The sequence below is a fragment of the Triticum aestivum genome, chromosome 2B, assembly GCF_018294505.1.
Source record: "Triticum aestivum cultivar Chinese Spring chromosome 2B, IWGSC CS RefSeq v2.1, whole genome shotgun sequence".
Taxonomy (NCBI): domain Eukaryota; kingdom Viridiplantae; phylum Streptophyta; class Magnoliopsida; order Poales; family Poaceae; genus Triticum; species Triticum aestivum.
Genome location: NC_057798.1, coordinates 585,102,773 through 585,246,951, shown reverse-complemented (window position 1 = coordinate 585,246,951; position 144,179 = coordinate 585,102,773). Strand labels below are relative to the sequence as shown.

At 45.1% G+C, this 144,179-nt stretch overlaps 1 protein-coding gene and 1 pseudogene across 1 annotated transcript; both read left to right on the top strand.

Moving 5' to 3' along the window:
- The first annotated feature begins 85,358 nt into the window (after positions 1 to 85,358).
- LOC123046173 (uncharacterized) lies at positions 85,359 to 89,393 on the top strand. Its single transcript, XM_044469472.1, has 6 exons — positions 85,359 to 85,561; positions 85,665 to 87,355; positions 87,459 to 87,760; positions 87,849 to 88,647; positions 88,732 to 88,836; positions 88,937 to 89,393. Exons 1-6 carry the CDS (start codon positions 85,516 to 85,518, stop codon positions 89,117 to 89,119), a joined length of 3,126 nt encoding a protein of 1,041 aa, XP_044325407.1. The 5' UTR covers positions 85,359 to 85,515; the 3' UTR covers positions 89,120 to 89,393.
- A 1,251-nt stretch (positions 89,394 to 90,644) lies between these two features.
- LOC123041723 (cycloartenol synthase-like) lies at positions 90,645 to 126,857 on the top strand (annotated as a pseudogene).
- The last annotated feature ends 17,322 nt before the right edge of the window (positions 126,858 to 144,179 follow it).

Genomic DNA, 144,179 nt, shown 5'->3' with positions numbered 1-144,179 from the left:
ATTTGATAATGGAACCGGGGAGGAGCCTCCCTGTTCTTCTAAAAAAATACGCATTATCAAGTTAAATGTTGATCATTAGTCTTCGCTCAATGTAATCCGCTGTCTAAGCATGTGGAGACTTCCATGCAGGATCTTGCTCTATTGGAGTATCGCGCATGAATAAAAGTGTATCCGTTTATGGTTTAGTCTAGAATCTTCCATGTATGAATTTTTACTACAGTACTGGTGAAAGACTTACGATGAACCATTTCTTACATCTCCTCTGCCCCCTTGCAAGTCATCCTGATTTAATCCCTCCGTCTAGGTGTATAAGGGCATGGTTAATATTACTTAATAGTATAGCCAACTGTTGACTATAAGAAAGTGCCATGTCATCTGTAGCCAACATGTATAACAATCGATACTCAAAAACTAATTCTTAAAGATCATTTCTTGCAAAGCACAATAAGTGTTATTTCTTCACAAGTTTTGGATGCAGGTTGAACAGTTGAACGCTTTTGTTTGCAAAAGATACCTTTTTATCTATTTCACCCGGATGTTTGTGAGCTCTAGAGATGAGATAATATCCGAAGAAACCTATCGATACCCGTTACACATGAGATGACCCCCACATCCTTTGTCAAAATAAACAACTCCCCGATCAATGCATTTCACTCTTCGGTGCAACGCACGGGCACCTTACTACTATAGATTAGTACGACCAAAAATTGAACTAACATTATATATAGTACGATAAATACTGATGCATGTCACCTAAAATTATATCATTCAAAACTATGTTCAAATACGAATCCAACGATATAGTTTTTGTTGACATGCACTAACATTTTGTCAGTTAAATCTTCAGTCAAATTCAATGGGGGACTAATAAACCACGACCGATGTAGTACAAGTGTAGAGGGCGGCGCTGCACGGGAGTCTCACCTCTCACCCCGCTCGTGGCGCGGCAGTAAAGCCGTCATATCACAAAACCCAACCACTCCCAGTAATAAATGGCCTGGTAAAATAAACGGACAAGCAACCATCACATCCCTCCGTCTTTTTTGCATTTCATCTCTCTGCATTTACTTTCTCCGGTTCATCTCCCACGCTCGATCCCTAGCTACTACTCCTAGGGCCAGTTCTTTTGGCGGCTTCCCCAGCTTTTCCCACAAGACTAGTCACAGTGGAGAGTAACAATAAGGCGCCTCACTCATTTATTTGGGCTTCTAAACTACTACTCCGTCCTGGTTTATTCCTCACCATTGTAATTTGTGCTAAATTTTGACCAAAGATTTAACTGATAAAATGTTACTCAAAACACTTAGGCGCGGTGCATCTAGGTGTGTAAGTCATCTTACGAAAACCAAATAATCCGAAAACACTTAGGCGCGGTGCATTAACTTCTACCTCGTTTCTTGTTTCTTGACATATCAACCAATAAGAGATAAAGAGTGTGCATGCTTTTAATGACTTGAGATATCAAACACGACATGCAGTGGTTAGTTCATTGCATGCAATACTATTAATTAGCAAATAAACATTAACGTTTCTCGTTTTCTCCTCCTCCTTGGTCACGGTGCACAGAGAAATAACCACAGAGAAGGAAGCTAAAAGTAAACAATCAAACGAGCATTTTTGCATTTGTTTTGCATTGAATCGTTTCACAAGCTTGACTAGTGTTGTTTTTCCACTTTTACAAAAACCGCATCGTAATGTTCAAACGTGCATTTGCACGTACATAAGTAATAGTAGTACTCCCTCCGTCTAGGTGTACAAGTCTTCCCTCCTTCTTGGTCACCGTGCACAACCAAAGATGACTTATTGACCTGGACGGAGGGAGTAGCACAGTCTGCAAGCATATATCGAGAGAGACGTGTAGTCCGATAGTATATAGTAAAGTTTGTGCTATATGCACGTACTTGCAAAATGCGTAATAATACACAACGTTTCCAAACTTTCCCTTTTACATACTTAATTAAGGACGCTAAAAATTCCTGAACGTTCGGGATTTATCATTTGCGTCCCAAAACTAATGAGATTGCCTTACGAAACAAAAATTATACTCCTCCTAAAAGCCACGGCGCTCGCAGGAGCGCTTGCGGCGCGCCACGAGTGCCCTGGTGCGCGGCCGTTTCCCAGCGCGCCGACACAACGCCTCTTCCTCAGCCTCGCAACTCGCGAGGTGATGATTGGCGGCTTGCCGGCGGGCGAGCGCGATCTCACCGGTGTGGTGATCCGGCGCCAACAGGTACTCCTCCTGGCTGGAAGCGTGCACCCGGTCCATGTACCGCCAAGCGTAGATGAGGCGCTTGGGCCCGACTGCACTCAGGGCGTCGGCACGGGCGTCCTCCACCACCCTCACGGCCCTCGCACGAGCCTTCTGCCAAAGAACCAATTGCTTGACTCTCTCGGACGCGACATAGATCTCCCAGAAAGCTTGTTGCGCGGTGCGCTTCTCTTCCTCGGCCTTCTTCTCCGCCTCTATTTTGGCGCGCTCTGCTGGAGGCAAAGCCTCCCACAAGGCGACATCCATTTCTTTCCAAAGCTCCTCAAGGCTGGGGGGCTCGGCGGGCGGCGCGGCGTTCTCCTCGTAGCGGGGAGCCGACGCGTCCTCCGACGCACGTGCCGGCGAGATTGAGAATGCCGACGCCATCCACCTCGACGCGTCGTGGCGAGGAGCGGAAACACCGACGCGTCCTCCTTCGACAGTGGCGGCGAGGAACGGACGGCGATGCAGTCGCGTCGCGAGCGAGGAGCGGAATGCCGACGCGTCCTCCTCGACTAGTGGTGGCGAGGAACGGAAAACAACGATGCGTCGCGTAGCGGTGAGGAGCGACAAACACCGACGCGTCCTCCTCGACTAGTGGCGGCGAGGAACGGAAAGGCGACGCGATGACCATCCGCGCGGGTGCAGTGAGGGCTCCTAGGCTTGGGAGGGGAGATGCCATGGTGGTCGACGTGAGAGGGAGGGGGAGGAGATAGCGATGTCGTGGGAGGCGCAGTATTTATAAGCGAGCAATGGGCACACCTACATAAAATATGGACTGAGCTTGCACTGATTTAACTGCAGGTCCAGTTGCGTCAGTGACATGTGGGCCAGTACACTGCTAGGCCCGTATGTCAGTGACCCAATGCACCTGAAATTCAATAAAAGCTACGTGGGCATATTTGTTGGAGTAAATTACGGGGGAGCGAAGGGGTGGAAATATTGCTGGTCACAACGGATTGGACGAGCGTGGGGGGAGGAGAGTCATGCATGCAGATTTTTTCACACGGGGTGGAGTGGTGGGACCGCCGGAGGGAGAAGGAGAGTTTGGCAGGCATATTGTTTCCACACATGGAGAGGAAAAGATTTGGAGACGAATGGGCTTCCTGGAGGTATGGGGAACGGTGCATAATAAGTCATCTTGCATGCCGGGCTAGGTATAGTCTCAAGTCATTAAAAACATACACGCCCCACACATGTTCATATTTCAAGGTGCACTAAATTATTGCATGCGATGATTAAGGCTGGCCATCATGGTGGTATCTTAGCTGGTACACGGGAATAGCAAACATGCTGATGTGGCAAAGAATTAAAGAAGAGAGGGGGGTTAGACTAACTAGTGTTCATGCATGCATTGGTAAACACATTTTTTTGTGAAGAACGACAGCATTAGTTGAGTACTTTTGCAGACTTCAAAAACTATTCCACCGCCTCTACTATCTTGCTAAGAGTAGGTGAAATTTTTGAGTCGAGCCCTTTAAACTAGAAGGGAGGTAGTGGTACTCTAATAGCTAGGTGTGTAAGTCATCTTACGAAAACCAAATAATCCCAAAACACGTAGGCGCGGTGCATTAACTTCTACCTCGTTTCTTGTTTCTTGACATATCAACCAATAAGAGATGAGGGTGTGCATGCTTTTAATGACCTGAGACTATCAAACATGACATGCAGTGGTTAGTTCATTGCATGCAATACTATTTAATTAGCAAATAAACATTAATGTCTCTCGTTTTCCCCTCCTCCTTGGTCACGGTGCACAGCCTAAGATGACTTACTCACCTAGACGGAGGGAGTATCAACATTCACAATGTCAAATCAATATTTTTACACTCATTATAAAACGTAGTTCTTATACTCATTATAATCAGTATTGTAGATATTGATATTTTTAGTATAAATTTGGTCGTGGGATTTCATTGATGCCTGTCAAAGCGTGGAGGAAGCGGAGCTTAGGGCTTGCATTGCCGGTCTCTACATAGGTATTTCTCTTCATAATCCTGTAATTTTAGAGACTGATTGCGCTTTTGTGGTAGCGTCTCTTGCATCGGGGGACTATGACAGGTCTGCTATGCGTGACCTGAAGATGAAAGCGTTGAGCATCTCGAAGTTGATCAACAATCTTCAATTGTCAAAGATTAGCCGTTCGGCCAATAAGGTGGCACACTTAATCGCTAAGTATAGCTTTGACAATAGATTAGATGGTATTCTTGTAAATAACGTACCGCCCTGTGTGGTGAATATTGTATCGAATGAGTGTACTGGTGTGGCTGGTTAATTAATATAAGGTGGTGTTTAAAAAAAGTATATATTTGGTCAAACACTTTGCAAACGGTTGACGGGAGTAAAAAGGACCAGAGGGAGTATCATGCATGCGGAGTAGGCAAAAAAATTGCTCATTTTTAGCCGGTCGAAGTCTCAAAGGGCGCGACCGCGCGAGGGAGGCGAAGGTCGTGGGAGGCGCGACGGTTGACGGAATTAAGTGAAGTTACATCCACGCGCCGGCATGGCGTGCGAACAGGCAGAAGCTATACCGTCAGGCCTACGATATGGGTCTAGTAGACATGACATCTAGTGGGTCCCGCATAGTTCTCGAGAACTCTTTGGGGGCTTGCAGCCGTTTATCCACCGGGCAAGCCAGCAACCCCACGCCGTTCGCACACCCTACTCGTCCCCGTCTTCTACCTCACAACAGTTCGCTCCCAGTCGTCCCGTCCTTTCACATTAGTTCGCTCCCAGTTTTTGCGGGGTACAACAGTTCAACTTCTCCTAACCCTCCTCCAAAATCCATGGCCTCCCAAATCTCCATGGTCGCCGCTGAGTACCAGGTTAGAGCCATCACCGGCGATCAGTTCATCGTCATCTACACACGTGGATCCGCGACGGTGAAAGCATGGCTTGCTCGCTTCCTACGCATGTTCAACAGTTCAACGGATGAGTGGGTCGCTGGGCTAGATGTTGAGTACACCACAGTCCTGGGACGAGAGAAGGATCTAAAGGACGAAGAGAGGAAGAAGCCCGCCGTGATCCAGGTTTGCGTACATAACGTTTGCTTGGTCTACCACATATGCCATGCCGACGTTGAGTGCCAGGATTTTAAGAACTTCCTCAAGGACAAAAGAGTGAAATTCGTTACTGTAGGCTTTAAGAACGACAAAGAAGTCCTGCGTCGGATAGGTCTCGTTGTAGGCCAGCCCTTCGATCTCCAGAAGGCAAGCCTGGTGTCCTCCTCTCAACCTTCAATGCTGACCCTGGCAGCAGCCATGATTGATCCTTCGTACGCTAAACTGAAGAAACCTCATCACGAGTTTCATCATGCATGGGAGTCGAAGACATTAGATGAACATCACATCCTGTACGCAGCAATGGATGCCTACCTTTGTTTAAATATCTACATGGGTTGGATGAAGAAGCAGAGCCCAGTGTCCGGTTCAAGCAAAGAAGCGTCGGCGAAGAGGAAGAGGAAGAGGGACGAGGACGAAGTCGAGGACGTGGACTCGGACTCCGAGTAGGTGGCAGTGCCGTCGCTCATGCTGGTTCTACTGCAGTGTCAAGCTGACTAGTTGCTTAGTTTATTTTCAAGGGTGTGTTGTGCTGAGGCCCCAGCAGAACTATGTTTATGTTCGTTCTCGTTATTTGAACTGTTTAGTACATAGAGTAGTACTAGTACTATGTCTTACTACTGTTCTTCTTGCAGTTGGTACTACTGCTCGTACCTTCGTGTTCCCACTGTACTTAATACGTTCGTACTAGTAGTATAATTTGGGTCAGTCGATTTGTGAAACAAGTTCGACGAAGCGAAGGAAGAAGACGGCAGAAGAGGTGGAAGAAGCCCTTCTAGCCATCCATGTTGCATCAAACGGCTCACATGAGTTGACTGACCCAAATTGCTCCTTCAGATTGCAGGATACATGTGGCATTCAAGGTCTCGAAGGTAGATTCCGTCACCCGGTATGCGGGATCGACGCGCGCGCGACCGGCTTCCGTCGCGACAGCCACCATGCGCGCCTCCTCCGCGTGGGCGGAGATGACAATGACACGCTAGTTCCTCCTCGCCGGCGTGCTGGAGCACGCGCTCGTCCTCCTCTTCGTACACTACGTGCATAGACACAGCTCCACCAGCTGCTCGCGTGCTTGGCAGTGTGGCGGCATGGCAAGGAGGGACTGCAGACGGCGTGAGCGGGCGAGCCTTCGGCATCATGGCACAGGGATGGCGGCGACACGGTGGTGATGGGCAAGAAATTGTTGGCCGGAGCAAGTGGGCGCCGGCATGCCGCAACGGCGGCGGCGGCATATAGATGAGTGCGCGCTATGGGAGCTTACTTAGTTTTATATGAGGTTCGTCAAACTAAAAGAAAACCGTACTAGTACACGTAAACATTAGACTTAGGCAGCGCTTTTTTTTAAGTTAATACCACAGCCACGATACGGAATCCTATGCAAGCGCGTGAACCGCGGCCACGCGGTCGATCGAACAGTGCGTCACCGTGTCGCGCTCGAAGGACATCCACCGAACCTTTTTGTGTGTGTGAAAACAATCCTCGAATATTACTCAACTTTTTTTCCTGGGAAAGTTCTTGACGCTGCAATATTTCCATATATTTGAATTTAGCTCCAGTTTGTGTTTATTTGGATTTGGACGTTTTAGGTGCGGCCTAGTTTTTTTAATACTTATTTTGTGTGTGTGACTGAGAGAGAACGTGTGTATGTGTCCATATGTGTGTTGTGGCGGAAGGGCAATGTGGAGACGGTGTGTGTGTGACACAGACATAGAGAGGTGTGAATGTGCAAACGATCATGCATGAGTGAGACATAGACAGATGCCGATACGTTGTGTATACATGAGAGAACGGTCTTCTAGTTTACTTGTGTGTGTGTGTGTGAGAGAGAGAGAGAGAGGGAGAGAGAGAGAGGAGCATCCGTAACACAACAACCATCTCTCTCGATTCGTCCGTCCCTCACACGATCGCATGCAACATATGCATCAACGCGCACATTTTGACACCCTCACTCGGCCCCTGCCCACCTCAAGGCCCGCGCAATCTCTTCGTGAATACCCATTTCTCTCCTTAGGTTTGTTTTCGCTCAATATCTGACACACACACACACACATGCCACACACACACACAGCACACACACACACACACACACACTCCCCCGAGCACACAATTCATCCCCATCCAAGGTTATACGGCGACCACTCTCGCTTGTGCTTCTTTGCACCCCAACATGCACAACACCTCAGCAGATCGAAGACGGCGACCACACCGCGCTAGAGAATGCGGGGTCATTTGGAAGCAGGGTGATGTGACGACGGCTGACTGACTCCTCCCCCATACCCTCTATCTCTCTCTTGCACAAAATTACCAATCCCTCTCTCCCCCGCACAAAATTGTCAATCCCTCAACCCATGAGATCCTTCCCCTCTCGTCCATGTTTTTCCAGCTCTCTCATCAAACATGTTGTCTCTTCTCCTTCCACGTATACAGAATCACGTATATTACATGTCTCCATCTTTCTCACAGACCTAACTTCTTCCTCTCTCTCTCTCTCTCTCTCTCTCTCTCTGTGTGTGTGTGTGTGTGTGTGTCTCGTTAGGTTTGTCTCCTACTCTCTCGTCCACATACATACAATCTTTCCCGCCCTATCTGCTCCATCTTCAAAAGCTCTCTCTGCACGTTTCATCCACACAATGGGATATGTCAAAATGTTGCTTCTATAATGGTTGATGTAGAGTTTTGGTTGTTTTTGTTGCATCCTACAAAGTAATAACTATGAAATGCATTTAGATTCTCATTGACTAGGATTATGTGAGTTTGAGCATGTTGTGAAGTACTATAGACCTTGTATACATCTTGGGATTCGACAATGATTGTAACTATTGAATTGTATAGACCATTACATTCGAAGTCAATAGCCTAATATATTTATTTCACAATTTCAACAAATGATTAGTTCACTACAAACTAAGAAAACAAATGTGTACTCCCTCCGTTTTTATTTAAGTCCGCGTATTAGCATTGGTCAAAGTCAAGTTTTGTAAACTCTCAAAAAGCATATAACAAAAAATATTAACATATACAATAACAAATAAATACCATTAGATACATTATTGAATGTACTTCCACATCATACATACTACTTCCGTCCTGGTTTATGGGTCCCCTTTGTAAGTTGTGCCAAATTTTGACTAAAGATTTAACTAACAAAATGTTAATGCATGTCAAGAAAAACTATCTCATTGAATTCGTATTTGAACATAGTTTAAAAAAAATATAATGTTTGGTGACATGCGTGAACGTTTTCTTAGTTTAATCTATGGTCAAAATTTGGCACGAAATACAATGGGGACCAATAAACCTGGACGGAGGTAGTATTTGTTATGGTAAATGTTTATATTTTTATATAAACTTGGTCAAACTTTAGGAAGTTTGACTTCGGTCAACCCTAATATGCAGAGTTTACTACTACTACTCGCTAGTTGCTTAGCCGACTCACTCAACACGCCACACGGGGAGTCCAGTGTCACAAAATTTTGAGGTCGGCGGGAAAATCTCCTACGACCCTGATTCGAGCAGTGGGAAGTTACCATCATAGCCTTCGGAACAGGCCTACGTACAACACTTTGTAGGGGCTGTTTTCATAACTTCAGGTTCACCCTACCCAGCCAGCCCCACCCCGGCACCCAGAGTAGTACACCTGAATACTCCACATTTTCTATCCCCACCACAAACTAGACTTCTCCACGGCACCGCAGCCTTCATGCTCCTCCCCTTTACATCGGCGCACTCGTCCACCGCACTGCATCTGCCTCATCGACGACCTCGTACGCTGCACTGGAGCCGGTCCACCGTCGTCATCGTAGACGGAGCCTCTTCCCCGGCATCGTCTTCCACGGTCTCGGATCTGCTTCCCGGAAGCCGACGCCAAGCACAGAAGTACCACCGTCGTGGACAATGAACTGACTCCCGTTGCCGACCATGACTCACAGAGGCCGCCGCGACCATCGTTCTCCTCCTCGATTGGTAATGTGTGTATTGAATCACTTAGCAGTACATGTGCAGTTCCAATTTTGTTCATACCTACCCTTCAATTTTCCTGGGTGCTATTGTTCCCGTAAAAGTAATTGGTTATAGCATCCATTGTCCAACAGAATATCAGCTTGTAATTGTGCATCGCTCTTGTATCACGTTGTGCTTGGGTAGGTTTTTCATCTGCAACTAGCAGTGTGGCAAATGATGGAAATGTTTTTAGAACTAGCAAGATACCCATGCGTTGCACGCATCAATATGCATTTGTATGAGTAGTTTATCTTGTGGGAGAAAAGGATGAACGAGGGAAGGCCTTATTTGCAAATCTGGAGAGGGGTATGGGTATATTTTTGCAAAATTCTCATTTGTTTCCTTCCTATCTGTCAGATATAAATCGGACGACCTATATTGCAAGAAAAAAGTATAGAGAAAAAAAGTAGACAATAAAGGAAGTAGAGATAAATATTAAATATTAAATATAAAATAAATATCACCGTAGAGAAGAGAGTAGAGATAGCAGAGACGTCGGGAAAGGATCGAGCGCGCGCGGGAAAAAGCGGCCGGGCGTGCGTTAGTTTTGGTGAGCGGCGTCCGGCGCGCTTTATAAAATCCAACGCCCACCCACCGCTCTGTGCCTTGCCACCGCTCTGTGCCTCGCCACCACTCTCTCCCTGCACTTTTTCGCATCGCTGCCGCCGTGCCACCATGCCGCCGCGTCGCTGGGAAACTTGGGGATACCGCGGCGTCCGCGCGTGCCCCTCCGGCGGCTTCTCCGCCGAGATCCGGTTCCACAGGATGCGCCTCGGCCTCGGCCATTTCGACACCGCCACCGAGGCCGCCCGCGCATACGACGCGGCGGCGTGGCGCCTCCGGTGGCCTCATAGAACATTGAACTTCCCCAACATGCCGACGCGGGAGCGGGCGCAGGAGCTCGCGCCTCTGCCGCGGCTTAGCACCAACGAGGATCGTCGCGACAACCGGAGGCGGGAGCACCGTCTCGGCATCGCCGAGATGGACGAGGAAGCCATTGCGCTGTGGCGCCAACACTTCCCGCAGGACATCATCAACGAGCGCGAGTTCTACGTGCAAAGGAGGGCGGAGAGGGATAAGAGGAGGGCGGAGCGAGCCGCCTATCGCGAGGACAAGCGTAGGCGAAAAGCGGACGCTCAATTCAACATGAGGCTAGGAGCAGCGTCGCCCTGGGAATCCGACGACGATCGGTATCTTCACGCCTACAGTCAGACGTCGGAGGAGGACATCACCGAGGAGCAGTCGGACGACGAGGAGTAGTTGAATTATCTTTTTTGTATCTATCTATGCTGAGAACTATCCTCTACTCTCTAGTATCTACTTCTCGATCTCAGCACTGTAAACGCTTTTTTTAAAGCGCCGCGCGTTGCGATTCTGTTGGAGATGCTCTAACATGGCAGACGAGTGCTTTAATGTTGCCCACAAGATGCGCGAGTATTACTAGTAGTATTTTTCTTGCCATGTTGAGATTTTGAAACCACGAGTGTGAACATGCAGAGGAGCAATGAAGACCAAACACGGGATATTCGGGACATCTTCAAGGAGCGTGGCAAGTTAAAGAGGAGCTGCACCGAACCTGTAAAACGAGCTTTGGTAAGTAACACCCTTTCAATTACTTTCGTGTAGCCTCGTGTTCTTCGATGTGTATATGTTGTAGTTTCTGTTTCTCTTAAGCGTGGTGTTCTTCGATGTGTAATAAGAAGAGTCTTAATCGTCCTAATGCTTTCGTTTTTAACTTGATGTAGGAAGTGGGTGTTCTCACCGTGTAGTCTGTTTTTATATTTCTTTTCCTTTTGAATTCACTTCTCCGAGTTCTGTTTATCTGGCTTCTACTAAATGGATCTAGGTTTCTCTGAGTATTGATCTAAAAAAGAAGTAACTTCATGTCAGGATGCAGTTCCTGCGAGGAGGGAAGTATGGTCAACCTCGAGATCATGTTTCCAAAATGAGGCTGGATTACACACAAGGTGCCAGTTCCCTAATGATGCTGGATTAGACACAAGGTGCAAATTCCCAGATGATGCTGGATTACACACAAGCCAGGTGGAGTCGTCAGCTGTTCGTGTCCTCGTGGCATTAGTAAAGGCTGAAAGAAAGCGTGCAGCAGCCCTTGAGAATGTAGCTGAGTTCCTGAAGAAGCGAAAAGAGCAATCAGATGCTCTCTTCACCCAAGCCAAAGAAGAGATGGAAGAAGCCAGAAATAAGCTAGCAGAGGCAGAGCAGGCTAGGCGTCTCCTGCTATCTAAAACTGTTGTCAATACAAAATTTCCTTCATAATAGCTAGGTTCAAATGTTTATCCAGTCAGCATGCCTGTTGTGATGTCTGTGCATCTACTGATGTGGCACAAAATGTTTTTTTCGGGTCATGTAATAACAGCAATTACTTTCCAAACAATAACAGACGAAGCATTGGACATGGTATAGTTCACGCGCAAGCCCGACATTCCAAGTCCAACTTCCACATCAAACTCATGTTCACAGATATCTGCACATTCATACATAATGTCCACAACCATGATTCACTTCAAAGCCAAAAAAATGTGAGGAGAGTTATAAATAAAGAAAAACCTCTACTAGTTCCTGCTACCAGTGCGAGCACAACAAGTCAAGACCATGCGTAAATTAATTATATTTTAGTCATTTTTTGTGTTCTAAAATGCCTGCCGGCTCGCGGAAGGACGTGTTGCCGGCACACGCGCGGATTCAATGAAGGCAGGCGGGGCAGTCTTAAGCTGGTTGCACGCGGCGAGGAGGCGTGCTCAGCCGGGCCTGCAGCGAGTGCGGCCCTCTTGGCCGGCGCGCCGGTTCAATGCCTGCGCTATGAGAGGTCGCGTCCGTGTCAGAGCAATCACTCCCTCCAGTCCTTTTTTGTTTGGGTATAACAAAATCTCGTTTTCCATTCACATTTTACAAGTAAAATTCGTGGACAAACTTTGACCCAAAGTACGATGGGGACTAGTAAACCAGAATGGAGGTAGTAGTTTTTTTAATCAAAGAAGGGTTTCCCCTTCCGATTACTGAAAACCAGCATCTAAATCTAAACCATAGTATTTGCCCTAGAACTACCAGGTTCAACATCTCGTAACATAAACCCATACAACCATACGCCAAGGAGGTACGTAGTACTATGAATTCCATTTTCGCTCCATACCAATCGTTCTAAAAACTACTTACTACTTATAACGTGCCATTTAAAATCGGAACTCTTAACCCCGCTAAAAAACGATATTTTAAACGTGGCTACTCGGTCTGTGGCAACTGGCGAGCCACCGCGCTCCAAGTCGTTCACCTGTGGTCCCGACCATCAACTCCTACAAAGGTGCTCCACCACGTACCCGGTACCCGCGAATGCAGCAATCATGCACCTAGGGTTTTAGGGTTTATTTGTTAACGTCGCCTTTACGTAACACTCATGTGTGCGAGACAGCGAGAGGCCGACTGCGTGCGTGCGCCTCTTCTCTTCGTATATGTACTCCACCGTTTGTCTGGTGTCCAAAAAATTATAATAACTACTAGCAATGTGCCAATGCGTTGCCACACGATCAAAGTAGATTAATACATATTCACCGATTTGATAGAAAAAAAGTCTAGTTTTGAAATACGTATATCACTAAAAATATGTTATGTTTCACTCAAAATATATTCCTTTGGCGGTTTTGATGAGATAAGGGAGGCATGTTGTTGGTTTCAAGATTCGAGAAGTGGTATATGTCTAATTTCTACTCTTACTAGCAAGATGCCCGTGCGTTGCACGGAACATCAAAATCTCGTGGGAGAAAAGGATGAACGAGGGAAGGCCTTATCTGCAAATGTGGTGAAGAGTGTGGGTAAATTGCCATATTTTCCTTCCTATCCGTCAGATATAAATCGGACGACCTACATTGCAGGATGGCAGGCCCACCATCATCACCAACTCTATTTTTTATCCCTACTCTTATAAAAAGCATTGTCGGTGATGATCGTGTGCCTGCCATCCTGCAATATAGGCCGTCCGATCTATATCTGACGGATAGGAAGGAAACTATGGCAATTTTGCAAAAAGATACCCACACCCCTCTCCATATTTGCAAATAAGGTCTTCCCTCGTTCATCCTTTTCCCCCACAAGATAAACTACTCATACAAATGCATCTTGATGTTCCGTGCAACGCATGGCATCTTGCTAGTTGTTGCAAAAAGCCCATGTGTGTGTGAGAGAGAGGGAGAGTGGAGGAGGACGGAGTGCATGTGTGACAAAGACACAAGTAGTGTGTGTGCGATAGGTATCAGCTTAAAATGAGGCGATAGTGTGTGTGTGCACGATCGAGAGGGCGTGTCTCAAGAAGGGAAGAAAAAGCTACATAGATACAAGGAGCGAGAGAGAGACATGTATGCGATGGTGGAAGCATGAGTGTGCGGGTGTATAAACCTATCTAGAGGCTAGCTAGTCGATAAATGCTTGTGAGAGAAATACGAGTCGGGGTGCGAAAGCGAGAGTTTTGTGTGTGTGAGAGAGAGACGGTAGTCGGGAAGGGGGGTGGAAGCAGGAGTTGTGTGTGTGTGTCTGTGAGAGAGAGAGAGAGAGGAGACGGTAGTCGGGGTTGTCTGATCGGTGTCAGTCTGGGATGGAGACGAAAAGGAGACCGCAACAAATGTTGTGTCTACAGGAGAGAGAGAGAGAGTAATTTTAATGGTATGAGTCATATGTAGAGACATATAGGGTGTGTGAGAGAATCCCATAGAGAGAAAGACAAAGTGAAAGACGAGTGGAGACTGTGTGTGTGGCGGTGAAAAAGAAAGCTTAGGTACCGAGTGATACCAGAGAACAGTAGAGACGTGAGAGATAATGAAAACCGTGTAATGTATAATGATAGGGAGAGTGTGACACTTCTCAAGGGAGACGTCGAGAGACCATGTTTGCGAGGATAGGAGAAACATGAAGTGAGCGTGCGGGTGAGCTGGAGAAAAGAGAGTGATGGCTACCTGAAGGAGCATGCATGCGAGAGAGATGGGCGTGAAAGGAGTGAACAAAAAAGGGATTCAAATATTTGAATTCGAGATGATGATACATGTAATCCATACTCGAACCAAAATTGATCTATCAAACATGCATACTCATATGAATTCACGCACATCTATGTTATTTAATATGTAGATATTACTGATCCATACATTTTAGTAGAACATAATTTGGTTAAATTTTTTCGAATTCAACCTTAAGATTTCGAGATCGTTGTATTTGTAAATCATATTATACATATAAAGGAGCAGAATTCTTTGTTGTGCTTTTGAAAGTATATATGTAAAAAAATGATGTATATAGAATGTAATTCCAATTGAAAATGGATCCCGCCCGAAAAAAATAGTAGAATACAAACGGGATTCGAATTGAGTTGGCACGGTAAACGTGCACTGTGCAAAATTTGAACGAAGCGGGGAAAGTCGCAGTAACCGCCCGAAACCAAAATCTGCGAGATGGAAATCACTACTGCCTATCCTTGCCGCGCAAAGCCTATCTGCTGGATTTCTATAGGTTTCGATAGGGGTAGGTTTGTAATTTCACCCAAACGTGACGTAACCACCTCTCACCCGGATTCATACACGGTGGGCGCCAAAACACAGTGTGCCCTCGGCCGAAATCGACTCCCTCCCCGATTCATATTCATACATGGTGGGCGCCAAAAACAAACTCTCGTCGGCAAATATTCGGTGTATGCGAGATTACCGTCCTATCCCCAACCGACTAATGTTGCTGTGATGTAGTAGAAATTTGAAACGGGGGCTAAGTTTGTAATTTTCGTCGCATTTGAGACAAGCGTGCCCTGACTACATAGTTCCCCCTTCCTCTCTACCTCCCTTTTCCCCATTCGTACTCCGTGGGCGCCAAAACACCCTCTCCACCCCACCCTCCTCCGTCCGCCGCCGTCTGCCACCCCATCCACCGCCGTCCTCCTCCACCATGCCGGAGCTGATACCCCGATGCTGTCGTCCATTACAAGAGATCGATCTCTCTCATCCACGCCTTCGGACCGAGAACCTTGCATCCCGTCCTCTCGCTTCATCCCCACCGTTGTCCACCTTGCCAGCGCCGCTCCTACGACTGTCTCGTCCACCGCGCCCCGCCGCCACCGTCTACCCTCATAGATCTGCTTCCATGCTGTCGACAGCCATCGCTACCACAACACCGTCAAACTCTCACCAGATGCGTACACGGCACCGCACCAGAGGCGGTACTCTTTCGTATCTGCTCAACTTATTTATCATAGCAAGAAAATAGATCGCCACTGCTTTACTCTAATTTCTTGTCTTGGTTGCGAAGTTGCCTTTGTCCCGTTTGCACCTTCAGATCCGCCATGGCACGCTCAACACTATACTCCCAATGCTTATGGTTTTCCCCTTTTATATTCCACACTAGTTAAATCATAGTAGACTAAATTTCAAAATTGGGTCAGTCGATTTTTCAGAGCTCGCCGGAGTTCGCCGGTGCGATCCAAGGGGCTCGGGTGGTTGTGGGGCCTCGCCGAACAAAGAAAACTCGACGCGGGTGGGGGTGGGGGTGGTGGAGGAACACAGGCGATGGGGGCCGGTGGTCCGGCCGGCGGCCCGTGCGGTGTTTTGTATGGGAAGAATCACAGACGAGGAAGAAGAAGGGTTAGGAGACGTAGGATCTTCATCCAACCGCCTGAAATGGTCGAGAGACAGCTGGGAGTTGCATTCTTAATGCGCTCTGGTTCATCATGTGTGGGCACTGTGCAACCAACATTTTATTATCCAAAATCTGCTTGCTCTTCTTTACCATGTTCGATAGAGCTGTGACACAAAACGTAGGACCGACTCCAGCAGACTGTACCCATACTTCACTGGCCACACCACTAGCCCCACCACACAGGACCTGCACTCCAGCAAAAGGTATACCGATTTCATTTGCCATAGCACCAGCTGTACCACAGAAAAATCCCACTCCAGCAAAAAGTACAGCAAGTCCACCGGCCGAAGACCTATCCCAACTGCAGAGACGGCCAATTCCTGCAGATTGGAACCCCATTCCATTTATTCCCAGTTTAAAAGACAATGCTTTCAATGTTGTTAGGGACTACGTGCATATATTCCCATCATGGGAAGATTATTGTGAAGACAAACACCATTTTCACATCTTCCTGTCCAACTTACGTGTAAGTGCTATTATTCATGGTTATTATTTTCCTGTTTTCTGCTGATTGAACACATCAATGATTTACATTACATTTTTGTAACTAGGCGAGGGTCAATCTGGATAGACATGACGAGGAAAGCTTGCTTGTGCTTTTCAAGGAAGCATTGCAGCAGTATCGGTGTTACCTGAGGAAATCACACTTTGGTGGCAAATCTATAAACGAATTTCTGGTGAAGTCTCCTGTGCTAAATTTAGAAGACATTGAATGGAAAAACATTGTTATGCACTGGTCTCGTTCCCAGGATGAGGTACTGTCTATGAAATCACATGACAATTTGAACTTCTACTTTTTCGCATGTGCCTTACGGATCTTGTTTGCAGGAAATCTGCTCGAAGAAGAATTCCGGTTTGAAAAGAACGACAGGATATCGCAAATATGTTGCCCGCTGCTTTGCTCTTGTTAGTACCTGTTGTCCTGTATCACTGTACTTGCATACATACCTGGTTCATTATGTGACAACAGTATGCATGATAGCTTGCTTATCAATTGTTCGCTCCAAATTCTTTAGTATCCAATGCCAATGTTTTTTAGCTCTGCATTGTTCTTGTAAGTACATGTTGTCCTTTATCAGTGTACTTATAATGACAGGTAGTTGTTCATGTACCATCACTCTGCAACTTATTTTCCTTTGCCCTCCATTTTTCTACACATCAGATCTATATTTACTCTTACCATAAGGTTGGTACTGAAGAAGTTTAGCTGTGCATTGCTCTTGGCTGTACCTTTTGCCTGTATCGCTGCACTTACATTTATAGCTACTTGGTTATGTAGCATCACTCTTCATCTTATCTTAAATATTCTCCATTTTTTCTATATTATCACATCTATATTTACTCTTAACAAAATATAGAATAAAGGCAATGCTTATGAAGAAGATTCTGTGGTAAACTTCTTGAATTGCCCCCCCCATCAGCATGGACAAGGCCTTTATAGAGCCTGTCTTCACCAATAATGTAAGTTTGTCCATCTCAAGCCTTCAAACTTTGTTGTATATATTTGGTTAGGCATGACTGCAACAGCTGTTTATTTTTGGTGTTTGCATCAAATTGCATGTTTAAAGTTTATTATGTACTCCCTCCGTTCCAAAATAGATGACCCAATTTTGTACTGAAGTTAGTATAAAGTTGGGTCATCTATTTTAGAACGGAGGGAGTAGTTCATAAACAAAAGTTTGTCCTTTCTCAATTTAAGTTTTCAGTTGTACAACCAAGTTCCTTATTCATACCATGTAAATTAAAGTATACAGAGCAAGTGATCTTCTTTTGCACTGCATGTATGCTTCTGTTCTTCATCCGTAATCCAGTGGTGTGGTGAACCTACCCACTACAGCACAATGTCATATTCTGCAATGTCTTAACTATGAACAATGTCATATCATTCTACTACTCCCTCCGTCCGAAAATACTTGTCATTGAAATGGATGTATCTAGATGTATTTTAGTTCTAGACACATCCATTTTGATGACAAGTAATTCCGGACGGAGGGAGTATTATTTAAACCGTCTCTTTATTTGCCAATCTGAAATGGGATAAATTGACAGCACACTAACCATTGATACTTATGAGTTCTTGATCTGTAATCCAGTGGTGTCGTGAAGCTGCCAACTCCTTCACAATGTCATTTCTTGCCATGTCTTGACCTGAACAATACCATATTGTGTTAATGCAATTTTAAACTGTGTCACTTTATTCGTCAGTAAGAAATGTGATGAATTGTGAGCACTGATACTTTTATGTGCAAAACCTGTCATCTGTCTGCTTATTTATCTTTCAGAGTGAGGAAGATTTAAGTGTTGAACAAGCATAGTCTCATCATCTTGCTCAGCTGCTTGCGCTGCAGCTCCCCAGCAGGGCTAACCTTTCTTGAACTCTATTGAAGTGATGTCGGTTTTGTATATTATTTTGTCGGCGTGTTTATTTGCACTGGTGGCAATCTTTGATGCCCAGTGTATGTAATTTGTTGTCTGCTTGTGCTTTATTATCATAGTGGCGAACTTTGATGCCCAGTGGATGTAATATGTTGTAATTTATTTATTGTATAGTCTAGGTTTTTTCTTATTCACGATGCTGCAGTTATTTTACTGTCTTCGCAGTAAACTGGCCAAACCATAAAATTACGGTACATAATCGGGCCGTCATGCAATCACGATGTAGGTTGGGCCTGAAACGTGCCGAACAGCTAACGGGCCGGCAGCAGCCTGAAATGAACCCCGACCCATGATTGTGCGAATCAAATCACGGGCTTTTAACAGGCCAAAATTGTCTCGGTCCTTGTTTGGCCAGATCAGATATCGGCTGCGAGCAGGCCGGATGCAAACCGGGTCGTAGTTAGGCCCAACTATATGACGGGCATTTAACAGGCCGAAATGTTAAACGGGTCCTTAAGAGGCCAAAACAAATGTCAGGCCGAATTACTAAGTGGGCCTCTAGCAAGTGGGCCCAAAAGCATAGTGTCCAATTGACGGGCCGAATTTGATATGGGCCATAATTGAGCCCATAGCCTCTTAAAGGGTCGTACCTGATCTGGGCCGTAATTTGGCCCAGAACGTGGTAGGCTTTTAACGGGCCGGATCTCATATGGGCCACTATTAGGCCCGGAACGTGGCAGACCATTAATGGACTGGATCAAATATGGGCCGACATTTGGCCCAAAACATGGCAGCCAGTTAATGGGTCAGCCTACTAGGGCCCTCAAATTCTTGTGAGCCTACAGCTGGGTCGGCCTGTTAATGTCAGTGAAATCTCGTGGGCCTTTAGCCGGGCCGGCCCATTATGATCCGCAAGAATCTTGTGGGCCTTTACCTGGGCCGGCCCATTATGGCAAACAAAAATCTTGTGGGCCTTTACCTGGGCGGGCCCATTATGGCCCGTGAAATCTTGTGGGCCGTTAGCTGGGCCAGCCCATTATGGCCCGCAAAATCTCGTGGGCCCTTAGCTGGGCCGGCCCATTATGGTCCGCAAAATCTTGTGGGCCTTTAGTTGGGCCGGCCCATTTAAACTTGATGGGCCGGTCCACGTGTCAACATATCATAGGCGCGTCTCGCTCATTCGATGAGTGACACCCGTGCCAGCGCGGACCTGACACGTGTCTCCTCCAGCCAATGATGATTTTACACGTGGAAAATCCCCATTGGTCGGGGCTGTTAACGGGTTATCGGATCCAAAACCCGACCCAATAGCTTAACGACGTTCCGTTACGGTGGATGCCACGTGTCGGTCACCCTTGACGAAAGCACTTCTGTGACGCACAATTTATCATCATGGAAGTGGAAACTTCCCTGATGATAATTTTGGTAATGTCATGGAACACTTCTATGACAGCACAGGTATGACTATCTTGATTCTGTCATAAATTTGTCATGGATGTACATGCATGACAAAAAACGTGACCTACTGTGACAAACACGTATCATCACGGAAGTGTATTTTTTTGTAGTGATAGCAGCATGATCAATGTGAATAGTAACTTTGGAATCAACAATATAAGGTCTAAACTTATCACATGCAAATACAACTGCTAAGAACTCTTTTTCAGTAGTAGCATAATTTCTCTAGGCAGAATCAAGAGTCTTACTAGCATACTGGATAACATTTAATTTCTTATCGACTCTTTGCCCTAAAGCAGCACCTACAGCATAATCACTAGCTTCACACATAATTTCCAAAGGTAAATTCCAATCAGGTGGCTTAACAATAGGTGTTGTGATCAAAGCTTTCTTAAGTGTTTCAAATGCTTCCACACAATCATCATCAAAGACAAAAGGAATATCTTTTTGCAATAAATTAGTCAGAGGCCTAGAGATTTTAGAAAATTCCTTAATGAACCTCCTATAAAAACCGCCATGACCAAGGAAACTTCTTATACCTTTTATGTCCTTGGGACATGGAATCTTTTCAATAGCATCAACTTTAGCTTTATCAACTTCAATACCTCTCTCGGAGATCTTGTGACCCAAGACAATGCCTTCATTAACCATAAAGTGACACTTTTCCCAATTCAGGACGAGACTAGTGTGTTCGCATCTCTGCAAAACTCGATCAAGGTTTCTCAAACAATCATCAAAAGAGGACCCATAGACGGAGAAGTCATCCATGAATACCTCACAAATCTTTTCACAAAAATCAGAGAATATAGCCATCATGCATCTTTGAAAGGTAGCAGGTGCATTACATAAACCAAAAGGCATACGTCTATAAGCAAAAGTACCAAAAGGGCAAGTAAAAGTAGTTTTAGATTGATCCTTCATGGACACAGGTATTTGAGAGAAGCCAGAATAACCATCTAGAAAGCAAAAATGTGTGTGTTCGGATAGCCTTTCTAGCATTTGATCAATAAAAGGTAAAGGGTAATGATCTTTCTTAGTAGCTTTATTTAACTTACGGAAATCATTTACCATCCTATAGCCTATAATAATTCTTTGCGGGATCAATTCATCTTTATCATTAGGAACAACGGTAATACCTCCCTTTTTAGGGACACAATGGATAGGGCTTACCCATTCACTATTAGCAACGGTATAAATAATACCTGCCTCAAGGAGTTTTAGAATCTCCTTTCTTACCACTTCCTTCATTTTAGGATTTAATCGTCTTTGAGGATCTCTAACTGGTTTAGCATCTTTCTCCACTGAAATTTTGTGTTGACATAATGTGGGACTAATGCCCTTAAGATCGTCCAGAGTATATCCAATAGCAGCTCGGTGCTTCTTCAGAGTTTTCAATAATCTTTCTTCTTCTTTCTCTGAAAGGTTAGCACTAATAATAATAGGATATATTTCTTTTTCATCAAGATAAGCATACTTGAGATTATCAGGTAAGGGTTTGAGTTCAAACACGGGATCACCCTTGGGTGGAGGGGGATCCCCAAGAATTTCAATGGGAAGGTTATGTTTTAGCATAGGTTCTTGTTTAAGGAACACTTCATCTATTTCTTCCCTTTCCTTCATAAACATATGTTTTCATGGTCTAACAAATATTGTTCTAACGGATCAGTTGGAGGAACAACAATGGAAGCAAGACCAATAATTTCATCCTTACTAGGTGGTTCCCTTTCACGAGGTTGTCTACTAAACTTAGCGAAATTAAACTCATGAGACATACCATCTATGCCAACAGTGACAATATTCTTTTCACAATTAATCTTAGCACTAGCAGTATTCAAGAAGGGTCTACCAAAAATAATGGGACAAAAATCATCTTGTGGGGAACCAAGAACAAGAAAATCAGCAGGGTATTTAATCTTCCCACACAAGACTTCAACATCTCTAACAATCCCAATAGGTTTAATGGTGTCCCTATTAGCAAGCTTAATAGTAACATCAATGTCTTCTAATTCAACAGGTGCAATATCGTGCATAATTTCTTTATAAAGATCATAAGGTATCGCATTAGCACTAGCACCCATATCACATAAGCCATGATAACAATGATCTCCTATTTTAACAGAAATAACAGGCGTGCCTACAACAGGTCTACGTGTCTTAGTATCGGGTCTAGCAATATTAGCAGTTTCACCAAAGAAAGAGATAACATGCCCATCTAAGTCCTCATCCAAGAGATCTTTAATCATAGCAATACCAGGTTCAACGTTAATTTGCTCAGGAGGTGCATAGGTCCTAGTATTACTCTGATGAACAACAGTCGAAGCTTTAACATGATCTTTTATACTAACAGGAAAAGGAGGTTTTTCAACATAAGCAGTAGGAATAATAGGATCACTATATGTAATAGTCTTTTCTTCGACTGCAATAGGTGCAACTACTTTCACTTCAATAGGAGGATTATATTTAAACCACTTCTCCTTAGGGAGATCAACGTGAGTAGAAAAAGTTTCACAAAAGGTAGCTACTATCTCAGAGTCAAGTCCATACTTAGAGCTAAATCCACGGAAAGCATCGGTATCCATAAAAGATTTAACACAATCGAACTTAGGTGTCATACCTGACTCCTTACCATCGTCGGAACCCCAATCTTCAGAGTTGTGTTTAATTCTTTCCAATAAGTCCCATTTGAAATCAATAGTCTTCAGCATATAGGAACCAGCAGAGGAAGTATCGAGCAGGTTGCGATTATCAAGAGAAAGCCAAGCATAAAAATTCTGAATAATCATTTCCCGAGAGAGCTCATGATTGGGGCATGAATATAACATTGACTTAAGCCTCCCCCAAGCTTGAGCAATGCTTTCTCCTTCGCGAGGCTAGAAATTATATATGTAATTACGATCATGATGAACAAGATGCATAGGATAGAACTTCTGGTGAAATTCCAACTTCAGCCGCTTATAATTCCAAAATCTCGTATCATCACATAGCCTATACCATGTCATTGCATCTCCCTTCAAAGATAAAGGGAAGACCTTCCTTTTGACAACATCATCGGGGATACCTGCAAGCTTAAATAATCCACAAACTTCATCCACAGATATAAGGTGTATGTCAGGATGCAATGTTCCGTCTCCTGCAAAAGGATTAGCTAGCAGTTTTTCTATCATACCCGAAGGAATCTCAAAGTGAATATTTTCATAAGGTTCAGTAGGTTGAGGAGCATATCTTTGCTCTTCTGGTTGGGGTGAAGATACCCCAAACAAGCCCCTCAAAGTATTAGTTTCCATAGTCACAAGTAACAGAAAATTTCAGCACACTATATAAATGTTTCCTTACCAAGTTCCACTCACCAAAAGCGCTACACTCCCCGGCAACGGCGCCAGAAATGAGTCTTGATGACCCACAAGTGTAGGGGATCTATCGTAGTACTTTCGATAAGTAAGAGTGTCGAACCCAACGAGGAGCAGAAGGAAATGATAAGCGGTTTCCAGTAAGGTTTTCTCTGCAAGCACTGAAATAGTAGGTGATAGATAGTTTTGTGATAAGATAAATAGTAATGAGCAAAAAGTAAATAAAGTAAATAAACTGCAGCAAGGTGGCCCAATCCTTTATGTAGAAAAGGATAAGCCTGGACAAATCTAATAATGAGAAAGGAGCTCCCGAGGACACATTGGGAATTATCGTCAAGCTAGTTTTCATCATGTTCATAAGATTCGCGTTCGGTACTTTGATAATTTGATATGTGGGTGGACCTGCACTTGGGTACTGCCCTAACTTGGACAAGCATCCCACTTATGATTAACCCCTATTGCAAGCATCCGCAACTACAAAAAGGAGTATTAAGGTAAACCTAACCACAACATTAAACATATGGGTCCATATCAACCCCTAACGAAGCAACGCATAAACTAGGGTTTAAGCTTCTGTCACTCTAGCAACCCATCATCTACTTATTACTTCCCTATGCCTTCCTCTAGGCCCAAATAATGGTGAAGTGTCATGTAGTCGACGTTCACATAACACCACTAGAGGAAAGACAACATACATCTCATCAAAATATCAAACGAATACCAAATTCACATGACTACTAAATACTAATAGCAAGACTTCACCCATGTCCTCAGGAACAAACGTAACTACTCACAAAGCATATTCATGTTCATAATCAGAGGAGTAATAATATGCATAAAGGATCTGAACATATGATCTTCCACCAAGTAAACCAATTAGCATCAACTACAAGGAGTAATCAACACTACTAGCAACCCACAGGTACCAATTTGTGGTTTTGATACAAGATTGGATACAAGAGATGAAGTAGGGTTTTGAGAGGAGATGGTGCTGGTGAAGATATTGATGGAGATTGACCCCCTCCTGATGAGAGGATCATTGGTAATGACGTTGGTGATGACGTAGGTGATGATTTCCCCCTCCCGGAGGGAAGTGTCCCCGGGAGAACAGCTTCGCCAGAGCCCTAGATTGATTCCGCCAAGGGAAGATGGACGCCGGAGCCCCACCAGGGGGCCCAGGAGATAGGGGGTCGCGCCCTATAGGGGGGGCGCCCCCTGTCTCCTGGATAGGGTGTGGGCCCCCTGGCCTATTTCTTTCGCTCATAAATTCTTAATAAATCCAAAAAGTTGTTTCATGGAGTTTCAAGACTTTTGGAGTTGTGCAGAATAGGTTTCCAACGTTTGCTCGTTTTCCAGCCAGAATTCCAACTGCCGGCATTCCCCATCTTCATGGTAAACCTTGTAAAATAAGAGAGAATAGCCATAAGTATTGAGATATAATGTGTAATAACAGCCCATAATGCAATAAACATTGATATAAAAGCATGATGCAAAATGGACGTATCACCTACTTTCCTGAAGATATTCTAAATATTACTAGATTTGGATAAAAGGTGCCACATGCACCATATACGTCAAAGGGGATTCCCCCCCCCTCTTCTTTCTATATTAGGCAAATTAATGATGTATTGTTCTTTCGGTTACTCTCATCACTACAAAAAAAGACACATCCATGACATTTTGGGCCGAACGAATTTTTTTTCTGTCGTACATATGACACTTCTATGACGATAATTGTGACAAAACACGGTATCATCATAGATGTGGTGGGCTCCTACTTCTGTGACAAAAAATCATGACAGAAAATGGGATTTTCGTCCTAGGCGGGCCGGAGACGCAGCTGCATGACATTCTTTGGGCCGTCCATGACGAAAAAAACCATGGTAGAAGCGAGGGCGAGGAAAATTTTAGGGAGTTCCCGGTTACGGTGGGCGGTCGGGGGTCGAGCGATGCGTGTTTATCTCATACACGTACGCGCGTGTGTGCGAGGCATTGGCTCTAACTGAACCCGAGCGAGGCGTTGGGCTCTAACTGAACCCGAGCAATTGCACTGCAGGCTACGTGTTACTGAACCCGGGCGATCGATCAATGGCTGTTAACTGAACCCGATCGAGCGATTCCTTAGCTACTGCTGCTAACAGAAGCTGATCAATGCTGCCTCTGGGATGAACAGTGAGCGTTGCGGGGGGGGGGGGGGGGGTGGATGAACAATGAGCGGTGGCGTTGCCTCGGGATGAACAGGACCCCGATCGATCGAGCCGGTTGGGGCTGGATGAACAGGACCCCGTGGAGGACCGGATGAATAGTACGACCCCGTGGAGGGCTGCATGAATAGTGGAGGGTGGAGGGGTGCCCGTGGAGGGGTGGTTGAACAGTAGCCGGTGGAGTAGCGCGCAGTGGAGGCTGGATGAACAGGAGCCCGTGGAGGCTAGAGGAAGTCGACGGTAGCCCGTGGAGGCTGGAGGAGGTCGACGATGGAGATGAACAGTATCCCGTGGAGTCCCATTTTGCGGTACGCCACACCCCTCCCGATGAACATGACCCCTGTTTCGACCATAGCGCTCCAACACAAGTCCGTTTCGTCCGTTTTGCGGTACGCCACACCCCTCTCGATCAACAGGATCCCCGTTTCGACAGTAGGAGGTCTGTTTCCTCCGTTTTGCGGTACGCCAGACCCCTCCCTATGAACAGGATCCCGTTTTGAACGTGGCCAGTCGAACACAAGGCCGTTTCCTCCGTTCTGCGGTACGCCAGGCCTCGTTTCCATCGCCTGTTCCGTCCAAGCCGGTTGGCTCCCACTCGTTCCGTTGCCTCCTGATGAACACGGCGCATTCCGTTGCCTCCCGATGAACACGACGCATTCCGTTGCCTCCCATGAACAGGGTGACGACGCGGTTTCTCCATTCTAACCCAGCCATGTACACGAGCCCTGGCCGTACGTATGTGTGAGTAGGCGTTCGAGACCCCGCCCGTATGTATGTACGTGGCCGTATTTTCTTTCTTGCACCCTGGCCGTTGTACGTACGTGTGCATGCGACGTGCGCGCCTCTACTAAGACACGTGCATGCCTCTACTATGACATGTGCGCGCCTCTACATCGACCAGTATGTACGTACACGTTCGCGACCAGAATAACAACGATACGTACACTTGCATAGCGAAGCGTGCTAAGCAGAGCTGCTAGCAGCAGGAGGTGGGAGGTGGTCCCGGCGGCGCTGGAGGAAGAAGACGAGAAATTGAAGATGGATGCCGGTCATTGGATGTAAATCCAACGTCTAACATGTTAGAATCATTTGTTGACTAAATTGACAACGACTTGCGTTGGCTTCGACCTATTGGCCCACATTTCAGCCTCCAAAAATGTGGCACGTATTCAACCCATTTTTTCAGAATTTACAGTCTTTTTTTTGCGCAGTAGAATCTACTGTCAATTTGATCTTTCTTTTTTTGAATTACAGCCATTAGCTGGGCTGGGTGAACAAATAATGTAGCGTCCATGCGGCCCATTTATTTTATTTCCTAAAAAATTAGAGGCCATTTGCACTTTCTCGAAATACACAATTTTGCTGGGTTGACTCTAATTATAATGTTGGGTTGGGCCAGCAATGTTATCAAAAAATAAAAAGGGGATCAACATTTTGTTATAAATATATTTAAATAATAAGTGATATTATTACATTCGCCCTTAAATCTTACCAAGCTTTTGTACACAATCACTAGGATTTTCGTGCCAAAACAATCCAGGATTTTATTGTTAAGAAATTATTTTTATAAGTTAATAAGATGTGGGATATTGTTTTCTTACATATGTTAGTATCTGTTAAATATATGATGACAATAAAAATAATATATATTAACATATAAAATAATTTAAATATATATAATATAGTTAGAAGGGAAACATAATTTGGACCTGGCGTTCCTATTCTTATATAGAAAAGTAGAACAGACCTCTGCGTTTTCTTCAAAAAAATACATAAATTGGGCTGCCGATATTCAGGAAAAATAAAAGCTCGGACGGGAGGTCCATAGGCTGGTCGATACATGACAACCCTTAAGAAAATACAAACAGGCCTATGGACCTCCCATCCGAGGTCGTGGTCTGCGCATGTTAAAAATGAAAGCCTAGACGGGGCAGCCCAAAACCCAACTGATACTTGCTGCCCCAGTGATAATAAATGATACCTGCCAGCTCCCCAGCTTCGTTGTGAATTTATCTCCTATAGTAACTATGTTGAAGCACCTAAAAAATGTAACTATGTTGACAAACCCGTGGGCCCCAATGTCAGTATAGCATTAGGAGGAAGTATTTTTTCGATGAGGCACTTGCTTGCGTACGGCCATAGACCTGGTGGGTCCCGACTGTCCACCTCTCCACGTACAGTCCTCTCCAAATTCCTCTCGTTTGTTCAGCATGTTCACAACGGCAGACAGCGGCGTCGCGGCGAGCGCACAAAGGCGCAGGAGGGGATCTGACCACCTAAGGAAGTGCCTTATTATTAACAAAAGTACTGAACTAGCCTAGTGGCCAAGTGACACTACTCGACAGTTGTTCCGCCCGGGTTCGATTCCACCTGTGCAGGGAAAATATCTCCATTTTTTTGCCTCTGCCTTTATTGACATGTGGGTCCCCATTGTCATCTACGCACACCACGTCCAACACTTGCCAAAACTTCGTCCCTCGGTTTCTCTGTGTTTCGCACACTTGACATTGTGTGGGAATTTTGACTGTGCATCATATGAAGATGTGCTATGCATGAATGTTGATCAGCATGATGTTAACTAGCTGGTAGTTCCATTTTCGACCATGAATAAAACTTCGAACATGATGTTAACCCTGTTTGAAAAGGCGGTGTTAATATAAATGCTCTGCCTCTGAAATTTGCAGTTTCTTATCTGAAACTGAACTTGCAGTTTCTTATCTGAAACTAAAACTTGCAGTTTCTTCTTTGAGAATCACATTGTCTGCACTTTTATACTCCTATGAAACTACCTTTTTTTAAGTGCTAAAAATAGATCTCTCGAATTCATAAAATACCTCATATGCTCAATACTGCAAATCTGAAATTCAAAGGACATTCATATCTGAAAGTACTCTCAAAATGCACAACACAAAACACAATTCACAACCTGCAAATACTGACAACCCTAAGCTCCTCCTGACAATTCACAACCTGCCCGACTATTGGGCTGGGGGGCAGTCCCCTCCTATTGCTCGGCGGCAGAAAGCCGCCCCGTGAGATGATGTGAACGGCGAGGGAGAGGATGGTGGGGAAGCGTCGTCGGGCCAACTGCTTTTCTCCTCTTGCAGTTGGGTTTGGTCGACGAAGACTCCACCGGCTCGCTCTGGCAGGACACCCTCACAAACGGCACCCTGTAGATGCTCGATCCTTCAATCTCTGGTGGATGCTCCATCTGGGATCGATACTCCTGCTACCGCTCCCTCACGATTGGATTCGGTGAATCTGTTTGCTCTATGGCCCAGAGGAGCAGCTCTATGTACTCTGGCGCGACTCCCTCCAGGAGTATCGCCGCCTTTTCGCTCTGTTGCAGATATTTGGCCATGGATGTCGCCGTCACTGCTAGTTGGTCCTTGTTGTCAAACCAAGACTGTATCTCCAACATCCTAGCTAGCTTCACAGGGTCGCCATCTGCGATCCTCACGTGTCGGTTGTACTCCTCCACCGATCTACTTCTCCACAGCACCTTCACTTGCCGGTGGTGGTTTTTGAATGGAAGAGGAGAGGAGCAGCGCTGGTTTTGGATTAGAACGGGAGAGAAGCGACACTGGTTTTGGACTGGAACATGAGAGGAGGGGTGGTGGTTTTGAAATGGAAGAGGAGAGGAGCGGCGCTGGATTTAGATTGCAACAGGAGAGGAGCGGCGGTGGTTTAAGAGGAGAAGAGTGGAAGGGCGGTGCTAGTCATGGAAGTATTTTTTTTTGTTTTGCGTATTTTGGGTCAAAGTTTGACCACGTACTGTATTTAACAAGCAAAATGTGAATGCATGTCACCAAAAATTGTATCATTTGGTTTGTATCTGAATGTACTTTCAAATTATATTGTTTTTGCAACATATAACATATATTTTATTTGCAAAAATCATGGTCAATTATGACCCAGAATAAAAGGGAGACTAGTTAATGTTGGGTCGCTTTCTTAATTGAAGGGTAAATTGATTTTGATTTTGATCCAATCATAGCGCGTCGGCCCTCTCGTCCAATCCTAAATCGCTGCCGCATGCTCCTCTCCCTCTTCTCCATTGCAAAACACCTCCTCTCCTCTCCATCATCTCCATCCCAAAACCACCGTCTCACCTCTCCCTCTTCTGATCTTCTCCATTGCAAAACCACCTCCTCTCCTCTCCATCATCTCCATTCCAAAACCACCGTCTCGCCTCTCCCTCTTCTCTATTGCAAGACCACTGTCTCTCCTCCCATCTTCCAAAGCTAACACCGGACCACTCAGAAGGACATCTATGGAGAGGATGCAGCAGCGAATCAAGCAGATCATCGGCGGCGACCATGCAAAGTTGGCCAGGTTGAAGGAGATCCTTACTTGGTTTCACAATGAGTGGGAGATTTCGAGGACAGTGTGGGCCATGTGGCAATGTATGCGAAAGAGTGAGACGGCGGCGATGAGGGCGGCGATGTACATGTACTCCTCGGCGACAATCATGCCCCAGTCCTCTGAGTTCATCGAGTATCTCCTCTGGGTGATGGAGCAGACACATTCGCCCGAGGCGACAGTCAGGCGGAGGTGGTGGGCATACAGGTCGAAGGTCAAGCACCAAGAGGATAATGAATCGATCGAGTATGGTGTGCCGTTCATGAGGGTGCAGAGCCAGCCGGAGCCACAGGAGTATTCGTTCTACCGCCGCAAGAGGAGGCCGGATGGCGCGACGTCGCTTCCCCGCCATTCTCCACGGTTCCCTCGACGCTCGCCTCATTTCAACCGCGGCGGTAGGGTTTAAGGTAAGCTTCACACTAACCTAATCTTCCACCTGCTCATGCTTACAATTAGTGTGACAACTAATGAAAATCATGCTTACAATTAGTCTCCGAGTACTACACCAATCACCCTAAAATAGCTCTGGACCTTTGGGTCAAAGTTGTGACATAGTGTACAAATAAAGAAAAATAGATTGGTGATTCTTTCAGAAAAGAGTACTCCCTAGAAAATTGCCAATATAAGCTACTAGTATTTGGTTAGAGGATTTGCTGCCAAGAAAGATCCGTCCACAGAGAGCGCCACACATCCCACTGGTGGTGGTGGATGCCAATGCGTGCATGCAGCATGGTTGGTGTCGGTAATTTTTACTTGGCACACCTCACACTCTACATATATGTCGGTTCCATACGTACATTTGTGCAATTCCACCAAAATGCAGCTGAATAACCCTGTTTGCACAGATAATGAAAAAACGTGGTTACATTATAGTGGCACTAGTTAATGAAACACACAAAATAAATAGAAGAAAATATTGCGATAGTATCATAGTATGCCATGCTGCGAGGGCGAGATGGGCCCTACGACGCCAAGTCTCCCAGATACACCTTCTGCCAGTGATGAACATCAGTGTACAGCTGTAGTACAAGGAGGCGCCTTGAGACATTCAAATCTCTATTTTTTGTATAGATCAACTAAAATTAAGCACCCTAGTTTGCATAAATGCTTAAACATTAACAATGGGACTAGTTGATGAAACATACATTAACAAAGAGAAGCACTTTCTTTATCTACATTGGAAATGAAATGATAGAGATGACACTCGCTCTATTTTAACTGTATTATTACTTCATTTTATAAGTGACACTAGGGTCGAGCAGGTGGCAAACGAGGTGTACCGTGCGTCGCAAGGATGGAGGCCGGGGGTGCTTAGACTGGGATGCTGAAGCTGGCTCTTTCAGTCACCAACATGGATGATTCAATTCATGGGACCTTCTGGTGCAGTTCACCTAAAATGAAGCAATGTCCCGTGAGCTAGCAACTTCCTCTTCAATTTTTTTAAGAAAAGGGCTCCAGCCCCGGTTCCATTTCCATCAGAAAACGAAACCCACAGAGCTTATTCTTCATTAGTTGCAATAAAATTGAGCAACATCAAGGTTGGTTGTGAAGCTACTGGAATGCTCAACTATAATTTGGATATCATTTGTGCAGCTCAACTAAGATCGAGCGTGAAATGTATACCTCTGTTTGCACAAAAAAGGTGGAAAGGAGGGTGACTAACAAGTGATGAAACATGCATCAAATGAAACGAAGCATGTTCCTTATCTGAATGGCAATCCTACAAGGACAGTAGCAATTTCTAAAGCAGTGGCATTGCTAGATATTAGTGTGGGCATTAGGATTAACTATGACAACCATTAAATACGACATTACTTTGGGCACGGGAGAGTAGGCGGATAAGGACAGTTGCATTTCTAAAGAAAAGAACCAACTTATCTTAATGGGAAATTTAGCAGGACATGTAAAAAAGTGCCATTGATTCATATTACTGGAGGCATTACATTGAAAACAACATTGGTTTAACGTGTCCTTACTTTTAACAGTGCGACTGCTACATTTTACCAGTGGCATACATAAGAGTGGCTCGGGGCAACAAACATCAGAACAGGATATCTGGGTTGGTCCCATTTTTGTTCGGTATAGCCACCTTATACTGTGTGAGGCTAGAAATCTAGTGCTGGACTTACTCTGTTGACTTGTCCCCCAGTCCCTACTTTCTTTCCTTTTTCAACCAATAGATCGGGTTTATATTGAATTTGTACTGCATTTCCCTTTATTTCCCTATTAGACCTAGAGACCAGTTGGATAGCCAGTCTCTGCTACTTTTCGCCCCCATTATTTCCTCTTTCGACCAAGTCCTAGATTCAGGTAACAAATCCTCCCCCATCCCCACCCCCTTTCTTCCTTGTTTGAACCAAGTAGTACTAGATTCGAGTGCATGAACTAGTTTTACCTCTTAAACATAAAAAAATTAGGTGGTTTTCGAACAGTCGATCGATCCTATCTACGAGGGGGCCTGAGAAATAGTAAAAGATACAAATGCAGCGACGTTAGGAGCTCGGGAAGTAGAGCAAGGCCGATTTCCAAGGATGTTATACCTGATGGTCACCGGGATGTTGCTAGTTGGGCGGCGGGAGGCCGGATCTGCCCACACTACGATAGCGAGGAAGAAGGGGTCGGAGGCCCTCCCTCGCCAGCGGTGCTTGGGAGAGAACGGCAAGGCAGGATGGTCGGGACGCGCCAGCAGTGGGTAAGATCCATCGCCGAGGACGACTGCGTGATCGTTGCACCTTCTCACCTTCCCCGACGGAGAGGATCCAGCTGGATCTGTGACCAGCGGTGAGCAAAGAGAGAGAGTGTGGCCACCGCTGTCGTGTTTAGATCTGGAGAGGCCGAGACAGTGTGAAGAGAGCAACACTAGCAAGCAAGCGCGGAGGCTCCTGCCTATATAGTGGAGTAGTACTAGTTTTCTTTTGTCTACCGGAGCCGGCTTGACCTCGTCAATGACTGTCGAGAAGTCTTCATGCACGTGGCCCGGAGGCGCAGTTGTCGTCATTTTGATCTGAAGCGCCAGATTATAATATATAACATGAAATAATGCCACATGAAAAGAAATCATGACCTCACTGCCAAAGGAGACAACATGAATCTCGACGGATAAACTAGACAAGGAACAAAGCTCAAATTAAAGATAAACTCGTAGAAAAGGGGTCCGTCGATAGATGTCCTAATTAACATAGCCGGCTTGACCTAGATGGCAGCCGAGTAGTCTTCGTGCATGTGCCCCCAATGACTATCCCAACTCAGTTGTCGCTGTTTAACCCTCATAGTGATCTGAAGCACATGACACCTAACTTTGCGAGATGACAAGAAACCTTTTTTTAGATTTCTCACCACAACTACAGCCATGTACAACACAGCCTGCATGATATGTAGACGATAGACAATCCAGGCGTGTTTGCTGGAGTCTGGTCACATGCATGGACGAACTGATCTTCCGTGTCTTGCAGGGATCGTCCAGGCACCAACGTAGTACAACACTTCTCTAGTACTATCGCTCGTCTCCCTCTTCTATTAAGTCACCCAACTTGCGGGGGTCGGGGAGTGTGCCTATGGTCGGTTCTCAATTGCGGTCCCACATGTGTGTGCAAACGCAATATGATGCGTGTTCCATTCAAAGAGCAGTGTGCCAAACCGATCGACCGTCTGGGGTGCGACGCGAACGCGACGGGCGTGCTGTATACTCCGTACATGTGTACCGCCGTTTTCTAGAGGCTTTGCTCCATGGCGCAATCCATGGATACAAAATTAGTATACTGTACTATTTAAAAGTCAAGGGCGGGGCTTTTCCTGCGCGGTAGGCGGGGCAGTTCCGCCTAGTCGGTTCGACACAGACGTGAGAAGACAAGGGAGTAGGCTGCTGCAAACATAGGGCCGTGTGATTTGACAGCAAGTAACTGCTGGACAGGTGGGGCCCCGTGATTTGACTTGCCATTATCATTTTAACTACGGTGCTACGACTGGCGTGAGTCTCCCGATTCCTGACCACCTCCATACAGGTGCCTCTCCCAATGCTCCAGCATGTAGACTGTAGTAGAGGCTGGCTCTTGCATGAGATCCCACTTCTCCACTTTTTCCTTGCCTCTCTTTCCTCCACATATGCAAAAATGCCATGTAAAGCGCACTATTGTACTTAGGTTGGTCATAATGGAGAGTATCATATACTAGTATCATGCATATGATACTTTTTTATGGTACTACATCCGTAATGCATAGTATTGAAACATCTCCAACGTATCTATAATTTTTGATTGCTCCATGCTACTTTATCTACTATTTTGGACTATATTGGGCTTTATTTTCCACTTTTATATTATTTTTGGGACTAACCTATTAACCGGAGGCCCAGCCCAGAATTGTTGTTTTTGCCTATTTCAGTATTTCAAAGAAACAGAATATCAAACGGAGTCCAAACGGAATGAAACCTTCGGGAACGTGATTTTCTCACCGAATGTGATCCAGGAGACTTGGACCCTGCTCCAAGGAACAAAAGAGGCGGTCACGAGGGTGGGGACACCCCCCCTAGGGCGCGCCCCCTGCCTCATGGGCCCCCTGTTGCTCCACCGACGTACTCCTTCCTCCTATATATACCTACGTACCCCCGTCAGATCAAATACGGAGCCAAAAACCTAATTCCACCGCTGCAACCTTCTGTATCCACGAGATCCCATCTTCGGGCCTGTTCCGGAGCTCCGCCGGAGGGGGCATCTACCACGGAGGGCTTCTACATCAACACCATAGCCTCTCCGATGAAGTGTGAGTAGTTTACTTCAGACCTTCGGGTCCATAGCTAGTAGCTAGATGGCTTCTTCTCTCTTTTTGGATATCAATACAATGTTCTCCCCCTCTCTTGTGGAGATCTATTCGATGTAATTTTCTTTTTTGCGGTGTGTTTGTTGAGACCGATGAATTGTTGGTTTATGATCCATCTTATCTATGAATAATATTTGAATCTTCTATGAGTTCTTTTATGTATGATTGAGTTATCTTTGCAAGTCTCTTCGAATTATCCGTTTGGATTGGCCAACTAGATTGGTAGTTCTTGCAATGGGAGAAGTGTTTAGCTTTGGGTTCAATCTTGCGGTGTCCTTTCCCAGTGACAGCAGGGGCAGCAAGGCACGTATTGTATTGTTACCATCGAGGGTAACAAGATGGGTTTTTTATCATATTGCATGAATTTATCCCTCTACATCATGTCATCTTGCTTAAAGTGTTACTCCGTTTTTAACTTAATACCCTAGATGCATGCTAGATAGCGGTCGATGAGTGGAGTAATAGTAGTAGATGCAGAATCGTTTCGATCTACTTGTCTCGGACGTGATGCCTATACACATGATCATACCTAGATAAAATCATAATTATTCACTTTTCTATTAATTGCTCAACAATAATTTGTTCACCCACCGTAGAATACTTATGCTCTTGAGAGAAGCCACTAGTGAAACCTATGGCCCCCGGGTCTATTCTCATCATATCAATCTCCATTACTTTATTACTTGCTTTGTTTTTACTTTGCCTTTTACTTTTCACTTTGCATCTATATATCAAAAATACCAAAAATATTACTTATCATCTCTATCAGATCTCACCCTCGTAAGTGACCGTGAAGGGATTGACAACCCCTAATCGCGTTGGTTGCGAGTAGCTATCGTTTTGTGTAGGTACGAGGGACTCGTGCGTGATCTCCTACTGGATTGATACCTTGGTTCTCAAAAACTAAGGGAAATACTTATGCTACTTTACTGCATCATCCTCTCCTCTTCGGGGAAATCCAACGCAGTGCTCAAGAGGTAGCAAGAAGAATTTCTGGCGCTGTTGCCGGGGAGTTTGCGCAAAAGTCAACCATACCAAGTACCCATCACAATCCCTATCTCTTGCATTACATTATTTGCCTCTCGTTTTCCTCTCCCCCACTTCACCCTTGTTGTTTTATTCGCCCTCTCTTTCCCAATCTCCTCCTCTCTTTCCCTTTCACCTTTTTCCGTTGCCTGTGTGTTTGCTCGTTTGCCTTTTTGTTATGACTAGTCTCTTACCTTCTCCGTTATCTCCCGAGAATGAAGTTTTAAATTTTAAGCAAATGGAGGGAGAAAATCTAAAAGACGCTTGGTATAGAATTTGCAATGCTCAAAATAGATCTACCAGGAAGCAATCTACCTCAGTTCTTCTTTGTAATTTTTATGTAGGTGCTAATCCTTGGTTTAGATATATCCTTGATACCATTACCGGAGGGAATTTCTTGGGTAGCCATACTTTTGATTCTTACAATGCTTTAATAGATTTATTTGGCTCACCACCTCCTTTGATTAATGGAACTATGTCAACTTTGGAGCATGTTATGCAAAGACTTGAAATTATTGAGAATAAAGTTGCTACCATTGAACCAATTGAAAATCTTGATAAAAAGATCCACAATCAAATTACTCAATATGGATCTAAGCTAGGAACGACTTTGAAAAATATTAAAGAAAAAGAACCCATAGTTAACGAGAAAATAAATCTAGATTCCACAAGAATCGATAAACTTGAGGGTATAATTACCAACTTGGGGACCCCTTTTTCTTCCATACAAAACACTCCAAGTTCTTCTACTAAAAAACCTAAGCTTACTTATGTTCCTAAGAGTAAGGATGAATCATCTAGTAAGGAAACTGTGGATCTCAAATCTATAAGTGTTCATCCCAATCTTTTTGCCATCATCAAGGAACCATTTGCTATGAATGAATTTTTCTATTTTGTGCCTAAGAATTTGATAATTACTAGAAAGAAAGAAATTTCTAAGAAAGATAGATGCCTCATTAAAGAATTGCCTACCAAATATGGCAAAACCTAGATCTATCCTTGCTTTTATGCCTAGCTAGGGGCGTTAAACGATCGCGCTTGTTGGGAGGCAACCCAATTTTATTTTTTGTTCTTTGTTTTTGTTCCTCTTTAGTGTTAAATTTTGTTTATACTTTCTGTTTAGATGTGTTTTTATCTTTTAATTAGTGTTTGTGCCAAGTAGAACCTATAGGATAAGCTATGATGATAGTTGATTTGATTCTGCTGAAAAACAGAAACGTTGCGCTCACAAGAAAAACTTCAATAAATCACAGAAACGTGCTTTTGCATTGATTCTTTTTGCTGCTGATCAATAAACAAATCTTCCAGTACGTACTATTTTGGTAGAATTGTTACAGTTCCAGAAGTTTGCGTTAGTTACATATTGCTACAGACTGTTCTGTTTTTGACAGATTCTGTTTTTTGTGTGTTGTTTGCTTATTTCAATGCATCTATGGCTAATAAATTAGTTTATAAACCATAAGAAAGTTGGAATACAGTAGGTTTAACACCAATATAAATAAAGAATGAGTTCATTACAGTATCTTAAAGTAGTCTTTTGTTTTCTTTCACTAACGGAGCTCACGAGATTTCTATTGAGTTTTGTGTTGTGAAGTTTTCAAGTTTTGGGTGAATTCTTTTGATGGATTATGGAACAAAGAGTGCCAAGAGCCTAAGCTTGGGGATCCCCATGGCACCCCCAAGATAATCCAAGGACACCAAAAAGTCAAAGCTTGGGGATGCCCCGGAAGGCATCCCCTCTTTCGTCTACTTCCATTGGTAATTTACTTGGAGCTATATTTTTATTCACCACATATTATGTGTTTTGCTTGGAGCGTCTTGTATTATTTACGTCTTTGCTTGTTAGTTTACCACAATCATCCTTGCTGTACACACCTTTTGAGAGAGCCATACATGATTTGGAATTTGCTAGAATGCTCATAGTGCTTCACTTATATCTTTTGAGCTTGATAGTTTTGCTCTAGTGCTTCACTTATATCTTTTAGAGCACGGTGATGGATTTGTTTTAAAGAAACTATTGATCTCTCATGCTTCACTTAGATTATTTTGAGAGTCGTTAATAGCATAGTAATTTTCTTAATGTTAATATACTTGGTATTCAAGATATGTGAAACTTTCTTTTGAGTGCGTTGAATACTAAGATAAGTTTGATGCTTGATAATTGTTTTGAGATGTGGAGGTGATAATATCAAAGCAATGCTAGTTGGGGTGATTATGAATTTAAAGAATTCTTGTGTTGAAGTTTGTGATTCCCGTAGTATCCACGTATGGTGAACCGCTTTGTGATGAAGTCGGAGCACAATTTTATTTATTGATTGTCTTCCTTATGAGTGGCAGTCGGGGACGAGCGATGGTCTTTTCCTACCAATCTATCCCCCTAGGAGTATGCCTGTAATGCTTTGGTTTTTGATGACTTCTAAATTTTTGCAACAAGTGCATGAGTTCTTTTGATTAATGTTGAGTCCATGGATTATACGCACTCTCACCCTTCCACCATTGCTAGCCTCTCTAATACCGCGCACTTTTCGCCGGTATCATACACCCACCATATATCTTCCTCAAAACAGCCACCATACCTACCTATCATGGAATTTCCATAGCCATTACAAGGTATATTGCCATGCAACTTTCCACTGTTCCGTTCATATGACATACATTACTTTTGTCATATTGCTTTGTGCATGAACATGTAGTTGACATTGTATTTGTGGCAAGGCCACCTTCATAATTTTCATACATGTCGCTCTTGATTCATTGCATATCCCGGTACACCACCGGAGGCATTCATATAGAGTCATATTTTGTTCTAAGTATTGAGTTGTAATTGTTGAGTTGTAAGAAAAATAAAAGTGTGATGATCATCATTATTAGAGCATTGTCCTAGTGAGGAAAGGATGATGGAGAGTAAGATTCCCTCATAAGTCGGGATGAGACTCCGGACGAAAAAAAAGAGTGGCCATAAAAAAAAGAGAAAAGACCCAAATAAAAAAAGATAGAAAAAGAGAGAAGGGACAATGCTACTATCCTTTTACCACACTTGTGCTTCAAAGTAGCACCATGATCTTCATGATAGAGAGTCTCATATGTTGTCACTTTCATACTAGTGGGAATTTTTCATTATAGAACTTGGCTTGTATATTCCAATGATGGGCTTCCTCAAAAGTGCCCTAGGTCTTCATGAGCAAGCAAGTTGGATGCACACCCACTTAGTTTCTTTTGTTGAGCTTTCATATACTTATAGCTCTAGTGCATCCGTTGCATGGCAATCCCTACTCACTCACATCGATATCTATTGATGGGCATCTCCATAGCCCGTTGATACGCCTAGTTGATGTGAGACTATCTTCTCCTTTTTGTCTTCTCCACAACCACCATTCTATTCCACCTATAGTGCTATGTCCATGGCTCACGCTCATGTATTGCGTGAAAGTTGAAAAAGTTTGAGATTATTAAAGTATGAAACAATTGCTTGGCTCGTCATCGAGGTTGTGCATGATTAAATACTTTGTGTGATGAAGATAGAGCTTAGCCAGACTATATGATTTTGTAGGGATAACTTTCTTTTGGCCAAGATATTTTGAGAAGACATGATTGCTTTGAATTTTATGCTTGAAGTATTATTACTTTTATGTTAATATGAACTTTTGTCTTGAATCTTTCAAATCTGAATATTCATGCCACAATTAAGAAGATTTACATTGAAATTATGCCAAAGTATCACTCCACATCAAAAATTCTTTTTTATCATTTACCTACTCGAGGACGAGCAGGAATTAAGCTTGGGGATGCTTGATACGTCTCCAATGTATCTATAATATTTGATTGCTCCATGCTACTTTATCTACTATTTTGGACTATATTGGGCTTTATTTTCCACTTTTATATTATTTTTGGGACTAACCTATTAACCGGAGGCCCAGCCCAGAATTACTGTTTTTTTGCCTATTTCAGTATTTTGAAGAAACAGAATATCAAACGGAGTCCAAACGGAATGAAACCTTCGGGAACATGATTTTCTCACCGAACGTGATCCAGGGGACTTGGACCCTGCTCCAAGGAACAAAAGAGGCGGTCACGAGGGTGGGGGGCGCCCCCTCCCCCTAGGGCGCGCCCCCTGCCTTGTGGGCCCCTGTTGCTCCACCGACGTACTCCTTCCTCCTATATATACCTACGTACCCCCGTCAGATCTAATACAGAGCCAAAAATCTAATTCCATCGCCGTAACCTTCTATATCCACGAGATCCCATCTTGGGGCCTGTTCCGAAGCTCCGCCGGAGGGGGCATCTACCATGGAGGGCTTCTACATCAACACCATAGCCTCTCCGATGAAGTGTGAGTAGTTTACTTCAGACCTTCGGGTCCATAGTTAGTAGCTAGATGGCTTCTTCTCTCTTATTGGATCTCAATACAATGTTCTCCCCCTCTCTTGTGGAGATCTATTCGATGTAATCTTTTTTTGTGGTGTGTTTGTTGAGACCGATGAATTGTGGGTTTATGATCCAGCTTATCTATGAATAATATTTGAATCTTCTTTGAATTCTTTTATGTATGATTGAGTTATCTTTGCAAGTCTCTTCGAATTATCCGTTTGGTTTGGCCAACTAGATTGGTAGTTCTTGAAATGGGAGAAGTGTTTAGCTTTGGGTTCAATCTTGCGGTGTCCTTTCCCAGTGACAGCAAGGGCAGCAAGGCACGTATTGTATTGTTGCCGTCGAGGATAACAAGATGGGGTTTTTATCGTATTGCATGAATTTATCCCTCAACATCATGTCATCTTGCTTAAAGCGTTACTCTGTTTTTAACTTAATACTCTAGATGCATGCTGGATAGCGGTCGATGAGTGGAGTAATAGTAGTAGATGCAGAATCGTTTCGATCTACTTGTCTCGGACGTGATGCCTATACACATGATCATACCTAGATAACAACATAATTATTCGCTTTTCTATCAATTGCTCAACAGTAATTTGTTCACCCACCGTAGAATACTTATGCTCTTGAGAGAAGCCACTAGTGAAACCTATGGCCCCCGGATCTATTCTCATCATATCAATCTCCATTACTTTATTACTTGCTTTGTTTTTACTTTTCACTTTGCATCTCTATATCAAAAATACCAAAAATATTACTTATCATCTCTATCAGATCTCACCCTCGTAAGTGACCGTGAAGGGATTAACAACCCCTAATCGCGTTGGTTGCGAGTAGCTATCGTTTTGTGTAGGTACGAGGGACTCGTGCGTGATCTCCTACTGGATTGATACCTTGGTTCTCAAAAACTGAGGGAAATACTTACGCTACTTTACTGCATCATCCTCTCCTCTTCGGGGAAATCCAACGCAGTGCTCAAGAGGTAGCAAGTATCATGTGTTGGTATCATAGGATAGTTTATTTACTGTCATGCATGACACATAGTAGCACATCATTTAATATGATACTACAGTATCATATTATGATACTCAACTCTCTCTTTTCTTCATTTAATTCGACGTCACCTCATCAAGATTGCATAGTTGGCATGCATGATACTACTCCTATTACAAGCAGCCTTACTTGCTCCTACATGTGCTAAGCTTGCCACATAGGCATAAAGTCTGATGTGGCAAGTTAATCAAGAAGAGAGAGACTAGTTTAGTGACCCAAGGAAGAAACGGTGCTAAGCGCGTGTACCTAGGTGAAAAGACAATTTTGAGTCTATAGCTAATTAAATGAAGCCAACTTAGCAACAAAAAACTAATAAGCACACCATTTCATTGGAAGAGGTCACTCCTTGGCAAATGCAATAAATACTAGTACTCCATGTGTCCCATAATATTAGAACGTTTTTGGCACTACACGGAGTACGAAGAAAGAGATAGAGAGAAGTAAAAAATACACTTATAGCCAACCTTATAGCTAACCTTGTTGTAGTATGAGTGACTAAGTGATGACTATGTATGACATGCCAACATCAGATAGCCTAACACACCATGTTAAATCTCCAAGGGCGCGACCGCGCGGGCGACGTGACCGTCGTGGTGGGCGCGGCCATGATACGGGCTGCTGGCAGCCCTTGGATCTGAGATCAAACGGTTGCATGCTAAGTTGCTGAAAATTTGCAGAATAACCCTCCAGGATAGGATATTCACCCATAGGTCTAGAATCACGCCATGCAACCGTTCGATCTCAGATCCAAGGGCTCTCGGAAGCCGGTATCATGGGAGAATGGAAAGCCACTACCCTGCTGTTCGCACGCTGGCAGTTTGCTCCTACTCGTCCCTGCACATCCTTTAATACTACAGCGGTTCGCTCCTAGTCGTCCCGTCCTTTCACATTACGGCAGTTCCACTAATCCTAACCCTCCTCCCAAATCCATGGCATCCCAAATCTCCACGATCGGCGGTGAGTACAAGGTTAGAACCATCACCGGCGATGAGTTCGACGTCATCTACACTAGTTCTTCCATGACAGTGAAAGGATGCCTTTCTCGCTTCAGATGCATGTTCAAAACTCAGATGATGAGTGGGTCGTTGGGCTAGATGTTGAGTACACCACAGTCCTGGGACGAGAGAAGGATCTAAAGGACGAAGAGAGGAAGAAGCCCGCCGTGATCCAGGTTTGCATGCATGACTTATGCTTTGTCTACCACATATGCCATGCCGATGTTGAATGCATGGATTTTAAGGAATTCCTCGAGAGCAACCTAGTCAAATTCGTTACTGTAGACTTTGGTAACGACAAAGAAGTCCTGGGTCGGATAGGCCTCGTTGTAGGCAACACCTTCGACTCCAGAAGAATAGGCTGGTGTCCTCTCGTCAGCCTTCAATGTTGACCTTGACAGGAGCCATAGTTCATCCTTCGTACGGTAAACTGGAGAAACCTCCATACACGTTTCATCGTTATGCATGGCAGTGGAATGTACTAGATATAGACCACATCCACTACGCTGCAATGGATGGCTACCTTTGTTTAAATATCTACAAGGGTTGGATGAAGAGCAACAGCCAAGTGTGCGGTTCAAACAAAGAAGTATCGGCCAAGAGGAAGAGGGACAAGGACGAAGTCGAGGACGTGGACGAGGACTCCGGGTAAGGTGGCAGTGTTGTTGCTCATGGTGGTTCTAATGCAGTGTCTACCGGAATAGTTGCAAAGTTTAATTTCAGGTGTGCTTAATTTAATTTGAGGGGTGTGTTGTGCTGAGCCCCCAGCAGAACTATGTTATGTTTCTTCTCGTTACTTTAACTCTTCAGTACGTACATACTAGTATTTCTTACATTTCATCTTTTAGTTGGTATAGTACTACCACTCGTTTCTTCACATTATATACGTACAATATATATGGCCAACATCATATAGCCAGCAGTTTAGCTGTCAACGAATTTCAGGGTTCTTAGTTTTGTCAAAGAATTCTAGGATGCTTAGTTTTATTTGAGGGGTGAGTTGTGCTGGACACCATTATTGTGACTAGCCTTTTAAATAATACTATATGCATAATTTGGCGACGAGCGCTCTCTATATGTACCACCTTTTTTTTAATTTCATGTTTTGCTCCATGGCGCAATCCATCGATACTACTACTATACAAAAGTATACATTTTTTAAAAGGCTAGAGGGCGGGGCAGTCTAGCTTGGTCGGTTTCACGAGAGGCAAGGTCCTTTGTGATTTGACGGCTCATTACTGCTGGAAGGCGGGGCCTTGTGATTTGACTTCTCGTATAAATGTGCCGACGACCTAAGGAGGAGCAAAGAACCGTGCGGTATACTCAAGTTTTCCACTGGAGTAGTACTGTGACGGAGGAGCACGAAACACGGCAGCCCAGTGCCATATGGCGATAAAAAATGATCTAATTTGCTAGTCATCTCATTGTTAGCATTATTCTATTCATTCCCTAAAAAAGCATTGTTCTATTCATGCCTCACAGAGAACATGACACGTGCGGCGAAACACCCGAAGCAAAAGATGAAACACGTGAGCAAAAGAAGAAGGAATATTATCAACCCAAATGATCTAATTCGCCGCGGAGTCGTAATTGCTTCTTCATCGCCTCCATGACCTCCATCTCCTTACGCGTCTCCTCCGCCATCTTCCTCATTCTGTCCATGACGCGGGATTTCTCAACGCGAGCCTTCATCATCTATTCCACGGCCGCATTATGTACCTTGACAGCAGCCGGGGTGCTCGATGCGGAGCTTCGCCAACTCCTTCTTCTGTTCCATGACGAGGGCCTGCAGCATCTTCATCAAGGAACTACTATTCTCATGCAGCTTCTTCCAGCCGGCGTTCTTCTCCTTCAATAGGTCGATCTCGTGGCAGAGCTTCCCCTTGTCCTCCTGAAATCGCAGGATTTTGTCGGTCGCCTTCTTCTCCGAGGCAATGCTCTTCTTCAGCAGCATCACCAAGCCGGCGGTGAACTCCCCCTGCTTATTGAGCTTAGCGGGCATGTCGTCGAGGCTCTCCTTCAGCAACTCCATCAATCCTTGGATGAACTCCTTCTGCTTATTGAGGTGCTTATTGAGCTGATCGGGCATGCTGTCGAGGGATAATGACTCCAGCGCCGCCGGATCGGCATGTTCGCCTCCGCGGCTAGGGCGCTCCTGGGAGCTATTGCCTGCCCGTGAGACATCTTTCGAGGTCTTTGTGTGGCGGCAAGCCTTCTTTTTTTCCACAGCCTTGGTTGCCACTCCTTTGTTATGAGTAGTTCTCGACCTAGAGCTCTGCTCACCGGCCATGGCAACGACGGACGAAGAAGAAGCACTTATGAGGAGGATAGGTAGAGTAATTTTTGGTTAGGTAGTTCCCCTTTTTATAACCTAAGTACTAGCACTAGTACTAATACCTGCATAGTGGGAACACGTTCAGGTTTGGTACGTACTAGTAGGTGTGAGTAGGCTTTCGAATGTGATGGGAACAAGGTAAAGATTAATTGATGGTTTTGGTTTCGAGGACCAAAACGGCTCCCGATGAGTTTAGCGGAACATAAATTTCAAGTACTACACTGCTCAAATGCGTAAATATTATGTTACTGCCAAAAATTGGCACAAAATATGAAGGAGACCAATGGAAGTACTACTAGCAACCCATGATTTAACTACTCACATGCGCGCAGTGGAGTAATAATATCTTTCTTCCGCCCTCACGTCCACTCAATTTGCATGCGCTGTATTAATTGACCATCAATGAAGTGAATGACTTTACACGCGTCAAATTATCACATGGGGTGGATCTTGGTACAAAATTGCATCTGCCCGTGTACCCATGCGTGCGTGCGAGGGAATGAGTGTGTGCGTGGCGTGCGTGCACATCTTCGCTTCGTGCATGTACCGCCAGTATGGCTCAGGGAGGACGAGTACATTCTTCTGGAACCAGCAGCACGTCACTGTGATCAATCCATGCAAGGAGGTCACGACAACGCCTCCACATGTGCCACGTGGCTTCATGAACTGTAAGAGAGACACTGTGCAGCGTGCCATTGGAATTCTAATTTACGTGTTTTGCACATACTCGAAGTACTAGTAAGGTACACGTGCATTGCACGCATCAGATTTTGTAACCAAATTATGAGTAAATGCCACACTATAGCATGTAAGCTCTGAGTCATATATGCCTGATGTAGCCATTCGATTAATTCTTATAGTTCATCTCATTCAAAATCAATTAGTTTTTATAAAAAAGCTAAGAACGCGGGAATAGGAAAAACATGGGATTATAGTGTAATATCGTCTTGTGTCCTACAGGATTGTACGAGTGTTTGATTGTGCATAGAAAAAACGCAGAATTCTTTCAAAGAGGTTTGAGTGGATGGGATGTTTCCTATGAAATCTAGTGCAAATGAATCATATGGAAAATTTCCTATGGTTTACAATCCTACGAATCAAACAACCAAGGTAGGAAAAATTCCTAATGATTAGAATCCTCCAAAATTCCTTTAAGAATCCTTTGAATCAAAGAAGCCCTTAATCTATTTTATGATTCATGGAATTGTGCGTTGTAAAGCATAAAGTAAAAATAATAATGGCAATTCAACTAGAAAAAAGTTTGGGCGGTTATGATACGGAAGATTCTAGAACAAAAGAGAACCATTGTTGTTTTGAGGTTTGTGCATTATGCTTAAGTTCAACCATGGAGTCTGCTAGATTGTACATGTGGCAAAATCCGGTGGGGGCTAGAAGATGTTGCCAGGGGCCGAGTGGAGGGAGACTATGATGGAATGCACAAGTGCGAGATTGATATTTAGAGAGAGGGGGCGAGAACGTGCGCTGTTGCACGCAGTGGCGGAGCCATGAAAAATAAATGAGCTAGGGGGACAAGCATTGCTAATCCTTTACGAGGAGGGTCAATTCATGAACTTAAACCATTTTTAGTAGCAATTGTCTAATGATCACATTCATATTAGCCTTGATATATAGTGATGTTAGGGGGGCAGGGCCCTTACTGCCCCCTGTCTTCGCCATTGTGCATGCGTATGAGAGATGAAGCGGAAGGCATGGATGATGAGAGAGGGACATTGGATATATAATTAATGTGGGTGTATTAGCTATATATGTTAATCCTATATAGAGAGGTATAAATTGATCGATGTGGACATGGGAAAGAGGGTGAGACCTCACTGGATATATCGATTGATCGGTTTGTGTGGAAAACTATGAAAGACCTAGCTATATACACACATACATAGAGGAACATCGATCGTTGCGCATGCATGCGTGAGAGATAAAAAATGCTCGATATGATGGAGAGGGGGATGTGTGTGGGTGTGTGCCTTCATGTGAGACCGACCTGAAGAAAAAGATTGCATGTGTGCGATGGATAATGTCGACTGGTAGTGTGTGTGCATGCATGCACGAGAGAAAGTTAGTGGTACAATTATAAAGATAAGACAACTGTGTGGGTGTAAAAGACTAGGTGAGGTCATAATCAATGTAAAGTTGAATTTAAATATTTGAATAAGAGTTCCTGATGTTTGAAACCCATGCATGCATGAATATAACGGAGATCTGCACGGTGTGGTTTGGAAACGAGCATGTTGTAATTTATACACATTGAACAAGGTCAGACTGATTTGAATTTGAGATACCGATGGCAGACATCATTTGGCCACGTCGCTTCCGTGCATGGACACACTATTCTAATTGGAGATGATGGGCGGCTTTCGCATCACATATCTATATCTATACCCCTATATATATTATATTATATATATTTTTATATTGTGTGCAGGTAACTTTAACTTTGAAAGATGGTCATTGGATGAGGCAAATCCGATGGTCCAAAGCTGGCAAATTTGAGCACTACTGGCCGTTGGATATCATCTAGATTCCACCAGATTTCGCCACATGTATAATCTAGAAGACTCCATGGTTGAACTTAAGCATAATGCACAAACATCAAAACACAAGCACTTCTTATTTGTTCTAGAATCTTCCATAGCAGAATTGCCCAAATGTTTTTCTACATGATTTGCCATTATTTGTTTTTACTTTATGTCTTACAGCGCACAATTCCATGAATCTTAAAATAGATTAGCTTTCTTATAAAAACTAGAAGAGTTTGAATGAAATGAACTATAAGAATTAAACAAACATCTACATCATGCATATATGACTCAAAGCTTACATGCTATAATGTGGTATTTATTCATAATTTGGTTGCCAAATCTCATGCGTGCAATGCACGTGTACCTTACTCTAGTCTAAATGGTGTTTGTGTGTGTGTGTGTTGTGCGTGTTGAGGTGCAAATTGTCTTTTTTTGCGTACACGTTAAGCTTGTTCTTCCGAAATTTCAAGCCGCGCCTTGTTATGCCGAAAATTCAAGCTAGCGTCTCTGTCTATCATGCTGCGAAACTCCCGCCTCTTCAACCCGCGCCTTGTTAGCCCGAAATATTTAAGATATATCTTTGTCTTGTTGTGCTCCGACAACTCTCTCCATCTCAACCCGCGCCTTGCTATTCCGAAATAACAACGCGCGTGAAAACTCCCACCTCCTGTGAAATCCCGACACGCGAAATGCCTGTGGTACCCCTGAACTGAAAGAACCGCCTCAAATTGGTGGGGGTACATTCGTAACTTACCCCACATTTCGGACAAGCGCGTCCCTAAGCCATGGTTCCCCACTGCCATCCCATCCGCCCACCCATTCATACACTGAGGCCGCGAAAACCCGCGACGAAACCCCACACCCTGCTCCGTCCACCACCCAGCCGGAGCCTCTTCCCCGATGACGTCGTCCACAGCAACACCTCGACGTCCCTCATCCACTGTACCGGATGAGGATCCGTCGTCGATCTCGTTGTCCTGCCGGTTCAGCCACCCCGTCCTCCACCTCCAAGGAGCTGCGCCGATGTTCCCCTCGTCTTTCGCGCCACCTCCATTCCCACACCACCGTCTTCACCTGCACCACCGGAAGAGCATCATCATCACCGTTTCGTCCGATGAAGCTGTGGCCTAATCGGCACCACCAAAGAGGTTGTACACTAATCGCCGCATTTTCTTATTGATTTGATCTCACGGTGCTGCCGGCGCTCGATCCCGAGCCGACACGGCGCGACTCCATCCACGGCGGCGTCGCCGGCCACTTCCTCCACGGCGTCGCTCCCTCGGCGGCGACGTCCACATCAGTAGGAGCTGCTGCTACTTTAGCTCTCGCTCGCGCTGCTTCTCTGCTCTTGCTCTTGGTCCCCTGCCTGGTCTGCTCTTCCTATTGCTCTTGCTTGCACTGCTGCTCTCGCTCTTGCTCTTGCTTGCGATGCTGCTTCGATTTAGCTACACTTCAGTCGACTGAATCAACTTTTGGGTCAGTCAATTTTTAGGGGGTGGGGGGCTCACCAGGGTGGAGGAAGAACCAGCCGCAATGGGGAGGGGGGATCACCGGAGAGGTACCCCACTATCTATCTTAGGGTTCAGGGTGGGGGCGGTGGTCGCGGGCGGTAGCGGGGCATTGGCGGGGCGGTGGCGTGAGGATCGCCGAAGAAAAAGCTCGGCACGGGGGGGGGGGGGGGTAGAGGGATGGCCAGGGCGGCGGTGGACCGGCGGTGGGGAGTGTTTTCAGGGCGGGCAGGGCGGCGCACCGCCGGCCGCGGGCGGAGGGGGGGCTGCTGTTTGGCCGGTGGTGGCTGGCGGCTCAGGGGGGGTGGAGGTTGAAGATGAACCGCAAGCCCTTGATTTCGTATCCAACGGCTGCAAAATCGAATGACCAGAGATGAAAAAGTCAGTCGACCGATGTGTAGCCTCACCTTGCTAGTGCGTTCATTTTCGACAGCAAAATTCAGTTTCGACATCAAATTCAGTTTCGACAGTTAAGTTCAGTTTCTACAGTTAAGTTCAGTTTCGATAGTTAAATTCAATTTCGACAGTGAAGTTCAGAGATGAGCGGCTGATGTATTTTACATCTAGCACTTTGTGATTATGTATTTTACGTCATGTATTGGAGATGCAATTAGAATTCCACTCAGGTTAACATTGTTCGTTATCTCTCTTGTCCTGCTTCAGCCTCGGCGTCGTACAACTCATCGGAGCTGCTCCAACGACGAAACCCTCCATCACAACGGAGCAGTACCTCGGGCTCCATCTCCAGACGACTAAGATCTTCTTCCCCTCCTCCGACAGCCAAGTCAGCCGGAGCATCCTCACCGGCTAACTCAATCACGCTGAGATCGACATGGCTTCGCCAAAGAGGTTGTACACTTGTTGCATCTCTTTTTACTCTACATGTTATATATATTATCCACCGAGCACTCGTAGTAACAGGAAATACGATTATTTTATCCTACTATATGACAAGCAGTGAGGTACCAGGCAACTTAGCTATCCATGATGGACTCTCTTGAACGCCATCATTATTTATCTCTGCGCGTTTGAGCTGTGCATTTGTCGATGGGCCTAGGAGTTGAGCTAGTATGGCAGTGGCCTGGGTCCAAAGTAATAGAAGTAGCACAAAAACATTTTTTTAGTGTAGGATTTTCCTTGCTCAAGCCTGCCTACTAGAATCGCCAGTGCTTGAAAGGAAAAGTGAATGAAAAACATAGGAATTGGAAAGTTTCCTATGGTACTACTTTTCATGAATTTGGTGCAAAGGAATGGAGCAAAGGAAAATTGTAGGATTTGTTCCTTTAGTGTCTCCTTGAAAGAAAAAACGTAGGAATTCTAATTTCCACTTCTCCTCCTTTTCATATTCCTATTCATCAAGCACTAGACTAAGAGATAGTAGCATAATAGCATTATAACCGTACATTTTCTTGTGGTTTGACTTAATCTCACCATGCTTTTTTGCATCATGTGATCTTCCAACTATTGTGAATCAAACACCCAGATTGGCAGAAATCCTGTGTTTTTAAATTCTCTGTTTTGCACGTGCATTCCTATCCTATTCATGTCTATTTCCTATCCCTGCATTGTTAGAATCCTCAAATTCAAACAAGACCTTACTCAATTACTTTTATTACAGATATGTGTCAAAGAAAACCTTGTGTGGTTTGTCCTGCTCCTGTGGTGCTGTGTTCCACCCCAGCTCAGCTGCTCCAACAACGAAAGGGTTCACCACAGCAGGGATCCGCTCTCTAGACTGTCTTTCGCCACCTCAGATCTTCTTACCCGCTGCCGGCAGCCACGACAACTGCATTACCATCACCAACTGAGCAGATGACCTTGAGGACTACACAGGTCCGCAAGAGAGGTCACACTCTTCCGTGTCTTCTTACGTTATGTGTCGCTTAATATGATGACATGCTACATTATCATCGTGTTCACCTATTAGACTCCGAGTCAGGTCCAAACTAATGCTGAAACTTGAGTTTTTAAATGGTTGTAGGGTACATATTGGGGCAGCAATCAGTACTATCTGTCTACTATCTGGTTAATCTCTGATGTCTACTATGAGTTTCATGTTGGGTGCAAACAAACATTAAAGGAGCCATTATCTGTATTTTTTAACTAAAGCTATTATCTGCCTGCTATCATTGGTTTTGGGTCTATCCACAGTTTGCTACCATCACTCTGGATTTGTGCATGCACTCCTTACATAATCTCACTATGTTTTATTCCTATGCATGCCAGTTATTGTACACAATGGAACTGATCATCTAGAGCAAAAGAGACGAGCCTTGCGTGGCAATAAAATTTCATGCAGACGTCGTTCCATGGTGGGCGCAAAGGCAGCCCCCCCCTCCCCTCCACCCATTTCGGATCGTAATCAAGAGAGGAAGATAACTGTTCTAAGGGGGATTCAGAAGGAGAAGACCAATCCTATTTACCCCATGAGGTCTTCGCTCTAACTTGGCATGCTGATGTTGGTAATATCATGCATATGGTGCCTTGCATTGCTTACTGTATACATTAAAGATGTCATCTGCTTAGTTTAGACATGCTTTGTGTCAATGCCATCTGTTTAGTTTCTTTATCGTATATGTAATCATGCAATGCCATCTTTTTTAGCCAGGCATCATATATGTGAATTTTGCAATGCCACCCTGGTTAGCCAGTCATCTTATATGTGAATTATATCGTGCCATCATTTTTTTTATTACGTGTTAAATTTGTCAACAATTTTAGTACATTCAATTACTCTTCCTATGCATCAGCCATTCGGCACGGTCATGGAAAAATATGGAGTGGAAACAAGGTCTTCAGAGCACACAATGCTATCTGACGAAGCGCATGTCTTGCTGGATACCAATAGCTCCTTAGAGGAGGATTCACGGATAGATGACCAGTCATATTTCCCCCCTGAGGTGCATGCCCTAACTTGGCAGGGTTATGTTGCTCATATCGTGCGTATGGTATCTTGCATTGCTATGTCATTTACTTAGTTTAGACATGCTTTGTGTGAATGCCACCTGTTTAGTGTCTAATTACCATATATGTGAATTATGCAATGCCATCTTGTTGCAAGACATTATATATGTGAATTATGCAATGCCATCTTGTTGCAAGACATTATATATGTGAATTATGCAATGCTATCTTGTTGCAAGGCATTATGTATGTGAATTATGCAATGCCATGTTGTTTAGGCAAGCGTCGTATATGTGAATTATATCATGCCGTCCTTTTTTGTATTTCACATTGCTTTTGTCGACAATAATTGTATATTCAACTGCTCTTCCTGTGCATCAGCCATTTGAATTGGTGATGGAGAAATCTGGAGTGAAAACAAGGTCTGAAGCAAATATCTTGTTGGTTACAGATAGCTCTTTAGAGGAGGATTCAGAGGCAGATGACCAGTCCTATTATCCCCCTGAGGTGTATGCTCAAACTTGGCAGGGTTATATTACTCACATAATGCATATGTTGTATTGCAATGCTTAGTTTTTACATCATATACACAATATTGAATGCCATCTCCTTAGTTGACACATCATATATGTGATTGCCCTCTGCTCACTTCCTTAGTATATAAATCATATATTTGAATTATGTCATGCCATGATGTTTACATAGATAGCATGTATCTGAATTATGGCATGCCAACCCATTTTCTAAATACATAATATAGTTATATCATCTCATCCTGTTTACATAGTCATCATATTTTAAATTATGTCATTCTATCCGTGGATTATATCATGCCATCATGTTTCCATCAACGGCATGTTTGTGATTTATGGCATGCCAACCACTTTAATAGACACATCGTATAGTTATATCATGTCATCTTGTTTACATAGTCATCATATTTTGAAGTATGTCATTCTATCCTATTTAGTTAGCCATCATACATGTGAAATTGTGTCATGCTATCCTGTTTAATTAGCCATCATATATGTAAATTATGTCCTGCTATTTTGTTTGCTTAGACAACATAAATGTGAATTATTTCATGCCCTATTTTCTTCCCTACTATCCATTGCACCTGTCTATCTTACAATGTCTATACATTCAATTACTTTTCTTGTTTATCATCCATTTCAATTGGAGGGAGTGATGGCAGTATCTGTGGGAGTAAAAACACGGTCTTCAGAAAAGATCGTGCTACCTATCGATGCAGATAGGACCAGGGTTGTACTTGCCCAAGAACCAGCCCCACCACACATAACCCACACTCATGCAGATTGTACCCCTATCCACTTGGACAGAGAACCAGCTACACCCCTTCTAACCCCAACCCCAGTAGATAGACACCCAGTTCCCGTTGACACAACACCGTCTCCACCACAGAGCACCCAAACACGAGCAGTTAGTAAGGCAACTGTAGTGCCCAAATCACGAGGACCACCACTCCGAACCCGAAGTCAACACTTAAAGCAGAAGAAGAATTGTTCTCAGGTCAGGTTCCGTAGTGATGGTTCAAACTACTTTGCTCTTGCATCACTGTATTTACTGATACCAACAAATTTCAAATTTGAAGGATGCAATTGAAACTCCAATTGTGCAATAGGTATGTTTTAAACCTATTTCTTCAACGTGTTTGGCTGTTTGCTGTTGTAACTTGCTCTATGTTGATTTCAGTTTCAATTGAATAAACAGTTATGTTCTCATGCCATGCACATACAAGTGTTGTTATTGTTGTGTAGTTTCCCACACTTATATTCTGTCTATGCTGCTTTGTCTTAAATAGATATGATTCGAACTGTATCTATCTTGATTTGGCAACATAAACTAGAATGATATAGACCATACAGTGACCATACTACATAGATATATGTTTGTTTCATGCTGTTATCCTGTCCACCTTACTACTGAACTGGTTTACCAAAATGAGTTTCATATACTACATTGTAAACCTGAGATGTGTTTGTTTGTTTCTCTTTTAGAACGCGGATAAAATATTGGAGAAGAGTACCCCGTTATGCGATGGTAAAGGAAGTAATGCAGATAAGGTTCAAGATAGTAAGACATCCCTGTTGGTCTCCAAGAAAGCTGATAAAAACTATATTGAAGACACTGAGACAACCCCAAAGTCCTGTCTTGATGTAGTGTTCGAGTTACTAGCTACCACTGATGGCACCAGCTCTTCAAACTCGTTGCCTGAATCAGTTCGGCTTCTTGAGTCTCAACTTCAAGTTGAAAGACATCGATCATATGTTATGTGACAGGAAGCCGAAGGACTGAGGAAGTCCCCGCAGAATTCAGATGCATACTTTCTGGTGCAACAGCAAGTGCTGGATGACTTAAGCGCCAAACAAGAGAAAGTTAATAAGCTTTCTAAGCATCTTGCCAGCATTATGGGTACCCAGGATATTGTTTCTTGAGCTCTTCTTAAGTGGTTTCAGTTCTGGACTTGTTTTGCTGTGGCGTTTATATGCTGATGTGTTCCCTATATTTGTACTGGTGGCAAACTTTGATGCCTAGTGGATGTAATATGTGTAATAGCCGTGATAGCCTAGCGTAAGTTGCTTGCTTATTTATTTCCTTATTGTCTTGTTTATTTCTTTGCTTGTAATCAGTGCAGTTCTTTTTCCGTGGTTTGCTAGTGGTTGCAATAACCTATTTTTTAAAACTAGGCCACAATAACCATGGGCTACATATTTACTGTAGTTACCATTTCCCTCCTACGGGTCGTAGAAACAATGGGCCTTCGATGTGTCGTAGACACAATGGGCCTTCTACGGGTCGTATCATCAATGGGCCTTGTACAGGCCGTATGATCGGTTGGCCAAACATGGGCCAATAACAGACCGCATTATGGCCGTAAACGGGCTAGAGTTGGAATCGTCTATTCATGGGCCGACCATAACGGGTCGTCGTTAATCAGCCGTATTTGATGATGCTATGAAAATGGCCCAACGTATTAACGGGCCACAAAACGGGCCGACTGTAACCTCGGGCTGAATTTAGCCCACAACAGAAAATGACAGTAACGGGCCGTAAGTAAACGAATGCTGGAAATGAGCCCAAGAGTAAATGGGCTCTGAGAAGGACGAAAGATAACATGGGCTGGAAACGGCCCAACGGAATAATGGGTCGTTAATGGGTATAAAGTGATACATTGTTCATTACGGGCCAGTTTCACCACAGGTCGTTAATGGGTATAAAGTGATACACTGTTCACTGTGGGCCAGTTTCACCACGGGCCGTTAATGGGCCAAGAGTTATAAATGGCCTCATATGGGCCAAAAGACGTCATGGGCCATACATGGGCCAGAAGTGAAAACGGGTTGGAATCATATTGGATGTCCCGGATGACGCTATTGGGCCTAATTCGGATAGGGCGTAACGGGTCTTGGGTTAGCGGGTTGTAAATGGGCTATATGCGAACAGGATGTTAACAGGCTTTCCATGGGCCGGCCCGCCACCTTTTGACCAAGTCAAATGGGCTGGCCTTTTAACAGGAATGGGCCTCTATTGGGCCGTGCCACGTGTCGACGTATCATAGGCGCCTTCTGTCCAATGAGTGGATGACATCTGTCCCAACGATGAGCCGACACATGTTTCTTCCAGCCAATGATGATTTTACACGTGGAAAATCCCCATTGGTCGGGGCTATTAACGGGTTATCGGATCCAAAACCCGACCCGATAGCTTAATGGCATTCCGTTACGGTGGATGCTAGGTGTCGGTCACCATTGACGAAAGCATTTCTGTGATGCGCGATTTATCGTCATGGAAGTGGACACTTCCGTGATGATAATTTTGGTAATGTCATGGAACACTTCTATGACAGCACAGGTATGACTATCTTGATTCTGTCATAAAATCGTCATGGATATACATGCATGACAAAAAATGCAACCTACTGTGACAAACACGTATCATCACGGAAGTGTATTTTTTGTAGTGCATATTTCCATGACATCATGTTTACCCTATCTGGTTAATTGTAGATTTTTGTCCTTCGATTTCAACTGCTGTACAGTTCTTTCAATTTGGGCCCATATTTGCATGTTACCATATTTTCTTTAACAATCCTACCATTTTCTACAGCGTATCCCTTGCTATGCAACAGATTATGTAGTGCACATTTTTCCCTTTACATAGATCAAGGTTGCACGGATGTCATACTGCACACAAACCATAGATTTACAATCGTTGCTATTGTAAGACTTGATGAACATGCTGACTATTTTGGCGCTGGCTTTTGGAAATAAATGTCTAAGTTTTATGTACTGAAAGATGGCACTAAAATTGGACTGCACATAAAAGGGCCTGGTCATGAGATATATGCTAACTTCCCCAACAAATCATCCGTCCTGAGTTTGTTCGAAGTAAATTTTCTTTTCAACTATCTACATGTTGACTTACCCAGCAATGTTAAATGAATTGTGTAGTATTTAAGCAACCAATTGTTATTCCCTTGTCTTACTATATTCCTACCTAATAACTTCTAGTTACTAATACACTTTTCTATTGCCCTGTTTTAACTAAATATTCCCTGTACTCTCATTTCTATCAGAAAGCGCCACTGACAAGGAGACTCTAGAGGTGGAGAACAGGGCTGCCAACAAGCGGGGGCGGGGCGAGATAGAACCGCAAGCGACTCCAGCAGGCATAGACTTCATCAGCAACCTCCTCGATGATATGTTGACAATCATCATCTCCCTCCTCCCAATCAAATGTGGGGCGCGGATAACCGTCCTTTCCCGGCGGTGGCGCCCCTATGGAACTTCACCCCTCTCAACCTTATCGACACCCACAAGCTCTGCCATCGCTACCACAAAAGCTTGGATGTGTTGTCCAAGATCCTCGGTAGTCACCCTGGCCCAACCAGAGGCCTTAGAATGGGCAAGTTCCATTCCAACAGCGGGGACCGAGCCAAGCTTGATGACTGGTTCTAGGGCTAGAATTCGAGCCGAGTCGAGCCAGCTCGGCTCGACTTGCTAGGGCTCATTTCGTTAACGAGCTAGCTCGACTCGACTCGTTACTATAACGAGCTCAAACCCAAGATTGGCTCGACTCGTATAACTCGCGAGCTGGCTCGTTTAGCTTGTTAAGCTCGTTTAAGATATAAACATAAAGCCCTCAAATATGATAAAAATGATTATGTGTATATTAAACATACATATCACTAAACAATTGTAATTTTCTTGTAACGCATGAGTCTCCTAGGTGGCTAGGCCTTCAACTGCTCGGCCTTGCGTTGTGCACCTAGGACGTAGGCTGTTTAGTGGCTGATCTTTCTTTGTATTGGGAGTGGCTGATCTATTGTATCAAGCCTAACGAGTTACACGAGTACTCGTGAGATTGGCTCATTTAACTTGGTCTATAAACGATCTTAAACTAAAGCTTGGCTCGACTCGTTATTCTTCGAGTTCGAGTCGATTCGAGCCGAGTCACGAGCTACTTGTTTAGCTTGCGAGCTTCGAGCTTTTTTTCCAGCCCTAACTGGTTCGGATCCCCTGCCCTAGATCAGCTCGAGGAGCTCACTTTTGATGATGGGCATATGCGCTCGTTGCTAATGTCTGTGCTCCGCCTCGCGCCCACGCTGCACGTCGCCAAGTTCAGGAACTGCCCCCCCCCTTAATGACGTGCCCGCTCTTATTCTACCACAATTGAAGCACCTCGAGCTCGTCACCGTCTGCCTCTCAAACGGTGACATGGAGCGCCTGCTCCGTGGATGTACTGCACTTGAGTACCTTCGTCTTCAGGCGATCAATGGGTTGAGTACATTCCACATCACCTTCATGACTCTCTGAACTATTTATGTGTGTTGCTAGTTCAGTAGCAAGACATCACAAGATGTGTACCATGGTATGGTCATTCAGGACACACATTCACTTGAGAGATTACTTGTACTTGATCAAGTAGGTCCAACAAGAATCAATGTCATTTCTGTGCCGAAATTGATAGTGCTGGGCTACTCGTCTAACAAATACTCCGAACTTGTTATTGGATCCACACCCGTCCAGGTACAACAGCCTCCTTCTACCTCTCCTTCTACAAATTAACATTATTTCTAATTTTGAAGATGTTTGTTCGTGTGTCATTCAGAAAATGATTCCGACAAGCCTGACCGCGAAACTGCGCACAGTGGGTCTTGGCACTAGAATCTATCGGCCCCAACCTGGAGCAAGTTGTCACTTTCCTGAGATGCTTTCCGTGCCTAGAGAAGCTATATATCGAGGTGATGTTCCTTTCCCGTTAAATGTTAAACATAAGGGAGTTCAATTTGTGACACCCTTTTCCAAGTTTACAATGACAATGTACTACGATTTTTGAAGGATTCTTTTGGAGGATTTCAGTACATACATGTCTCCTTTTCCAAGTTTACAATGACAATGCTTGATCCATATGGTTACAATCCATATGCATTTCTCCTTTGGATTCATCTGTACTAGTTTTCTTAGGGAACTTTTCATCCACTCCAACATCTTGTGAAGATGGAAGATGGCATGTTAATGCCCATGTTAATCATGTCAGATCAAAGATGGCATGTTAGTGCATTTTACAAATCCCGCAAAACCAAATAGGCCTGTAGTAGTGTTCAAAACTGCATCTAGGCACTAACACGTTTTCTTCATTTGTAGATAAGATTAGGCCCAGTGGTGGATAATGTGATACAGTACAATAATCACGTCAAATGCCTAGATCTGCATCTCTCAGAAATTACTTTGAACTCCTATCGAGGGACCTTACCGGAGATTATATTCGCCAGATTCTGTGTTGTCAGAGCAAGGGTGCTAAAAGTGCAACTATCCCTAGGTGGTTTTGGTAATTCATAACAACATATAGCTCATTGAGCTAATGCTATTACAAGACTATTATTTCAGGAAAGCTCAATGAATGGCATGGCATGGATGATGAAAGTGGATCCCTCAAAATATCAAGGACAAAGGATTGGCTCAAGCTTAAAAGCTCAAGACTCTTCATTTCACATTTTAGTGATCCAAGATCACGTTGAGTCTATAGGAAAAGCCAATACTATCAAGGAGGGATGAGGTATTGCTTAATGAGCCTCTTGCTTCATGTGCTTAGTGATATGCTCCAAATACCCTCAACTACTTCCTCGCATCCTCATATGACCTAAACCTAAAGTCAAAATCGGTCCCACCGATTCTTTCTATCCGGCGCCACCGAGTTCAAATGTCATAGCCACTGCCACAAACCCTAGGCAAATCGGTCTCACCGATACGGATCTCGGTCTCACCGAGATGGGATTGTAATCTCTTTGTTTCCCTTCATAACTTTTCGGTCTAACCGAAGTGAGCGATCGGTCCCACTGAGATTGCAATGTAAACTCTTTGTTTCCTTTTCGTAACATTTCAGTCTCACCAAGTTCACCTGACCAACTCTCTGGTTAGCTAATTACCAAAATCGGTCTCACCGAGTTTGTGTAATCGGTCTCACCGAGATTATGTTATGCCCTAACCCTAACCATATCGATTCTACCGAGTTGCATGTCAATCCCACCGAAAATCCTAACGGTCACTAGGTTTACTAAATCGGTCTGACCGAGTTTGTTGATTCGGTCCCACCGAGATTGGTAAATTGTGTGTAACGGTTAGATTTTGTGTGGAGGCTATATATACCCCTCCACCTCCTCTTCATTCGTGGAGAGAGCCATCAGAACAAACCTACACTTCCAACTTACTAGTTCTGAGAGAGAACCACCTACTCATGTGTTGAGGCCAAGATATTCCATTCCTACCATATGAATCTTGATCTCTAGCCTTCCCCAAGTTGCTTTCCACTCAAATCTTCTTTCCACCAGATCCAAATCCTATGAGAGAGAGTTGAGTGTTGGGGAGACTATCATTTGAAGCACAAGAGCAAGGAGTTCATCATCAACGCACCATTTGTTACTTCTTGGAGAGTGGTGTCACCTAGATTGGCTAGGTGTCACTTGGGAGCCTCCGACAAGATTGTGGAGTTGAACCAAGGAGTTTGTAAGGGCAAGGAGATCGCCTACTTCGTCAAGATCTACCGCTAGTGAGGCAAGTCCTTCATGGGCGACGGCGATGGTGGGATAGACAAGGTTGCTTCTTCGTGGACCCTTCGTGGGTGGAGCCCTCCGTGGACTCGCGCAACCGTTACCCTTCGTGGGTTGAAGTCTCCATCAACGTGGATGTACGATAGCACCACCTATCGGAACCACGACAAAAACATCTGTGTCTCCAATTGCGTTTGAATCCTCCAAACCCTTCCCTTTACTTTCTTGCAATGCATGCTTTAATTTCCGCTGCCTATATACTCTTTGCATGCTTGCTTGAATTGTGTGATGATTGCTTGACTTGTCCAAAGATTGCTAAAATTTGCCAAACTCTAAAACTGGGAAAAGGTTAAGTTTTTAATTGGTCAAGTAGTCTAATCACCCCCCCCCTCTAGACATACTTCAAGGTCCTACAAGTGGTATCAGAGCTTTGGTCTCCATTTTCTTTAATTTCCATAGCTTTTGGTGGTCATAGCCTTGGTTTCACAACCTAGGAGAGTATGGCGTCTAGCGAGGGAAATTATCACCGTAGAGGTCCTTACTTTGATGGTACTAATTTTGCTAGTTGGAAGCATAAGATGAAAATGCATATTCTCGGACATAACCCCTCCGTTTGGGCTATTGTGTATATTGGCTTGCAAGGTGAATTATTTGATGGGAGAGAGCCGAACCGTGAAGCTAGCACGGATGAATTGAAGATGCTGCAATACAATGCTCAAGCTTGTGATATCCTCTTCAACGGTTTATGCCCTGAAGAATTCAACAAAATCAGCCGTCTTGAGACTGTAAAGGAAATTTGGGACACTTTGATTGATATGCATGAAGGTACCGACTCCGTCAAGGAATCCAAGTTGGATGTGCTCCAAAGTCAGCTTGACAAGTTCAAAATGAAGGATGGTGAAGGTGTCACTGAAATGTACTCTAGGCTTGCTCTTATCACAAATGAGATTGCCGGCTTAGGAAGTGAAGAGATGACCGACAGATTCATCATCAAGAAAATCCTAAGAGCATTGGATGGAAAATATGATACCGTGTGCACATTGATTCAAATGATGCCCAATTACAAGAATCTCAAGCCAACGCAGGTCATTGGTAGAATTGTTGCTCATGAGATGTCACTCAAGGATAAGGAGGAACTTCACAACAAGTCAAGTGGTGCTTACAAAGCCTCATGTGAAGCCCCCACATCATCAAGTGAGACACAAACATTCAATGAAGAATTGAGCTTAATGGTGAAGAATTTCAACAAATTCTACAAGAGTAGAAGCAAAGAAAGAAGCTCTAAGTCAAGGTCCTACAATGACAAAAGATCTTCTAGTCGAGAGCGCAATTGCTACAATTGTGGGAGACCCGGACACTATTCCAATGAGTGTACGGCACCATACAAAAGAAGAGAAGATTCTCCAAAAAGAAGAAGTAGAAGAGAAGAATCACCACCAAGAGAGAGGAGGATTAGAGATGATCGTTATGAACGAAGAACCTCACGGAGAAGCAAGGATTCAGAAAGGAAGGACAAGTCATCAAAGAGCTACACAAAACGAAGACATCAAGCTCATGTTGGCGAATGGGTATCCGGTTCCGACTCTGAACATCACTCCGAGAGAAGCTATCACTCCGACTCCGAACATACTCAAGATGAAGGTGTTGCCGGTCTAGCACTTGTGTCAACCAACTCCTATGACATATTTGAATTACCAAATGAAGGAATTGGAAGATGCTTCATGGCTAAAGGCCCTAAGGTAACTCATCCCGAGTATGTTGATTTCAATAGTGATGAAGATGACTTGCTAGGTGATGATGATTTACTTATTGACAACTCCAGTGATGAATACTATGATGAAACGTCAATTAATCATGCTAATCAAGATAAAACGAATGACAATGATAAGGAGAAGATTGAGCTTCTAACTAAAGAACTAAACACTCTTAAGTTAGCTCATGAAACTATCTTCGAAGATCATCGAGAACTTTTAAGGGCTCATGAGAAGTTACGCTTTGAAAAGCTCAATCTTGAGCAAGAGCATGAGTTCTTAAAAGCAATCAATGATGATCTCCATAAGAAAAGTTCTTCTTATATTGCCAAGCGTTTACTCTTATCTACTTACATGCCTCAAGTCAAGTCTAGTAACAAGAACAAGAAAGATTCTTCCTCTAGTAGTAGCAATAACAATGCTAAATCCAATATTGTTGCTTCTAGTAGTTCTCTTGATTCCACTAATGATTCTCTTAGCCAAGTTACACTTGAGCAAGAAAATAGCTTATTGAAGGGAATTATAGAGAAAGGTGTATACAAGAGCCTTGCCGGGAGTAAGCAATTCGAGGAAATTGTACGCAAGCAAGGAAGGCACCGGAAGAATCAAGGTGTTGGTTTTGAACGAAAGTTCAATGCCAATGGAGTTGAGTGGGAAGAAGATCAATACCCCAAGACTAAGTTTGTTCCTCAACAAGAGAAGTATGATCCTACTTCCTTCAAGGGAACACAAGCACAAGATGATCTTCCACCACAAGACCACAAGAACAAAGGCAAGGACAAGCTTCAAGAGGAGATTGATGCATTTGAAGAAGCACCTAAGGCCTTGGTCAAGTGGGTTCCCAAGACTACGTCAAGTTCTACTTCATCAAGCACAACTACTACACCAAGGATTCCCATCAAGATGATGTGGATCCCGAAGAAGAAGAACTAGAGAGTTCTTGAGGGTGACTCCGCCAACATTCTTCACTCATATCATTATGGCAAGGACAAGTGCAATCAACTTCCACATCTTGCACTAGTTCAAGGAGTCACAAACCCTCATGTTGGTAAGGCAAGGGACAAGGTAACCTAATGATTTCATGGACATCATTTTGTGTGTGTATCAATCTATGTCTATGGATATTCTTGTTTGTTCCTTGTGGGACTAACCCATGTAGGTATATTGAAAGTGCAACTCACTCCAAAGGATTGCTCCAAAAGGTCTACATCAACATTGGGCATCCACATCTTCAACACCTACATGAAGTCATCATTGACAAAACCCAAGGTTAGTTTATTCCTCTAAGGGGGGATCTCACATCTAGGGGAGCTTAACTCTAAGAATTGAGTCAAAGCAAGTCTAATGGTGTGAACACATCAATGCACTATGTAAAAGTGGTAACCCCACTTGATCTTAAACGATGAGTATGACCTATGATCAAATGTTCTCATTTGACTCCTAAGTCAATATACTCATATATAGATGACCTAGTCATCGCCAATTGTTTGATAGATGCTATAATTGGTTGTGAATGCTTTGCCACATATTTCATTTGTCATTTTATTGTGTGAGCATGTTGGAAGCATATTTTACTCATTCGAGGACATCCACTTGTTGTTTTGATATATTGGCTTCTTTTTCTTTGGCCAAGTGGATGGACAAGAATGCCTAAGAACCTTCTCTAGCTATCTATGCTTTTCTCATCTCAAACTCTATTCATGCTGCATCACAAAATTTGATCAAGTCAGATTCGAACCACTATGTGTGAGGAGCACTCGGAGTCCCCGATTCGTCATAGACTTAAATTTCCAAAACTTCTTTGTGATTTTCGGTCTAGCCGAATCCTCCATTTCGGTCCTACCGAGATCACTAAGTCGATCTAGGTTTTCAATCTCGGTGCAACCGATTTGAACTTTCCGGTCACACCGAGTTGCTGTAACTGTTAACAATTATGCATCTCGGTGCCACCGAGTTGTTCCACTCGGTCACACCAATAGTGTCGGGCTATATATACTCACGGGCAAATTTTGGAAAACTTTCTCCGAAACTCCTCGCCCGCGCATAGCTCGCTCTACCTACTAGGTTTACGGATCGTCGACTTCGTCGCCAGTCGCCTCCTGTCGCTGGTCTCCGCCGCCGTCAACGGAATTCTTCTCCGTCGTTGCCGCCGTAGCGAGTTCATCGCTGAACTATGGTATGAACTCGATCACAGTGCTATACTCGTCTGATTCTCATCACATTGTGTTCGTAATGCATCTTGCCACGATTGAAAGACTCATATCCAGTCAATACAATCCTTAGAATAGATGTGATTCGAAAATTTAGGGTTAGGTTTCCGCCGAAACCATCTTGGACCCACTGAGTTGAAAAACTCGGTCCCACCGATTTGGCTAACACCATTGCACTAGTAAGTCTCGGTCTGACCGAGAATTACAAATCAGTGTGACCGATTTTAGAACTTTGTGAAACCCTAGCAGTCTTGGTGCCACCGAACTGTGAGTCGGTCTGACCGAGTTCACTAGTTTAGGTTCCAAAACTGCTTCGGTATCACCAAGTTTGAAAATCGGTAGATCCGAAATGCTTTCTGTGGAAAACTAAAACTAAGTTTTTTTGAATCATCCTTTTGCAAAAATCTCTGCATTTTGTGATGCTCATCCACTCTATCTCATCTATAACTATTCACAGGGTCAGCAATCAGTAATTTGCAGCATGTCAAACCAAAGTGATAGTCAGAACAAGTCAGCAGAGCAGATTCACATGAGTGAGGGCACTAGTCCCTCAAGTTCTTCAGATGAAGGCAGCAGAAGTACTCCAAGCAATTTGCTCAAAGCAGCCACAAGAGCAAGAAGGAAGAGAACCTCAGACTCAGAGGATGAGGACTATGTGGCAGCTGAAGATGAGGCTACTTCCAAGAAGGTAGTGCTCAAGAGGGAGTACAGCTCAACTGTAGTAAAGCCAGGCATGAAGATCAAAAGGCCTGCAGGAAGACAACCAATGTCCAAAGCCAGAGGATCAACACAAGTACCTAAAAAGCCTGATCCCAAAGAGCCTCCTGTTGAAGGAAAGAAAAGGAAGGAAAGGGTCAAGAAGACCATGGACAGAGTTGTTGGTCAACCTTCCATGATGGAAGCGGGAGAAGAGGTTGCTGAACCAGCACCCAAGGCACAAAAGTTGATGGGTGATGCTATAAAGTTAGGGACTGCAACATCAAAGCCCAAAGAAGCACCCAAAGCTGCCCCCAAGCCCAAGATTGCACCAAAGAGGAATACCAGGAGTATACCAGCAGCTGAGAAGAACAAGGCCCCAATGCATGAAGTTGCTGCTGAGGAAGATGAAGAAGGGCAGATTTTAAGGAAGCTCAAACCCAAGATTCCAGACCACAACGATGCTCATCCAATGGCTGAAAATATGAAGCTAAGGAAGGATGAGGGCTCAGGCAGTGGAGAATGACAGATCCATATGCCACCAGGAGAAGGACTGCTGTTGATTACAGGTTCCATACCAAGGAGCAGCAGGACTTCTATGAGACAATCTTGTTGGACAAGAAGCCCATAGTATGTGATATGAGGTGGGTCGACTGGACCTACATGAAGGAAAATGAGGAACACTATCCTGGAGTGCAAGACAATTTTGTTGCTTGTGGAGTTGCAGATTTTGTTGGGCAGAAGCTCACCAACTGGAATGACGAGCTCATTATGCAATTCTACTCCACAACACATTTCTATCCAGATGGCAGGATAGTTTGGATGTCTGAAGGAACAAGATACCAGTCAACCATAGAGGAATGGGACAATCTGATCAATGCCCCAAAGGAGAGTGAAGATGACTTGGACATTTATGCCAAGAAGAAAATGGATCATAACTCAATGTCACATATCTACAAGGAGATCCCTGATGATGCACTTGAGATTTTCAAGTTTGGATCGGTTCATTTTCTTCTGTCAGGGCTGCCTACGATCAACTGGATCTTAAGGCACACACTTTTGCCCAAATCAGGTGACCACAACATGATTAGAGGGCATGCAATTAACTTGCTTCACATTTTTGATGTGCCACAGAAATTCAAGGTCATGAGCCTTATGGTTGAAACTACCAAGAGGACTGCAGCAGACCAGAAGAGGAGTTGTGGATATGCCCCACAGATTCAGGAGTTGATTAACTCAAAGATGGGCACAGGAAATATCAATTGGATAAAGAACATTTTTCTCTCTATCCAGACTTTGAGGACAATCAAGTTGTCATGAATGAAAATGAACCATCATCAGTGCAAGCTCAAGAGAAGAAGGAGAAAGCAAGGAAAGAGAAGGCTGCCAAGATGCCAACTCAAGAGATGGCATCTGAGTACTTTTTGAAGAACAAGCAAGAGCAGCTTGGTTACTTGATATCATCAACACTGAGGATTGAGAAGGAGTTGGCCACCCTAACTCAAAACCAGGAGAGCCTGGAAAGAATCATGGAACAAAAATTCTATGATCTAGATGTCAAAGTAACTGAGATTCAGTCAGTTGTGGAACAGCTTCAGGATGACGTGCAGGAGAGGAAGGGCAATACTACCACTGATGCATTTGCCAAAGTGCCTAGAGCTCAGAGGTCAGCTGCAGTGCCTGTGACAGACACTAGAGCCATATCATCTGCACCAGCTATAGCTCCTACAGCTCCAGTGCAACCAGCTCCTCCAGCTCCATCTACATCAACTGAAGCCTTCGTTCTTGGAGTTATCCGGACACCACCAACAGAAGACCAAGCCTGAGAGTCGATCTAGCACTATGCATTTTCTATGAACTTTTTGGTAACTTGTTGCCAAAGGGGGAGAAAAATGTATAGATCATAGGCTTCGAGAGAGAGAGTGTTGCTTTTGTTCTCTCTTGTCTTCTTGGTTAAACTTTGTTTGCTTTTGATTGCTTGAGATACTATGCAATTACCTGTGAGACATTGATGATCATGTGTTTGATCATAAGCTACACTTATGCATGTTTGATGATATTATCTTACCTATCCTTATATGATCATTCACTTTGCTTGGTGATGAGTGCATGTATTCAATCTTTATTATTTTGAGCGCTCCACCAAGATGTATGTGACATGGAAGAGTAACCCATGAGCCTAATTCCTTGTGCATTTGCAGTCCAAAGCAAATCTTAAAATATGCACAAATTTAGGGGGACCTCTTGTTTATCACATACTTCTCAAAGCGACGATGTTTTTCAATCTTATTATCATTTGTCGAAGCTTTGATCTATATGTTGTCATCAATTACCAAAAAGGGGGAGATTGAAAGTGCAACTATCCTTAGGTGGTTTTGGTAATTCATAACAACATATAGCTCATTGAGATAATGCTATTCCAAGACTATTATTTCAGGAAAGCTCAATGAATGGCATGGCATGGATGATGAAAGTGGATCCCTCAAAATATCAAGGACAAAGGATTGGCTCAAGCTCAAAAGCTCAAGACTCTTCATTTTACATTTTAGTGATCCAAGATCACATTGAGTCTATAGGAAAAGCCAATAATATCAAGGAGGGATGAGGTATTGCTTAATGAGCCTCTTGCTTCATGTGCTTAGTGATATGCTCCAAATACCCTCAACTACTTTCTCACATCCTCATATGACCTAAACCTAAAGTCAAAATCGGTCCCACCGATTCTTTCTATCCGGCGCCACTGAGTTCAAATGTCATAGCCACTGCCACAAACCCTAGGCAAATCGGTCTCACCGATAGGGATCTCGGTCTCACCAAGATGGGATTGTAATCTCTCTGTTTCCCTTCGTAAAGTTTCGGTATAACCGAAGTGAGCGATCGGTCCCACCGAGATTGCAATGTAAACTCTCTGTTTCCTTTTCGTAACATTTTGGTCTCACCGAGTTCACCTGACCAACTCCCTAGTTAGCTAATTACCAAAATTGGTCTCACCGAGTTTGTGTAATCAGTCTCACTGAGATTACGTTATGCCCTAACCCTAACCATATCGGTTCTACCGAGTTGCATGTCAGTCCCACCGAAAATCCTAACGGTCACTAGGTTTACTAAATCGGTCTGACCGAGTTTGTTGATTCGGTCCCACCGAGATTGGTAAATTGTGTGTAACGGTTAGATTTTGTGTGGAGGCTATATATACCCCTCCACCTCCTCTTCATTCATGGAGAGAGCCATCAGAACAAACCTACACTTCCAACTTACCAGTTCTGAGAGAGAACCACCTACTCATGTGTTGAGGCCAAGATATTCCATTCCTACCATATGAATCTTGATCTCTAGCCTTCCCCAAGTTGCTTTCCACTCAAATCTTCTTTCCACCAGATCCAAATCCTATGAGAGAGAGTTGAGTGTTGGGGAGACTATCATTTGAAGCATAAGAGCAAGGAGTTCATCATCAACGCACCATTTGTTACTTCTTGGAGAGTGGTGTCTCCTAGATTGGCTAGGTGTCACTTGAGAGCCTCCGACAAGATTGTGGAGTTGAACCAAGGAGTTTGTAAGGGCAAGGAGATCGCCTACTTCGTGAAGATCTACCGCTAGTGAGGCAAGTCCTTCGTGGGCGACGGCCATGGTGGGATAGACAAGGTTGCTTCTTCGTGGACCCTTCGTGGGTGGAGCCCTAAGTGGACTCGCGCAACCGTTACCCTTCGTGGGTTGAAGTCTCCATCAACGTGGATGTACGATAGCACCACCTATCGGAACCACGACAAAAACATCCGTCTCTCCAATTGCGTTTGAATCCTCCAAACCCTTCCCTTTACTTTCTTGCAAGTTGCATGCTTTAATTTCTGCTACCTATATAATCTTTGCAAGCTTGCTTGAATTGTGTGATGATTGCTTGACTTGTCCAAAGATTGCTAAAATCTTCCAAACTCTAAAATTGGGAAAAGGTTAAGTTTTTAATTGGTCAAGTAGTCTAATCACCCCCCTCTAGACATACTTCAAGGTCCTATAGGTGCTGAAGGTAATGAGGTTTGCCCTACATTTATTTCGGAAAAATGAATGGTTTGTTGATCAGCGTCGGCGCCTGTGGCAGAATGGAATAGGCTCCAAAAATGTTGAATTTCATTTTGGAACTTCAGATGATAGAGTAATCGGAACTCTTCATGTCAACCCCATACATGACTTCTCAGTGGCTAACCCCTTTGCAAAAGTTGCGAGGTTTCTAAACCAGACTTAGAAGTGGTAATATTAGTTTGAACCTCTCTGATATCCATATTCAGTGGATCAGCATGAGCATTTGCAGCTAATGAGATGAATTTCATTTCTAATATCAGTTTGAACCTTGTAATCTTTGAATTTGAGCCATATAACTCTAGAATTTGAACATTGTAATATTTCGAGCCTTTGTGGTACAATCGTTGAAATGGCATCATATGAGACTTGTATATTGGTAGCACTATTTTGAACCTAATATGCAATGGTCTTAGATTTGATTTAATTAACTATTCTCGAATATGTTTACCTTGTCGATCTCACAGCACATGATCTGTATAGCTAACTCGAGTGCGATCTTGGACATTATTGCACACAGTTGGTTTCTTCCACCGTGTGCTCTGTAGTGCATAGAAATAATTATCGCACTCGAGTGTCCATCATCACCCTTCTGTGTAACTTTGACCTCATCACCCTTCTGTGTAACTTTGACCTCATCACCCACGGGTAAACTTACGACTGAAGTCATTCCACACACTTTGTTTTTACAAAGATTTTGCTAATAAACACCCATGATTTGTCCCTCTTCTAGCTGACGTGTGGCAAACCAAGCCGGGCGGGAAGCTTGCGCGGTAAACTGCGTGGTAGCACGGAAACAGGCTCACCAACGATACATTTGGCGCCTCTTTGAGCCCACGCGTGGTCAAACTGTGGTGCGGTGTTGTCAAGCATGCACTGGAATCCTCAATGCGGTGCGGTGTTGTCAAGCGTGCACTGGAATTCTCAATGCAGTGCGGTGTTGTCAAGCGTGCACTGGAATCCTCCGCTATGAATGCTGTGACAAGACGTGACAATTATAGGGCGGCTGGCCCCCATTTGCTACAGTGGCTATTTAACCCTTGTGTCTCTTCAACCTTTCGATCACGCCCCACCATTGCAAGAAGCATACCCACCACGACAAATTCTTACAGAGTATCCTGCGCGGCTCCAATGGCGCTCCGAGTGGCTGTCGACGATGAGCAGCGGTTCACCATCCATGCCGTGGTGGACACCCACCAAAGGTTCGAGGAGATCTCGGTGGTGTACACCAACCACCCGGTCTGGGTGGAGCACTCCATCCGCATCATGGAGCTCTTGCTTGCCGACGAGAAGTACAAGGTGGTCGGGTTCGACATCGAGCACACCCGCACTCGTGTTGGGTCTCATCCCAGGGTCGCCGTTGCCCAGATGTGCATGTGCCACCACGTCCTCGTCTACCACTACTGTCTGGCCACAAGGCCTTGCGAGCATTTCACCAGGTTTGTCAACAGCCCCCACTACATGTTTGCTTCGTCGACATCACCAACAATGTCAAAGGTGCTCAAGAATTCAGGCATCGCCTGCCAGAATCTTGTTGACATCCAGGGCCAATACAAGATCTGGGTAGCAAGGAGCATGAGAAGGACTCACTGGTTCACCTCGCCGAGGCCATCATCGACCCCTACTACAGAGACATGAAGGATTCCTGCAACAACGACAAGCGTGCCTGGCACTCTGTCTGGATGGAGGAACTCGACAAAGCTCACGTCGTGTACGCGGCCAAGGAGGCATACACGTGCTACGACATGTACAGGCGGATCATTGACATGAGGAAGTGCCTCCTTCCCCAAAACGACCAGGGATCCAGCCGGAAGCAGAGCAATGGCAAGCATCATCGCAACAAGAAGTAGATGATTAGATCCTCGTTTCTCCTAGTTTAGTATGCGTGTAATTGCTTACTTTGGTGTGTGAAAATGTTATCTGTGTAGTCACTTGTGTAATTGTATGTTTAATTTGGCTATACAATGCTATTTTTTAAGTATATATGTTGATGCTCTATAGACAGAGCAAATCACATCGCACATGGAGTAAACAAGGGAACCCGTCGGTGATGATTTCATCAATCACTGACAATTGTATACCAACAATCGTTTGCTCACAACACACACGGCTTGTCAATAGGAATCGTTTGTGTTGTTATCGGTCTTCCCACACATTTCTGATTACAGATCTGTTTGCCGCGTATCACACACATCTTGTTATATTGAACTGTTTTTGTTCTCCTGTCTCAACACAAATAGTTCATCCGAGTGAACCGCATGATGTATATCGCACACACCTTGATCTAGATGATTGTTTCTTCTGTGTTGCCTGATCACAAACAGTTCATCCGAGTGAACCGTATGCTATGTATCGCACACACCTTCATCTAGCTGCCCGTTTCTTTTGTTCCTCCTCATCGCAAATAGTTAACTGAACTAAACCGTATGCCCTGCATCGCACACGCAACAAAAATTTGAACCATGTTTGATGCATCCGTCATCGCAAACATTTTTCACATTTTTTACGGTTCTCTTACACCACCATTTGCGATTATTGCATCGCACACAGTTTCTCGAAGGGTCTCTGGTCATAGTGTCGCGTTAGAAGCATCCTGCAGTAGTGGCAATTGCCACATTTTATGAAATCTGGCAAATGGATGTCAAAAATGGATTCCTTAAATGGATATCTCTAAGAAGAGTTGTATATGATGCAAATAGAAGGTTTTGTCGATCCTAAAGGTGCTAATAAAGTGTGCAAGCTCTAGCGATCCATCAATGGACTAGTGCAAGCATTTCAGAGTTGGAATATATGCTTTGATGAGGTGATCAAAGCATACGGTTTTATACAGACTTACAGTGCAGCCTGTATTTACAACAAAGTGAATGGGAGCTCTGTAGCATTTCTGATATTATATGTGGATGACATATTGTTGATTGGAAATGATATAGAATTTCTGGATAGCATCAAAGGATACTTGAAAAATAATTTTTTCAATGAAAAACCTCGGTGAAGTTGCTTACACATTGTGCATCAAGATCTATAGAGATAGATCAAGACGCTTGGTAAGATTTTCAATGAGTACAATCTTGACAAGATTTTGAAGGAGTTCAAAATGGATCAGTCAAAGAAGGAGTTCTTGCCTGTATAACAAGGTGTAAGTTGAGTAAGACTCAAAGCCTGACCACGACAGAAGATAGAGAAATAATGAAAGTCATTCCCTATGCATCAGCCATAGGTTCTATAAAGTATGTCATACCGTGTATCAAACCTGTTGTGTACCTTGCCATGAGTTTGGCAAAGGGGTACAATAGTGATCTAGGAATAGATTGTTGGATGGCGGTCAAAATTATCCTTAGAGAGGACTAAGGAAATGTTTCTCAGTTATGAAGGCGATAAAGAGTTCGTCGTAAAGAGTTACATTGATGCAAGCTTTTACACTGATCTAGATGACTCCGAGTCTCAATCTGGATAAATATTGAAAGTGGGAGCAATTATCTAGAGTAGCTACATGCAGAGCATTGTAGACATAGAAATTTGCAAAATACATATATACGGATCTGAATGTGGTAGACCCATTGACTAAACCTCTCTCACAAGCAAAACATGATCACACCTAAGTACTCTTTGGGTGTTAATCACGTAGCGATGTGAACTAGATTTTTGACTCTAGTAAACCCCTTGGGTGTTGTTCACATGGCGATGTGAACTATGGGTGTTAATCACATAAAGATGTGAACTATTGGTGTTAAATCACATGGCGATGTGAACGAGATTATTAACTCTAGTGCAAGTGGGAGATTGAAGAAAATATGCCCTAGAGGCAATAATAAAGTTATTTTTTTATATTTCCTTGTACCATGATAAATGTTTATTACTCATGCTAGAATTGTATTAACCAGAAACTTGATACATGTGTGGATACATAGAAAAAACAATGTTTCCCTAGTAGGCCTCTACTAGACTAGCTCGTTAATCAAAGATGGTTAAGTTTCCTAACCATAGACACGTGTTGTCATTTGATGAACGGGATCACATCATTAGGAGAATGATGTGATGGACAAGACCCATTTGTTAGCTTAGCATTATGATCGTTCAGTTTTATTGCTATTGCTTTCTTCATGTCATATACATATTCCTTCGACTATGAGATTATGCAACTCCCGGATACCGGAGGAATACCTTGCGTGATATCAAACGTCACAACATAATTGGGTGACTATAAAGATGCTATACAGGTATCTCCGAAGGTGTATGTTGGGTTGGCATAGAACAAGATTAGGATTTGTCACTCCGAGTATCAGAGAGGTATCTCTGGGCCCTCTCGGTAATGCACATCATAAGAAGCCTTGCAAGCAAAGTGACTAATGAGTTAGTTGCAGGATGATGCATTACAGAACGAGTAAAGAGACTTTCGGTAACGAGATTGAACTATGTATGAAGATACCGACAATTGAATCGCAGGCAAGTAACATACCGATGGCAAAGGGAATAGCGTATGTTGTCATAACAGTTAGACCGATAAAGATCTTCGTAGAATATGTAAGAGCCAATATGAGCATCCAGGTTCCTCTATTGGTTATTGACCGGAGAGTCGGTCATTTCTACATAGTTCTCGAACCCGTAGGGTCCGCACGCTTAACGTTCGATGACGATATTGTATTATATGAGTTATGTGATTTGGTGACCGAATGTTGTTCAAAGTCCTGGATGAGATCACGGACATGAAAAGGAGTCTCGATATGGTCGATAGGTAAAGATTGATATATAGGACGATAGTATTCGGACATCGGAAGTGTTCCGGAGGATACCGGGTACATATCGGTCGCCGGAAATGAGTTTTGGGCAACACCGGCAAAGATATGGGCTTAATGGGCCGAGGGAGGGACAGACCAGCCCACAAGGGGCTGGTGCACCCCTTTCACTGGCCGCAGGCCCTAGAGGAATGAAAGGAGGAGGTGCCACCTCCTCCTGCCTTTCCCCCTTGGTGAGAGAAAGGAAAGGGGGGCGCCACCTCCTCCTTCCTTCCCCTCATCGCCAAAAGAAGGAAAGCGGGGCGCCGGCCTAGGGCAGGAGCCCAGTAGGATCCCTCCTACTTGGGGCGGCCCTAGGGCTGCTCCCTCTCCCTCCCACCTATATATATGAAGGGGGAGGCGCCTACAACATACATCAACTATTGTTAGCCGTGTGTAGCGCCCCCTTCCACAGTTTACGTCTCCGGTCATATTCTCGTAGTGCTTAGGAAAAGCACTGCATGGATCACTTCACCATCATCGTCACCATGCCGTCGTGCTGACGGAACTCATCTACTTCCTCGACACTCTGCTGGATCAAGAGTTCGAGGGACGTTATCGAGCTGAACGTGTGCAGAACTCGAAGGTGTCATACGTTCGGTGCTTGATCGTTCGGGACAAGAAGAAGTTCGATACATCAACCGTGTTGTCAAACGCTTCCGCTTTCAGTCTACGAGGGTAGGTAGACACACTCTCCCCCTTCTGGTTGATATGCATCTTCTAGATAGATCTTGCGTGAGCATATGAATTTTTTTGAAATTGCATGCTATGTTTCCCAACAATATGGTAGGTTTCTTCGCAGGTCCTCTCCCACCCAAGTCCCAAACATGCGCCTTCGAAGGCTGAACCAATGCATGCGAACGCCATAATGCTGAACATGGGCCATGCCGCTTCATGCAGGCCTTTAATCAGCGATCAATACCAGATCTTGAAGTACCCTCTGATCTACCCTCACTCGGTTAGCCCTTTAGTCTCTTATGGGCCAAATTTGAGGGTCCTCCGGTCCTCCTGTCACAAGCGGGGAGTATTTTCTAGATTTCAACTCTCGTCACGAGTATTTTGAGTACTTGTGGGTCCCAAAACGACTCCGAATGACAAAGTTATGATCGTTTTAGTGAAGGATAGCCATACATCATTGGGAAATAATATATAGTGTTGAGCTCAATGACAGCTCACAAAACGCATCTAACGATGTACATATATAGAAATCCTGTATCCTCAAAGTCTTCAATGTTTGTAGCTTGTTTCTTGCATCAACGAAAAAGGTATTCCTCAGGTATCCGGGAGATGCATTATCTCATGGTCTTAGGAATAGAAACTTGACATGAAGAAAGCTATAGCAGTAAACTCAAGTGATACGATTGAATTATGAGCTTAGGATTGGGTCTTGTCCATTACATCATTTAAACCAGTTCAAAACGAGGTCTTAGAAGTTTTGTAAAACTGCTTCCCATAACCCATATTGTGTCGGCCCATGATCTCGTCTGATGGTGGTAAATCCATATTAGGCGCTCACTGCAATAAAATGTCGCCGAACATGGGAGCACCACGGGCAGGGAAATTAGAGGCAAATATTTTTTTAAGTGCTAAAAGGTTAGTGTTTTTTTAGAATAGTTTACATTCTTTTATCGGCTACTTTTCGTTTTCTTTTGTATTTCCTTCTTCTTTTTTGGTTTTTCATCTTTTTTTCATTTTTTTATTTGTACCTTAATTTCCCTTTTTTTGCTCTTCTTTTTCAGTTGGAACTTTTATTTCATCACTTCAAAATAAATTTGAAATAAAATGTAAAATATATTTTAATTTTAATATCTTAAAAAGGAAATATTGATGGGTTTTAGAAAATATCCCTGAAAATTAAAAATATTCATTGAATTTGAAATAATTTCTCAGGAATTTACTTTTTTGTACCAATTTGTAGAAGTTCCATGAATTTAGAAAATATTCCAGAATCTAACTGTATTTACAATTTTTTTGAAAAAATGCACTTCTAAAAAAATCCACTTATTTTTAAATGTTCACATGATTTAAGTAATTATTGACTTATTCAGAAAATTGTTCATGTTGATCATCCCAGTTGTAAATTATTATACGGTAAGTATTTTATATGTTCTGAGCTCTACTTTGTTAACCTAAATCTCACTCAAGTGACATCAACATACGCCGTTATGTATTTCCATTTTCTTTCATTTCATTTTTCCTTTTCTTCTTTCATTTCCATTTTTCGCGTAAGGCTGATGAGGGGTATGGAATTGTAATTACGCATTGCCGATCACATGCGCATTTACAGTTGCACACTGAAAAGAAAAATGGAAACCCAATGAAAAGATGCGAAGCGTGCACCAAGAAACAAAAACCCGGAAATTTCACACGTATCTCTACATAAATCAGATAATTATAGTGTTGAGAATTAGTTGATCATGCCAAGAGTAAATTTTTTTTTAGGGATCTCAACAAGTATTAGCTCCGTTCTGACATGGCTCTTCTTTGTTTGTAGGAGCCGAAGTCCACGCTTCGTGCTTCCTCGTTCTCCATATCCACAGGGAGATATAGACATGTCGACATACAAACTAAAACTCTTGTTTCCTAACCAGATTTGCAATCATTGTTTTTTTGCAGATAAATTTACAATCCCAATTTGGTCCTTTTTAGAATTCGAGACACTAAGGCTCCGTTCGGAATCACTCCGCTCCATAACTCCGACGCGAAGCGGAGCGGCATACAGTACAAATACGGAGAGCGGCAAACAGGCCGCTCCGTGCGCTCCGCTCCCTGGTGACGGAGCGGTGGTTTCCCGAACACAGCCTAATTATTCGACGGGACTTCTCTAGAAAAGAAATATTCGACGGGCCTCCCGCATCCTTAGATAATGTGGTCCGGGACACATCTTTGCGTGCGTGTTGATCTCTCTAGCTATCTATTCTACGTTGACGCCTGATGATCCTCTTGTCTCAAGCAAGGAGAACATGCCGATTTTCTTTGTTCCTCACTTCATGTTTTTTCATAGATGTTCCCACACGAGCTGCATATATGGACACCAGACTGATTCCCAGACCTGCAATTAACAATATGCTTTTTCTGCGACTGCTCACCGATTAGTCGTCGATGATCATCCCAGTGGCAAGAGGCAAATATTTCCTATCCGGCCGTGCGGCAAGAGGCAAGCACGCAGCAGCATCCCGGTGCAAGACGAGTAATGCTACAAGTACAAACGAGTTATAAGGTTTTACAAAAAGAGTTAATTTGATTGGTCAATAGATGGGGAGGCGGCCCACCCTCCTGAAAATCAGGGAGGGCAAGTTTGTGATTGGTTAGTAAATGAAAAAAATTCTAGTCAGCGTGTAATTGTGTATAACTCTTTGTATGTTTAGTATTATTGGTGCGAGGTTCCTGCTGTGTAAACAAGGCAAAGCGGCTTACGCGTGTCCCCGTATCAACTCGGGCCCCCGGACACACACAGCAACGCGATTCCCGTTCCGATTCCGATTCCTGTAGTGTGCACGCGTGCATGCACGGGTTAACCAACTAGGTAATCCATGACGGTATGTCTATTCCATATAAAATAAATACTAAGCCCGATTTGGCCTTGTTGTTCAATCCTTGACGATTTGTGTGGCAGTTCTGCACGGCCGTCATTCAGTTGCAGCCCTTCGTAGGCCCATCGGCGGCTTGCTAACCCGTGACGGTTTCCATGACAGTGTGCGAAGGGCCGTCATAGTCTGTGACAGAATCCCGGACTGTCATCAGAAATCCGTCACAGATAAGCAGGTTTTTTGTAGTATTTTCCATCTTATAATTTTTTTAAGCCAACTTTCCATGAAAAAACTATTTAAGGTTTGGATGACTCACAAGCAGTATACAGCAAGTATGATACCTTCAGAGTCTTCGGAGCAAAATCTGAGATATGAAAATTAGTGAGGCCTTCCTCAGTTGGACATAAAAAAAGGTACCTCACAAGAGATGTGTACCAAATAATGTACTGTTGACCTGTACCATAATTCCCATGTACTAATTTCTTCATATCAAGTAGTAGCAGTCATGTGGAAACTTCTTTTCACTTGGCAAACATGGAAAGTGTTTATAATCATGAAAGGTCAGAAAAGTGAGGACATCGTTTGTCTATTTTCAAATCTTACCGCTCCAGCTGTGGGTAAACTTAACCCTTATAATTGCAGATCATACATCAATTTATTTCACATAATTTCCGTATCCCAATACAGTTGATTTGAAATGAATTAGTGAAAATTATGCGCAATTTGGAAGAACAAAATACAGTATGACTGTTGGTCAATGGAAGGAGAACAGGAGAAACCATACCTTTGATCCTTGAACTGCATCAAACTATCAACTCATGTTCCTCTAAAGATTCAACGTCGATGAGCCATCACTCCCAGTACCTCGACATGCAAAGTAGCTTCAGAGGAACGAGGGGCGCTTAGGGCCTGTTCGGCAGCTCTCCAGCTGCTAGCTTCTCCAACTCCGTGGTTGGAGTCGAGCCAAACGGGGCAACTCCAAGAAGCTGAGAAGGACAAGCTGGCAGCCCACCTGCGTGTAATTTTGCTGGAGTTGAGGAGCTGGCCTTTTCCATCTCTCCAAAATCAGAGAAGCTAGAGTTCATACAAATTACAAGCCCCTTGCCACCGCCAAGTGAAGGCTAGCATACCGGTTCGCTATCTAATTCCCTCCCGGTCCCTTTCTGCACTTGAGCTCGTTACCATTCCTTCAGCTAGCAGCCCAACAACTGTTGTCCACTGGGCCACAAAACAATAAATGAGCTTTGAGTTGGAGAAAACGCACAAGAGTTGGAAGCTGCCGTGACGAACCAAACGCAACTTCCAGTTATTTGTACGCAGGGTTGGGAGCTGGCTGCTGGCTGAGGATTTGAGGAGTTGGTGGCTGTGGGACGTTACCGAACAGGCCCTTAATCTTCTATGGCGGACAACCACCCTAGGTAGAATAAAGCGGCGGGATGGGGATCCCTGCCTCCGTACAGGAGAGGGAGGAGAAGAAAAGATACGGCAGTCACATGGGCGATTTGAGCGGCGGCACAGGATAGAAGACGGCGAACGGAGGAGAAGATGATGGGTGAAGAATTCAGGTGCACTTCAAGGTCCGTTTCGCAAATTTACCATCAGCCTCTCTCATATCTGCATCTCGTCCGTAGCTTTTAAATCTAATGGTCTAGAATGTTGTGGTGCACCTGGTGCATGAGTTGACCCGTTTCACTGGATATGTTCTGGGCGGTGGCGACACACCAACCTAAATCGTCAGGTCAATCGCCTCCTGGACGAGTGAAAAAAAATGTTTGTTTTACATGAACAATTCATTCGTGCCTTTGATCGTAAAGCTGACTCTAAAAAACCAATAAATGGTTATGAAGAGGAAGGTGAGTTGTTAAATGCTACTCCCTCCGTTCGGAATTACTTGTCATTTTTTTCGAGGGTACGCCAAAGGCGTACCTTAGCTTTATAGAAGGGAGAAAAATATGTACAAGAGATTACAATATTGCCGGTTAGGCCACAACCAGCCTTACCAAGCCTCCACTCCACACACACGCTACTCTACTACTCTAACACACATTGATCTCCAAAAGCTCCTGCCATGGCCCACATCCTCAGCTCGTCGAAGATCATGTCCACCGTGTCGTGCTCATTCTTGATCTGGCCCGAACCAAACACCCTCGCGTTCCTTTGTTTCCATAACGTCCAGCAGATAAGCATGATGAAAGTGTCAAAACCTTTCCGAGAGTGCTTAAGAAAACGCATTCTAGCGTCCGACCACCATTGCACCAATCTTGAGTCATAGGTTGGGAAAAGCTCCATCGACAACCCCATCCTAGTGATGCAACAGAACCAAACTTGCCTCGGGAACACACATTGCTGCAGAATGTGATCCACCGTGTCCTCCTCTTGATCACATAAAAAGCATTTTGATGTTTGGTCTTGCAAGTTATGCCTAGCTCTTTTGTCAGAAGTCCATAGCCGATATTGGACAGCCAACCACATGAAAATTTTGCATGCCACGGGGCCCCAGCATTTCCAAATAGCTCCAAAAGAGTGGAATCTAACTCCTCCCTCACATAGCATCTTGTAAGCAGAAGATGCGGTGTATGTTCCTGACGCATTCCAAGCCCAAATGGGACTGTCCTCGGACTGAGCATCCAGCTGAACCTCCTCAAGGATCTCCCAAAGGCCTATAAACTGGGTTAGGCCTTCCGTGCACAGGTCGCCCACCACATCATTCATCCAAGAATGCATACCCAGGGCCTCTCGGACAAGTCTCCTGTTAGCAACTTGCGTACGGACTGACGTCGCCACCAGAGGAGCGACCTCCGCGATGGTAGCACCATGGAGCCACCTATCCTTCCAGAACAGGGTTTTGTCACCAGCTCCAACTCTCCATTTCACCAAGCTTCCAAACGCTTGCACTACCGATTTGTCCGCGGCCAGGCAGAGCCCTTGCCACGGCTTGGAAGCATCTGTGCGTCTAAGCCATTCCCACCTCAACCTTAGAGAAATACCATGCTTGTGTAGATCAATGACGCCTAGCCCTCCCATGTGCTTAGGCCTGCAAACTCTCGCCCAAGATACTACACATTTGCCTCCCTTGACTTCCTCAGTCCCAACCCAGAAGAAGGCCCTACAACCTTTGTCTACTTTATCCAGAGCCCATTTTGGCGCCTCCGCAACCATAAGGTGGTGAGTAGCCCGTGCTCTCATGACCTGGTTGACAAGAACCAGCCTGTCGAGTCTGGTCACCAGACCCCTTTGCCATCCTGGCAGTATGTGGAGTGCAGCATCCACCATTGGCTGCCACTCCGATCTTTTCAACTGCCAAATGATTAACTGCAGTCCAAGGTACTTGCATGGAAAGGTGGCAAGCTTCCAGGGCAGCGCCGCCTTCACAATATCCTCATCCTCCGGCTCAGCCCGAATCATGATGGCCTCCGATTTAGCAAAATTTACTTTCAGTCCAGAAGCAACTCCAAAGATGGTAAGAGTTTCTTTGACTAACAAGAGATCCGGCCGAGTGGGTTTGATGAAAAGAACCACATCATCTGCATACAAAGACAGTCGCTGCACGGGGCTACATCCATTGATGGTACTCATGACTCCAGCCTCATGTGCCTTGATGATGATATGCATGAGGACATCCATGGAAATAACAAAGAGTAAGGGGGAGATCGAATCCCCTTGCATCAGGCCTTTAGCATGCATAAACTTTTCTCCCGCACAACCATTTACGATCACTCTGGAACTAGCCGTAGTAAGCAGAGTAGCGATCCAAGAAATCCACCGCTCCGAAAAACCTTTGGCTCTTAACACTTCAAACAAGAACGGCCATGCCAACGAGTCAAAGGCTTTAGTAATGTCGAGCTTGAGCAATACTCCTTTAGCTTTCCTTCTATGCATCATCCGCGCCACTTGTCTCACAAGAAGGAAATTATCATGCAAGCATCTCCCTTTAATGAAAGCGAACTAATTCACCTGGACAAGGTCCCCCATGCGCGGTCTAAGTCTCGAAGTAAGGAGCTTCAAAGCAATCTTGGGCATGCTATGCACAAGGCTAATCGGCCGAAAATCAAACACCGAAGATGCATCTGGGGACTTCGGCAATAGGCTGATCAAGGCTTGGTTTAGCCTCCCAAAACCCCTACCATTTCCAAGAAAAAACTTATGAATGGCCGCCATAAGATCTTCCTTGATCACTTCCCAAGATTTTTGAAAGAACAAGCCAATGAACCCGTCCGGACCCGGAGCTTTTTCGGAGGGAAGATCCTTGATGACTGCCCACACCTCCTCCTCTGTAAACACCCGGTCTTGCTCCGAGAGATCCACGTGAGCGACTCCAAGATCCTCCAAATTGAGCGTAAACTCTCTAGCAACGTCCTTACCCAACAAATTCTTGTAAGCATTGTAGAAGACTTCCTCCTTGCCTTTCTGATCAGTGATAGTACACCCTTCCATGCTCAAGGAAGGTATGTAGTTCTTCATACGCCTCCCATTAGCCACCAAATGAAACAATTACGTGTTAGCATCCCCTTCTTGAAGCCACGATATTCTGGACCTTTGTCTAGCAATGGTTCTCTCTAGGGATGCCAGCCCTAGCACCAGTTGCTTCAGCGTTCTTCTGAGCCATCTTTCCTCCTCCGTAAGCCTACGATTTTCCATAGCATAGTCGAACCACAAGATAACAATATTCGCTATGGCAATCTGCAACTTGATATTTCCAATCTCTCTTTGCCCACAAGCGGCAAGAGCTCTAGCCGTGTTGCGTAGCATAATATCAAGCCGCAAGAAAGGATCCGTAATGCCTAGATCACATGCCCACGCCTCCTTCACGATATCCAATAATCCCTCCATTTTAACCCAAAACTTCTCAAAACGGAACCTCCTTTTATAATGCATAGGTTCATGGAGAGTGAGATGCAAGGGGCAATGATCGGAGTGCTCAGTGGACAAAGCTTGCAATAAACAGTCCGGGTGATCAATCTCCCAATCAACTGAAACGAACGCCCGATCAATCTTGGTAAGCGTGGGCGTCTCCCTTTCATTACTCCACGTGAACTTGCGCCCATGCAAAAAGAGCTCCTTGAGCGCATTATTATCCACAAAACGCTTGAACTTCCCCATCATTCTCCGATCTAGATTAGAGTTATTTTTATCGACCGCGTATAGGATAAGATTGAAGTCACCAATCACTAGCCATGGGCCCGGGCATAGTGATATTCTCTCCGAAAGTTCATTCAGGAAATTAATCTTATGCTCATCCTCCTGTGGCCCATAGACTACGGTTAACCACCAAGGTGTCCCTTCCTTAGGCGAGACAAACCCTGTGATGCAATGCGAATCATTGACAAAGTTCGTCACCATCACCCGAGTGGTGTCCCAGGCCACAAAAATACCACCTCTCGTCTCCGACGCTGGTAAGTAAGTAAAACCATCATAGTTTGGTCCCATGCATTGCAAGATTACATAGATGTTCACATCCTCTAGCTTAGTTTCTAAAATACATACAATCGCAGCACACACAGAGTCTACAAAGCCTCTTAGTGCCTTCCTCTTGGCCGGGTTGTTAAGGCCTCTGACATTCCAACACACCAACTCCAAGTCGTTGACAGACATCAGACTAGGATGACTCCAACACCATCACAGCCCTCGCACCTACTGTGCCATAACATGCACATCCATCCCTGCCTCCCCTTCTAGATTGAGTGGTATAGCCTTCCCAAAGATGGCCGCGATGGCCCTCAGTTGTGGCTCCTGAAGTGGTGAATCGAACATCGTACGAAGCTGACCTAGTGCATCCTCAGAGACGGCCAGATCCTCACAGTCAAAGCCTAACGTCTTGAGCAGCACTGTTTCAGCAGCAGATGCCTTTGTCTTCCTGGATCCACCGTAACAGACAGACCGAGTCGTGCGTCGAGGTGTGAATGGGTCTTGTCCAGTCCGTACTCCTCTAAGTCCTTCAAACTCCTTAAGGAGAGGTGGCGCAAGTTTCTTCAACAACCCGGCGCAGAATGCTTTGATGTTACCCAACGCGGCGATCTCCTTGGCCGAGAGATTTCCGTCCTGGCGCTGTAGTGAACCATCCGCGCGAGCCACCGTCTCGATAGTAACAGCAGCAGAAACACTCGAAATCCCCTCCCCGCATGCAACGTACATAGTCACATCGGTGCATGCAGCAGAGGGTTGCAACTCCTGTAGCACGGGACCCACCCCCGGCGAATCAGCATGCCTCTCCACCTCTCCTGTCTCCATCGAAGTCTGTAGCATATCCTTGACCGGGGCCCATCCATCTGCTGTTTTGTCGGGCACCACTAACGACAGCCGCGTGGCCTCTTCCTCGGCCCTTGTGCCATCCTGGGTTGGCGCAGCCCCAAACGGCCGGCCCGCCTCCTGTCCCACCGGCGCGCCCTGATTGGCCGAAAACAAACTCACGATCCCCCTCGAAGCCTCTGCAGCCTCGGGATCCTCTGGACCCATGCCGCCAGTCTGTGGCGGACTCACCTCCTCCACAACTTTATCCATAGCACCTGCCACCTCGGGATCCGCCTCGGACTGGATCAACTGCTGCAGCTCAGGGTTGGCTAGCCCATGCACCGCAGCCCCACCATGGTCAAAAGCCACGTGCGCTGTCCTGACCATCATCTCAGCGGGCGGATTTTCTGTGGCCCGAACCTCCCTTCCTGGATCATCTGCGGCCACATGCGCCACGGGATCCACTAACGCGGCCTCGACAGCCAGCTGCCTGCCCACTCCAACCCCGGTTGCCACCATGGTGACCGCGCTGACCACCGACGCGTGAATCTTCGCCACTGAGCTCTGAGCCATGGGCGGAATTCTCCAGTCAGACGACCCAATACGCCCAAGGCATGCATATAGGAACCACCCGACGCCCCTTTGCCCGGCGCACCTCCGCGTCTATCATGAACACCTCTCGTCCACGGCAGCACACGCCACTCTCCCCGGCCAGAGAAGTCACCAGAGTCCTCAGGCATCCCGCTCTGGCCGCTACCATCTGAGCTTGGCGGCCTCAACCAGCGCTCCGGACCCTTGTGATCATGAACCCTGCCAATGTGAATCAGGGTCTTGTACTCCAGCAGTGCCCGAGAAATGGGCGTCCTCGCCGCCGGTCCTCCGAACATCACCACTCCGGAACCCAAAGCCGTCTGTCTGCAGGCACCTCATCCGGATCCACACACCAGGCCCGCAACTTGAACAAGGACAAATCCTCCCTGTTCTCTGTCTCCGGCGCCAAGCTCTCCACCAGACACGACGAGCCCAGAAGCTCCGCCGCCGTCTCGGACGTCCAAGCGTGAGAAGGGATTCCCTCTATCATGAGATCAACTTGCGTCCGCATCACCCTCGAAACAGCTTGCGCTTGCTTGAGCCATGGCTTGACAAAGAGCTTGAAGAATCCATGCTCAACTGTACCCGCAGCCAGCGCCTTGTTGCGCAACTCCGGTGCCGCGAACACCACCAGAAAATCCTCGGGCTGGAACTTATGGACCGAAAATCGGTGGCGCGGGATGCGCAACTCAACCGACAAAGCCTCAGCAGCCTCCTGGCATGAAACCGCTGGCCTGGTGCCACCCACATAGGCCACCACCGCTAGCCTCAGGCGTTGCTCAAGATCCTCCATCTCCGGCGTACGGCGAAGAACGCAGATACTGCCAGCAACAGCCGCAGCTGCAGCCGACGCCTGCCCAGACCCCACAGGTGCGGTGACAACCAGGACTGGCGAGGACCCCTCCAAAGGAGCAATCTGCCTAGTCACCGGTGTCAGCATGCTCGCTGGTCCGGCCTGCGTTGACGGCTGCGTAGCCCGCGCTACCTTGGCCACCGCCTCACGCCGGAGATCCTCCTCAGACCTGGGACTCCGAGGCCGCTTGCACGCCATTGAAATGTGACCCTCCAATCCACATCTGATGCACAACGGGGGGAACCAGCAATCTTCTCGTCGATGCCCTTCACGGAAGCAGTTGAAGCATAGGCCAAAAAGGTCCGCCGGGATCTCCCTTCTCTCTGGCGACGACGCCGGCGAACGTGAGGAGCGTGACCTCGCGCCGCCCACTGCCGCCTGCTGCCGAAGCGCTCTCCTTTTGCGCCACAACGCCTTGCGCGACGGCCCCGGCCTGCGCCACTGCGAAGCAGAGCCAGCGGCCACCCCCTGGTTAGCCGGCGCACCTCCAGCACCAGTGGATAGGCCCTCGGAACCCGACGAACCAGACAGCCCCAGGCCGGAGACAATAGGTTGGAGCTTGGAGGAGACAGATGTCGGGCTCGCAGATCCGTCGGCCATGGCGGAAAGAACCCCGCTAGCGAAGCGAACGAGAGCAGGAAACAGGGAGGGGGGAAACACCAGGGCCTGAGCGGCCGCAAGCTAGAGAGAGGACGCCGGGGCCGGAGTGGCCGCCGGCGGGGGGGGGGGATAGGGGTGGACGCTGGGGCCGGAGTGGCCGCCGGCGGGGGAAGGGCGTGCTAGAGCGGGGGAGCGAGGGAGCGGAACAGGGCACCCCTGACGAACGACTGTTTTTGGAATTACTTGTCATAAAAATGGATGTATCTACAAGTAAAATACATTCAGATACATTCATTTCTTAAACGAGTAATTCCGAACAGAGGGAGTAGTATATACCATATCTATCTCTTTATAGTGGTAGAGATATAGTAACATTTAACTACCCACCTACTCCACAATTATCTCACCTACCCAGTCTTTTTTCTAGCTCACCAACCCCCTATCACAATCTTAATGCACACGGACAGTCTTGATAACCCAAAGAGTAAAATGCAAGCGCGGTCCTAATTCTTTCCCAAAAGTGTTGACTGGGTCCTAATTCTTTCAAAATGCACATCTGGGTCCTAAATCTTTCTAAGTTGTTCACCCGAGGTCCTAATTTCGACTGTCCACCGCTGACCAGCTCGCGTGGCGCTTTGACCGCTGCCACGTCGACTAGAGGGCCCACGAGGGATAACGACCAGCCGTGCATTTTTCAAAAGAGCCCCCCAACCCTAATCTCTCCACAGCCGTAGTCCTTTCCTCTCCTCTTCCCCACCTCTCTCTGCTCTGGCGAAACAGGGGAGATCGACGGCGGCGGTCCGGTGAGAAGAGGCAGGCGGCCATCGTAGGCGCTTGTCCGGCGGCGGCGCCGCTAGGATGGCGCCCGTGCATCGGCGACCTGGAGATCCTCCTCCACGATACGGTCAGTGTGTTGCCCATAACCCTAACCCTCGATCCTCTTTTTCCGTGGATTTCGATTTAGCTCGAATCGATGGTAGTATTTGACTGAATCCCTCGATACCTAGGAGCACAAGAGGAGGTTTTTACCGTAGAAATCAACTATGGTGGATTTTTCTGCGGATTTGGCCGATCGAAGACGTATGTCGATGGTAAAGTTGCTCTGTTCGATGGTTGCGAAGTAGATACATGGTCTCCTCTCTGGCTCACTGATTTTATGCAGCAACTGGGATATAGTGACCAATCTAAGCATGTTATTTACTGGTTACTGCCTGGAAAGAATTTAGCCGACGGACTGCGGATTGTGGACTGTGACACTGACACTTTGCACATGACAGCAGTTGTTCCAAAATTCCAATTGTTTCAGTTGTTTGTTGATCACAAAGATATGGCCTTTGACAATGTAATGGATGATATTCATGTTAGTGGTACACCTAAGCTACCTCTTGTACTAAGCCCTAAATCTCATGGGTTTAGCAGTGGAATAAGAGGAAGTCCCAGGTTTAAGGTGAAAGCTCACAAAGGCAGACTGAACCAATGTCATGCAGGTAGCAGCAATGAAGGGAGTAGCAGTGTTCCACCAGTGGGACTAAATGTTGGACATGAGCTTAGAAGAAGCAGGAGGAAACTTGTGGTAGAAGAAGAAATCCCCAATGAAAATGACAATGACAGTGATAGTGATGACAGTGAATGGGATTCAGACTGGGTAGACTCTGACAATGAAGTAGGCAAAGATGATGATGATCTATATGAAGAATGGGTTGATGAAAAATTTGAGAAGAAAAAAAAGAAGAAATCTGAATGGGAGCAGGACAGTGACTATGATACAGATGAACTGCAGGAGCTACAAGGTTCAGAGCTTGAAGATAGTGATTCAGCAGAGGAAGTGGAAGTAGTAGATGCACAAGGAAGGAAAAAAATGAAAAAGAAAGTGAAGCTAAAAAGGTGGAGGCCTGAGAACATGAAAGAAGTCAATTTTCACATAGGCATGGTGTTCTTGTCTGTCATTGAACTAAGAGCAGCAATTCAGGAGTACATTGTGAAGCAAAGAGTGCAAATTCATTACATAAAGAATGATAAGCAGAGGATAAGGGCAGGTTGTGTTGGAGATTGTCCCTGGTTCTTATTTGCTGCACCTGACAGCAGGACCAAAGCATGGGTTGTGAAGAAGTATGTGGGTGAGCATACATGTGAAAGAGAGTGGGCACTCAAGCAATTTACAGCAAGATATTTGGCTGGCAAGTATGTGGAAACATTTAGAGCAGATGAGAAGATGACACTGCAAAACTTTGGCAGACTTGTTCAATTGGACTACAACATGCAACCTACTAGAAGTAAGCTAGCTAGAGCAAGGAGGATTGCACTAAAGATAATTCATGGAGATGAACTTGAGCAGTATAATTTACTGTGGGACTTTGCAGCTGAAATCAGAAGATCAAATCCTGGCAGTACCATGCTTGTGCATGCAAACAATGGAAAGTTTGATAACTGCTACATGTCCTTAGATGCATGCAAAAGGGGTTTTCTGCTAGCTTGTAGGCCCATTATATGCATTGATGGGTGTCACATTAAGAACAAGTATGGTGGAGTGATGCTGACAGCTGTTGGAGTTGATCCTAACGATTGTATCTTTCCCATTGCAATTGCCATAGTAGAAGTGGAAGATACTGTCACATGGAAGTGGTTTTTGAACACATTGAAGGAGGATCTGAACATACAAAACACAGCACCATGGACATTGATGAGTGATAGGCAGAAGGTAGTAAGAACATTGTAGCATTTCATACTGTAGCATTTCATACTGTAGCATTTCATATTATCATACTGTAGCATTTCATTTGTTTGTTCTACAATGTATGTAGGGCTTGATCAATGCTGTCAATGCAATGTTTCCTGATGCACAACATAGATTTTGTGTGAGGCATCTGCATCAAAACTTTGCAAAAAACTGGAAAGGTGATGTATTCAAGAATAAATTGTGGCAAATTGCAAGAGCTACACATGAGGCAGACTGGAAGAAGTACATGCAAGAGATGAAAGAGTTGGACCAGGGGGCCTATGAGTACTTGGATGCAATTGACCCAAGGCAGTGGTGCAAGGCCTATTTCCATGAACTCCCAAAGTGTGATTTGCTTCTTAACAACAGCTGTGAAGTGTTCAACAAGTAAGTTGTCAGTACTGTAGCATTTCAGCTGTGAAGTGATTTCATATTGTCAGTACTGTAGCATTATCTAACTGTAGTTATTTCATAGGTATATACTTGATGCCAGAGAAATGCCTATAGTTACTTGTCTTAAGAAGATCAAGGACCAATTAATGACTAGGTTTTATAGCAAGAATCTGGAATCTGAGGAGATGTGTGGTCAAATTTGTCCAAAAATTAGAAAAAAACTGGACAAAAATATTAACATGTCCAACAACTGCACTGCATTACCAGCTGGACAACACATATTTCATGTTAAAGGCATGGTTGGGGAGTATGATGTGAACATACAGAAGGAGGAGTGTTCTTGTAGGGCATGGCAGCTCTCTGGAATTCCATGTAGACATGGAGTTGCATGTTTAAGACATGAAAGAATTAAACCAGAGGATGTTGTCAACAAGTGCTACAGCATAGATGCTTTCAGAGCTGCTTATGGCAAGATCATAATGCCATGTAGTGATCCTAGAGTGTGGCCTAAAACTAATGGGCCTCAAATGCTGCCACCACACTATGAGAAGAAAGTTGGTAGGCCTGGAAAGAAGAGAAAGAAGAACCCACTAGAGGAGGACAATGGAACTAGGATGAGCAGACATGGCATTATTGGACACTGCAGTGTGTGCAATCAACCAGGACACAACAAAAGAAAGTGCCCTGAACTAGGTAGAGGACAACCAACAGCAGCACATGAGGCAGGAGCAGAACAAGATCCAGCAGCAGAACAATATCCAGCAGCAGAAGAGGAAGCAGCAGAACATGTGCAAACAACAGAACATGTGCCAATTCAGGTTGTGCTTCCAGAAACACAACAAAGAACTAAACTACCAGTCAAGAGAAGGCCCAGTTGCAAGGTGCATTTCCCTTAAATGTTTCCCTTAAATGCCGTTGAAAACTAAAATTGCAATAGTCAACAACATTTCTTATTTTTTTTGCAGAAAAAGGCATGTCCACAAGTGGGCAGAAGTACATCTAATATGATATCTTCTTCTATGAATTATGATCTTGCTTCATCTACTATGATTGAGATTTTACAGGACCAAGTGAGAGCTTTTTATTTAAATGAAATGTTAATAAATGCAATGCCATCTGTTCTTCCAGAAATTCACCTACATTACTAAATACATGTTGGTTGGTTTGTAGGCTATAGCTACTCAACAATCTCAAACAGCAGTGCCAGCTCCTCTACCAGAAAGCCAGTTCATTGCAAACTGCAGAGATGCCCTGCCAGCTCCAAGAAGCCACACTACTGCTACACTAGGTTTGAAGAGAAGGAAGAAAGTGAAAAAAACTAAGGAGAACAAAGCCCCAACAACTCAGAAGTGAAGAGCTACAAAGATGTTATGGAAAGAAGCAGTGTAGGATGTTTTTCTTTTGCTTAGGAAACAAGGTGGTTTGTAATGAAACCTCATGCTAAGATGTGGCTTTGGGTTTCACACAAACCATGGAAATGTAATACTTTTGTTGCACAACTTCAAGACCTTGTAATGTTGGGTCCATCTATCTATCTTTCAGACTGCTTTGAAGTTCAGTTAGTAAAAGAATGGCCTTGCATATTACTGTTTATTTGTGTTGTCAATGCTAGTAAAAAAATGGTGCCAAAGTACAGAAAAACAACCAAAATGCTGCCAAATTTTAGTTCAATTTCATTGCAACAGTAAATCATCAACATCTGGATACACCAACAAGCATTGATCACTGGATACATCATACTAACACATCACTTCTTAAATCCTACATACACCACAACTACAATCAGTACAACAAGTGCACTGAGAATACTCCTACAGAGAAAAATGAGCTCATTCATCTTCTGCATTGCTTCTGCATATGCCACAGTCTCGACAGTGCTATGCATTGCTCCTGCACAAGCATCTTGCACCTCTGTTTCTTCACTTGCAATGACACCAGCCGAATCTAAACTGCTCAATCCACGGCTGACATACCCAGCTCTCACCAAAAAATCAAAATAGTTGTCTGGTCCATCTTCCCAATAGTAATGTTGGCAAGGATTTGGTTGAATCTGATAGAAATTGAGCAAAAAAAATTCAGTCAAAAAGAAACACAGAAACATCAAATCGATTGGGCCTTGAAGAAGATCTTACATGGTGATTGGGGCACTTGTAGAAAATCCTGCCAGGATTTGCCTTCGATTTTGACACAAGACGAATTGTAGATCGAATGCGGCAGCTAGGGCATGGTACCAACGGCAGCATACCCGCGGCAGCCGGCGATGAGATGGGCGGCGAGAAAAGGGCTAACGCCGGAGGTGGAGCAGGCGCTTGGGCAGCCTTCTTCCCGCGGTGCTTCACAGCAGAAGAGCTAGCGGCGGCGGACATGGCGGCGACGGCGCGGCGCCAGAGAGAGGGAGAGAGCAAGCAGAAGACCTAGGGACCGGGGAATGAAGAGAGGACAAACTCCAGGGGCCAAACTGCTTAAATTACCAACCTCCAACCGCGGAAACTATCCCGCGTGGGCCCTCGAGTCGACGTGGCAGCGGTCAAAGCGCCACGCGAGCTGGTCAGCGGCGGACAGTCGAAATTAGGACCTCGGGTGAACAACTTAGAAAGATTTAGGACCCAGATGTGCATTTTGAAAGAATTAGGACCCAGCCGACACTTTTGGGAAAGAATTAGGACCGCGCTTGCATTTTATTTCAATTTCAAAACAAACCCTCCTGCTATAGAGTTGCAGTTGCAGGCAGTCATTCCCTCTCGCAATCTCGCTCATACTGTACTAACGAGACGCCCACGCCCACCTGCGCGACGCGAGCCGAACCTCGACGCCGTCGCTGCATCGCCTGCGGATTCCGCAGTGTGGTGGTGGGATCCTTGCGAGGGAGGAGCAGGAGATGTGGCGGCTGAGGATCGCGGAGGGCGGGGACGACCCGTGGCTGCGCACGACCAACGGCTACTTGGGCCGCCAGGTGTGGGAGTTCGACGCCTCCGTGGAGCCCGACCCCGAGGAGGTCGCCGCCGTTGAGGCCGCGCGCCAGGGGTTCGTCGCGCGGAGGCACCAGCTCAAGCACAGCGCCGACCTCGTCATGCGAAACCAGGTAATGGTTCCCGGCTGTCCTGGTTCGTCGACGATGCCCTGATGCGTCTCCTACCTTGCCTTGCCTGGCTGGCGCGAGCTGCGTGTTAGTCGATCAATCCATCGATCAGTGGCAATGTGGCATCATGCGTTCGACTGGAACAAGCGGTAGTAGCATCACTTTGGCAGATTCTAGAGGAGGTCCCGTCTCCCGTGAACCAGCCCTTAACCACCATTATATTGCTTTCAATTAGCGATGGGTAAACTGAACTTGTGATATTTTGTGGGATTATGGCTAGTTTATTTTAATGATCGGTACGGTGTGTGAGCCGGGATAGGCTCTCACTGGTTGCAGAGCTTCAGCCTTCATCTGTCAGATTAGCAGATGGCTGCAAAATTGTGGCATTATTCTTCTTCCGTTACTGTTGTGTGTTAAAACGTGCGCAGTGCTTCAATTCCATCTTTCAAACCATAGTTTACCACCAGTCCATCACACAGCACACGTTTGTCAAGCGTGCAATGCTTGATGACTTGATGTCAACGTGTTCTTCTTTTACTAATTTATCCTACTTCCATGTCAAATTCACTGAGCCCCTGAAAAATGGTTACAAAGTTGAGCACTGAGGGTTTTTTGCATGATACGTACTGTTACTGACCAAACACATGGCATCGAAATCTTCTTTACCATGGCATATTATCTCCAATCACTTAAAATGTTTATTCTCTTGTATACTGCAGTTTGCTAAAGCAAATCCTCTTGAGCTGGACCTTCTTGCTGTCAAGCTGGAAGAGCGTGAAGATGTTACTGAGGAAGTTGTATCAACTACTTTGAAAAGGGCCATCAGTCGCCTTTCTACTCTCCAGGCACATGATGGACACTGGCCGGGGGATTATGGTGGTCCAATGTTCCTTATGCCAGGCTTGGTACTTCCTTGAACATAACAGTAAAATATCAAACTTGCTTGCTTTATTTGGATACACATTGCTCAACCGCATTCTGTGTCTAATCTTGTCATATGCTTTATAGGAAATTGTCTTACTTGTCTCGTATTTGTGTCTAAGCACGAATATGGATTCTTTCTAAAATGGAAACTGTGACAGGAATATCATCTTTGGATTATGTGGAAACCCATTTTCCACGTTTCTTGTCCTAAATGAAAGCTACTCATTGTCTTTTCCCCTTCAGATTATAACCTTGTATGTGACTGGAGCACTGAACACTGTCTTATCATCAGAACATCAGATTGAGATCCGCCGGTATCTCTATAATCATCAGGCAAGGTTTAAAAAAAGGGCAACCTGGTGCATGTAGCTCCCGCTTGCGCAGGGTCCAGGGAAGGGTCCGACCACTTTGGGTCTATAGTACGCAGCCTTTCCCTACATTTCTGTAAGAGGCTGTTTCCAGGACTTGAACCCATGACCTCATGGTCACAAGGCAGCAGCTTTACCACTACGCCAAGGCTCCCCTTCAATCATCAGGCAAGGTTTCAGTTCTAAATTTTGTCACCCATAATTTGGGTAAAAATTACACTTTTTTTTTACTGGAAGCATAGAACGGAGATGGAGGCTGGGGTTTGCACATTGAGGGACCAAGCACCATGTTTGGTTCAGCCTTGACCTATGTCAGTTTGAGATTGCTTGGAGAGGGAACAGATAGTGGATATGGAGCTATGGAGAAAGATCGAAATTGGATTCTAGACCATGGAGGAGCAACGTTTGTACCATCATGGGGAAAATTTTGGCTCTCGGTAGGGAATTAACATTTCTTTGTTTGTTTTCTTAGTCGATTCCTTCTTTGGTGGGATTGAATTAATCTAACTCCCCAACTATTTAAGGTACTTGGTGTATTTGATTGGTCTGGTAACAACCCAGTGCCACCAGAAGCATGGTTGCTACCATATTGCCTGCCATTTCATCCAGGTTCTGGTTTCTTTCTTTAATCATCCATAACTTTACACAATGTTATACTTCCTCCATCCCAATATAAGTGTCTCAGATTTGTCTAGATATGGATGTATCTAGACTTAGTTTTTCTATATACATCCATATCTAAACATATTTACGACACTCATTTTGGGACAGAAGGAGTGTATGCTACCACTCAGATGACAAACATTGCCAAGTGTGTACTCTTTTACAAGTGTCCAGGGCATAAAATATTTGAGATACAAGTTTGCCCTGGCCGCTGACTTTAATGAAACAATGACATAGTTTATATGCTATGGGTTCATATAGAATTTGCATTAAATATTAAACAATAGATAGCAAACAAGCTCAGAGTAGTGGTTGTGATGCTTTAGACCTCCAGGCCCTGGGTTCGCCTCCCCATAAGAGCGAATTTCAGGTCTCCTTAAAAAGGTCACTTGCTGGCTCCCCTGGCTGGCATGAGTCGAACCGACCTGTGTGGTGGGAGGGCCCTCATGTACGGGGCTAGGCCTCAAACCACAGGGGGCGGACTCCCCATTTGGGTGTGGTCAGCTTTGATGAGCTTTCTAGGTCGGGCTCCGTTTGAGCTTTTCTTATTGAGAATACCGTGGGGGAAGTCTTTCCCCTACTGGCCTAGTTTTTTTATTAAACAATAGATATTTCGACCCTCTGTCTTACAGGTGTGAGCATTGGTGCATGATTTTGTCCTATGTTAACTTACCACATAAAGTTCGATTGTATCTTTAGTACCATGACTTGTTTGTATGTTCTAATTGCCATTAATCTCACACAATAAAATTCTTCATCCATATATCAATTTTACTTCATTTAATGGCCAACAATCAACTTTAATCACTGCATATTAATCTGCATTCTTTTCTAGGTTGCTATGTTGTTCCTTGCTGATAGCTATTACGCTTTACAACACCTTGCAGGGCGAATGTGGTGTCACTGTCGAATGGTGTATTTGCCAATGTGTTACATTTATGGAAAGAGATTTGTCGGACAAGTTACGCCACTTGTTTTGGAATTGAGAAAGGAACTTTACAAAGGCCCCTATAATGAGATTGATTGGGACAAGACTCGCAATCAATGTGCTAAGGTTCGTTAACTTTTATGCTTAATCTTACCTATTGGTATTAGTATGTGGGATAAACTGTGGCACAAGTTCGTTGCATGATGTGCCACAGAGCACAGATTTTTTCCATTAGTTTTCAAGTTGATCTTGGCCAAGGTGGTCGTCGCTTCTAGTTCTTGAGAAGTCCCACTGCCAAAAATAGTATGCTGAGTTGCTGAAATAGCCTCATTTTAACCGTGTCTGTGTTAAAAACACAGTTTCAGAAGTACATCTAGGGATGGATTGTTTACTTATTTATTATCTGTGGTCAGTTATAGCTTTGACTCATACTCAGAAGATATAAACTGCCAAGAATCTTGGAGAGGTTTCCTAGCATGCATGTATTCCCATGCTTAGAAGTCTCCGTGGGCTCAGCTTGGTGCAGGAAATATTAGTTCAGTCAAAATGTAAGTAGATTGATGAGGTCGAGTGATCCAGATCTGTAATGCCAAATACCATCATGGGACATCTTTGACACAAATTTGTGTCAAAGTCCTTCTGTTCACATGAGCTTCTAATTAACAGGTGATAGATGCTATTTGAAAAGTTGTCAGTCTTGAAGCTTATATAAGCTTTCATACAATAATATTTATCTCGCTTTGTTTGTGAGATGTCCATTTAGTTCTGTCTGGAGTTCTTATATGACTGCACTGCAGGAAGACTTGTACTATCCGCATCCATTCGTTCAAGATATCTTATGGGCCACTCTCCATAAATTTGTTGAACCACTTATGATGCATTGGCCTGGGAGCAAACTGAGGGAGAAAGCTTTGGAAACTGCCATGAAGCACATTCACTATGAAGATGAGAACACTCGATACATTTGCATTGGTCCTGTAAACAAGGTTCGTTGGGGAGTGACACGTTCAATCTTGACAAAAGGAAAGGAGTCATTTTCTTTTCTCTGTTCCTTGCTTCTAATATAAAAAACTTTGTTACACAACAAGGCCATTCTCTTGCAACTTCAATATACATTTATTTATGTCTCATGTCTGTGGTGCTTTGTAGCATGCAGTTTTCACTGCCCTTCTTTTTTCCACCTTACTTGCTTTGTGGACTAAAAATATTTCCGCTATAGCTTTCGGTTAAATTAAAGTTGCAACAGAATGTTTCAACAGCATGTTTCATGATTTGTTAATTTTGCCATCACTGCTTGTACCATAATTACATATTGTCAGCTCTAGCATCCAATTGGTAAAAGAATCATTTTGCTGTGCCATGAGGACTGCTGAACAGTGCTGAACATGCAAACTATTGCCCTTTATTTAGTTTCATTTTTCTCCAATAATCTTGAAATGTTATCTTCTTTCATCTTGATATCTTGAGTTCCTCAGTCATGTTGAACTACATTGTGTTTCTGGCTTTCTGCTTGTCACTTTTTGTGGAGTTACTTCTTCTCCACTTCATGTTGCTTTACTGGAGAAAGGATCTGTATATTTGTGGAGTTATTCTCTTTAGTTCAAGAAAATAAACTAACTTTTTCAAAATGATGATGTCATTGAAAAAGTTAGTTCATTTTGTTGAACTAAAAAGAGTAAAGGGTACCCTCATCCTGACCCGCTTCCATCTCTAGCTGATTTGATTTCATGTTTGTAGGTTGCAAACTGGTATTAGAATTGTAGATCTATCTTACTATATTTATGCAATATTTGTTAATTGGTTCTTTAAACATGATTCAACTTATAGCTGAAAGAAATTCTTTGCAGGTAATGAATATGCTTGCGTGCTGGATTGAAGATCAGAACTCAGAGGCATTCAAACTCCATATCCCACGAGTCTATGATTACTTGTGGATTGCTGAAGATGGCATGAAGATGCAGGTATCTACTATTTCTTCTATGGGCCATTTTTTCCGCATCTTTTGCTTACTGTCGTGGAATTAACACGGCAGATGTCCTTAGTGTCAGGACTTAGTTGCGCGGCCAACGCATCTATGCGGTAGCTTGAGAGGGGTTGATCGGGACGAGAGACGCAACACACAAGACAAGGATTTAGACAGCTTCGGGCCCCGGGAAACATCATCCGGAATAGCCCTACATGCTGTTTGAGGCTAGGTCTCATTATGCTCATGAAGGAGTCGCCGTAAACCAGCTCTCCTCTAGTTGTGTCTATCCCTAGAGATTGTTTCTTGTTGCTTCTTTGGGGAGCCCTGCCCCTCCTTATATAAGTTAGAGGGGCGGGTTACATGTGGAGTCCAAATAGGATTGGACTAGCCTATCTTCTACTACAAGTCGGATACAAGTCCGGGTCTTGATTCCTTGTGAGGGAGATATTCCTCACGCCTTTCCTCTTAAGCCGGCCTACCATAACGTAAGCCGGCCTTCTGGGCCTTGAGCCTCCTGGGCCCCCAGCTCTTGTCGCTCCTCTGATCCGCTTTCCAGGTCATCGATAAGTCGCCAGGCTCGGGCGGGTCACTTAGTGAGTCGTCTAGCCAGGGCGGGTCATTGGTGAGTCGCCAAGTCCGGTCGGGTTATACTTCCGGCCGGGTTACACCGCGGGGTATATCCCCGACATTAGCCCCCAAGTTTAGCTTGAATTTATCCATGGTAAACTGATCCTGTAAACAAACACAAGAAACAACTTTGACAAGTTGTACTCCGGGTTAAAAGTTCTTGTAAACCGGCACCTGATCATCCTTTAATTCCAATTGTCATTCCTCCTTTTAGAAAATCTGGGTCAATAGACCAGCTTCATAATCAATTTACTTGTAGAATAAATATTGTAAATAAAGAATCCATTTGAATCCGCATTCAATGCGCTGACTTGACAAAAATATTGGTCTTCAAATATTCAAGTGATATCCGCCGGTTTGAAAATGTAGGACTTGCCGGTTTATCATTGTCAAAATTGCCGGGTTATAAAAACTGATAATTCCAGGTCATGATTGTTTCCAACACCGGTTCATGATTGTTGCTAACACCGGTTCATAATTATTGATGACGTCGGGTTATGATTGTTGTAGACACCGGGTCATAATGATTGGTGATGCCGGGTCAATCTGGTTTGCTCAAAACTGAAAATTGGAAGATATTTCTCCCTTATATCCATATTACTTGTAGCCCCCAAGTCTTGAACAGAACAAAGTGATGATTTGAGACTTGTTTCCATATAATTACTGCCACTTTGAAGAAATCCATGTTCATCTCAGTCACTAGTAAAAACTGAATACTCCATATATATAGCCCCCAAGTGCCGAGTTGTCTTGCTTGCAGCAACCTGGGACTTGAAATTGCCTGATGCTCAAAAAACTTCAACCAGTGTAGCCCCCAAGGGCCGGGTCATTATGCAATACTAAGCAGGGACTTTGTAGATATAACCATGTAAATTTGAACATCAATGTGTAGCCCCCAAGGGCCGGCTTAGTAAAATAATACTGAGCTGGGACTTTGTTGACAGTAACATCATATAATATAGTCTCCACCATGGGGCTTGAACCCACGTCCACAAGGTTAAGAGCCTTGTGCTCCACCAACTGAATAGTGGACCGTTCAATATAATGGATTAATGCTTGTGTACCTTGAATTTTTGACAGGAGCAATTGGTAGCCCCCAAGGGCCAACTCATTTAGAATGTGATGAATCGGGTCTTCAATAAGTTGAGAAAAATGACTTTGCATTAGCCCCCAAGTGCCATGGTGCATGCTGGCAGTGACATAGGACTTGCATATTTGATATAATCCCAATCTGAATAATATAGCCCCCAAGTGTCGGGTCGTAAGCCTGCAGCAACTCAGGACTATTGCTTCCATTGTAGAATAAATCATATCCATAAATAAAAATAATAGCCGTTGCGCTAAAGCGACTTTGAAAACCTCAATCATAACACTGATTATTGATAATCACAATAGAAATCCAGCCATGTTGGCTATTCGAGATTTGAATAATATAATCTGGTATGAAAACCTCAATCATTCAATATCATCATGAAAATCCAGCCAGTTTTGGCTATTAAAGATTTGAATACCTCATCGGTTGACAAGTAAATCAACCTGGCGACTCTTGGCCGATGACGACTTAATACGCATTCATTGTAAACCGGAATTTTTGTAACCCGGTGGCCTATAGCCCTTGAGAAAATCTATAATTGATAACCCTTTTGAGACACCATTTTCAGTGATGAGCTTGGACTGAAGCATTTATATAAGTCATAATTCTGCAAATCCTGCACAGAGTTTAAACAACATATGCCCTGGCGACTTAACGTCAAAAGCCATGGCGGGTAACCACCTAGATGTAGTCTTATCCTGCACACAAGTAGATCACAAGATCCCTATGATCCTTTGAATGATACCGCCGGTTTATGTGACCCGGATAGTGAAGTTGATAACTCAACTCTGCAAGAGCCGACACACATGATATTTGTGACAACTCAAATACTTGCGATTGTATAAAAACATATAAAAATTTTAAGGCTTCTGATTTGAATACGACCAGTAAAACATTCCAAAGGGGTTAAGCTAAGATTCGAATACGATCATATAGCCCCCAGTGGCGTTGGCGTTGCCGATCAAAGTGGGTATCGACAGCTATGTTCTCTTTGGTTCGAATACGACCTATGTTTGAACAGGAAGCCCCCAAATGACCTTAAAAGTTGTTTAACGACGCTGATTCGAATACGATCCACGTCGATTCCCAAAGGGGTTGAGCTATGATTCGGATACGATCAAGAAGCCCCCAAGTAGGTTCAGCAGTTTGCTAATCAAAAAGGTATCGACAGCTATGTTCTCTTTGGTTCGAATATGACCTATGTTTGAACAGGAAGCCCCCAAGTGACCATATAAATTTTTGCATCACCGATCAAGAGGGTACTGATAGCTATGCCCGATGAGCAGAAAGCCCCCAAGTGACCATAATAAAATAAGCCATAAGGCAGGATACCCATGTTTTGAACCGTGCACCATGGCAGCAATTTCTCTTTGGTAACCATTAATTTGTCTGAGAACTCGAATTTGCGAGAGATTAATTCTTTTTGAACCAGAAATTCTTAAGCCGGATATTGAGAGTTTCAAAGCTTTGTGAGAGACAAATTTACCTTGAGCCGGACTTTAATCCGGAATTCTTCTTTTTAAGCCGGATATTTTTCTGACGGCCTTTAAATTTGCATCAATAGAGCAGTAATCTCCAGGGCCGGGTTATTTTTTCCTCCGATGACCCGGAGTTCTTGAGCCTGCTGAAACTGGCATGATTTGTTGAGTCATGTCATTGTAGCCCCCGAGTCTCAAGACGACTCGAGGAGTTGGCTTGAGATTCTTCATATTTGACCATAGCAGAAGGTGTATATCATTGGCGTTGATAGCGCGATGTGAATCCACGGAAGGTTGAGGTGACTGCGGCGGGTTTATAAATGATCCCGTATGAGCCATGTCAGCAACTCGGCCAATGGTTCCTTCGAATTGTCTGTTTGAAGTTTAACCAAACTGTAGTGACGGCGACTTGTGCGCCTGCCCATTGAGCCATCCAGTGCAGACAGCGGCTGATAATATATGATAATTTGCCTCCAATTTGTTGGAAGAAAACCGGGCTTCCCAAGCAGTGACTTTCTCATACTCAATAAATAGCTCATGCAGACAGGTGCGGCTCGATGTGCTGATGTAGACCAGGCCGTGAGAGACGGACGGTAAAGACGACCGCAACATCTGAGGCGGCACAGACAGATGAATCGGCCGCGGCGTTGTAAGCTGGTGCAGACGGGCAAGTTGTCCTCCTTGTTGTAAGCCGGCGTGGTCGTGAGAGACGGCCACGGCGTTGTAAGCCGGCGCGGTCGCGAGAGACGGCCACGGCGTTGTAAGCGGGCGCAGTCGCGAGAGACGGCCACGGCGTTGTAAGCCGGTGCGGGAGTCTGTTGAGTAACGACGACCACCTGTGCCAAAAGATGTTGGCGTGCCTTCATCTCCATGGTATAATATCACTTTTTGTCATAAATAATTGCCCTGCATAAACAATATTGCAGACCAAGGCAAAGACAAACTTATTCTTGACAAAAACAACATGTGCTAATAAAACAAACTTGGATAGATATCACCTGATTTGTTTGGACGACGGATGATAGACAGAGTCATATATTCCATTCGTAGATTACTTCCAGTAATTTCAACAATGAGTTAAACACTCTCTCTGGCGGAAACAAGGCAAAAAAGGCCCGTGAACCGGCCCGTAACAGAAACTCCGGCGGGCTGCGGCTCTCAGTGGCAGCGACCAGCCCGGACCAGAGAATGGACGAAGATGACTCGTCTGCAAAAACAGAGCGCCGGCGGCTTAAATGAAGGTGCGTGAGTCGGGGCGACTCTACACGCGACAGGGTGGCTCAACGCAACTGCAGCAGGCAGCCACGAGCAGTGATCCGTCCGGATGGTTCCTGTCACACCCTAGCTAGTCATGCATTAGAGTGTTGCATCATGTTTACCCTTTCAGCAGAAACTTGAAATGGGGATGACAGAACCCCCAGTCCCCTCTGAAACCAACTAGGGTTTACTAAAATAATTTTCAATGAACCTGAAATGCCCTTCTAAAATGCCCATCATTTTTGTCTTGGTTCAGAACCTCTGCAAAAGTGGTGCACATTTTCCTAGGCCATCCTAGGGTTTTTGAATTAAATCATAACTATTTGAATTTGAGCATTTAAAATAATATAAAATATTTAAATGCTCAAATATCTCCAAACTAAAATGTTTCATGTTGGAAATAATCCAACTATGGACCAGGAGTAGTTTGGTGATTTTTGGAATTGTCTAGGTATTTTATTTAATTCAACAAAGTTGCAGATATATTAAATAAAAACAGAAAACAGAAAAGAAAGGGGAAGACTTACCTGTGCGGCCCAGCCAGCTGGCCGGCCCAGCCAGCAACCGACCCAGCCCAGCACTGTAGCTCCCCGTCGTCTTCCTCCCCACGCCCCGAAGCTGCTGCGTGCTCGCGCGCGCGCGGCCGCGCGGCCACCTCCTGCTTGCCGACGCCCTCCTGGCCGCGTGGACGACGCCCGCAGCCCGTCCCGATCCCCCCTGCTCTCTCTCACTCTCCCTGGCTCTCTCCTTCCTCTCTCTCGCTCTCTCTCTCGCTCGGCCGAACACGACCGTCGCCGCCGTTCGCCATAGCCACCGCCTCCGACCACCCCTCGCTCCCCCGATTAGCTCAGAAGCTCCGCCACAACTCCCTCTTCCTCCCCACCGCTCCACGGGTCCCCGGAAGCCCTGCATCGCCGCCACGTCGCCGTTCCCCTCTTCGGACTCCGACCACCGTCGCCGTCAAATTCGTCGTCTCCGGCGCGTCCCCGAGCCCGCTTCGACGCCCACTGCAACCGCGGTGAGCCCCCGGAGCGTTTCCCCCTTCTTCCCTGGTCTCTCCCGACCTCTAGGCCCTAGCTCCACCTCGACCGAGAGCTCCACGCCGCCGGCGATGTCGCCGTCGTGGCCACGGTCGCCGTAGCGCCCAACCGAGCTCGCCATCGTGCTCCACACATCACCAGGAGCACGTAGAACGCACCAACGCCTCCCCAAACCCCCTGCAACACTGATCCCGACCGCACCCGAACTCCGGCCACCGCAGCCGAGCTCGCCGCCGTCAACTCCGGCCACCCCGAGCCCAACCACCACCACCAATAGACGCGGCTCAGCCTCAGCAACACGTAGATGCCTTCCGCCGTCCATTTGGTCGCCGGAATGGCAAAAAGCACTCTCGCCGCCGTCTCGGATCTCGCCGGCGTCATGTCGCCGGTGGGGTTTGACTTGACCGACCTGGGGTTTGACCCCCCAGGGTCACTGACGCGTGGGCCCTGTCGGCCAGGTGGTTAGGTTAGCGCTAACTACTGTTAGTCAACCCCCCCTGACACTGACAGTGGGCCCCAGCGCCACTAATTAGTAATTAGGATTAATTTAAATCTGTTTAACCCCCCCTGTCACTGACGTGTGGCCCCCACACGTCAGGTTTGACTTCAACCAGCCACAGTTGACCACTGACGTCATGCTGACGTCAGGCTGACGCAGTAATTGAATTTCTGGATTTAAATTAAATCAGGAAATTCCAGAATATTATTTAAACTTCAAAAATTCATAACTTTTATTCTGTAACTCCAAATTGGACAAATTATATATGAAAAATGATCAGAAAAATCCAATCTATCCATCTGTACTATTTTCATGCATGATCAAACAAGTTAAATTGATGTTTTAATCAGAACAAGGAAAAGCACTTTAAAAGGCCATATCTGAATTTGAAATTTGAATCTTTGATTCAAATTTGTTCAAACCCTTCTGGTTTTAGTTGCATTAGCCCAACACACTCATATTGCCATGTTTCATGCATGCATCATATTGTTGCATATTGTTTGGTAATGTTGTGTACCGGTGCTCTCTGCGGCAGGTTCCGTCCCCGAAGAGTACCGTGATTACCCTAACGAAGAACCGTATCCGTGCAACGAACCATCAGGCAAGCAACCAATCATTTGATCATATCGATACAATCCCATGTTCTCGCTCCTGCTCTCTTTTACTGCATTAAGACAACGCGATTCAAACTGCTGTGTGCTACGGTAGTTGAACCCATTTCCTCTGCATGACCTGTCATTGCCACAGTAACTAGATGAAACCCACTAGCATGTGTAGGAGTTGATTGAGCCATATGTATGTGTTGTTCCTACCTTGCTATGCCTGCTATGCTTAGAGTCGTGTCAGGTCTGGTTCATCTGGGTGATGGGCTAGAGTGAAATGATTATGTCGGTAATGAGAGTGGTGTGGTGAACACGATTTGGTAAAGGTATCGATGAGAGGCCATGTAGGAGTACATGGTGGGTTGTTTCATTGAAGCCGACCTTAAGCACTGAGATCTGTATGTGTGATTTAAGAATCAGCTACTACCATGCATTGGGCCCGAAACCAATGGACCCTCTCGACTTCTTATTCACCCTAGTTCTCCGTCCAGGAGTTGCAAGTAGTTTCTGGTGTTTGTAGCCTACTGGAGGCCGTGGACAGCGCTGACCGTAGGGGTGGGCTGTGATGCGGTAGGTACGTGGCCGGGTGTACCGAATACCCGTTAGGTATCTCGGGAACCCTGTTCACATCGTTCGGGGCCGTATGGGAAACCTCGGCCGGACTCCCTGCGGATGGAACCTGAATAGGCGATAAACCTGGACTGGAGGCTTAGGTGATTAGGTAGGTCGTGGCCGACACCCACGTTGGGCTTCCGCTTGAAGGTTGCCGAGTACATGTCGTGTAAACGACGATAAGTGGTGAGAGCGTGTATGAAGAAGTACACCCCTGCAGGGTTAACATGATCTATTCGAATAGCCGCGTCCGCGGTAAAGGACTACTTGGTTGCCTATACAGTTCATAGACAAGTAAATGGAAACTATTAAAAGCCTCAAGATAAGTGTGAGTGCCGAGGATGGCTCTTCCGTAGGAAGACGGAGGTGGATCCTCGGTAGTGTATTGAAGTGGTGAATAGTGGACTCGTGTGCGCAAAACTATTTCAAGTTGGAGTATCGTAGGATAGTCTAGCCATGAGTCAAAGCTGGCTTGCTGCAATAACTCCACCAACCCTTCTTGATACTATGCATGTATGTAGGATCTGATGTAAGTCTTGCTGAGTACCTTTGTACTCATGTTGCTATAATCTACATTTTTACAGAAGACGCTGCAACCCCTTCTGATGGGTTCTATGTAGACGTTGACATCAACGAGTAGGCTAAAGACCCAGGTGGTGACCCTGAGCTTGTGATGGACCACGTAGTATAGTTAGGCTTCCAAGCCTCTTTTATTTTACTAGTTGTCTGTACCCAGACAAAGTACTTCCGCTGTTGGCTTGTATGACTGTATGATTTGTATGTTGGGTCGTGAGACCCGTACCTGTGTGTATGATATGTATGGCTCCCTGAGCCTTAAATAAAGTACTTGTGTCATAGAGTCATGTTGTGATGCTTCGTTGTATTTGCACATATCGAGCATATTGTGTGTATGATTGAAATGCTTGGTATGTGTGGGATCTGACCATCTAGTTGTTTATCTTTAGTAGCCTCTCTTACCGGGAAATGTCTCCTAGTGTTACCGCTGAGCCATGGTAGCTTGCTACTGCTCTGGAACACTTAGGCTGGCCGGCATGTGTCCTTCTTCGTTCCTGTGTCTGTCCCTTCGGGGAAATGTCACGCTTTGAGTACCGGAGTCCTGTTAGCCCGCTACAGCCCGGTTTACCGGAGTCCTGCTAGCCCAGTGCTACAGCCCGGACCCACTTGCTGATGACCGACACGTTCGAAGCTGGGTCATGGATGCCTGTCCCTGTAAGTCTGTGCCACTTTGGGTTTACGACTAGTCATGTCAGCCCGGGCTCTTTATCATATGGATGCTAGCGACACTATCATATACGTGAGCCAAAAGGCGCAAACGGTCCCGGGCAAAGGTAAGACGACACCCGTGGGGATACCGTGCGTGAGGCCGCAAAGTGATATGAGGTGTTACCAGCTAGATCGATGTGACATCGAGTCGGGGTCCTGACAGCGTTGGCATCAGAGCCGGACTGCCTGTAGGTTCTCCAAGCCAAACTGGTCGATGTTGAGTCTAGAAATTCTTTAGTTATATGTAGGGGAATTGTTTGTGGGATGGAACGTAAGGCTCTTTTTACTCCTTATACCTTATGACATTCTGATCTGAGTCAGTCCATTCTTCCACCGGGGGTTAAGGAATTAGGATCTATTCTCTCTATCAGGATCACGTGTTACTAATCAGTAGTACCTTATAAGTTTGATGGTTACAAGCCTAGTTCAGTTCTACTACCACATTATGTTGCCAACATGGTTTCAGAACTTTGATATGATGATGTTGAGTGTGTACGAAATCCTTTGTCAAATGTCTCAAAATCCTTTTTGAGCATTTACAGCTGTTATGCTGCCGAAATTTTGCTAGAAATTCTAATGCCTTTGCATTATGACTGTGCTTTCAGATGGCCACTCGCGACCTCAATCAAGTGGTTCGCCTGACTCGATGCCTAGATGTACCCGGCCATACTGCTAAGTTGGTCAGGGTAATGACTGAGGCTGGATATCGCTGGTATCCCGAGTACACGGTCGAAGAGCAATTCCGGGACTTTAATCAAAGCCAGTATCTCTGCACTGTCAGGATATTTCCATCTTATCCTGGATCCACTGAGCCTCTGCACTGCTCCTATGGACTCGGGGTTACTATTGAGATGGCTGTGCAGGATGCCGCCTATTCCATGATGACCATTATGCGAGTCAGATCTGGTCTATTTCGGGACTCTGACTTCCGGTATATGCCAGGATCACTTCCGGGAGCACAAGGGTATCTCCAGGCTATCTATGCTGACTCCACTCAGGAGGATTCACGGACTCGCACCACTGCTGAGATGCTCGAGGATAAGGACCGTGAAAATCGGGCCTTAAGGTTAGAGCTCTTCAATACCCGTGCTGACCACTGGGCCACTTTGACTCGGTTCGCACCGGCGGTGCAAGCTGGATTTTCAGATATGCGCGATCTCTATCCTGTGAGATCTGCTCTGCCAGACGTGATGGTTTGGCGTGATGTAGGAGGCATCACCCCACCTCGCGGTCCCCGCAGGCCACCGTTTGTTGGTCCAAGGCCTCATCCTAGCCCCTATGGTCCACAAGCTCCGCGAGATCGTCTGTTTCCGGATGAACATGTTGAGCTTCCAGGCTATGGAGGTGACTTCTACGAGGACTACTACGGATCGGTCTGAGTTAGTGGTAGTATCACTAGTTCGCACTAGCTGTGTCGTCTATCGTCCCGCGTGACTCGTGGGATATGACCTAGTTTGTACTCTTTCCGGAGATGTAGAAAAATAATGTATAGGAGTTTGGAATGCCTCCGATGAGATGTAATCCCTTTTCACCGTAATGGTACTTTGTTTGGTCTTGTACTAAACCTTGTATGGTGTGTATGACGATGGAATAAAGAAGCAGTTTCTGTATCTACCATGTCATACGGATGATCATCTTGCATTCCGAGTTATTCCTTACATTATGTATTCCTATGTCGGAATTTTATCATTCTGACTAAATCATTGTCTTGTTTACCTAGGATGGTCAACACGCGCGCCAACCCTGCTTCTCAAGAGCAGGCCGAAGGCAGTGAAGCCAGGAATGAAAATCTGCCTCATCCTCCTTCACTAGCCGAGGTGATGATGGAAGCTGAGAGAAACAAGCGGGAGACAAACCGTTTGTTGGAGCGTATTGAACAGAATACAGCACACCATCAGAGGGTTAACGTGGTGTCACTCAGCGATTTTATCAAATTGCATCCACCCACGTTCCACCACTCCGTCGAGCCTCTCGACGCTGATGACTGGCTTCGCAGTATCTCTCATAAACTGCGTTCCGCGCTGGTAGCGGAGGCTGACAAGGTCACCTTTGCCGCATATCATCTTGAAGGCCCCGCCAGTCTATGGTGGGAGAATTATGGAGCTATGCGCCCAGCGGGCCATGTCACAACTTGGGCTGAATTCAGCGAGGCTTTCCGTGAACATCACATTCCGGAGGGTCTCATGGACCGTAAACGTGAAGAATTTTGCAGTTTCACCCAAGGCCGACTTTCTGTGGATGCTTATAGCAGAGAGTTTGGTAATCTCGCCCGATACGCAACTGAGGAAGTGTCTACGGACGCCAAGAAGCAAGCAAGGTTCCGTAAGGGCCTTAGTCCTGAGCTTCGCCGCGACCTCCGCCTGCATGAGTGCACATCTTTTTCGAAACTTGTCAACAAAGCCATCAGTGCTGAAACTGGTCAGACTGACTATGACGCAACACGCAAGCATGGCCGTGACATGGGTTCCTCATCCGGTGCTGGTCCTCAGAAGCGCCGCGTGTGGGTACCCAACACCGCCCTGCCACCCAGGTTCACACCGAGGCCATCTTTCCAGGCGCCTCGCCCTGTTCAACAGTCTGCACCGGCCAAGCCCTATGGGGGTCCAACCAATAATGCTCCTCCACGTACCAGTTCCGTGACTTGTTTCAAGTGTGGGGAATCTGGTCATTATATGCGTGAGTGTCCCCAGACCAACCCCAATCAATCTGCTAAAGCTGTTGGCCGTGGCAAGCCGACAGGGAAGGTGTTTCATGCTAAACCGGTCACCGCTTCACGTGGCCATGTCAACTGTATCTCTGCCGAAGAAGCTCAAGAGGACCCCAACGTCGTTCTCGGTACGCTTCTTGTTAACTGCCATCCGGCATCTGTTCTTTTCGATACAGGAGCCTCTCATTCTTTTATATCTGAAAGTTATGCTCGTTTGCATAACGTTGCATTCTGTGCCTTGCCATCCTCTATGGAAATCTCTACCCCTGGGTCTAGATGGCAGACCTCTAGGGTAAGTTATGGAAATGAAATCCAAGTCGACAGACTTGTTTTCCTTGCATCTTTGATAGCCCTTAAATCTTCAGATATTAATATCATTTTGGGTATGGACTGGATGTCGGCTCATCAAGCCAAAATTGATTGCTTCTCTAGGACTGTTCAACTCACCCATCCTTCGGGAAAGATAGTCAATGTCTTGACCCGAATAGCCAAGCGACAACTATATTCTCTTAACGCCAGCCCTTTGCCAGACCTTGAGGACGTTCCGGTAGTCCGTGACTTCCCGGATGTCTTTCCAGAGGAATTGCCAGGTGTTCCACCTGACAGGGATGTTGAATTCGTAATAGACCTCATCCCCGGAACCGTTCCGATTGCTAGAAGACCTTATAAGATGGCACCCCTAGAACTAGCCGAGCTTAAGAAACAACTCGATGAATCCTTGAAAAAGGGCTTCATCCGCCCTAGTTCATCTCCGTGGGCTTGCCCCGTCCTATTCGTTAAGAAAAAGGATGGTACGGACCGAATGGTTGTAGATTACCGACCTGTCAATTTGGTCACAATCAAGAACAAATACCCGCTTCCCAGGATCAACGACCTGTATGATCAGCTCGCTGGATCCTCAGTCTTCTCCAAGATGGATTTGAGGTTGGGCTACCATCAAATCAAAATCAGAAACGGGGACATTCCTAAAACGGCCTTTGTTACTCGTTATGGCCAATACGAGTACACCGTCATGTCCTTCGGTTTAACCAACGCTCCAGCCACTTTTTCTCGGTTAATGAACTCAATCTTCATGGAGTATTTGGATAAATTCGTCGTAGTTTATCTCGATGATATACTCATCTACTCTAAGAACGAGGAAGAACATGCCGAACATCTAAGGCTAGTGTTGAAGAAACTTCGAGAGCATCGCCTTTATGCCAAATTCTCTAAATGTGAATTCTGGTTGTCAGAAGTGACCTATCTGGGTCATGTAATATCTGGTAAAGGTATTGCGGTTAACCCTGAGCGAGTTCAAGCCGTCCTTGATTGGACTCCACCCGAATCGGTCAAGCAAGTTCGGAGTTTTCTAGGCTTAGCGAGCTATTGTCGTCGCTTTGTCGAGAACTTCTCCAAAGTTGCTAAACCTCTAACCGAACTCCTCAAGAAAGATAAGAAGTTCGAATGGACTCCACAATGTGAGCACAGCTTTCAGGAACTGAAAAGACGCCTGACCTCTGCTCCCGTGCTGGTACCGCCAGACTTCTCCAAGGACTTTGTTATCTACTGCGACGCCTCACGACAAGGGCTAGGTTGCATTCTCATGCAAGATCGACACGTAATTGCTTATGCTTCACGGCAATTGCACCCACATGAGGAGAATTATCCTACTCATGATCTAGAACTTGCAGCCGTAGTCTATGCACTTAAGACCTGGCGACATTACCTCCTCGGTAATCGTTGCGAAATATTCACTGATCACCAAAGTCTGAAGTACATCTTCACCCAACCGGATCTGAATCTTAGGCAAAGACGTTGGGTTGAATTGATCACAGACTTCGACTTAGGAATAACCTACACCCCAGGGAAAGCCAACGTCATGGCTGATGCGCTAAGTCGTAAATCTTATTGTAACAACCTGATGTTACAACAAAGTCAACCGCTTCTCCATGAGGAATTTCGGAAGCTTAACCTTCACATTGTACCTCAAGGTTTTCTCTCCACCTTGGTGGCAAAACCTACCCTTACGGATCAAATTATCAAAGCACAGAAGGTAGATCCGGGAATCTCCCGCATCAAGAGAAACATTCAGAAAGGAATTGCGAATTGTTTCTCCGTTAATGAACAAGGAGTCGTATACTTCGGGGATCGACTAGTGGTTCCCAAGGTGCGCAACCTGAGGCGATTGATCCTTAAGGAAGCTCATGAATCTCCTCTCACTATTCATCCCGGTAGTACTAAGATGTATCAGGACCTACGCCAGAGGTTCTGGTGGACTAGGATGAAGAGAGAAATTGCTCAGTATATTGCAAATTGCGACGTCTGTCGTCGTGTAAAAGCAGAGCATCAACGGCCTGCTGGCACCCTTCAACCCTTAGCTATTCCTGAATGGAAATGGGATAAAATTGGTATGGATTTCATTACCGGTTTTCCCAGGACCAAGAGAGGGAATAATGCTATCTTCGTCGTGGTCGATCGTCTTTCCAAAGTAGCTCATTTCTTACCTGTTCGTGAGAGTATAACCGCTAGTCAGCTGGCAGATTTGTACATCTCCCGAATAGTGTCTCTCCATGGTGTTCCTTTGGAAATCAATTCGGATCGAGGAAGTCTTTTCACCTCTCGATTTTGGGAAAGTTTCCAAAATGCTATGGGAACCCGTCTCTCCTTTAGCACCGCTTTCCACCCTCAGTCAAGTGGTCAAGTGGAACGCGTCAACCAAATTCTAGAAGACATGCTTCGAGCCTCTGTTATCTCGTTCGGAATGGACTGGGAGAAGTGCCTTCCATTTGCCGAATTCGCTTACAACAACAGCTATCAATCTAGCTTGGGTAAAGCCCCTTTTGAAGTTCTCTATGGACGACGATGTCGAACACCCCTTAACTGGTCAGAGACCGGGGAAAGACAATTCTTTGGCCCGGATATGATTCAGGAAGCAGAAGAACAAGTTCGTATCGTTCGTGAAAAGTTGAGAACAGCCCAATCTCGTCAAAAGAGTCAATATGACCGAAAGCATAAGGCTATGACTTTCGAGGTTGACGAGAAGGCTTATCTTCGGGTCACCCCTCTGAAGGGAACCCATCGTTTCGGTATCAAAGGCAAATTGGCTCCTCGTTACATTGGACCTTTTCGCATTCTTGCCAAACGAGGAGAAGTTGCCTACCAATTGGAACTACCTCCGCACCTCTCCAGAGTTCACGATGTCTTCCACGTTTCTCAACTCAGGCGTTGCTTCTCGGATCCTATCCGTGAAGTGGACCACGAAACGCTTGATCTCCAAGATGATCTTACATATCGAGAGTACCCCATCCGTATCCTCGATCAGGCCGAGCGTACCACGCGACGTCATAACATCAAGTTCCTCAAAGTTCAATGGTCGCATCATTCTGAAGATGAAGCAACTTGGGAAAGGGAGGATCGTCTTCGACTTGAGTATCCCGCCTTCTTCCCGGAGGAACCCAAATCTCGGGACGAGATTCTTTTGAGTGGGGGTGAGTTGTCACACCCTAGCTAGTCATGCATTAGAGTGTTGCATCATGTTTACTCTTTCAGCAGAAACTTGAAATGGGGATGACAGAACCCCCAGTCCCCTCTGAAACCAACTAGGGTTTACTAAAATAATTTTCAATGAACCTGAAATGCCCTTCTAAAATGCCCATCATTTTTGTCTTGGTTCAGAACCTCTGCAAAAGTGGTGCACATTTTCCTAGGCCATCCTAGGGTTTTTGAATTAAATCATAACTATTTGAATTTGGGCATTTAAAATAATATAAAATATTTAAATGCTCAAATATCTCCAAACTAAAATGTTTCATGTTGGAAATAATCCAACTATGAGCCAGGAGTAGTTTGGTGATTTTTGGAATTGCCTAGGTATTTTATTTAATTCAACAAAGTTGCAGATATATTAAATAAAAACAGAAAACAGAAAAGAAAGGGGAAGACTTACCTGTGCGGCCCAGCCAGCCGGCCGGCCCAGCCAGCAACCGACCCAGCCCAGCACTGTAGCTCCCCGTCGTCTTCCTCCCCACGCCCCGAAGCTGCTGCGTGCTCGCGCGCGCGCGGCCGCGCGGCCACCTCCTGCTTGCCGACGCCCTCCTGGCCGCGTGGACGACGCCCGCAGCCCGTCCCGATCCCCCCTGCTCTCTCTCACTCTCCCTGGCTCTCTCCTTCCTCTCTCTCGCTCTCTCTCTCGCTCGGCCGAACACGACCGTCGCCGCCGTTCGCCATAGCCACCGCCTCCGACCACCCCTCGCTCCCCCGATTAGCTCAGAAGCTCCGCCACAACTCCCTCTTCCTCCCCACCGCTCCACGGGTCCCCGGAAGCCCTGCATCGCCGCCACGTCGCCGTTCCCCTCTTCGGACTCCGACCACCGTCGCCGTCAAATTCGTCGTCTCCGGCGCGTCCCCGAGCCCGCTTCGACGCCCACTGCAACCGCGGTGAGCCCCCGGAGCGTTTCCCCCTTCTTCCCTGGTCTCTCCCGACCTCTAGGCCCTAGCTCCACCTCGACCGAGAGCTCCACGCCGCCGGCGATGTCGCCGTCGTGGCCACGGTCGCCGTAGCGCCCAACCGAGCTCGCCATCGTGCTCCACACATCACCAGGAGCACGTAGAACGCACCAACGCCTCCCCAAACCCCCTGCAACACTGATCCCGACCGCACCCGAACTCCGGCCACCGCAGCCGAGCTCGCCGCCGTCAACTCCGGCCACCCCGAGCCCAACCACCACCACCAATAGACGCGGCTCAGCCTCAGCAACACGTAGATGCCTTCCGCCGTCCATTTGGTCGCCGGAATGGCAAAAAGCACTCTCGCCGCCGTCTCGGATCTCGCCGGCGTCATGTCGCCGGTGGGGTTTGACTTGACCGACCTGGGGTTTGACCCCCCAGGGTCACTGACGCGTGGGCCCTGTCGGCCAGGTGGTTAGGTTAGCGCTAACTACTGTTAGTCAACCCCCCCTGACACTGACAGTGGGCCCCAGCGCCACTAATTAGTAATTAGGATTAATTTAAATCTGTTTAACCCCCCCTGTCACTGACGTGTGGCCCCCACACGTCAGGTTTGACTTCAACCAGCCACAGTTGACCACTGACGTCATGCTGACGTCAGGCTGACGCAGTAATTGAATTTCTGGATTTAAATTAAATCAGGAAATTCCAGAATATTATTTAAACTTCAAAAATTCATAACTTTTATTCTGTAACTCCAAATTGGACAAATTATATATGAAAAATGATCAGAAAAATCCAATCTATCCATCTGTACTATTTTCATGCATGATCAAACAAGTTAAATTGATGTTTTAATCAGAACAAGGAAAAGCACTTTAAAAGGCCATATTTGAATTTGAAATTTGAATCTTTGATTCAAATTTGCTCAAACCCTTCTGGTTTTAGTTGCATTAGCCCAACACACTCATATTGCCATGTTTCATGCATGCATCATATTGTTGCATATTGTTTGGTAATGTTGTGTACCGGTGCTCTCTGCGGCAGGTTCCGTCCCCGAAGAGTACCCTGATTACCCTAGCGAAGAACCGTATCCGTGCAACGAACCATCAGGCAAGCAACCAATCATTTGATCATATCGATACAATCCCATGTTCTCGCTCCTGCTCTCTTTTACTGCATTAAGACAACGCGATTCAAACTGCTGTGTGCTACGGTAGTTGAACCCATTTCCTCTGCATGACCTGTCATTGCCACAGTAACTAGATGAAACCCACTAGCATGTGTAGGAGTTGATTGAGCCATATGTATGTGTTGTTCCTACCTTGCTATGCCTGCTATGCTTAGAGTCGTGTCAGGTCTGGTTCATCTGGGTGATGGGCTAGAGTGAAATGATTATGTCGGTAATGAGAGTGGTGTGGTGAACACGATTTGGTAAAGGTATCGATGAGAGGCCATGTAGGAGTACATGGTGGGTTGTTTCATTGAAGCCGACCTTAAGCACTGAGATCTGTATGTGTGATTTAAGAATCAGCTACTACCATGCATTGGGCCCGAAACCAATGGACCCTCTCGACTTCTTATTCACCCTAGTTCTCCGTCCAGGAGTTGCAAGTAGTTTCTGGTGTTTGTAGCCTACTGGAGGCCGTGGACAGCGCTGACCGTAGGGGTGGGCTGTGATGCGGTAGGTACGTGGCCGGGTGTACCGAATACCCGTTAGGTATCTCGGGAACCCTGTTCACATCGTTCGGGGCCGTATGGGAAACCTCGGCCGGACTCCCTGCGGATGGAACCTGAATAGGCGATAAACCTGGACTGGAGGCTTAGGTGATTAGGTAGGTCGTGGCCGACACCCACGTTGGGCTTCCGCTTGAAGGTTGCCGAGTACATGTCGTGTAAACGACGATAAGTGGTGAGAGCGTGTATGAAGAAGTACACCCCTGCAGGGTTAACATGATCTATTCGAATAGCCGCGTCCGCGGTAAAGGACTACTTGGTTGCCTATACAGTTCATAGACAAGTAAATGGAAACTATTAAAAGCCTCAAGATAAGTGTGAGTGCCGAGGATGGCTCTTCCGTAGGAAGACGGAGGTGGATCCTCGGTAGTGTATTGAAGTGGTGAATAGTGGACTCGTGTGCGCAAAACTATTTCAAGTTGGAGTATCGTAGGATAGTCTAGCCATGAGTCAAAGCTGGCTTGCTGCAATAACTCCACCAACCCTTCTTGATACTATGCATGTATGTAGGATCTGATGTAAGTCTTGCTGAGTACCTTTGTACTCATGTTGCTATAATCTACATTTTTACAGAAGACGCTGCAACCCCTTCTGATGGGTTCTATGTAGACGTTGACATCAACGAGTAGGCTAAAGACCCAGGTGGTGACCCTGAGCTTGTGATGGACCACGTAGTATAGTTAGGCTTCCAAGCCTCTTTTATTTTACTAGTTGTCTGTACCCAGACAAAGTACTTCCGCTGTTGGCTTGTATGACTGTATGATTTGTATGTTGGGTCGTGAGACCCGTACCTGTGTGTATGATATGTATGGCTCCCTGAGCCTTAAATAAAGTACTTGTGTCATAGAGTCATGTTGTGATGCTTCGTTGTATTTGCACATATCGAGCATATTGTGTGTATGATTGAAATGCTTGGTATGTGTGGGATCTGACCATCTAGTTGTTTATCTTTAGTAGCCTCTCTTACCGGGAAATGTCTCCTAGTGTTACCGCTGAGCCATGGTAGCTTGCTACTGCTCTGGAACACTTAGGCTGGCCGGCATGTGTCCTTCTTCGTTCCTGTGTCTGTCCCTTCGGGGAAATGTCACGCTTTGAGTACCGGAGTCCTGTTAGCCCGCTACAGCCCGGTTTACCGGAGTCCTGCTAGCCCAGTGCTACAGCCCGGACCCACTTGCTGATGACCGACACGTTCGAAGCTGGGTCATGGATGCCTGTCCCTGTAAGTCTGTGCCACTTCGGGTTTACGACTAGTCATGTCAGCCCGGGCTCTTTATCATATGGATGCTAGCGACACTATCATATACGTGAGCCAAAAGGCGCAAACGGTCCCGGGCAAAGGTAAGGCGACACCCGTGGGAATACCGTGCGTGAGGCCGCAAAGTGATATGAAGTGTTACCGGCTAGATCGATGTGACATCGAGTCGGGGTCCTGACAGTTCCACATACGGCGGCTCAGGACGACGACTTAGCAGGGTCGGCGGCTCAGAGCGGCCACGTGAAAATCAAAGTTGCCTCGAAAATTTGATTACGTCCCTTTGATTGCTCAATGACGCGGGGACTAAATTCCTGTTGGCCTCTTGCATATCGGCAGATTGCCCGACGACGGCGATAGACAAGTTGTAACCCTAATTTTCTTGAACCTTAAACCTCATAGATCTAAAATCTGGACTGATCCACTTGAAGTTGATGCAAACCCTTCCAAACCGGCTCATTCGAAAAATTGCAAACTTCTCGATCCCTGAAAAGATCCCTCCAAGAACTCAACACCACCGTGCGCGGGCCCCGCGGTGGGCGCCAACTGTCATGGAATTAACACGGCAGATGTCCTTAGTGTCAGGACTTAGTCGCGAGGCTAACGCATCTATGCGGTAGCTTGAGAGGGGTTGATCGGGACGAGAGACGCAACACGCAAGACAAGGATTTAGACAGCTTCGGGCCCCGGGAAACATCATCCGGAATAGCCCTACATGCTGTTTGAGGCTAGGTCTCACTATGCTCATGAGGGAGTCGCCGTAAACCGGCTCTCCTCTAGTTGTGTCTAGCCCTAGAGATTGTTTCTTGTTGCTTCTTTGGGGAGCCCTGCCCCTCCTTATATAAGTTAGAGGGGCGGGTTACATGTGAAGTCCAAATAGGATTGGACTAGCCTATCTTCTACTACAAGCCGGATACAAGTCCGGGTCTTGATTCCTTGTGAGGGAGATATTCCTCACGCCTTTCCTCTTAAGCCGGCCTACCATAACGTAAGCCGGCCTTCTGGGCCTTGAGCCTCCTGGGCCCCCAGCTCTTGTCGCTCCTCTGATCCGCTTGCCAGGTCATCGATAAGTCGCCAGGCTCGGGCGGGTCACTTAGTGAGTCGTCCAGTCAGGGCGGGTCATTGGTTTGTCAGTTACACCGCGGGGTATATCCCCGATACTTACCATTCTATGGATTTTCCAGTAACAAACTTATTAATGTATATACTTGAGTGATCATTTATGGAACTGACAAACTGTTTCCCTGTGCTCGGTTACCCCTTACTTTTGCTTTATTTATTCAGTCTTCCGAATGATAACCGAGCAGCAGGTTGGTTTGTTAGTATCTCCAGTGAAGGGGACTGCCAACTGGGCTTGGTTCCAGGCCTCACCATTTTGGGATGCCTCCCTGAGAAACTTGTTTTTTCGATCCCTACCTTGAAAAACTTAACGTTGTCGAGAAAAATAATTATTTAAAATATTTAGCATATCATAAGTTTTGAGAAGTTTGCAGAACTAATGCTTTGGTAACAAGAGACTTAACGTCTGTCCGTGTAGGGTTATAATGGCAGCCAACTTTGGGACACAACTTTCACTGTTCAAGCCATTGTAGCTGCCAATCTTATTGAAGAGTTTGGTCCTACCTTAAACTAGCACATGAATACATTAAGAATTCACAGGTACATGCTCCTTTTTTTTATCAACTATAGGTGAATATTTGGCCAATTTCCGTACTTATAAATGGCAATTTTTGTATGAAAGGTTCTTGATGACTCTCCTGGAGAGCAGAAAGACTGGTACCGGCACATATCTAAAGGTGCATGGTCATACTCTACGGCTGATCATGGTTGGCCTATATCGGACTGCACTGCAGAAGGACTAAAGGTGAATTTTGTCCAAACATTACTTATAAGGGTTATCCTAACTCAATATTTCGCTCCCGTTTGGTAGTGAATCGGTTTCTCAAGGAAACAGTTTCTAGTTTTTGAAAAACTAAGAAACCCTTTTTCTGGTCTCTGGATAGAAATCAAGAAATGTTCCTAATTCTATCTTAAGAAATTGTTTTTGATTGGTGTGATTTCTTGGTTTCTCTCTAGAAACTGGAACCATAATGTGACATCCTGGCTTAATAGGAATGATAGGCTACTTATATCAACAAGGTGCACCTTCTTTTTCGGAAGCCCATCTTCAAAGAACTTCAAAGTTAAGCATGTTTGGCTTGAAGCAATTTGAGGATGGGTGACCGACTGGAAAGTTGATCCCAGGTGCGCACGATGGAGGACAAAGTGCGCAGAAAAAATTAGTGTTGGTCTGTGGGGTCAGTCTAGATTCCACCAGGCCTAATGGTCAGGGACCGGTGGTTATGGCCGGAGCGTTACACATAAACCTCGCAAACATGCCTGAGAGGAAAACCGAAACTGTATACAAGCAAATAAAAAAAAATAACTTCAAATGAAAGCTATACCGAAACATGGGAGGAGGAAAAGGTATAGAAGACAATCGAGCGAAGACAACAAAAAACAGGTTTCAGACTTTGTTTGATTCTATTAGTTTGCATGAGGAGATAATCACCTAATCCTCTTTTCCATGCCTGAAAATTAGGTTATCTATTTCCAAAAATACATATTTCTTTGCTTCCACATTTTCCATGCTGCAATATGAAGACTTCCATGAAGAACGAGAGCTGCTTGTCCCTTATAGCTGTTTACATCATGCTAAAAGAGTTAATCCTGAAGTCACTCAAAAAAAATCCTGAAGTAGTTTTAATACTTTTGCTGTTTTTTTCGATAAAGGCAATATATTAATATCAAGTAGATACTAATTATACCCAGCCTTTGCAATAATGTAATGTCAAGAGCTGAGTCTAGACATTAAGGATGCACACAGCCAAAAAAAAAGAAAAAAGGCCATGTCGAGATAGAAAACACCTTGTAGCAGGAACATCCACCACCAATGGCAACACCTGGACTTTGAAAAGGTTCTCCAAAGATGATGCCTCCGTGAAGAGAACAGTGCACTAGCACCGTCGTCGCCCAATCTTGAGTTTTCACTCCGGAGAAAGACAACGCAATCTCAGAACCAGGACAATTCTCCCGCTAAACCTTGTGTGACAACTTTGAGTTGATTTGGACCATTCCAATTCCTACACGAAGCTCCTGGAATGGAACTCGCCCTAGTTCCTTTTGTAGGATGTCTATGACCTGGTCCTTCGTGCCCAAAAAGTCAACATTGATGCTTGTACAATACCTTCTTGAGGCATAGAACTTGCCTTCTTCTTCGGCGACGACGAATCTGGGAGCCTAAATCACATATACCACATCCTTGAGCATGCCGTTGAGGAACGCTGGCTTAAGTTCATGTGATGGATGGACCACCCCTCCTAGGCAGCCAGGCGAGCAGCAGTCGCACGCATCTTGTTCGAGATGCGTGCCAGGCGCGAGCACTTAGTCAAAGTCAATGCCAGCCTGCTGCATGTATCCCTTGGCGACGTGGCATGCTTTTTGCTTGATCACCGCGCCCACCTCTTTCTTCTTCAGCTTGAAGACCCAGTTCAGCCCAATCAGCCGATTGGTCAACGAGCTCCCAAGTGCGATTCTTCTCGATTGAGTTCATCTCCTCACTCGATGCCAACCAAGCATCATCGTAGGACTCCTTCGCGTAAGAGATTAGCTCGCCAGCACATGCCAAGTGAAGTTTGCTGTCGTCCAACATTAGCGGTGCATGGCCTGTACGAGTTGCATCTCCTAGAATGTTGTTGACGATAGCGGACTAGCGTGTTGGCGCGGTGCGGGTCGAGATAGTCTTCATCATTCAGCGGTGCCTACACAAACTCTGGTGCTGCTGCAGGTGAAGGGGCGTTGAGAGGTATCAAAGGTTGGGGCGTAGGGGATGCTACTGTACCGATAGGAGGTGGAGATCCCCGCAGGTACCTCTTCGTTCACTGCCTATGTGATGATGAATTCGCAGGTTGGAGCAGCAAGTGCCGGCTTCTGCCGCCCAATCCCAGTTGGCGCCCTTGTCGAAGATGGCGTCACGGGTCAAATGCACACGCACGCATGGTAACCCTTGATGTTGTCGTCATAGACGATGAAGACCATGGCAGTGATGTGGTCATTGAGGTTCTGTAGGTTAGGGCGCACGTCATTCAAGTACACCACACCTGAAGGAGAAAATGTAGTGAGTCGCCGTCTTGCGGCCGTGCCAAGCCTCAAAGGGTGTCTTCCCGGTAGGACTCTTTGTGGGTGCACGGTTGAGAAGGTACACCACCGTGTTTACTTCCTCCCCCCATAACTCAGCTGGAAGACAACTCTGCTTGAGCGTGAAGTGGCGACCACGTATGGTTTCGGAGCTTTACAATCCCACTTTTTAGGGTGAGTATAGCACGGAGAAGTGCCGCTGGACTCCACTCTCTTCGCAGTAGCGTGCGAACTTTGCCAAGGTGAATTTGTCATCATTGTCCGTGCGGAAGACGTGCAACTATTGCCTAGACCTGTTTTCTACGGCCGCCTTGATCTACATGGTGGTAGCTAATGTGTCGCTCTTCGTGGCTGGGAGAATCACCCACAGGAAGCTAGTGGTATTGTTAACCAACAATAGAAAGAAGCGCTGCCCTCCTGGTGTCACCGGCATGATAGTGCTGCAAATGTCATTGTGGACAAGGTCGACGTGATCATTGACACGGAAGTTCGCTTGTTTGGGGAAGGACGAACAGCAACGATGCTTAATAGTGATGCAAACGTGAAACGTCATATAACTATCCAACGTGCTCTAGCTCTAGCAAGCCATAGACTGTGTCCTGGCGCGCCCTGCGGCGCAGCGCCTCGAAGTTTAGGCGGCCGAAGTGGTCATGCCAAAGCCATGCATCGCCATTGTGGTGAGCAGGTAGATTAAACGAGCCAAGTGGAGGTGCATCATGTACAGGCGATTGACGCCTCGACTGATCGAGCCATGAGGCAGCGCTGTTGATCCTAGATGAAAAGTAGCCCATCCTCGATTAGCACCTTGGAGCTGCTCTCGTCCAGTTGCTCGACGGAGATGATAGAGTTCTTCAAGCACGGGATCTAGTACACCCCGGTGAGCCTTGTGTTCTCCCTGCATCGCCCCGCACCCTTAGATGCTGACAATTGATCCATCTCCAAACCAGACGGACCCGTGATAACTAAGTCAAGCTCAGAGAAGATGTCTGGTCGGCCCATCATGTGGTTTGTCGCGCCGATGTTGAGGTACCAACCCTCCAGGCGTTGGGCATCATCAATGGTCCAAGGAACACCCGAGCATCGGTCGTCGAGGTGAACTTGGCTTTGCGAAGGCTTTGGCGTGATGGAGAGCGCACAATCTTGTGCCATGATCAGCGTAGGGCGTGATGGAGAGCACACAATCCTATGCCATGAGCAGAGTAGGCACTGTGGACGTCGTCTTTCTCCTTGGCCAGATTGACCTACTCACGCTTGGGCTGGCGGCAGTCCTTGGCCCAGTTGCTATAGTGGCCACAATTTAGGCACCATCCTTCAAATTGTTGCCTCCACCACCTCCCTTATTCCTTGGTTGATAGCCATAGCCACCGCTCTTGGTGGCCTTAGGACCTCCTTCCTTGGCCTGATGCTCCTTGCAGCGTGCAAGCCACTGCTCCTCTGCGAGCCGCAACATGCCATGCCTCAGTGTAGACCGATCCTTTGTCACCTTTAGTCCTCCAACCACCTCTTCGATGGACTGCGTCGAGAGGTTGAGAAGAGTCTCGATAGCTATAGCAATCTGCGTGTATTTGGAAGGAACAACATGCAGAAATTTCCCTACTACTTTCGACTCGATCGTTTCTCCGAGCGTGCCGATAGGCGATAGGGTGATGAGATGAGAGTGAGAGGCGCGACTGAGAGGTGCAGCGCGAAGTCATCGATGGTTTCTCGTCGCAGAACAAGATCGACTTGAACTCCTTCAGCTGCTGCGCCTCGGCCTTCTGGACATAATCGCCACTGACGCCCATCACCTTTATCGCGTCCCAACTCCCAAGCCTCCTTGGCACTCGCCTTGATAGCAAGCTTTGGCATCATGTCCACAGGTACAGCATGGAGGATGGCCTCCAGTGCCATGCGAGTCTTCTTGGAAGTCCGCATTGCCGAGCTCCACCATGTCCCATAGACCATGAGCCTTTAGCATGACTTTCATGAGCAGGCTCATGTCGCCATAGTTCATCCGCGTGAGCGCCGGGTACTTGGCCAACCCACCAACCTACTTGATCACCCGCTTGACTCGCACCTCACAGCCATCGACGTCTCGGTGCAAACCACGGAGCGGATGCGGTGATATGGAGCGACGGCGGTTGCGCCTTAGAGACTCATAGACGGACCTCTTAGTGGAACAAGCATGTCTCCAGGAGCTTTGGCACATGCTCTGAATACCAAATGTTAGAAAAACACACAGGCTTATTTTTGACGCTCTGCACAAACGGTGGATATTGGGGCTGCTTGAGCTGGAGGCCTGGAGCTTGCTGGTGTTCTACTCCTCTATTTATAGGAAAGGATTACAAGGCAGAAGCGCTAGTGGCTTGTTTGCTAAGCTAAAGACTTGATTTAGACTTGGGACTTGCATCCTAAGGAAACTTTTTACATCACAAGGGGAAGCTATCAGGAAGCTTACACAAGGTTTATGCTAACATAGCTCTCTCAGGTTGAAGTGTGTTCTTTAGCATTCATGTGCTGGTATGCTTGAATATAGGCCTAAGCACACCATAATGATTATTTGCTTATATATTTTCATTGTTGCCTTTTCTTTTACCTGCAGGCCTCATTATTGTTAGCGAAGATTTCTCCACAAGTTGTAGGAGATCCTCTGGAAGATAATAGGCTTTATGATGCTCTCAATTGTTTGATGTCTTATATGGTAGGCATCTTTGGACTTTCTTTTTTATAGAGAGGACCCGGATTTCATTCCTTACTAGCAACATAATGCATCTTTGGACTTTTTGTCAATTGTAGATTTGTAGCTACTGAATTAGTTTTTCCCGGCAGAATGGTAACTGTGAGATTAAAAACTTCAGTTACATACATCATGGAAATATTCACTGAGCCCTATAGATAATAGTACTGGGATAATAAAGCTTTTCATATTTTCCATAACAGCAGTTAGGTAAATGCAAATAGGTTACCTCTGTTTTTAAGTTTCTTCATGCCTTTAAGACAAGGGCTGCTAACGTAGCAAAATGTCATGGAAAATGACGGCTATGTATGTTCATCTTCTGTTGATTATTGAAATGGTCACAGAATGTCGAATATGGTAGTTGTCTCCTTGAAATGGCAGCAACACACTTATATTCGGTATGGATGAAATCAAGTTTTCGTTGCCAGCAGTTTCTGTTTGATTTCACTATTTCTTCTATTTATATATGTTTGAAATATCTGATGCATATTCATTATAAATTTTTTTGTTAACCTTCACAGAATGATAATGGCGGTTTTGCATCATATGAACTCACAAGGGCTTATACCTGGCTGGAGGTGAGCAGTGAACTCTTTTCAGGACCCTTGTTTACTTGTTTGTCATGTCTAAGCGCGGCAGTGCTGTAAATCAATTTTTGATGTGCTAGCATCAAAACTGGGGAGTTACCCTTCTCTTTTGTACTTTTTGAAGTAATTGGTACCGTAGAATGCCGAAGGCCAAGTCCATCAGGTTGCTTGTAAACTTCTTAATTATTCAAGTTGAATTGAATACAAATTTCCTTGTCACTTCAGTTAGATTCTTGCAAAGTTCAAAAATAGAACTAAACAATATTCATTTAAGCTCCAACTCATTTATCTAATGTTGAATATGTTACTTCCATACTGAGACACTTCATTGAAATCATCCAGATTATTAATCCCTCTGAGACCTTTGGGGACATTGTGACTGATTACCCGTAAGATACAATATCTCTTCAATCATCAATCCTTAGCGCTAATTGTCATGTGTGAAACAAACTGAATAATGCAACACTCAATTGGCAGGTATGTTGAATGTACATCAGCAGCAATCCAAGCTTTGACATTATTCAGAGAGTTCTACCCTGGGCACCTCAGGAAAGAGGTGGACAACTGTATCAGCAAAGCTGCTAATTTCATTGAGTCTATTAAAAAAAGTGACGGTTCATGGTTAGTATTTGGGCATTAAACATGCTTTTTATAATACGGTGCATCCAGATAGTTACAGGTAAAAAAGGGTCTACTTTAGCTGATTTGGAGCTGCTCAAGGAAAGTGCCAACGGAACGTTCCAACCTTGTCGTTTGACTTGGTTGGTTTTGCTGATTTTGCAGTCTAATTAGTTGGTCATATCAGTTTTAAGACTTTTATATTATTTATCCTTATTCACATATTGAGTTGGTCCTCCTGTACTGTTCTGAAAAAAGAATACCACTACTAAATGCATATAATTAACATTGATGTTCTCTATTTTTCTCCAACAGTTATGGTTCTTGGGCTGTTTGTTTCACCTACGGCACTTGGTTTGGAGTGAAGGGATTAACTGCTGTTTTTTTTTTTTGGAAAAGGGGACGCGCCCCAGCCTCTGCATCAGAAAGATGCATACGGCTCATATTATTAAAAGGATAAACCAGTAGCATAGTACCGAAAGGTCATAGTAGCAACTATAACAAAATCTGTAAATAAGAAAAGCCCAAAGCCACAACCGGCTGGCAAAACAATAGGATCACTACATGTCTATCCTATTACATGACCGCCATCCAAACCGGTTGAAAATATCCCGAGCTACCATCTCCCATCGGGTAGACGCAGTAACCAAACGCTCCCTGGCCTCCGTCGGAGTGAGTAGCGACCACATACGGATGAACGCCGTGGCCCTGAAGATAACCTGCAAAAAGTGAATGTTTGTTGATCGGTTAAAGACTAAGTCATTTCTGCAATTCCATATTGCCCACAAAAGTGCACAAACGCCAACCCGAATGTGTCTTGCAATGTCAGAATCCACCCCATCTAGCCATGTTCCAAATAACATACTAATAGAGGTGGGCTGACTAATATTAAAAGCAATATGAACCACCGCCACAGAATCTTAGCCAACGGGCAATCGAGAAAGAGGTGTTTGATGTTTTCAGAATGATCACAGAAGCTACATCGAGACGGACCTACCCAATTACGTTTTGCAAGGTTATCCTTAGTCAGAATGACTTGTTTATGCACAAACCACATAAACACTTTAATATGTAAGGGTACCTTAACTTGCCAAACATGTAAGGAGGTAGGGATGACAGTAGAGTTAATGACATCCTGATACATTGATTTGACCGAGAACACACCGTTCTTAGTAAGTTTCCAATGCAACTGATCAGGGTGAGAAGACAACCGGACATCCATTAAACGACGAACCAGATGGAGCCAGGCCTCCCAACGATTTCCAACAAGCGTCCGCCTAAAGTTGATATTGAGGGGAACGGATTGTAAAACAGTAGCAACATAGGCACCTTTACGTTGGACTATGTTATACAGAGAAGGATATTGAAGTGCTAGTGGGGTCTCCCCAAGCCACGTATCCTCCCAAAACCTCGTCGTGGTACCATTCCCAACAATAAATTTAGTCTTGTTGAAAAAGATTTGTTTAACTCTCATCAAACCCTTCCAAAAGGGCGAGTCGGAAGGTCTCACAGTCACCTGAGCCAAGGTTTTAGCAAAGAGATATTTATTGCGTAAAATCTGTGCCCAAACTGCTGTTGGTAGGACATTCAAGAATAGTCCTGCAATCAGAAAGGCTTGTGAATTTCTGCTGTCAAAAGAGCTTCATTCCGGTGGTTGGGGAGAAAGCTATCTATCATCTCAAGACCAGGTAATTTTTACAAGTTTCTTCAAAAAAGCCGCCACCTCCCCACTACCAGTATCATGGTTATATTTATGGTCTTTTTTGCTGCATTGTGTGCTACAGTCAAGGTTTCATAGTATTATCTGTATTGGGATTTGATGTTCCTAATTTATGTACTGATGCAGTGAAAACTAAGTTGAGGGAGGAACTCTTTATATTCTGTCTATGCACATTCCAGAATGTTACATTATTTATCTTAAGTGTTCTCTGTCCGTTCTTCCCGCTTTCACCTGACAGAAATGTTGATCAGCTAGTGGCTAAACCAGGGGTAGTGTCACGCCCAGCAACTCATAGGACGAGTTTGTAATCATGATGTTCTAGACTTATGAGGGGTTGAGGGTTGGTACGGAGGTTGTAAGCATGCTCAACACGGAGGGCAAGACCTATACTCCTCGCCTCCCCTGAGCTATCCATGGTAGAGAAATCGAGTGCATAGCACACACACACACACACACACACACACACACACACACACACAGAGAGAGAGAGAGAGAGAGAGAGAGAGAGAGAGAGAGAGAGAGAGAGATAAGGGTAATTCTTTTCTTGCCTTTATTCATCGACGTTGCCTCTTATAGGAGGCAGATTACATTTGGTAAGAACCGTCTAACCAACTCCCTAACAAACCAAATCCCACTGGATACCATTGTGGCAGGGAAGATAAGTTTATTTCTTGCTTAACCAACTGCCACTGACAAACCAATCTCACTGGAAAAAGGCTAATCAATCCAGATCTTTGGAAGGGAAATAAACTAACCAACTCTCTTTTCTCCTGGTTCTTGGCCTATCTGGTACTACTGTGGCGCATCAGGCAAGCCAGCCGTGTGTCACTGCTTTGTCCTGGGTCCTTGTGGCCCTGGTGATGCCTTTTGTATGGAATGCACAGCATGACCTCTCTCGTCTCTCCCCTTCTTTTTAAATAGCTCGTCCTCGACCTTAATTTGTGAGCACCACTGCACTAACCATCTTCTGGCTTATATTCAATCAGGTTTATACCAATCTTGAAGGAAAACGTGCTCATGCAGTGAACACTAGTTGGGCCATGCTGACCCTAATTGATGCTGGACAGGTCTCCTTTGTTTCTATGATTTGCTTTATGGGCTATACAATGTGCTCGTTCATAATGTACTAAAATCTTGTTGGTACAGGCTGCAAGAGATCCATCGCCTCTACATCGAGCAGCCAAGGTTTTGATCAACTTGCAATCAGTGGATGGAGAATTTCCTCAGCAAGTAAGTTGCAGTTTTTCCAAAGAATAAAATTAGTTCATTCTTCCATACAATATTCTCCTTTTAAGTTCCTAAAAAAAATCTCTTTTTAAGGTTTACACTTAAAACGAAATCAAAATATGTGTATGAATATTCAGGCATACACCATATATTCCTGAGAAAGAAAAAATCAGTCTTAGACTCTTAGTACTGATTGATGGATTGTAATCTACTTTTTTTCTGGATCTCTTTCTCGGTTGCACGTCCCACCCTGTTGTCAGTTTGTCACTGCCCAGTGCCCCTAGGTATTTCTCTTATGCACGCCTCGGCAGCGTATCCACGTTGCCCACCACTGCTTCTTAGAGGCCACGGATCTGAGGTCGTGGGGGACCTGCGAGGTGAAATCCTAGAATTAACTGTGTGGAATCATCCACCACAGAGCTACCTCACTAAATGTAGCCTAGTGAGCTCCATTTCACTGTGTTGGGCCCTTGCATGTGCATGAGTGCATCTCATGCGTGTGGCCTCCTTGTGGGCGCTGGAGCTCCGATGAGATCTATCCACACCTAGTCTTGTGAAGCCAAGGTTGGTACATTGGTGTCATCAACATGGGCACCGGGGTACATCGCATGGCCAGCCATGGTCTGGCCGACGGGGGCGGCATCCGCGGATGGTGTAACCTTCTTGAAGGCTTCATCGCGGCGTTCACCCTCCCTCCGTCTTGCTCCGGGTGAAAACTTGATCTACGGGTCGGGCGGTGGCGGCCATCTGAGGTCATTAACTTCTTGGAGGCGCTGCCTTGGAGACCTGGCTTCGTCGTGGGGTATCCGGCACTGTGTATCTTGCCTTGGGTGTGTGTGTTGTGTGTGGTGGTGGTGTGTGTTTGTATCAATTTTGAAGTTGTTATGCGGTGATGGCTTTATCTATAAAGCGGGGGAAATCCTTTTTCGATAAAAAAAAATCTTTCAACTGGTTTTGGATGAAGCGCTCCTTTGAAACCAAGTTCTTAGATGAAGCACTCCTTTTAAACCAAGTTCGAGTTACATCAATACTAACTTGTAATTCATGATTATCTACCATGCACTTTAGTTCATAATCAAGTTCTAGATGTTGAATAACTTTTTGTGTGCATTACACAGGAGATGATAGGAGTGTTCAACAAAAACTGCACCATCAGTAACTCCCAGTACAGGAATATCTTTCCAATTTGGGCTCTGGGAGAGTACCGGTGCCGAGTCTTGGCCCCTGGCAATTAGTACTGGAGCACCAACTGGACAGCACCGCAAGGATTTGGCTGCACCCCAGTTGGGTACGCTTGAAGAGGAGGCTTGGATAAATATTGTGAATCTACTTGTAGCTCTTTGTTCAGGTGCTGGTCTCGTAGTTTCTAATAATGTATCTAGATTGATGGCAATTAATTCAGTTTTAAGCTGTCTTGCATGACATCTTGTTTCGCACATGAGCAATACTAGCAAACATGTCCATGTGTTGCAACAAAAATAAATAATGCTCAAGATCCTCCACAGATGCACACCCTTTATTTTAATATGATGAACAATGGATCAGCTGTGGGTAGGTTCTTTTCGGGTGCGAGTTTGAAATATGAGATATTGTTCTGAGTCAACTTATAGTTCCACTTATTAGTTCATACTAAGATTTCAAAGTAAAATTGAAAAACATAATTATAACAATTTTAGACTTGAATGCAAGAGTTTTTTTAATAAAAGAAAAATAAATAACACAATAAATAAATTTAAAGTAACAACAACGTCAAGCGGATTAACCTGAATTAACAGTGGCATCAAGACACCTCTATTTGTTTGTGTTAGGTAAGATTAATTAGGATTGTTATCTTGTCGAGACCTTCTCCCCTTCCAATGCCCGCATGATGTAAATACCCTCGCGAACTATTCCTACAACTGCACATTAGTGGCCTTTTGTTCCCACACTCAAGGTGTTTAATTAGAACATCATCCACATGCATTGTGTTCCTTTAATTATGTCATTTACTTAGCTCATCCTTAATTTTCATTAGCCAACACAACCACCATATATGGAATGGCATTCCTTTAATTATGCCATCTAATTACTCCACCTTTATTTTATGGAAAACATTTGTTTTCAGTCGAATGAAGTGTAAGCCGCTCACTTTGTGCGCCACGAGTCCCGATAGAGCCCACCCACACCCAATCCTATATCTTCTCGTCTCTTTTAACAAACTCGATATTTGTGAACCAACCTATGGTTGAATTGGTTAGGAGGATAGTGATATCCTCAACCCACAAAAGTTCAAGTTCTGAACTTGAACACCGGTGCTCGCAATTTTCTGGTCAACTTATAGTTCCGATTAATAGTTCGTACTTAGATTTCAAAGTAAAATTGAAAAAACAATTATAATAGTTTTAGACTTGATGGTATGTGCTTTTTTAAAAAATAAACAAAAATAAATAGTACTATCAATAAATTTAAAGTAACAACAATGTCAAGCAGATTTGCTTGAATTAACAGTGGCATCAAGCAAAACATATTTGTTTGTGTTAGGCAAGATTAGGATTGCTATCTTATTCGATACCTTCTCACCCTTTCAACATAGTCACATGATGTCACGACTCACACGAACTATTCCTACAGCGAACATTTGTTCCTACACTGAGGGCTCGTTTGGTAAGTCGAGATCCACCCGGGATCCCCTTAATTTCCCTAGGTAGAAAATCCTGATCTCAGCACACCAGGAGAATTTTCCCCATCTCTCCACCTATCCCCGATGGGATTTGTTTCCCTGGGAAATATTCCCCGGCCTACCAAATGAGCCCTGAAGGAGTTTAATTAGAACATCATCTACATGAATTCATTGCATTCCTTTAATTATACTATTTAATTAGATCATCTTTAATTTTTATTAGCCCACACAACCACCATATATGGAATGGCATTCCTTTAGGCTTTGCTCGATTAACCCACGTGGTTCAATTCCACTAGGGGATTAGAGTGGATTTGAGGAGATTTTGACTTTAGAGGAATTAATCCTCCCCAATCCCTGCCAAACCTTCTCAAATCCATGTGAACCAAACATGACCTTAATTATACCATCTAATTAGCACACATTTATTTTACAGAAAATGTTTGTTTTCAATCAGATGAAGCGGAAACCGCTTGTTGTGTGCGCCCCCATTTTCTGATGGGGCCCACCCACACCCAACCTTATCTTCTCGTCTCTTCCAACAAACTCAATTTTTGTGAACCAACCTATGGTTGAATTGGTTAGGAGAAGAGTGATATCCTCACCCACCAGAAAATCAAGTCATAAACTTGACACCGGTGCTTGCAATTTCCTAGATTTAATTTAGATCGTTCTTTTGAACGGTCACCAGGTGAGAGATTCCCCACCTGAATATATTGAAATCGTCACCCAAGGACAAGGCCTCCATTACATCAGGGAGAGTTGTTGACACATGAACATGTCACCGTATCCCCTCGACGTCGGAGATGATGCACCGCAGCTCACGTCGAAGGAGACCTGTCTGGAAGTGCGGTACGCAAGCAGTTCAGCGGGCGCTTTTGTAGACCCGAAACCCCGCACGCCCGGGAGGGACCCCGTCTGGACGCGCAACGGTTATGTGCTACCTCAGGTTGACCTGATCTCCCCTAGATTCTCGAGGTTCGTCGCCCTGCAACAAGAAGAATGAACGAAGAATGAGAAGAAAGATACAAAGATAGGGATAGATGAACACGAAATAGATGTAGATGTGTTTGTTCGATTGGTATTATTTAATTGGTCATCACCTCTCAGCTATTTATGAGTCAATTGGACTTCCGTATAAGAAAAGGGCTTAGATCTCCGTCCTAATTATCAAATTTTAACCAAAATCGGACTCCTCACGATCCCCGGGCCGAACGACCGGCTAGCAACCCGGATGATCCAGCCATGCCCAGTTTTTCTGATAGCATCATACTCCCTCCGTTCCGAATTACTTGTCTTCGATTTGTCTAGATACGGATGTATCTAGCACTAAAATGAGTCTAAATACATCCGTATCTAGACAAATCTAAGACAAGTAATTCGGAACGGAGGGAGTAGTTTTCAAGATGTAGAATCCTTATAAGATCTCTAATGGAGATGATCCAAAAGCATATTTATGCGCCTCGACGAGACGAACAACTTTCATGGTCTGGTTTGCAACCCGGATGATTTGGCCATCTTTTGCAGATGCATACAAATTTGGTTGTAACTTTTGCATACGATCTCATATTTAGATTTTCCAAATATCAAAATCGATCCTCGACGAGACGAAGATAATCCATGTAGAGAACTTTTCCATATGAGTCCATCTTGGAGGCGTAACAGGCGGAACAATACTCTGATTACAAAATTTAAGTACCTCGAACACATCTTTGGCCCTCGAGATGAGATCGGATGATGATGACCCAAACTTAAAAGATGTTCATGTTGATAATATGAAACTTTTTTATGCAGATCACTTCCTCTTTCAAGGCCATATTATATACCCTTTTTGTCATGCCAAAACATGGTGTCAACACACGCCTCCTGTTTTTCCGCATGCCAAAAAATAATTTGTATTGTATTTATTCTAAGGACGATGTCCAGACTCCATTGTCCATTTATGCTTAGGGCGATAACCCTATATTATATCAGCCATTTGGATTAATAATAAAATTTCAGCTAATCGAATGAGTGATTGGATAATGATGTGAGAAACTATAATGCATCCATGGATTAAAATAAGCCCATGATATCATACCTGGATTTTTTTGTCAAAAGAGACTATCCAACCGATTTCATTGTCAAAAAGGGCCACCTACAAAAATCTTTGCTAAAAATACATAGGCGGCAAGTCTGCCAGGTGACACGTGGAACATATCGCCCATGCATGTGGCGACATGTTACTCTGTAATAGAAAATGAAGCCCATGGGCCCAGCCACCGAAGACAACGGCGACATGACGTGACGTGTCTCCCTGCTGCCCCTATCAATGGCGGCATGTGCCGATGTCACTAGTAGAAAACAGTGCTTTGGTCCTGGCCAAATCAGAGCATTAGTCTCGGTCATGTTACGAACCGAGACTAATGGGAGCATCAGTCCGGGTTCGAGAGGCTAGGACGCCGGCCGGGCCTCGGCAGGCATCAATCCCGATTTGTCTGGGACCTTTAGTCCCGGTTCCGGCCACCAACCAGGACTAAAGGGGTTGCTGTCCTTTAGTCCCGGTTGGTGTCTGGGACCGGGACTAAAGGGTCACTACTAGGGAAAACCCTAGTAGTAGGACGGGTTTAGTGCCCACTAGTAGCTGTTGGAAATATGCCCTAGAGGCAATAATAAAAGGATTATTATTATATTTCCTTGTTCATGATAATTGTCTTTTATTCATGCTATAATTGTATTATCCGGAAATCGTAATACACGTGTGAATACATAGACCACAGTACGTCCCTAGTAAGTCTCTAGTTGACTAGCTCGTTGGTCAACAGATAGTCATGGTTTCCTGACTATGGACATTAGATGTCATTGACAACGGGATCACGTCATTAGGAGAATGACGTGATGGACAAGACCCAATCCTAAGCATAGGACAAGATCATGTAGTTCGTTTTGCTAGAGCTTTTTCAATGTCAAGTATCTTTTCCTTAGACCATGAGATCGTGTAACTCCCGGATACCGTAGGAGTGCTTTGGGTGTACCAAACGTCACAACGTAACTGGGTGACTATAAAGGTGCACTACAGGTATCTCCGAAAGTGTCTGTTGGGTTGACACGGATCGAGACTGGGATTTGTCACTCCGTATGACGGAGAGGTATCACTGGGCCCACTCGGTAGTGCATCATCATAATGAGCTCAAAGTGACCAAGTGTCTAGTCACGGGATCATGCATTACGGTACGAGTAAAGTGACTTGCTGGTAACGAGACTGAACGAGGTATTGGGATACCGACGATCGAGTCTCGGGCAAGTAACGTACCGATTGACAAAGGGAATAGTATACGGGGTTGATTGAATCCTCGACATCGTGGTTCATCCGATGACATCATCGAGGAGCATGTGGGATCCAACATGGGTATCCAGATCCTGCTGTTGGTTATTGACCGGAGAGCCGTCTCGGTCATGTCTGCATGCCTCCCGAACCCGTAGGGTCTACACACTTAAGGTTCGGTGACGCTAGGGTTATAAGGAAGACTTGTATGTGATTACCGAATGTTGTTCGGAGTCCCGGATGAGATCCCGGACGTCACGAGGAGTTCCGGAAGGGTCCGGAGGTAAAGATTTATATATGGGAAATTGTCATGCGGACACCGGAAAGTTTCGGGGGCATATCGGTATTGTACCGGGGCCGCCGGAAGGGTTCCGGGGGTCCATCGGGAGGGGCCACCCCTCTCGGAGGGACCCATGGGCCGCATGGGGCAGGGAACCAGCCCCTGGAGGGCTGGGCGCCCCCCATTGGGCCCATGCGCCTAGGGTTGGGAGGGGAACCCTAAAGGGGGCGCACCCCCTTTGCTTGGGGGGCAAGCCCCCTCCCTGGCCGCCCCCCCTCTAGATCTCATCTAGAGGGGGCCGGCCCCTTCCCCCTTCCCCTATAAATAGAGGGGCGAGGGGAGGGCTGAACACCTGATCCAAGGCGCAGCCACTCCCCTCCCCAACACCTTTCCTCCTCCGTTAAGTGCTTGGCGAAGCCCTGTCGGAGTACTGCCTCTCCACCAACACCACGCCGTCGTGCTGCTGCGGGAGCCTTCTTCCTCAACCTCTCCTTCCCCCTTGCTGGATCAAGAAGGAGGAGACGTCGTCCGTTCCGTACGTGTGTTGAACGTGGAGGTGCTGTCCGTTCAGCACTTGGTCATCGGTGATTTGGATCACGGCGAGTACGACTACATCATCCCATTCCCTTGAACGCTTCCCCACGCGATCTACAAGTGGTATGTAGATGCAATCTCTCTCCCATGACTTGTTGCTTAGATGAACTCATAGATGGATCTTGGTGAAACCGTAGGAAAATTTTTAATTTTCTGCAACGTTCCCCAACAGTGGCATCATGAGCTAGGTCTATGCGTAGTTCTCTATTGCATGAGTAGAACACAATTTTGTTGTGGGCGTAGATCTTGTCAACTTGCTTGCCGCTACTAGTCTTTTCTTGCTTCAGCGGTATTGTGGGATGAAGCGGCCCGGACCGACCTTACACATACGCTTATGTGAGACAAGTTCCACCGACTGACATGCACTAGTTGCATAAGGTGGCTAGCGGGTGTCTGTCGCTCCCACTTTAGTTGGAGCGGATTCGACGAAAAGGGTCCTTATGAAGGGTAAATAGAAGTTGACAAAATCACGTTGTGGTTATTTGTAGGTAAGAAAACGTTCTTGCTAGAACCCAATTGCAGCCACGTAAAAGATGCAACAACAATTGACGTCTAACTTGTTTTTGCAGCAATTGTCATGTGATGTGATATGGCCAGAAGTTGTGATGAATGATGAATGATATATTGTGATGTATGAGATCATGTTCTTGTAATAGGAATCACGACTTGCATGTCGATGAGTATGACAACCGGCAGGAGCCATAGGAGCTGTCTTTATTTTTGTATGACATGCGTGTCATTGAAGAACGCCATGTAAATTACTTTACTTTATTGCTAAACGCGTTAGCCATAGAAGTAGAAGTAGTCGTTGGTGTGACAACTTCATGAAGACACAATGATGGAGATCATGATGATGGAGATCATGGTGTCAATGCCGGTGACGAAGATGATCATGGAGCCCCGAAGATGGAGATCGAAGGAGCTATATGATATTGGCCATATCATGTCACTACTATATAATTGCATGTGATGTTTATTATGTTTTATGCATCTTGTTTACTTAGAACAGCGGTAGTAAATAAGATGATCCCTTATAATAATTTCAAGAAAGTGTTCCCCCTAACTGTGCACCGTTGCTAAAGTTCGTCGTTTCGAAGCACCACGTGATGATCGGGTGTGATAGATCCTTACGTTCACATACAACGGGTGTAAGACAGATTTACACATGCAGAACACTTAGGGTTAACTTGACGAGCCTAGCATGTACAGACATGGCCTCGGAACACAAGAGACCGAAAGGTCGAACATGAGTCGTATGGAAGATACGATCAACATGGAGATGTTCACCGATGATGACTAGTCCGTCTCACGTGATGATCGGACACGGCCTAGTCGACTCGGATCGTGTAACACTTAGATGACTAGAGGGATGTCTAATCTGAGTGGGAGTTCATTAAATAATTTGATTAGATGAACTTAATTATCATGAACTTAGTCTAAAACTTTTGCAAAATATGTCTTGTAGATCAAATGGCCAACGCTCATGTAAAAATGAACTTCAACGCGTTCCTAGAGAAAACCAAGCTGAAAGATGATGGCAGCAACTATTCGGACTGGGTCCGGAACTTGAGGATCATCCTCATAGCAGCCAAGAAAGATTATGTCCTAGATGCACCGCTAGGTGAAGCACCCATCCCAGAGAACCAAGACATTATGAATGCTTGGCAATCACGTGCTGATGATTACTCCCTCATTCAGTGCGGCATGCTTTACAGGTTAGAACCGGGGCTCCAAAAGCGTTTTGAGAAGCACGGAGCATATGAGATGTTCGAGGAGCTGAAAATGGTTTTCCAAGCTCATGCCCGGGTCGAGAGATATGAAGTCTCCGACAAGTTCTATAGTTGTAAGATGGAGGAAAACAGTTCTATCAGTGAGCACATACTCAAAATGTCTGGGTTGCACAACCGCCTGTCCCAGCTGGAGGTCAACCTCCCGGACGAGGCGGTCATTGACAGAATCCTTCAGTCGCTCCCACCAAGCTACAAGAGCTTTGTGTTGAACTACAATATGCAGGGGATGGTGAAGACCATTCCTGAAGTATTCTCAATGCTGAAGTCAGCAGAGGTTGAAATCAAGAAAGAACATCAAGTGTTGATGGTCAATAAGACCACTAAGTTCAAGAAGGGCAAGGGTAAGAAGAACTTCAAGAAGGATGGCAAAGATGTTGCCGCGCCCGGTAAGCCAGCTGCCGGGAAGAAGTCAAAGAATGGACCCAAGCCTGAGAGTAAGTGCTTTTATTGCAAGGGGAAGGGTCACTGGAAGCGGAACTGCCCCAAATACTTAGCAGGCAAGAAGGCCGGCAACACTAAAGGTATATTTGATATACATGTAATTGATGTGTACCTTACCAGTACTCGTAGTAACTCCTGGGTATTTGATACCGGTGCCGTTGCTCACATTTGTAACTCACAGCAGGAGCTGCGGAATAAGCGGAGACTGGCGAAGGGCGAGGTGACGATGCGCGTCGGGAATGGTTCCAAGGTCGATGTGATCGCCGTCGGCACGCTACCTCTACATTTACCTACGAGATTAGTTTTAAACCTTAATAATTGTTATTTAGTGCCAAGTTTGAGCATGAACATTGTATCTGGATCTCGTTTGATACGAGATGGCTACTCATTTAAATCCGAGAATAATGGTTGTTCTATTTATATGAGAGATATGTTTTATGGTCATGCCCCGATGGTCAATGATTTATTCTTAATGAATCTCGAACGTAATGTTACACATATTCATAGTGTGAATACCAAAAGATGTAAAGTTGATAACGATAGTCCCACATACTTGTGGCACTGCCGCCTTGGTCACATAGGTGTCAAGCGCATGAAGAAGCTCCATACTGATGGACTTTTAGAGTCTCTCGATTATGAATCATTTGACACATGCGAACCATGCCTCATGGGTAAAATGACCAAGACTCCGTTCTCCGGAACAATGGAGCGAGCAACCAACTTATTGGAAATCATACATACGGATGTGTGCGGTCCAATGAGCGTTGAGACTCGCGGAGGATATCGTTATGTTCTCACTCTCACTGATGACTTGAGTAGATATGGGTATGTCTACTTGATGAAACACAAGTCTGAGACCTTTAAAAAGTTCAAGGAATTTCAGAATGAAGTAGATAATCAACGTGACCGAAAGATAAAATTCTTACGATCGGATCGTGGAGGAGAATATTTAAGTCACGAATTTGGTACACACTTAAGAAAATGTGGAATCGTTTCACAACTCACGCTGCCTGGAACAGCTCAGCATAACGGTGTGTCCGAACGTCGTAATCGCACTCTATTGGATATGGTGCGATCTATGATGTCTCTTACAGATTTACCGCTATCATTTTGGGGATACGCTCTAGAGACAGCTACATTCACTTTAAATAGGGCACTGTCTAAATCCATTGAGATGACACCGTATGAAATATGGTTTGGGAAGAAACCTAAGTTGTCGTTTCTAAAAGTTTGGGGATGCGATGCTTATGTCAAGAAACTTCAACCTAAAAAGCTCAAACCCAAGTCGGAAAAATGCATCTTCATAGGATACCCTAAGGAAACCATTGGGTATACCTTCTACTTAAGATCCGAGGGCAAGATCTTTGTTTCCAAGAACGAATCCTTTCTGGAAAAAGAGTTTCTCTCGAAAGGAGTAAGTGGGAGGAAAGTAGAACTCGATGAAGTACTACCTCTTGAACCGGAAAGTAGTGCAGCTCAGGGAAACGTTCCTGTGGTGCCTACACCGAATGGAGAGGAAATTAATGATGATGATCAAGGTACTTCTGATCAAGTTGCTACTGAACTTCATAGGTCCACAAGGACACATTCCACACCAGAGTGGTATGGCAACCCTGTCCTGGAAATCATGTTGTTAGACAACGGTGAACCTTCGAACTATGAAGAAGCGATGGTGGGCCCAGATTCCAACAAATGGCTAGAAGCCATGAAATCCGAGATAGAATCCATGTAAGAAAACAAAGTATGGACTTTGACTGACTTGCCCGATGATCGGCGAGCGATAGAAAATAAATGGATCTTTAAGAAGAAGACGGACGCGGATGGTAATGTCACCATCTATAAAGCTTGACTTGTCGCTAACGGTTATCGGCAAGTTCAAGGGATTGACTACGATGAGACTTTCTCTCCCGTAGCGAAGCTTAAGTCCGTCCGAATCATGTTAGCAATTGCCGCATACTATGATTATGAGATATGGCAGATGGACATCAAAACGGCATTCCTTAACGGCTATCTTAAGGAAGAGCTGTATATGATGCAGCCAGAAGGTTTTGTCGATCCTAAGAATGCTAACAAAGTGTGCAAGCTCCAGCGATCCATTTATGGGCTGGTGCAAGCATCTCGGAGTTGGAACATTCGCTTTGATGAGATGATCAAAGCGTTTGGGTTTATGCAGACTTATGGAGAAGCCTGCGTTTACAAGAAAGTGAGTGGGAGCTCTTTAGCATTTCTCATATTATATGTAGATGACATACTTTTGATGGGAAATGATATAGAATTCTTGGACAACATTAAGGCCTACTTGAATAAGTGTTTTTCAATGAAGGACCTTGGAGAAGCTGCATATATATTAGGCATCAAGATCTATAGGGATAGATCGAGACGCCTCATAGGTCTTTCACAAAGCACATACCTTGATAAGATTTTGAAGAAGTTCAAAATGGATCAGTCTAAGAAAGGGTTCTTGCCTGTATTGCAAGGTGTGAGAATGAGCTCGGCTCAATGCCCGACCATGGCAAAAGATAAAGAAGAGATGAGCGTCATCCCCTATGCCTCAGCCATAGGATCTATTATGTATGCCATGCTGTGTACCAGACCTGATGTAAACCTTGCCGTAAGTTTGGTAGGAAGGTACCAAAGTAATCCCGGCAAGGAACACTGGACAGCGGTCAAGAATATCCTGAAGTACCTAAAAAGGACAAAGGACATGTTTCTCGTTTATGGAGGTGACGAAGAGCTCGTCGTAAAGGGTTACGTCGATGCTAGCTTCGACACAGATCTGGATGACTCTAAGTCACAAACCGGATACGTGTATATGTTGAATGGTGGAGTAGTAAGCTGGTGCAGCTGCAAGCAGAGCGTCGTGGCGGGATCTACATGTGAAGCGGAGTACATGGCAGCCTCGGAGGCAGCGCATGAAGCAATTTGGGTGAAGGAGTTCATCACCGACCTAGGAGTCATACCCAATGCGTCGGGGCCGATCAAACTCTTCTGTGACAACACTGGAGCTATTGCCCTTGCCAAGGAGCCCAGGTTTCACAAGAAGACCAGGCACATCAAGCGTCGTTTCAACTCCATCCGTGAAAATGTTCAAGATGGAGACATAGAAATTTGCAAAGTACATACGGATCTGAATGTCACAGATCCGTTGACTAAACCTCTCTCGCGAGCAAAACATGATCAACACCAGAACTCTATGGGTGTTCGATTCATCACAATGTAACTAGATTATTGACTCTAGTGCAAGTGGGAGACTGTTGGAAATAAGCCCTAGAGGCAATAATAAAAGGATTATTATTATATTTCCTTGTTCATGATAATTGTCTTTTATTCATGCTATAATTGTATTATCCGGAAATCGTAATACACGTGTGAATACATAGACCACAGTACGTCCCTAGTAAGCCTCTAGTTGACTAGCTCGTTGGTCAACAGATAGTCATGATTTCCTGACTATGGACATTAGATGTCATTGACAACGGGATCACGTCATTAGGAGAATGACGTGATGGACAAGACCCAATCCTAAGCATAGCACAAGATCGTGTAGTTCGTTTTGCTAGAGCTTTTTCAATGTCAAGTATCTTTTCCTTAGACAATGAGATCGTGTTACTCCCGGATACCGTAGGAGTGCTTTGGGTGTACCAAACGTCACGACGTAACTGGGTGACTATAAAGGTGCACTACAGGTATCTCCGAAAGTGTCTGTTGGGTTGACACGGATCGAGACTGGGATTTATCACTCCGTATGACGGAGAGGTATCATTGGGCCCACTCGGTAGTGCATCAGCATAATGAGCTCAAAGTGACCAAGTGTCTGGTCACGGGATCATGCATTATGGTACGAGTAAAGTGACTTGCCGGTAACGAGACTGAACGAGGTATTGGGATACCAACGACCGAGTCTCGGGCAAGTAACGTACCGATTGACAAAGGGAATAGTATACGGGGTTGATTGAATCCTCGACATCGTGGTTCATCCGATGACATCATCGAGGAGCATGTGGGAGCCAACATGGGTATTCAGATCCCGCTGTTGGTTATTGACCGGAGAGCCGTCTCGGTCATGTCTGCATGCCTCCCGAACCCGTAGGGTCTACACACTTAAGGTTCGGTGACGCTAGGGTTATAAGGAAGACTTGTATGTGATTACCGAATGTTGTTCGGAGTCCCGGATGAGATCCCGGACGTCACGAGGAGTTCCGGAAGGGTCCGGAGGTAAAGATTTATATATAGGAAGTTGTCATGCGGACACCGGAAAGTTTCGGGGGCATATCGGTATTGTACCAGGGCCACCGGAAGGGTTCCAGGGGTCCACCGGGAGGGGCCACCCCTCTCGGAGGGCCCCATGGGCCGCATGGGGCAGGGAACTAGCCCCTGGAGGGCTGGGCGCCCCCCTTGGGCCCATGCGCCTAGGGTTGGGAGGGGAACCCTAAAGGGGGCGCACCCCCTTTGCTTGGGGGGCAAGCCCCCTCCCTGGCCGCCGCCCCCCCTCTAGATCTCATCTAGAGGGGGCCGGCCCCCTTCCCCCTTCCCCTATAAATAGAGGGGCAAGGGGAGGGCTGAACACCTGATCCAAGGCGCAGCCCCTCCCCTCCCCAACACCTCTCCTCCTCCGTTAAGTGCTTGGCGAAGCCCTGTCGGAGTACTGCCTCTCCACCAACACCACGCCATCGTGCTGCTGCTGGAGCCTTCTTCCTCAACCTCTCCTTCCCCCTTGCTGGATCAAGAAGGAGGAGACGTCATCCGTTCCGTACGTGTGTTGAACGCGGAGGTGCTGTCCGTTCAGCACTTGGTCATCAGTGATTTGGATCACGGCGAGTACGACTCCATCATCCCGTTCCCTTGAACGCTTCCGCACGCGATCTACAAGTGGTATGTAGATGCAATCTATCTCCCATGACTCGTTGCTTAGATGAACTCATAGATGGATCTTGGTGAAACCGTAGGAAAATTTTTTAATTTTCTGCAACGTTCCCCAACAGTAGCGCGGGTAACCGCGCTACTAATAAGGCGCTACAGCTATTACTTAGCAGTAGCGCGTACAACATGCACTACTGCTAAGACTCATAGCCACAACAGTTGTTCTATAACGCGCTGCTGCTAGTCTAGCTAGTAGCAGCGTGTTTCCTGTCCATCGCTACTAGTATTTTTTTTTCATTTTTCATTTTGGGTGTATTTATTTGCCGTTATACAAATTTTGGTACAATATCAATTATGAGGTTTATATCATTATGTCCATAACAGTGTGTCAAATAAATGTGGATTAGATTCAAGTGGAGGCAATATGTGGTGCATGTCAAAAGTATACTACTAATCCAAACTTGATATAGTTTAGACTAGTAATACTTTCGATGTGCACCACATGTTGCCTCCACTTGAATCTAATCCGCCAGCACAAGCTATGTAATCATCATCATAGTCATTACTACCAACAGTAATTATTTAATCATCATAGTCATAATGTAGCACATCATCATCTTCAAACTCATTCTAGCTAGCTAATCACCACCAACACTAGCTGCGGTAGCTATCTAATCACCATCAACACTAGCTAATAATAATCATCATAGTCATTACCACCAACACTAGCTATGTAATCATCATAGTCATAGTGTAGCACATCATCATCTTCAAACTCATTCCTAGCTAGCTAATTAATCACTCCTGCTGCTCTCTCTTAGGTAAAATAACATAAAACATGTGTAGCACTCCTGCTTCATCAAGTTGGAGAAAGCAGATGAACCTGTATCCTAATCGTGGGCTGCGCTTTTGATTGCTGCTCCTAGTACTTCTCTGCGATCGTTCACAATTTTGCTCCAGTCTTTCACTATTAAGCATTCCTCACTATTAGAAATTCTGTATGCACTAAAATGCATTGTAGGATATCTTGGCCGTAAACTAACAATTATCATGCGACCTTTAGTCTCCATCCAATGAGGCACAACATTCATCGGGAGTCCCTGTTGAAGAACATCGTATAGTAACATACTTAGCAATAAAGTTTAACTTAAAAATAATATATGCAAAAGATGCACTGAGGACAAATAGTAAAAATCTTACCATCTTTCCTAAATAGATGTGACCGTAGTTAAGTACGAATACTATTGGTCGCACATGTTGAGTATTAAGATTTTCAAGTCCAAAAAATAATTTGTCTTCACAGTATGAAGATCCTCAAGCCATTAAACATAATGACTTATCTCCTCACAGTTTAGTTCATTCTCAGGACAGTAGTAGGTCATGTCTACCAAGCGCTGGACATGTTTGCTTGATTGGAAATAAGCTCTCAATAGAAATTAGTTGTCAACTATTTTTGAATAAACAATATCAAAGACATAAATATGGTTGAGAAACTCACATAATGGTATAACTGGAGGCGTCTGCACATCGACCCAGATGTCGATATTACCTTCAATATCATCTTCCGGACGAATATCAAAGGTGATAACCATATCAGGCTCAAATGCATAAGTCCTGCATAGTTCTTGCCAAGTTTTGCATCCAAAATAGGTGTAGGTGTCTGCGTTGTATAATTTTGCATGGAAAATACAACCATGCTCGGTCTTCAAGTAAACTCTCTTTACCTCCATAGTAGTTTTCATAGGACTGAAACATATCTTATCCAAGACAAAAACTCTTGCATGGCAGGGGATATGCTAGTAGAATAGTAAAGAAATTAAATTGTAAGTTAAAGCAAATGAAGAAGATGTCATGCTTAATTACGAAAAAAGACTTGTCGTTGTGACTTACTGTATCCACTTCGAAGTTCTCGTCCAACTTGATGCTGAAGCGCCTATCATCATCTAGGAAGATTTTGTCGCACATGCCGCGCTCATCTTCGCAGTATTTGCAAATACCAAAAACCTTTTCGTCGTCAGTCATTTCCTATGTTCATAGTTGAAACATTAATTGAAAATCGATCGAAGACAATTACCAGGATACTCAACACACAAATCCGGGGCACTCGATATTTCCTACATATTCTGGCACAAGTCATGCAAAAATTCACGAAAAAATTCGGCATGACCTTTGCTAAAATAGGACATATCGAGCGCTTGAAATTTGCCGAAACGGAAATGAATCTACACTCCGGCAAAACATAGGCCACTCGGAGGTGTAACCCGCAAACATGACCGGCCACTTGGGCAAGCACATATCCTATTTGAGCAACACAAGATATACATTTCAAAATATCTTATAGGACTCATATTGACATGAGCATTCAATAAGCAAAACCAAAACATAAAATAAATAAGTATTCCAAATTAGCATGCATTCAATAAGCAAAAGTAAATCATCTCTTGCGTCCGTACATCATCGAATATTATCACTAATACACCCCGAATAGTATCATACATATAACATCACTAATACAACTAAAACCCTAGCGAACGACGAGTATCAGCACGGGCGGTGGACACCCAAAGAGAAGGAACCATCACAGAATCATAACTCCAGTGAGATCCCTAGAGAACCTGCCAGGTATTGGAGAACCTGTGCTCCAGCGCAAAAAAGTAGCAATGGACATGCGCGTCCTCCTCGCTGACACGGTGACGTACCACCTCCGCGGGGTCCTCAAGCCTCTCGACCGTCACTGGCCCACGCGACCGTTACCAAAGAAGGTTCGGGTCAACAACGGGTTGACTCCTCACCAAGTTGCGCCCCCCGGTAGGTAGCACCTCCCAGTACCAGCCCAGCGGAGCCCAGTCCCAGACATGGCCCATCTGGTCAAGCAGGCGTCCTCCACCGAGTCGACGACGAGGATGCGGGATAGGCATCATCGACGTTGATGCGGGAAAAAATGATTTAACTAAAAAATAACAACAAATGCGACATCTTCAACCAGTTCTATTAATTCAACTAGTTCTTACTAAAAATAAACTTAATATAAATAAAAATAAACTAGTACATAATTAGTATCTAGTTCTTACTAACTAATTGGTACCTAGGAACTACTGCCCTAATTACCATCTAATTTGATGAACCTCGGGTGTGGAAAGTGGTAGCGGATATTCCAATTATCCAACTTAAAGTGAAATAAGTGGTTAAATTTTACTCGTTTTATGATTCATCTTAGAAATTTGATTCGTTTCCACCCTTACATGAAGCCTAACTAATTTAAGCCGCATCCGCATCGGATTTGTTTCCATCCTTGTATTAACCCTAATTAATTTGATGCAACTAAAATTTGAAGAACCCTAGGCAGAGGTAGGGAAGAGGGAGGAGCAGGCGTGCTCACCTCGGGTGCCTGCGGCGAGGGAGGGGCAGGCGGCGTCGGGGTCGGGGCTCGGGTGCGCGACGTAGGGCGGCGTCGAGGTCGGGGTCGGGGGCGGCGTCCGGGGCGGCGTCGAGGTCGGGGGCGGGGCGGCATCGAATCCGGGGTCGGGGGCGGCGTAGAGGGTGTGTGGAGAGCGCACGGCGGCCGACGCGCGATGGCGGCAGCGAGAGCGGAGGAGTTGGATTTGGGGGAAGTGGTCGTGGGGAAGGACGGACCCATGGTTAAGTCAGAAGTAGCAGTAGCGCGTTCCGCAAAGCGCGCTACTGATAAGTTAGCTATAGCGCGTTCAGCGATACGCGCTACTGCTACTTCTTTCTCTTTTTTCTCCTTTTTCATTTATTTTTCTTTACAATTTATTTTTTCCTTTCACCTTCTTCCATTTCTTTCATTTTCATTTACTTTTCTATTTTCTTTCCATTTAATTTTACTTCTTTTAGCAGTAGCGCCTTTCAACATAAACGCGCTGCTACAAAGCAAGTAGCCGTAACGCGGTTCTATATAGATCACTACTACTGTGTGTAGCCTATCGGCTAAGCCATGTGAATTTTAGTAGTAGCGAGTTTAGAATCAGGCGCGCTACTACTAGGACTTTATCTGTAGCACGGTTTGCACATGCCCGCTACTGCTACTTAGCACCAACGTGCTTTTTTGACCCGCGCTAGTGCTAAAATTCTGTGTATAAGGTTTTCCTTAATAGTGGGTAGGCCATTAGTTCCGATTTTAGACACAAACCGGGACTAAAGTTTCGCCTATATATATCCACGCCCCCATCTCCTTTGTTTTTTGGCCGCGTAAGGGTGGAGGTGTGGGATACTCTGTTTTTGCCTATATATGCACATAGGTGTTCGATGGAATGCGAGAGCCACACTTAAGCTTTCTCCTCTGTTCTTCCTTCAAGCTCCATTTTCCCCAAGATTTGTCTAGGTTTGGCGGTGCACCAACTGTCCAAGTGTTCTAAAAAGGTGAGCAACTTCATCCTTTCATCTCTCAATGCTAGTTTAGCTCATTTCAAATGCTCTAGAAGTAGTGTGCCACATGTGGAGCCTGCCGCCAACGTGATCGGCGGCACCTGCTTTTGGTGGTCTGTCGAACCTTCGGAGACACTCACATCGCTAATTTCGAGAAGGCATCTGCACTAGTTACTAGGTGTTGTGGAATATGGCAACGCGCGCAGCCGCGCTAGCTCCTTTAAGACTGGTCATAGTGGGGAGTAACTTAGACTAGTAATATGCATATGTTACTAGTCTATGTTACTACTCTTATAGTGTGTAGTGTCATGTGAGTAGTAACATAGAGAGAATCAGTTATTACCTTGTAGACTCATTTTGCATTGAGAACCGCTATGTGATGGTAACATTTTATGTTACTCTATTCATCTCTCTCCTCTTTAATTGCTTGCCACATCATATCTTTTGCTTATGTGGCATCTATGTTACTCCCACTAGGAGCAGTGTAAATGGACGAGCTCCTCACTATCTCTCC

Bases quoted from the DNA above. Each gene is read 5' to 3' on its own strand.
- LOC123046173 (XM_044469472.1), top strand. From the start codon at position 85,516: ATGGCGCCCGTGCATCGGCGACCTGGAGATCCTCCTCCACGATACG. The intron at 87,761-87,848 runs GTAAGTTGTCAG...GTTATTTCATAG, and splicing joins AGCTGTGAAGTGTTCAACAA to GTATATACTTGATGCCAGAG. The intron at 88,648-88,731 runs GTGCATTTCCCT...TTTTTTTTGCAG, and splicing joins AGAGAAGGCCCAGTTGCAAG to AAAAAGGCATGTCCACAAGT.